Below are 143,066 nucleotides of genomic sequence, written 5' to 3'. Positions count from 1 at the left end.
TGGGGTTTGAAATTCCTTTCTGGTTTGTATTGTTACAGAAAGCTGTGTATTTCCAGCATGCATGAACCGTGCAGGATTGGTCACTGCAGTGCTTGTGTTAAAAGCAGGTTTGGCAATAGGCAGGGATGGCTTCCCCTGCTATGTTAATTTTGATGGCATCATCACCCCACCAATTATTACAACACACCCTATGTCCAATCCCCTCCCCATCCCTGGGCCTCAATATGGTTGTGGAGAGATGCTGAAAGGAAAGCAAAGATTCAGCCTCTGTGTTCCATTCACTGCTGAGCCTTGGCCTTGTGAATGGAGCCCTAGACTGAGGCTCAGGGGACCTGGGTGGTGGTTCTTCCTGCTCTGCCACTGGCCTGCTGGGTGACCTTGGGCAAGTCGCTTGGCTTACCGTGCCTCAGTTTCCCCTCTGTAAGATAAGGATAATATTACCTCCTTTGTGAAGTGCTTTGCGATCTATGGGGGAGAAGTGCTATGTAAGAGCTAGGGGTGATTATTATTTCATGGGTTCTAGGCTAAAAGGGAACATCTCGTCTGATAACATGAGCCAGAGACCCTCACCCAGTAAGGTGGGGGTGGTTTCATGATGCAGATACCTGTATACTCAGAGCTGGCTGGAGACCACCAAACTCCTTTCCTCCATGCCACCCAGCTCTTAGGCACTATTAGGCCAGCCTGGATTCCAGTGGACAGCCTGGAAGTGAAAGGTGGTATCCCCAGGCCCCTGAGCTTCCCAGTTCTTTAGATCATCTTGTCTTCCCTTTTTCAAGGCATAGTTCAGAAATATTTTTACCACTAATGCACTGTGTTAAAGGGAAGGCCCTGGAGCAGAGCGAGATTAAATCCTGGAGCGAGGATGAAATCCTCCTTCGTGCAAACCCTGTGTGCCCTTTGAGACCTAAAAATGGGGCTTCAATGGAGCACAAGCATTGTACTGGCTCTCTCCACGGGGATGGATTTCACCCTAAGAAAGAGGGGACTCTTTTCACTTCCCTCTGAGATGAAATTCACCCCTGCCCAGAGGAGCAGCCCAAAACCTGAGCATGCCTGTAACGCCCAGGCCCTGTGCTGATATGTGAATTTCATTTCCCAGATTGCAAGTTACAAAGCACTGGACCCAAAATTCTGGGCTACTTGGATCTGGGGGGTGTGGGGTGGCTCTCTCGCCTCTGCTCCTCTCCAATGCTCCTCTCTCCTCTGTTGGGAGAGTTCCTGCTAGATCCTCAGGTGGTGTAAACTGAAGCCTAGGGCACTATGCTGATGTACCCTAGCTGAGGATCTGGTCTTTCATTTCCTTCTCTTGCTACCAGATGGCTCCAGGGATTTGTTTAGAACTCTCTCATTGTTTATGAGAGACTAATTTTGTGGAAGTGAAACTTTCCCACCAGCATTTATGGAGAACGTGTCTGGTCATGCTGCTACATGGCACATGCTGGGTGGAAAAGTACATATCATGTTGACATTAAAATACAGCCCAGAGATCTGGACTCTTAGAATCAGTATCTGAGGTCATGTTAGCTGTATGTCAACCTTCTGAGTGCCAAGTCTTTGGGGTTCAGGCAATAAACTTTGGTTGGCTGCAAAATTTAAAGGTCAACAGAGGGACCATTGTCAGTGAAGAAAATGGGAATTTCAAGTGTGACTGGAATTTTAATTCTTTTCCCTAAAGTGGTTCAGCCTGATTCTAATTTTAGTTTACATCAGTTTTACCTGGGTGAAATTCTGCTGACTTCATTGGAGTCAGCCTTGATTTACACCAGAGTGAGCAAGAGAAGGAATTGCACCTTTAGGGACAGATTCTCAACCAGTGTAAATTAGCTGGAATGGCGCTATGCCAGTTTACAGCTGCAGAGCCGCTGGCTGTTTATCTCACCAGCAATGTGCAATGCAGCTGCTGGTACATGTATGTTGGGGGGATACACTCCACATAGTCCTAGAATTTAGCAGATCATTCTTCATTTATATTACACATCACTAGAGTTTCTGAGCACCCTCTGGACTATTGGCTACAGGTTAGGAGTGGGGTGTGTAAAGGTGCTCCACCCCCATCCTTTACTGCTTCTCTTATGCTAATCACCAGTGGGTTGATACCACAGCTGGGTTCTTCAGGGTGCAGGGAGATCCCGGCCACGACTTTCTCCCCAGTCACACCACCTACACTGGCCACAGGTAGCAGGGCTACACAGGAGTCTGTGTCACCAGAGACTCCCCCTACACTCTGTAGCAATCTACTCCATAGGGCTGACTTTCTGATACAGTAGCATTTGCATTAGTGTCAATCCCAATGGAGGATTGGGCCCTGGGTGTGTCTACCAGTAGTGCAGCATAAAAAGTGTGCAACACAGGGTTTTATTCAGGCATCTTGCTGCACACACAGAAATTGACTTCTCAATGTACAAACCCCTCCCCCTTGATTTTATTGTCCAAAGAGGAAGGAAGAACTGGCTGAAACTTACAAGCCATCTCTCCAGCATCCCATCTTCCATCCCTCCAAAACTCACTCTCAGGAAATATCTTCACAAGCTGCACAGTTATCTTGGAAGAGCCATCATGATTTACACACTTCTTATGAAAGGCATTTCATTAGCCGAGCATGTGCATGCCAATTTGTGGGGCATTCATTTGAATCCATTCTTTTTTTAAAAAAATAAACTGATCAAATGAAAACCACTCTCATTGCCTCAGGGAGAAGGTTATAAGAACAATCCCCCTCCCTCCATCTGTGTTTTTGTCTTCTCCTGCAGACAGGTGCATCATGTTAGTTTGTTGGACTGCTTTGCAAGCTCTTGGGCAGGTTGGTGAATACATGATGGTACTTTGCATTTTCTTTATGGCCTTTTGTCTACAGGATCTCTGGGCATTTTACAAGCCTCAAGATGGGACTTACTGGTGGTGTGTGGCCCTTGTGCTGGCCCCCAGCACAGATGTGAAGCTTAATAAGGGTAGACCCTGATCCAGTAGCGCTTAGTCACATGAGTAACTTTACAAACAGTGGGTCACATCCCCAGCTAGTGTAAATCAGCATATGTCTATTGGCACATTGAGTTCAATGCTGCATGCATGCATAAAGTTATTCACATGCATAGGTGTTTGCAGGATCCTCACCATACTCCTGTGAGATGGGTTTTACTAGCCCCATATTACACATGGGGAAACTGAGTCTTGCCCAGGGTCACATGGAGTCTGTGGCAGAGCCAGGAACTGAACCCAGCAATGCTGACTTTCAGAGTCTTTCCTTTAACCACTAGGCCACGTACCCTCTCCTAAAGGTGGAATGGTGTCCTGGAGAGCAACAAAGATGATCAGAGGTTTAGAAAACATGACCTGTGAGGAAAGGTTGAAAGAACTGGGCACGTAGAGAAGAGGAAGTGGGGGGAGAACCTGGTAGCCTTCAAGTATTTAAAGGGTTCTTGTAAAGAGGACCGTGATAAATTGTTCTCAATGTCCACCAAGGGTAGGACAAGCAAAATACACCAATTCCTTCAGTAAGGGAGATTGGGAAAAGCTTTCTAATGATTTCTATGAGGATACTTCAGCACTGAACCGGTTACCTAGGGAAGTGGTGGAATCTCCACCACTGGTGGCTGTTTAAAAACCAGTTAAACACCTGTCTGGGTTTACTTGGTCCTGCATCAGGGCAGGGGGCTGAACTACATGACCTCTTGAGGTCCCTTCCAGCCCTACATTTCTATGATCCTGTATTATGTAGTGCCTAATCTTAATGCTACTGAAATCCAGGGCAAGGATCCCATTGATTTCACCTTATTTTGTACACTGACTTTTAGTTTAAAAACACGGATAGACCCTCTGGAGTGGAGATGTTGGCAGGGGCAGCAAATGGTCATTGCCTCCTCTCCTGTACCTGTTCTCAGTTTACTCAGCAAAGTCTGCAGATTGGTCAGTCTCTCACCATTCAGTCACCACCAATAAATGGAGAGAAGCAAGACCATCATTGGTTTTTATTCCCTAAATAAGAAATCTAAAAATGGCTATTGTCAGATTAAGTCCTCTTAAAAACCGCACACACCTGTGTTACTAATCCCACCTGAGATTATTAAAAAGGAATGAACTTGTAAAACCTAAATTGGCTTGTGCTGTTTGTTTAGGTTCTGCATATGACTCATCTTGGACACTGGGATCAGATTAGTCAATTTCACTTCCAGGCTCTTAACGCAGAGTCTCGGTCACAAAGACTGCAGGGTAATGTTGGAGTTAATTGCATGGACGTCTAACATGAGAACGTGCTTCTGAAGAATGCATGCATCTGAAGAAGTGGGTATTCACCCACGAAAGCTTATGCTCCAATACGTCTGTTAGTCTACAAGATGCCACAGGATTCTTTGCTGCTTTTACGGATCCAGACTAACACTGCTACCTCTCTGATACTTGATAACATGAGAACATCTCTCTTGCTGCCAGACTGTGTAAAAACACTTTGGGCCAAATGCTCAGGTAGCATAAATCAGCATCACGCCACTGGACCTATGGCAATTAATTTACAGCAGGTGAGGATCTGGTCCATTATTTTAAGAGAAACAACAAACCAAAAACTCAGATTCCAATCCCCCAACATTTGGGAAGTTCTGGTCCAAATCTGAAATTTATGGCTGGCCCACTTCTTTAATGTGCCAGATCAAAACCCCAGTTCCAAATACCCCCTCAGCTTTTGCAGCATGTGGCTCTGAATCCTCCTGCAGTTATCAAGCCTGATTCTTCTCACTTATGTCAGTGAAACAGCTAGCCGATCTGTAATTCTCAAGTGTTTCTATTGTTCATTCCTGTATTGTCACATTGTTTCATGGCCTGCTAATAATGTAGTATTAATAGAGTGAAATTAATTAAATATGCAGCTTAATGAACCCCTTCAGTCTACACAAATGTTCACTTGAGCCCTGAGTCGGCAAGGTATGCCCGTCCAACTTTAAGCATGTGAGAAGCTTTAGTGAAGTCAATGGGACTATCGCACGCTTAAAGTTAGATATGCATGCCAGTCTGTTGCCGCATCAGGGACAAAGATCTTGATTCAGGCAAGCACTTAAGATCATCCCTATTAATGAAAGCACTCAAGCGTTTGCTTATAGTGCTTTGCTGAACAAGGAGGTCCTGTTGATTTGAGGGCCCTCAAGAAACCGAGCCATTTTGAAACTCAAAGAATGAGCATTGTCCATACGGTACCAAATTTGATCATTTAAAAATAAAACAGAGTACCTATGAAGAGAACAACCAAGCCAAAGGCCAGCCCACAGATTGATCTCAGGTTACACAGGCCTGGAGAACCATTTCTGTGCATGACCCTTGCTGCTAATGGTCCCTGGATGGCGTAGTCTTTGACTAGAATATGTATTGAAGCCCTTAACTTGCAGCCCAGTCAGAAAAAGTTGGCCTCTTGTGTCGGGGCACAAGGCATCCTGATTTCTTCAGTGGCATCAAAGCTTGTCTATAGCACAGCACGGTCCCACATTAGACCCATGCTGCAGACTTCCTAGGGTGAGACCTCCAGCATGTCCTCCTTAAAATCCAGTCCTTCCTGCTCTTCACGCTCCAGCTGCTCTAGTTTGTTTGATTTGTCATGTAGTATCTCTCCGTGACTCTTCAGAAATCTGGAATAAAAAACACTTTTTGGAATTGACATCACTGGATGGGGGGCAGCCAAAATTCCCAATGAGCTCGAGGGGCCTGATCCAGAGCCCACTGAAGTCAATGGGAGTCTTTGTGGTGAATTCAGTGGGCTCTGGATCAGACCCTTGGAGATCAGAGCATGGAGAAGCTCTCAGAAGATGCTGGGCACCTTACCTGGTGCCTGATTCTGCAAGATGCTCATTGCCCTCATCTCTTCACCAGGAGTTGAGGGAGCTCAGCCTCTGGCAGGATTGGGCCATGAGACTAGTCTAGGGATCAAAATCAGAACCTCTGAGCCCAGCCCTTCAACTTCCTGTGTTTTGGGCAAAACAGGACCTAGATTTTTGGCTTTGCAGAAAAAAGCTCACAGCTGAAGCTTTGCGAAACCAAAACCACCCCCTGTGTTTAACTCAAGCTGAAGGCCAGCTTCTGCTCTTGGAAACATGTGGGCAGCTTTAGTGGGAACTGGGTGTGCATAAGGGTGGAAGTCAGGCTTTGGCCAGGTTCTGATTTCAGTTAACAGCAGTGTCAATCTAGAGCAATCCCATTTACTCCAGAGTAATTACACTGATGCCTGTCCAGTGCAACTGAGATGAGAATTTGGCTCTAACGTTTTTGGGGAAGCTTTAGACCTAATGCACTGAGCACTGCTTCGTCTCTCAGAATGAAGGCAGCTAAGCCATTTTCCCATTCACTGGTAACATCTCTCTTTACAGGGTCATTTTAGCTGTCTGACTTATGTCCCCTAAATCGGTGGTTCTCAACCAGGGGTCTGGGGTCCCATGGGAGACCGCAAGGAGGTTTCAGAGGGTCCACCAAGCAGGGCCAGCCTTAGATTTACTAGGGCTCAGGGTAGAAAGCCAAACCCCCACTACATGGGGCTGAAGCCAAAGCCTCAGGAATGTAACTTTTGCAGGCCCCCTGGGGCGTGGGGCCCTGGGCAGTTGCCCTGCTTGCTACCCACCAAGGCTGGTCCTGGCTCTTATCTGCAGAAAACCAGTCATGGCACTGGTGGGCCTTGGAGGTTTTTATAGCATGTTGGGGGGGGCTCAGAAAGAAAAAGCTTGAACCCCCCGACCTAAATAACAGCTTCTGTCCCGGTTCCTTTTTGATGATGTTGAGTTTGTAGTAATGTCTTAAAGCTCTCGACATCTTCTCATAAGTCATGTTCACCCGGTTCTGTAAGAATAAAAGGCATTTCAGTGCAAAGCACCCCAGAGGATCAGGCTCTAAAAGGAGGTGAGGCACTTCCCCTTTAAAATGGAGACAGGTAAGACCTGGTACTTGAGAGTTAAGGAATGACCAACTTCTTCTCAGCCAGACTTGCCTTATGATTTCCCCAGAGCCTGGCAAGACCATTAGGATCAACAACCCGGAAAATCTTGGCTTCTTTATCTTCCCATTTGATGTATGGCTCGTACCGGCTGTCAGAGAGGAGCTGATAGACATAATCCCAGAGTAACCTGCAGTCTGTGTGTTAACAGAGAAGAAAACATTGACCGTTTTAAGCTAGGAAGTGTCCACACAATCTAAAGCCAATCAGCAGACTGTGTTTATTAATAATACCCCCCTCTTATATAGTCCTTTTTTAATAATCTCAAAGCATTTGATAAAGGTGGTAGTTCTTATTATCCACATTTTACAGATAGGGAAACTGAGGCACAGACTCATTGCTCTGGAACTCAGAAGCATGGGACAAGCCTCCCCAGCCAGGGAGACTGTATAACCCCCACACGCTGTGTAGCACTCTGTCCCTTTCCAGTGGTGGCTGGGTCACGTACAGAGCTTGAACCTGCTAACTTGGCTAACAGAACTGGTTCTTTTAATGCTGGCAGTAAAGGCTCATGGTCTTAAAACCAGAGGTTCTGGCACTGGATAAATACGGCTGTCACTTCTGGTCTCCGAGTAGGGCAGCATGAGGCAAATGAGCCCCACACACTGATCTCTCCAAGAGATCCTTCTTTTGTTTGTCTTTAGTATGACAAAGGTTTTTAGACTGAATGTCATGCTCTGTGTGCAAGGACACCTAACAGGACCTGTCTCTAACTGTATACAGTAATGGCGATAGCCTCAAGTCGTCCTGGCGGCTCTAATTTGGCTGCTCTCACTGGACACCAAGGCATATTTTGCAGATGTTCAATGGTAGACAAAGATGCTTCAGGGCCAGACGCGCCACTGAGTTTGGAAGCATAGACCTAGATTTCCCAGTGAAACCTCTTGTGTGCCCCTTGTTGGATGGAAACTTGTTTACATCTCCAGGAGTTTCATTTTTCAGGCAGCGCGGCTTTCACTGCCTGAGGGCCAGTCTGACCTGTCTGACACTGGCATGAGGCTTTAAAAATTAATACTCACCTGCAATTTTTCCATCGACTGGGGCTGGCGATGTATTGGGAAAAGAACAGATGATCTCTGCCCTGTAGCTGACTTCTGGGCTGTGATGAGAGAGGTTAAGTGGCTCCACTCTACAGGAAGCTTTGTTAGGAGACTTGGGCTGTCCTACATGGCTCAGGCAGCTCGTTGACAATGAAGGGACCGCAGCTGGGGAAACTTCTAACTCACAGTTCACACCTGCAAGGAAATCCAGTGCATCCTTGTTACAGTATTTCCAGAAAGACCCTATGAGAACAATTTACCAGTATGACACAGAGCACAGACTGGCTAGGATGGACTCTGGCCAAAGTCCATGCCCCGTGTCTGCTCCAGGTGGATGAAGAACAAGGTTCTCCTGTCACTGATGCTAGTGTAATGCTGATATCACTGCATGCAAGTGGAAAATGGAGTCTATTGGGACATCCTAAGGGAGGGGAACTGTTGCAGAAGGAAGCAGCAGGGAACTGAAAGGGCATTGAGGTGGTGGTAGGGAGCCACTGGCTAGGAGGAGGGTAGATAGTGAGTCAGCGGAGGAAGCCAGGAAGGGAAGGTGAAGAATGTCCGATCAGGCTAGGACAAAACTTCACATAAGGCATCTAAAAGCTGGGCTTCCAAAACCTGAGGCAATTCAGAATTAGAGGCCATGGCTGAAACTGTCACCCCCCAGTGACTTGCTGAAGACTGCAGTCTGTCAGAGCTGGGATTAGAACTGGGGACTCCCTGGCCCTACTCCTGTGCTCAGCCCACTAGGCCTTGCCTCCCTCAGACAGAAATGTAAAAAAGAGCGCTGACAGGCTTGTTTCCTTAACTAACCCCACCCCCACCTCCCACACCCGCTGAAGGCTCCTAAAGAGACACGGTACCTTCCGGATGGCTCTGGATCTGCATGTGTTTTGCCTCCCTAAAGGGTGAATTAAATAAAGGGCTGCACACCAGGGCTCTTCTCTGGGTCTTAATGTACTGGAGTAACTCATACAAAACATCACCTGTGGGGAAAGGAAAGACAATTGGGTGCATCTGGATTAGTAGAGTCTGAAATGTGTTTAATCACAGCCGTCTGCCTGGGCCAGGGGTACCCTGCGCAGTGAAACGGACATGGAAAGCTAACACACATCCTCCGCTGTCATGTGATCTCTAACTGCTGCCCAGTCCATCATGGTTTGCAGGACTCTTGTGAAAGTGTCTTGTAGATAAGGCACTAGACTGGGACTCAGATTCCATAAATGCATAGATTTTTAAGACCAGAAGGGGCTACTAGCACATCATGTTACACAGGAGGTCAAACAAAAGGCACAGAATTTCACCATAGTCTCAGATCTTCTAGGCAGTATCCTTGGACAAGTCACCTGCTGACTCTCTGCCTTAGTTCCCCATCTGCAAAATGGGGCTGATGCCTTTGTCAGTCCTGTTTCATTACACTGTAATCTCTTTGGGGCAGGGACCGTCTCTTACTATGTGCAGGTACAATGCACTAGGCACACCGGCTCTGAGCTGGGCGTGAGCCTTTGGTGCTACCGTAAGGCCAATAATTATGGAGGCTTCTCCATGTGCAGTAGCAGAATCCAAGCAGTCCACCACCTGTTCCCTCCATGCTTGTGTGTTTCTTGACAGGAGTATCCCATGCTTACATAGCACCTTGCACCCCAAAGGACCTCAAACTTTTAACAGACAAATTACAAAGGGTCACTTCCCCCTCCACTGAAACTGCAGGGAACCAGGGGTGAAAGTAAGTCCGATGACTTACCAGTATGCTGGGGCCAGCTCTGGCCCCTGGAAGGGGCAGGGCTGAGGGGGTCAGAGCCAGCCCCAGCCCACCCTGTAAGGTAAGTGCCCCCCCCCTCTTCCTAATACCTAACAGGCATTAAATTATTAGCCTCTGGAGCCCTGGAGTAGCGGTGGCAGGGCTCCGGCGGCTATTTAAAGACCCGGGGTGGTAGAAGCAGGGGAGCCCCGGGCCCTTTAAATAGCCACCAGAGAGCCGCAGCCACTACCCCAGGCCTCCAGCAGCGGGGCTCTGGAGGCAATTTAAAGGGCCTGGGGCTCCAGCCACTGCTGGGAGCCCCAGGCCCTTTAAACTGCCCCCTGGCGAAGCCAGGCTGCCCCAGTACAGTGTGCCATACTGGGGTGTACCGGCTTACTTTCACCTCTGGGGTTGAACACAGCACCTGTTAACAGTGCATTACAACTTTACACAGCAGTTCAGTAAAGGAAACTTACTATACCTAATTGAACCTTCAGGGGAACTATGTATGGCCTGAGTGATGCTGGCAGACCAGGTGTCAGCTCATGCAAAGTCCCCATTTCCCAACTAAACACTGACTGAGTTCAGCTGTGTATTTTTCTGACTCACCCGTGTGTTAGCATTATTTAAAATAGGTATTACATTATAAAAAATGTGTTTATGGAATGCTTGTGAGTTGCTGCATGCATTCATTTCACTTATAACCTCTGTATCCCATAGGGTAAGGTAATATTCAAGCATTTGTATTGTACATCTCTGTAAATCAGACTGGAGAGGGACATTAACTAGTGTAAAATGCTGGTCTCCAACAGATTATGTCCTGGTCCATAAAGCCAGGGTAGTGCTTTAATGTGGCTTGTGTGGCCGTGGTGCAGCACTGGGAGAGAGCTCTCCCGGTGCGCTTAAAAAAACAAAAGACAAAAACCAGGGGCGTAGCTACCAGCGCTGAAGCTTGCTGCACTCGGGGGGGGGGGGGTGTTTTTCCCACCCCGAGTGAGAAAGTTGCTGTAAAGCGTCAGTGCAGACAAGCCCTAAGGAAGGCCCAGCAACGCCAGATGAACTAGAGTGGAACATTAAAGAGGACAAAAGACTTTTGTTTACTCTTCCCCTGCCCACCCCCATGAAGATGAGTCATGCACGTGAATTCCTCCCTCAGCTGAGTTTGCAGCTCAGAGCACAAGGGAGGAGGAAATAAAAACCCCTAACTAGGAGGAAATTATTTCTATGCTGCTTGAACACTGTATAAGGGGCAACATTTTCCAGACCTAAACAAGAGCCTTAAAGGACACATTGAGCTTGCTTATTATAGAAGCTTCTATTACCTTTAGGATCTTAAGATTGGAACTCATTTGTGTGTATGTTCACCTGCTTAACCTTGTAAATAACTCTTGCTTCCTTTTCCTAGTTAATAAGTCTTTAGATAGTTTATTCTAGGACTGGGTGCAAGCATGGTCTTTGCTGTGAGTTCTGAAGTGCCAATGACCTGGGGAAAGTGGCTGGATCTCTACTGTACTCCATGCTAAAGGAACCACTTAACATTACAATAAATCCAAACAAAACCCCTGAGAGAAAATACAGGAGAGATCCAGCCGCTTAGTAATCTGAATACTGCTGCGATCCTTGGTGTAAGGAATCATCTATTGCAAAGGTATGCCTACCTGGGTGGCAAAAGAAGATGGGCAAAACCAAGGGGACTGTCTGTCAGTCCATGTTGAGGCTGTTCTAGCACATGTGGTGTTTACACTTGACTGGCTGGTGAAATCTAACTCTCGAATTCAAAACCGGGTTGGGGGGCCTGGTTCTTAACAGTCTGCCCTTGGTACTCCTGCTCTTAAGCCACTGCAGGACAGCTTGACAGTGTGTGAGAACATAAGGCAGGGTTCAAAACAGGACTGGACATTTGTATGAATGAGAACATCCGGAGTTATTTTAGATAGCATGAGGGTATATATCTCTCTTACGTCAGGGCATATGCCAATCTCTACAGATGACTCAGGAAGAAACCTTCTCCATAGGCAGGTTCCCCACTGCAATGTTCTTGCACCTGTCTCTGAAGCATTCCATATGGGACGCTGCCAGAGGCAGAAAACTGGACTATATAGACCACTGGTCTAATCTAATTTGGCAATTCCTGTAACTCTGCCTAGTTGTACCCTAGATAGATGGGTGAGGAAGGCATGGTAGGGATGCTCCCCCCCTCCCACCCCTTTCCTCAGGGCATCCAAAAAAGACCGGGCAGGATTTTGATACTTTGTTACTGTCCTTCCCTGCATTCCCAAGAGGCCCCAAATAGAGATGGGTGCCATGGTACTAGGTGCTGTACAGACATTGTGAGATTATCCCTCCCCTGAAGGCTTGACGGTCTCATCAGACAACAGGTGAGTGGGGAAATGACTTGCCCTGGGTCACGCAGCAGGTCAGTGGCAGAGGGGTGAACTGAAGCGAGGTTTTTCCGGAATCCCAACCCAGTGCCCTATCCTGTGGACTGCATTGTACAGCAGCGTCATTACAAAATACTATTGTTTCCTCTGACCTGAACTAGGAGCCCTGTATCTGAAATCCTCCTTGGTGAGAATGCAAAGGGCTTTTCCGTTCAGTTCAAACTTGTTTTCATCCGTTTGCCGGAGTGAATATTCTTTCTCGGCCCATCTTAGCCAGTGAATCACATCGTCCTTGCTCCACAGTGAGGGCTGGATTCCTGAAACCAAGCCAGAACAATCTCTGAAATAAAGCCTCAGTCTAGAACAGGGGTGGGATGGGACACTGGTCTTGTTCAGCATCAAACTTCCATTCTAAAGGAACCACTTTCTGATTACAATAAATCAGAACAAAACCCCTGAGAAAGAAAATACAATACAGATGAGGTTGACATGTAAAGTTTGGCTCTGGTATCATCCACTTACTCCAAACATCACTGGCTGGGATTCTCAGAGGACTAGAGTTATGTGTACAGTTACAACAGGAGTTGTGTGCCTAATTCTTAGGCCTGTTTGAAACTCCCAGCCTCTGAGCATAACTAGTACCATCTCATCCCAAAGCACTCGACAGCTATTACTGCATCCTCTCACCCCAGTGAGAGCAGGGACTGGCATTAGCCCAACTTATTTACGTGACCATTGAACCTATAGCTCCAGCTGAGATCCTGGTCCCATTATGCTAGGTTCTGTACAGACTGTAAGAAAGGGTGCCTACCTCAGAGTTCATGTCACCCTCTGGTCAGTGTTACTCCCCTTTGTCCCCATACTCAGGCATGTAAAAGGTAACATGGAGTTTGCAAGCCTGGATCCTGGGGAGGTCCAAGATGTAGGGGTGTGAGGAAGGAAATCAAGGCAGCAGGAACTGACTTATGAGTCCCATTTCTTGGGAAAAGTCACTTCACTGTTCTTGCCTCAGTTTCCCCATTTGTGAAATGAAGATGACTTAACCACTTCTAAGGTAATTAATGTTTGTGAAACCAACATGAACACGGTGTGTACTATTCCCCCTTCTGGTGACTGGTCAGCTGGAGCATAACCACCTACTAGTGCTATTTGTTAATGGAGTTACTCCTTTAGCTCTAGTGGTAGAGGTCTTCAGTACAGTAATGAAGATCCAGAAGTCAAATTAGGCTAGTGGGCTGTTGCTTTTGCACCGTGCTTTATAAAATACCTCCTCAGTAACGTTAATTTGTAGGCCATTAAACAAGGCACCATCTACTCACTGAGCCTGCCTGGTAATTTGAAGATTTCGCCTTCACTGATTGGCTGCGAGAAGGCTGCACACCTGGACTGTGATGGCAGTGGTAAGGAAGCTGCTGTTACAGGGCTCCCAGAAGAACTGACGGTCACTTCACCCTGGGGGAGAGAGGTTAACACATCAACTGAAAAAGAACAGCCACAGCTGTAAGTTCCCCACTGCTGTGTTCGAGCATGGGGTTGTTTGTTTAAGCAGTCTCAAACAGTAGCATTATTCTGTTTAATGCAGGTATCCTCAAAAGCTCAGCAAATTTGAGTCTGGTTGGTAGGTGAGGGGACACCATCAGGGAAAATCCACTGCAGGAACCAGTGCTGATTCAGTTTAGGGTACTCTCCTCTGAGTCAGGCCTGAATCAGTGCTGTGTTCCTGGAAGTGCCATCTTACATCCAAGAACACACAGCAGAAGTGCTAACTGTCTGGTGGTCAGATTCCCCCTCGCTTGCTGCAAGGGCAACCTAGGGAAGGACTTTTAACCCTGATGTACTGACCAAAAGTCACTTGGGCAATTGCACCCTTTCCCTAACTTCTCCCTAAACTTTAACATTGGCTCTCTAATTCTTCTCAAGCACACCATGCTCACACTCCAGAGATGGAGGAATTGATCTGTGGGATGAAAGGAGCTATATCTTTGTGCCTACATCTAGGAAAGATGGTCTCGTGGATAGGGTGCCGGCCCAAATTCAATTCCTAGCCCCACAGCAGGCAGCTTGAGAGATTTTAAGCAGGTCACTTAATCTACCTTGTGCCTCAAAAAATCCAGAGCTAGTATTTCCCTACCACACTGGGGTGTTTGAAGATTAATTGTGTTAGTGACACTGAGATGCTCAGGATACCATGGTGATGGCAGCCATATATTTGTATTCCCTCTACCTCCCTCATCGACTTCAACATAAATGGCAGCTCCTATCCTTCTATGGCCCCAATTACCATAGTGTTCAAGCACCTCACATTCTTTAATGGGTTTATCCTTCCAACATCCACTGAGGTAGGGCTACCCCCACTTAGATGGGGGAACTCACACACTGCCAGACTAAGGCCCAGATCCTCAAAAGTGGCACCAACTCCCACTGACTGACTTTCCCCAAGGTCCCACAGGGGGGCTGTGGCAGAGCCTGGAATTAAACGCTATTCTCCACAAATCCAGATTAACACCATCACTCCAAGACCATCCATCTGCTATTGGAGTGCCCTCTATATTCACTGGGAATTGATTATATGGGGTATACACACCCGATTCTAATGAATAATCCTTGTTCAGTGCTGAAAGTGGAGGGGGGCATGCAGAAGGTCCCTGCCAGTTTGCTCTTGGGGGAAATACCATCCCAAACCCAGTCTGTCACTCATGTTAATCCAGAACATGTTTTATTAGCCTAGTGGATAGGGGCAAAGCTGTAGACCTGAGATCCTGATCTTTAGTAATGCTTTTGACAGTCTCACATGGCATCTTCATAAGCAAACTAGGGGAAATGTCATCTAGATGAACTTATTTTAAAATGGGTGCAAAACTGGTTGAAAGACCATACTCTAGATAGTGGTTTGCTGTCAAACTGGAGGGACCTGATAACTACTCTCAGTGGGGCACTGCAGGGGTCTGTCCTGGTCTACTGGTCATTAATTAATGACTTGGATAATGGAGTCTAGAGTGTGCATAAAATAATCTGCAGATGACACCGAGCTGGGAGGCGTTGCTGACCCTTTAGAGGAGAGGATTAGAGTTCAAAGCAATCTTGACAAACTGGGGAACCAGTCTGAAATCAACCATATGAAATTCAAGTGCAAAGTACTCCACTTAGGAAGGGAAAATCAAATGCACAATCCCCAAATTGGGGATGACCAGCTAGGTTACAGGGGATCACAAATTGAATACAAGTCAAAAATGTGGTACAGTGACAATAAAGGCTGATACCCTTCTCAGGTGTGTTATGGCGTATGTAAAACAGTGGAGGTAATTGTCCTGCTCTGTTTGGCACTGGTGAGATCTCAGCTGGAATATTATGTCCAGTTCTGGGTGCCACACTTCAAGATGTGGACAAATTGGAGAGGGTCCAGAGGTTTAGGAAACTTGACCTATGAGAAAAGATTACTGAGCATCTTTGGCCTTGAGAAAAGGAGGGGCAGAGGGGAACCTGATAACAGGTCTTCACCTATTTGAAGACTGTTAAGAGGACTGATCAGTTGTTCTCCATGTCCATAGAAAGTAGCATGAGGAGTAATGGGCTTATTCTGCAGCAAGGTTAGGTTCTCTATTAGGGAACACTTTTTCTAACTATAAGGATAATTAAGCACTGGAATAGACTTCCAAGGGGGTTGTGGAATCCAGCACCTGTCAGGGATGATCTAGGTATACCTGGTCCTGACTCAGCACAGGGGGCTGGATTACTTGACCTCAAGAGGTCCCTTCCAGCCCTACACTTCTATAATGCTATGTTAGCAAGAATCAGCAGTGTTCTGCATCCAATCCAATTTATATTGTGAAATGTGCAAGGAAGTAGTCTTCCCCCTCTGAATCCCAGTAATGTGGTTCTAACCAATCGCTGAGCTGACTTTACACTGGAAAAGATTTCACTCCCTGGGAGTGATACTCACCCACCCTGCAAAAAGGTTTAGCCAAATTTTCTAAACCAGCCACTGATTCTAGGCACCTTAATTTCTGGGAGCCCAGCTTGGGCCTGATTGGTGGAGGTGCCGCACCCTTGCAGTTCCCAGTGGCTTCATTTGGAGTTGTGGGTGCTCAGCACCTCCAAAAATTAGGTGTGAAGACAATCAAATTGTGTAGCTCCAAATCAAGGCATACATTTTTCTCGCCTTTCCAAGCCACCAAGGAACATTCAGACTCTAAAGCAAAGATCCTCAGCCGCATACGGTTCCTTCACGCAATCCGTATGCCTCACTGTAGTTGAGGCCAAAGATGTGAACCTGGTCTCAGCCAGAATGAATGGAGCATTCATGGGAGGGGCTACTGGCAATGTGAATATTCTAATCTACATGTACAAGGCCATTCTCCTCTTGACCTGCTGCTTACCAACAGGGAAGAATTGGTAGGGGAAGTAGAAGTGGGTGGCAACCTTGGCAGCCGTGACCATGAGATGGTTGAGTTCAGGATCCTCAAAAAAGGAAGAAAGGAGAATAGCAAAATACGGACCCTGGACTTCAGAAGAGCAGATGTTGACTCCCTTAGGGAACTGGTGGGCGGGATCCCCTGAGAGGCGAATGAGCGGGAAAGGAGTCCAGGAAAGCTGGCTGTATTTTAAAGAAGCCTTATTGAGGGTGCAGGAACAAACCATCCCATTGTGCAGAAAGAATAGCAAAAATGGCAGGTGACCAGCTTGGCTTATCAGAGAAGACTCCAGTGAGCTTGAACACAAAAAGGAAGCTAGCTTACAAGAAGTCCAAACTTGGACAGATGACTAGGGAGGAGTATAACCAATATTGCTCCAGCATGCAGGGGCGTAATCAGGAAGGCCAAAACACAACTGGAATTGCAGCTAGCAAGGGATGTGAAGGGTAACAAGAAGGCTTTCTACAGGTATGTTAGCAACAAGAAAGTCAGGGAAAGTGTGGGACCCTTAATGAATGGGAGAGGCAACCTAATGACAGATGTGGAAAAAGCTGAAGTACTCAATGTTTTTTTTGCCTCCGTATTCGCAGACAAGTTCAGCTCCCACACTACTGTCCAGGGCAACACAGTATGGGAAGGAGGTGAACAGCCCTCAGTGATGAAAGAACAGGTTAAGGACTATTTAGAAAAGCTGGACATGCATAAGTCCATGGGTCCAGATCTAATGCATCTGAGGGTGCTGAGGGAGTTGGCTGATGTGACTGCAGAGCCATTGACCATTATCTTTGAAAACTTGTGTCAATCGAGGGAGGTCCCAGACAATTGGAAAAAGGCAAATATAGTGCCCATCTTTAAAAAAGGGAAGAAGGAGAACCCAGGGAACTATGGACAGATCAGCCTCACCTCAGTGCCTGGAAAAATTATGGAGCAGGTCCTCAAGGAAATGAAGCACTTGGAAGAGAGAACGGTGATCAGAAACAGTCAACATGGATTCACCAAGGGCAAGTCATGCCTGACCAACCTGATTGCCTTCTCTGATGAGATAACTGGCTCTGTGGATATGGGGGAAAGCAGTGAACGTGATATAACTTGATTTTAGCAAAGCTTTTGATATGGTCTTCCACAGTATTCTTGCCAACAAGTTAAAAAAGTATGGATTGGACGAATGGATTAGATGGTGGATAGAAAGCTCGCTAGATTGTGGGGCTCAATGGGTAGTGATCAACTGCTCGATGTCTAGTTGGCAGCTGGTGTCAAGCAGAGTGCCCCAGGAGTCAGTCCTGGTGCTGGTTTTGTTCAACATGTTTGTTAATGATTTGGATGATGGGATGGATTGCATCATCAGCAAGTTTGCAGATAACACTAAACTGGGGGGAGAAGTAGATATGCTGGAGGGTAGGGATAGAGTCCAGAGTAATCTAGGCAAATTGGAGGATTGGGCCAAAAGAAATCTGAGGTTCAGCAAGGACAAGTGTAAAGTCCTGCACTTAGGACAGAAGAATCCCATGCACCGCTACAGGCTGGGGACCAACTGGCTAAGCAGCAGTTCTGCAGAAAAGGACCTAGGGGTTACAGTGGACAAGAAGCTGGATATGAGTCAGCAGTGTGCCCTTGTTGACAAGAAAGCTAAGAGCATATTGGGCTACATTAGCAGGAGCATTGCCAGCAGATCGAGGGAAGTGATTATTCCCCTCTATTTGGCACTGGTGAGGCCACATCTGGAGTTCTGCATCCAGTTTTGGGCCCCCCACTACAGAAGGGATGTGGACAAATTAGAGACAGGCCAACAGAGGGCAACAAAAATGATCGGGGGCCTGAGCACATGACTTACGAGGAGAGGCTGAGGGAATTGGGCTTGTTTAGTCTTCAGAAGAGAGGGGGGATTTGATAGCAGCCTTCAACTACCTGAAGGGGGGGGGGGTTCCAGTGAGGATGGAGTTCAGCTGTTCTCAGTGGTGGCAGATGACAGAACAAGGACTAATGGTCTCAAGTTGCAGTGGTCTAGGTTGGATATTCAAAGGTGGTGAAGCACTGGAATGGGTTGCCTAGGGAGGTGGTGGAATCTCCATCCTTATAAGTTTTTAAGGCGCAGTTTAACAAAGCCCTGGCTAGGATGATTTAGTGGGTGTTGGTCCTGCTTTGAGCAGGGGGTTGGACTAAATGACCTCCTGAGGTCTCTTCCAATCCTAATCTTCTATGATCTCTCCTGGTCTTCATAACATCCCAAGGTAGCCATGTCATTACATTTGAGCAACAATTTATAACTGCAGTAGGAGATGCACTATTTCCATTTATGGAGTGGTTGTGTATTATGAAACTAGGAAGTCTCCTACTTCATGTGGACAATGTCTTTAATGTCTAGTATTAACTGTGTCCAAACCAGGAAGAAAGCCTTCCGAAACTGGTTTAATGATTAGTTAGATCTTTCCAAAATCTCTGCACTTCTTCTTTCAGCAGGTCTAGTTAGCTTTATTAGCGGTAGTATTGTATCTGTTTGGGTTTTTTAAACTTAATTTACTAGGAAACAATCCAGCATGAACTTTTTAACACTTTTTACAGCAACATGAGGCATGTTTCAGATTCATTCTAAGCAACAGGCTACAGGAAAAATAAAAGTGAAAGAGGTTAGCAGGGTAAATTATGTGTTTCTCTTCTGGAAAGACACTTTCCAACTTTGGGTTTTTCTCTCCCCTAGCTCAACTATATTGCAGTTAGATTTACCCTTTAGAAAAGAAAAAAAAAATCCAGGTGGTCAAAATTCTGCCAGTTTGCAGGTATTCTTGGTAGACCAGAAAAGCAGCCTTAATTATTGTCCCATTTATTTTCTCCTTTTTAGAGTGTTTGAGGCTATTTCATTTCCTTAGTTCTCATGGGTTCTCTGCAGGGGAGGGAGGGGATCTATGGAGGCTTGCTGCAGACTTAAAAACTTCATAAAACTTACCTGGAAACAAAACCTAAATCCTAGAGTATTCCAGCAGCTCTAAGTTAAGGTGACCTCCTTTAAAGGTTAAAATTGTAAAATTATGCGGGAGGTATCAAAAAAAAATTAGTCTTCTCTGCAAAATGCTCGTGCATTGGTCCACGCTCCATATACTGAAGCATGATCTAGCCCGCTTCGCCTCCTTCCCCTTATGAACTGTCCCGAAGGAAGGAAGGAAGGGGAATTCCAGTGTTCGTTAATTACAGGCTTACACAAAGCAAGGAGGATCAGAATGTTTCAAGGAGATCTGAAGCCTCACAAGCTTGCGAGTGTCTGGCGGGGGGAAGGGGCAGAGTAGGGGGGCTAGGAGGGCTTGGGGATTTGACGGGGGGGAGCTACACTGAGGGGGCAGAGACCTATAGCGCGGGATGTGTGGGTGTATGAGGAAGGTTGCTGGAAGTGTTTGAAGGGGGGGGGAAGATTGCTGGGCAGGGGGGTGAGTTTGCAGGGCTGTTTGAGGGGATGGGGTCGGGAAGGAAGCCGGGGAGGGTGCTTGGGGGGACAGAGGGGAGGAAGGCTGCAGGGTGGGGGGGCGGGGGGGTGCAGTGGGAGGTGGGTGGCTGGTGCAGCAGCGATGTGGCTCAGCTCTTACCTGCATTCCAGGTGGAGGTGGAAGGTGCGGCTCCGGCCCCGGGGGGCTCCGCTCCCGCTGCTCCCCGAGCAGGCTCCCCCCCGCTCCCCCCCACGCAGCCAGCGGGGGAAGCCGCGATCCCTTCCCCTCCGCCCCGGGCTGCCCGGTCCCCCGCCCGCGAGCGCAGACACAGCCGTGTGTGGCCGCGGCTCGGATCCTTCCGGGAAACGAAAACGAAACAAACCGGATCTGAGAGAACCAGGCGCTCAGCCCCGGGGCAACAGCGGCGCCCGCCCCCCCCCAGCATGCCGCCCTGGCCCCCGCCAGCCCTGCAAAGACCTGGGGGCGCCGCGCTGGGTGGAGGGCGGTGGGATCAGGGCGGCAGGGCTTGTGCCAAACCCTGGCAGTCCCTAGCCCCGGCCCTTCTAGGCTTGGCAGTTCTTAGCCCTGGCACCCCTGATCGCTTGAGCCCCCCCCCCCACACACACACACACCTCTTTCATTACTCATTAAGCACTGCAGGGTGGGGGCACCAGCCAAGCTGCCCGGTGCCAGGGAACTGCCCTCCCAGGGCAAGAGGCAGCAGGCGCTTCTGGGCTGGAGGGTTTTGACAGCCGGAGGCAGGGGGGTGTTTTACAGCCCCCATCCCTCCTCTAACCCCATCCCTAAGTGGGTTGTAAATTTGTGGGGCACGTGATGGCGACCACCCGCCAGGGTACATACAGGGTACCTTAATCATACCAGGAACGAGCCTTGCGTATCTTTCAGCACCCAGCCCACATAGCCTCTTATAGCTTCCTGCAAAGTTTGCCTTTCCTACCGCAACGAGTTGGTGGTGGTGCTGCCCCCTACAGGATTAAAGCAGAAGTGCTTCATAGTGTCATAGTGCCTATACTGCTGACACCTACCCAGGAGCCTCCTTTAGCATAAGTGGTAGGGGCTTGCAGGCTCTATTTTGGCAGCAGGGAATCTTAGTTCCCCTCAGCGTAGCTCTGAAGGCCCCTGCTGTGCAGAATGGGGGTGCTCTGAAATCCTAGGTAATGAGGTTGGTTAGTTCCATGTGAAATTGAAAGGCAGTGAATCCTTGCTTCTTGAGGACCAGCTTTGATTTACAAAGGGGGTGTGTAAGTAACTGTCTCTACTGTTTATACAGCACCTAGTACAATGGGGTCCTGGTCCACACCTGAAGCTCCTAGGTGCCAAGATAATACAAACAAGAAATAGCTGGTTCGTGTGTGTCCTCCACTGTCTTCTACTGGATAGCATCAGAACTAGACAACTGTCGTAGACCCCCTGGGGCTAGAAGCTAATTGAGATTCCCCTTTCCTTCAGGTGGAAGGGGCTTATCACAAAATCCTCCAGACAGCAGAGAAAGAACTCTGACCTTTCTCTAGAAGTGCTGACCCTTATCACTTCAGCTAAATGAGAAGGATCTGATTTCTAGTGACCGCTCTTGTGATGTTCCAAGTAGCCATATTACACAGCTCAGTAACTACCATAAAGTCCAAGATGGGGGGGGTCAGAATGTCTCTCAATGTCTAACATGCAATGAACAATGAATCTGTATAAAAGAATCTCCCTTTATTTACCAGGTTGAGAGAGTTCTGTGTTAATCTGGTCTGTTGATTGATTCCCTGAGCATCTCAACTTGTGTTTTCAAAGCACTGTACAACCATTTGTTGGGATTCCCTCAGACCTTTTTCACTCACCTTACCCAGAACTAGCTAAGCCAGCCCTCCATCATTAAGTGGTTAATCCTCATAAAACACTGTGAGGCAGGTAAATAATACTTATTACCCATTTGACAGAGGGGAAGATGAGGGTCACCATGTCCAGAAGTAGCCAGTTGTCTTTGGGTGCCTCTGTTTTTTGAGGTGCCCAACCTGAGACCTTGGGCCTCATTTTCAGAGATGCTAAGTACTTAAAATCCCCATTGACTTCTTCTCAATGTAGGGCTTTGGCACCCGAAATCAGGGGCCAGTCCTAAAACTTGTTGCCTAAATGAGTAGCCCAAAACCACACAGCCAGTGGGGAGGCGGGGGGGGAACTGGTATAATGGCAGAAGGCCTTGGCTTAACAATACTCTGTGGTAGGGGTCCTAGGAGGTAGTAAAAAGAGACAAGAGCAAATCTGAAACAGAAAGAGGGTCAACTTAAATGCAGTAAAAGGGAAGCTGATCTCAGTAGCAGATCCCCTTGGTGGGCATTGCAGCAGTTCTTCACAAGTAAATATAGATCTGAAGTGAGAGACATGAGGGGTGCCATTTGCTATAGGGCAAAGGGGGCAGGTGCCCCCAACCATGTTCCCCCCCCCAGTGTCATAGGTCAATATGCTCCCTTTTTTGCTCCTCCTCCCCCTGACTTTGCAGGATATAATAAAATCACATATAACGTTAACACAACTTTGCCCCTCCCTATCTCTTCCTCTCCAAATTTTCCTGAAATTATGCCCCTGAAAGGCACAAGTCTTCACAGAAGGAGCATAGGTGGTGTGATTTTTTTTTTAAACAATTGACTTATGGGTATGTGGCTGACAGCAGAAAAATCTTCCCTTGCTTCTTGTTTTTTGAATCCTCTTTCCTTTCTGTGACAGCCCACTAGCAGTGAGCATCTCCCCTTAAGTGGTTGCTATAAAAGCAGATCCTAATCTTCTTGTCTCGTAAATGAGCTCAACTTCTCCCCTGGGAAGGGGAAGACCATAAAGTTTTGGAGGGGACAGTGAGATTTTGGTGGATCCAATCCCAGTTAAATTTTAGCCTAACCCATTCAGAAATAAAGGCCTTGGCTACACTGCCACTTTACAGCACTGAAACTTTCTCACACAGGGGTGTGAAAAAACACACCCCTGAGCGATGCACGTTTCAGTGCTGTAAAGTGGCAGAGTAGACAGCGCACTAGCGCTGGGAGGTACACCCCTCACAGTGGTTTTTTTGTGTTTTTTAACAAGTTTTCTCCTAGTGCTGGAGCCGTGACTACACAGTGGCAATGCTTTAACGTTGGTAGTGAAGACGTACTCAGCCAGTGAGTCAGCTCCTTGCAGGCCAGTTTCTGTCTTCCTATTGCCAACACCTTCCAGGGCCCAGCACCTCCTTAGGGACAACTCCTCAAAGCCTGTGCCAAAAGATGATAAGTAGGCAGGCATGACTACTGTTCTGTTGTGCTTCGACAACCCCCCCCATCCCTTCTCTGGCTTTGACTAACGTGGCTTCAGCCAATGTGGGGTGACACACCCGAACCACATTCGGGGGCAGGATTGCATTTGACTTCATTAACAAAAGAAACATGAAACACTAATTGCAAGTGGTAAATGTTTATTTTTCAAATCTTGCATAAACGAGCTCAAAGAAAATGGGGTTAGAAACTTTTCTCTATACTTTAAACCTGAACTTTTTAATCATAGAAACAACCATAAAGCACCCCAGCATAGAACAAAGAATACCACTTATGATCCAAGTAGACATTTTTTTCAAGTAATCTTATGACACAGTCTGTAATTCTTCTATTCTGCCACCTTTGTTCCCTCATGGATTCTCCCATGTAGATTCAAGCTAATGCTCTGTTACCACAGGAAGGAATGCCACACACAGGCAATAATTTCAAATATTACACTTCTTGACTCAAGAGCTACTTTTAGAAATTAGCATTGATCTGTACCATGTTGGCGGGTTTAAGTAATAGACCCTGCATGATGAAAAGCACCATCTCAAACCGACAGCTTCGCGTCATGAACACATTTGTTACCACAACAGCTGCAACATACTACAGCATTCTTTCTGCTGCTTTAGTGTGATCATAGTTTTAAACATCAAAGTAGCTGCTACGCAGAATATATCGCCACATAACCAGAGACTGAAGCTTCCGGGATATGTAACTAATTAAGAAGTTCAAATTAACATTCATAGCCAACATTTGCCAAGCTGGGTGCCAAAGACAGGCCCCCAACTTCATATCTAGGCATCTAAATAAAAGTGGCCTGATTTTCAGATGTGCTGAGCACCTGCAAATCCCCCCAAAAAGCCAATGGAAGTAGAAGGTACTCAGCACCTTTAACAAGTAGGTCACTTTTCTTTCCATGTGTATATATAGGTAGGCAACAACAATGTGTGTGTTTGTGCACTGGCATCCAGATCTCTTGAAAAATGATTGATAAGGAAGTCTATACACTGTGTATTACTGCCTTCACCATTCATTTTTCAGGAGTGGTATAAGGTGGGGTGGAAGGTGACTGGCTACAAGTAATACAATTTACAGAATTTGATTTTTAACTAAATATAGGCCCAATCCAGTAAATATTTATGCAAGTGAGTAACTTTACTCGTGTGCCTAGTCCCCTAAATTCAATAAGTCCTAGGTGAGTAAAATTACTAAAATGCTTACATGTTTGCAGGATCAGGCTCATTAATGTGCATCCCAAAGGAATGTTGTGAATAATCAAAATGGTCACAGAGGTTCCATTTGATCTGTCCAACCGCATCACGTGAGGTCAGTGACCAACACATCAGTACAGTCTAAGCTAAGGGATCGCTTCGTTATATACATCCCACTAGAAATGTAGTGAGAAATAATGCAAAACTTCATGAAACTTTCTAAGCAAGAACAAAATAAAGTGTGCTGTCCTCTCTCTGACGTCTCTTGGTTCTCCCATGTGTAGGCCCTGTGAAAACATACATGCCAAGGTATTAAACAACAGGCTGGGAATGCAAATGTGAGAATTATCACACCTTCTGCCTGTAACCAGAAAACATCAGGGGCCTAATCCTGCAACCTCGTGGCTTCAGTAGGAGCCAATCTCAGGAGGGAGGACTGCCAAGCTGGGCCTCAAGGTGTTTTTAAGAAAAATGGCAAATTCCTCTCCCTCCTGCTGCTGGGATATGTCCATGGATGTGACACCGTATTTACAGAGCGCTGTTCAATGAACACACGTGCTGCTTCACAAGCATGACCAGGAACAGACGGTCCCCGCTCAAAGGAGTTTGCAGTTTAATTCAGACAATACTTGCATACAGAGCACAAAGGCCTGTCCCCCCTTCTCTCTCTCTACCTGCTCAACATTCTCCTCTTGCTCAGCATGCTGCCTAAACTCTCTGACAATCCTGCGATCAACAGCATCCCCAATACGAGCCAGCTGAAGGGCCAGCTTCTGGCACAGCTCCTCTTGGCTGTTGCTCCTAGAGGGAAGAGCTGGCTGAGGAAGAAGGGTAAGGTGACCTGGATGGGGGGTGAGCACAGGTTAAACAATAGAATTGTGAAGGCAGTTGGCTCATGTTGCCTGCATGGAACATAATCCTGTCAGTGGCACCTGCAAAGGTATAATTAACAGGCATCAACAGTGCTACATTTGCCCCTCGGGGCCAGGAACATTTCCCAGTCCCAAGGAATAAACCCTCCTCTGTGTGAGACAAGGCCACTCCACCCCCCATGCCCCTCCTCGCTGAGTTCCTTCTAGGGAAATTCCCCAATAATCACTCCCTAATCTTTGGATACCAGGGACATCCCCCACATCACTCCACCCTTGGGGTACCAGGGACATCCCCCCTGTCACTCCACCCTTGGGACACCAGGGACAACCCTCCCCGTGACTCCCCCTTGGGGTACCAGGCACATCCCCCCCCCATATTCCCCATATTGGACTACCAAGGACAACCCTCCCCCCACATCACTCCCCCTTGGGGTACCAGGCACATCCCCCCCCCATATTCCCCATATTGGACTACCAAGGACAACCCTCCCCCCACATCACTCCCCCTTGGGGTACCAGGCACATTCCCCCCCCCATATTCCCCATATTGGACTACCAAGGACAACCCTCCCCCCACATCACTCCCCCTTGGGGTACCAGGCACATTCCCCCCCCCCATATTCTCCATATTGGACTACCAAGGACAACCGCCCCCCCCCCATCACTCCCCCTTGGGGCACCAGGGATATCTATCTGGTCACTTCCCATTGGGTCACCAGGGCCATGCCCCCTGTCACTCCCACCGGCCCGGCCACCGCCCTCTTCTTTCTCGGATCTGATTGGCTATCGGTGTCAATCCAGTGGGCCAATCACGTTGAGGAGGGGGCGTGGTTTGGGGGCGGTGACGCTCGACGCCGGACTGGAGCGGTCCGCGGCGGAGAGGAGGTGAGAGAGCGAGGGGGGGTGGGGAGCTCTGTCCCCCCCACTCTGAGGAGGGGTCCCTGGGGGCTGCGGCTCCCCCTCCCCCCCAATTCTGAGGGGAGTCTCTGGGGGTGCTAGGGACTCCCCCCCCACACACTGTGAGGGGAGTCTCTGGGGGTGCTAGGGGCTACCCCCACTCTGAGGGGAGTCTCTGGGGGTGCTAGGGGCTACCCCCACTCTGAGGGGAGTCTCTGGGGGTGCTAGGGGCTACCCCCCACTCTGAGGGGAGTCTCTGGGGGTGCTAGGAGCTGCCCCCCCACTCTGGGGAGTAGTCACTGTAGGAGCTAGGACTGCCCCCCACACACACTGTGAGGGGAGGGTCTCTGGGGGTGCTAGGGGCTGGGGCTGCACCCCCACTCTGACAAGAGTATCTGGATATACTAGGGGCTGCTCCCCACTATAATAGGAGTATCTGGCAGTGCTAGGGGCTGCCCCCTACTCTGGGGAGTAGTCTCTGTAGGAGTAAGGAGCTAGGACTGCCCCCCCACACACACACACACTCTGATGGGAGTATCTGGGGGTGCTAGGGGCTGCCCCCCACTCTAATAGGAGTATCTGGGGGTACTAGGGGCTGCCCCCCACTCTATTAGGAGTATCTGGCAGTGCTAGGGGCTGCCCCCCACTCTGGGGAGTAGTCTCTGTAGGAGTAAGGAGCTAGGACTGCCCCCCACACACACTCTGATGGGAGTATCTGGGGGTGCTAGGGGCTGCCCCCCACTCTAATAGGAGTATCTGGGGGTACTAGGGGCTGCCCCCCACTCTATTAGGAGTATCTGGCAGTGCTAGGGGCTGCCCCCCACTCTGGGGAGTAGTCTCTGTAGGAACTAGGAGCTAGGACTGCCCCCCCACACACACACACACTTTGAGGGGGGTCTCTGGGGGTGCTAGGGGCTGCGGCTGCCTCCTCACTATGAAGGCTTGGGGGTGTCAAATTGCATATCATTTACTCTTTTGCAAAGGGTGCAAAATGGTACTGAATCACGATTCTGTACTTGCACTGGTGTTGTTTTATGCTCACTTGGCAGAGATGTAAATAACTACACAAGGTGCAAGGCAGTCAATTATTTAGTGTTTAAATTTGGATTTACTGTCTATGCACAGAGTTGCAGTGGTTTAACTGGAGGTGTGATTTTTAAACCCATTGAGAGCAGGTTTACGTGCAGTTTCTGTACCAGGGATGAAGTGAGCTGTTGCCCACGAAAGCTTATGCTCAAATAAATTTGTTAGTCTCTAAGGTGCTACAAGTCCTCCTGTTCTTTTTACTTCAATTAGGGATGTTATCCTTACAATAGTAATAATTATTCAGTGCAACCTAGTGTGGATGCAGTTTTATCAGTATAAAGGCACTTCAAACAAGTATAGCTTATTTCACGGTTATTTTGCATTAAATCAGTCAGGTCTGTTTCAATAGATCTTAAATCAGTTAGGAACAGGTTTAAACTGACCTGAAATAAAATGTGCTTAAACAAAAATAAGAATCCATGCAGAGGTGTGCGCTAGCTTTGCTAAACTGATGTAGATTTATGGATAGATAACTCCTTGTTTTGTGTATTAAAATTATCTTTGGAAAATATGTTTTCATTTTCTCTCCAACCCTGCCCCTGCTAATAGTTCTGAAATATTTTTGCGTGGGTTGAGGTATACAATACTGTTATATTTATATGTGGGAAATCATAGCATAGATATTTCTAAGGCCTCTTACCTTGTGAGGTGTTCTGTGCAGGCGGGTGTCTGCACCTGTGTGGAGCCGCATTGACTTCATTGGCTCCAAGAGGTTACAGGGATTTGTCCATGTGGGACTCAAAAGGGCCCAAATCCCTGTCTGCTACAAGTTCAGTCATGTTCAGAAACTGATTTTAGCAGACACAGTTGTGTTGGACAGTGTGGTTGGTATATAACTGTGGATTTTTATTTTTGAAATAAATATTATTTTTATAATATATTTATTTTTATCATTGAAACTGGTCTCTGAGGAGGGGAGCAAGGGATACTGGTCTCAAACTGTTTAAATGTATACCTAATCCACCATGTTAGTAGGAACCACTTTAAAAGTAATTCTCAAAATGGCTAAATGTGTAGTGTAGATAACTCTTTACTTTGTTTTGCACTCCAAAGACTGTGGTCCTAACTTCATACCCTTTTACTGGTTTATGCATTGTGCTACCCCCCACTACCTGGCCTGCATGTATGTTTAGGGAAAAGGATTGAGAAGCAGTTTTATTTCATCTGATCTGTTTGTAAATGAATTCTTACCTGGTTTTCTTGCCATATCTGCTGTCTCTTCTCTTTGACGTGTTCAGTCTTGCCTTGCTGGTAAGCATCTGAGAAAAGGGCTTCACTGCCATCAGCTTTTATGTCTGTTGTCACTTTGTGATTGATACAACATAACATTTTTGTTGGTTAGATGCAGTCTGCCATAGCTCATCAAAAACAACAACTGTATGTTTCTTTTATTGGGGTGGTGGTTTATATTCTACTAGCATAGACAGTTTGGGGGCATGCTAGGACTTGTTCATCATTTGACCTCTCCTTGAGCCACCCGGAAGTGTCTGTCACATTTTTATTAGTACTTCCTTACTACTGCCCCTTTTTACACACTGGCCTTATATCAGTGGGTGGGATTTTTCCAAAGGGTGTTAGGGATACAGATGCCCAATACCAATTTAAAGTGGGAGTTGAACGCAGTTAAAAATTCCACTCCGTGAGCCTGAAGACCCTTGTACAGAAAAAAATTAACAAATAAAAGTTTAAATACTACTTTGCATTTCACAGTAAATTTCATGCCAGGATCTTAGTGCTCTGTGAAAATTAACTAAGCCTCAGCACCACTGTTGCACAAACTGTAAACATCATAATGTAACTGTAGTGTCAGAGTCTAAGTAGGTGGCAGTATTTTATTATTTGCGTTACACTGATGACTAGAGGCCTCAACCAAGGTTAGGGTCCCATTGTGCGAGGTGCTGCACATACACGTAATAAGAGTATGATAGTTTGCGGGGTTATGTTAGTATACCCAGTATGATTTTTGTGAATGTCAGTCTCCATTTGGAGTCCCCTTGATCGCATGCTGCACTATATACTGCTAATGCTAGGTTGCATCATCCCTCTTGTGCTGGGGGGAGGCACCAATATCTAGGTGTTTGAGCGTGAATAACAGGGACATCAAGAACCACCCAGAAATTGAATAGCTTTCCTCTAGCAATGGAGGTTACTGTCAAAGACTCATGACTAGGGCCCGACCAAATTCACAGCCATGAAGAACGCATCACAGATCGTGAAATCTGGTCTTTTGTGTGCTTTTACCTATACTATACAGATTTCACTGGGGAAACCAGTGTTTCGCAAACTGGGAGTTGCAGGCAGGTCGCAAGGTTATTTTAGGGGGGTCGCGGTATTGCCACCCTTACTTCTGCACTGCCTTCACAGCTGGGTGGCCGGAGAGTGGCAGCTGCTTACTGAGGGCTCAGCTCTGCAGACAGCCGCGCAGAAGTAAGGGTGGCGATACTGTATCCTGCCATCCTTACTTCTGCGCTGCTGCTGGCGGTCGCTCTGCCTTCAGACTGGGCTCCTGGCCAGCAGCCGCCATGCTCCAGCTGCCCGGCATAGAAGTAAGGGTAGTACCACAGCACCCCCTACAATAACCTTGTGACCCTCCCCCCCCACCCCACAACTCCTTTTTAGGTCAGGACCCCTCAGATTACAACACTGTGAAATTTCAGATTTAAATAGCTGAAATTATGAAATTTAAATTTAAAAATTCCTATGACTGTGAAATTGACCGAAATGGACTGTGAATTTATTGGGCCCTACTCATGATTCTTATCCGCTGTAATGGCTATCTGTGCCAACAGCGTGGGGCGTGGACAGAATGGAAAAGGCTGAAGGAGACATGGTGTTAAAAACTGCTTTTAAAAAGGCACTCACTCTTTCGCAAACTGGGAGACTCGCCAAGAGGAGAAGACTGAGCAAGAGGAGTGGGGTACTGGACAGTCCTGACTCTCTGAAGAAAGCTGACCAAAACCCAAAGGGTTCTCAGATGGATGAGGAAATGGAGGGAGGGTCTTGCATTCAGATGTTTGTTGTTGGTCCCCCCCACCAGATCTGTAATTCTTGTGCTTGACTGAGTAAAGTATGTCCAATTACGAAATTCCTTTAAAAAGCCTGTGTGTTCCTTGCTTTAACTGTCATAGTCCCCAAAGAGTTAAACTGTAAACCAGAATACACACGAGTGGAGCTGTGGGCAGGGTGTGTTTAAGCTACTGGACAGACCTTGGGGAGGGGGTCTACAGTGGCCTCGGAGTCTAGGCCTGTGGGGCCCCACATCCTGAAAGGGATGCTACACAAGGGTTCAGCACCCTGGGATTATAGGGGCCAGATTTAGCTGCAGTGTCTAGATGCTGATCAGACCCAGTAGGCCTGGAAATATGTGGGATCCAAAGATTGGATGCAATACAGCAAGCCTGGTATCTGACCACAATGAGGGAACTTAGCCAGTGCCGTAACATATAGGGGGTTGGACTAGATGACCTCCTGAGGTCCCTTCCAACCCTGATATTCTATGATAGCATCCCCATCCTGAAGACCTTAGAGTCTAAATAGACAACACAGGTGGGTGAGGCTCTGTGGCCTGCAGTGTGCAGGAGGTCAGACTAGATGATCATGCTGGTCCCTTCTGATCTTAAAGGGTAGGAGAAAGAGAGATTAAGTAACTTGCTCAAGCATGCACAGATGGTCTGTGGAAGAGCCAGGAACAAGATCTAGATCTCGTGTCCCATTTCAGTGCCTTAACCATGAGACCATCTTTCCTCAGTGTGTTGCACTGTTGAGTAAGTCAGGCAATTGGAATAATATCTCGTGCTGAAGATGAGGCTAGCTTAGCAATGGTAAGAGACTATGAATTGTTTGGTCTCATACCCATTGCTGGTAGGAGGTGACATGGACTTGGTATAAGTTATTCCCTCCTGCGATGGAGGGTCTTGGGACTTGTCCATATTTCTTGAAGAAAATCAAATTGTTTGGAGGGTTTTAACAAAAGGCCTGACTAAAACTTGATACAACTAGACAACAATCTCTCTGAAAGGCAGTCTCTGAGATAGTAGTTAAGCATTTGTAAGACCACTATTAATAATTAACATGTTTTTGTACCTGGACGTGCAACCACCCTAGGCTGTGTCTACACTACATAGCCTGTGCTGACATGGCTACAGTGGCCTGGCTATGCTGGCTGAGCCTCCTAGTATATACACAATACATTGTGTGTACACAATGTGCACCGATAGGAGGCGGCGTTCTGCTGAGATAGGAACACCACCACTTCAAACAACGTCCGTTATGCCAACAGAAGCTGCCTTCTCTCCATATAGCTGCGACTACACTGGGGGTTTTATCAGCATAGCTATGTCACTAGGAGGTGGGTTTTTTTGTTTTTTTTTTAACACCCTTGACTGTTACTGATATACCAATTAAAATGTCAAGTGTAGACCAGGCCCGGGAAGGTGTTTTCTTTTTTTGTGTAAGCTAACACAGGGTAAAATCTTAGTGAAGACAAGACTGTTCGTAGTTTTCACACATTAGCAAGGACACTGTGAACTTACATTGGCATAGCTATACCTATCCCTCCTACATAGCTACCGCCGCTCGCAGGGATTGGAGGAATTAAGTAGACGAGAGAGAGAGAGTTCTCTGCCATCAGCTTAGAGCATCTCACTAGCAGCATAAGCTCTGTAGTGTAGACATAGCTGTCGTGTCAGTCAAATGACTTGGACAGATGTGTCCTCTCTAAGTTGGTTTTACAGGGGGTGTAAATCAGCACAGAATTAGGCACAGAGGGAATAAGTGGATTGAATGGGACCAAATTAATCTCTAGTATAAAGTGTCTGGGTTTACCCCATGTGAATATCACTTATCGGTGTACATCTTAAGGTACCAGAGTGTTGTTTAGTTCTTGGCTGTGGGGATTAAGAGAGCTAAATTTGTCCAAGGTAAATCCAACTAACATTTTATACTATCCAGATTAATTTGACAGTGGAATAACCTGCCAAGGGAATATGTGGAAGTAATAGAAACAAGTGTAGACATATTTCAGTGGAATCCCTGTTAGGTCTCTATGAATACTTTTTTACAGTGGCACATAAAGGTTTGGAATAAATGATCCAACAGCAGCTTTTTACTCTAGCTGGGAGTGCCAACATCATTCTTCTCCTACCTTGGTGGGACGTAGCATTATAACATCCCATTTTAACAGAACTTTCTCAAAAGAGACTTCTGTGATTTTTTTTTTAAGTAAATAACTTACACATTGGACATGTTCTGGAACTTCCTCTTTCTGCTTAATGCTTTATTTCACAATTGCAAAACAGTTTATTGCAAAGCAAAACCTAATGAATAAAGCTTAACTGTTCCTATAATGAACACAAGGTGGCAGATAAAACCAACTCCAGAACAGGCTAACTTGGATCTTGGTATTCCTCTGCTACCAATAATTCATTTCATTTGGAAATCTGTTCCCATTTTGTTGCTCTCTTCCAAATAAAACTTGTCAGAATATGCTTGTGAAGTAGGCTGTCATCTGTCTAATCTGATTAAATTGATAATGTGCCCATTACTATGGTCTCTGAGCTCCTTTTTGCCCGAGTGGAATGACATACTTCAGTTTAAATGGACTATCCTAAGTTACAAGTAAAAGCTCAAAATGAATGAATATTATGCCATTTTGACATATAATGTCCAATTGTACCTTCACGCCTCTCTCTGTTGTTTTATCAAGGCTGTGTTTTGTTTTAGGACGGTTTGTGGCTGGGATGGTTTAGTTGGGGTTGGTCCTGTTTTGAGCAGGGGGTTGGACTAAATGACCTCCTGAGGTCTCTCCTAAGTCCAACCCTAATCTTCTATTATTTGGGAATGACTTAGGGCAAAACCGAGATCTGTAACTTGGGGCAAAGTGAGCTACCTTTTGTGTTGGTTTGAAAGAGAAGGGGCAAAGGAGAGGTAAAAAGGGAAAGATGGGTAGAGGAAGGGGCAAGATTAAAAAAAAGAGACGAGTATACAACAGGAGATTATTATTTATAAGTAGGCTTGGCAGAATTCCATTTTTATTTTATTTTTTATCATTTTGACATTTTAAAGCTTTTCTAACTGTTAAAACACAAAGTGTTAACAACACATGTCAGAATTTTGTCCTTGCATCAAAATCTAATATGTTCTCAAGCAACAGGTTTTGTTCTTTTTGCTTTGCTTATCAGTAAATTTAGATTATTATCGCTGAAAATATTTTTCACTGGTTTGTGGGTACAGTGAAATCGATGTTTATTGACATTTACGATAAATCTAATCCTTCCAAGCCTATTTGTGTGTTAATTTTTCATGAAAGCAAAGATACAGTGAAACATTAGAAGAGAAGGAGCAAAGTCATGGAAAAGAAATAAAGGTGTGACAGACACAACAATTAGGTTAGTGAAATTTGTTTTATTTATACATCTTGCTTTTAACATTATTGTTGTGTTTTTCTGGAAAGTGTCCCACAGTTCTCTTCTTTAGGGGAGGGAGGTGAAGGCTAAATGTTTTTGGATGAATCTGCAGTCATAGGTCTAAGTAACATTTCCACACTTAATACAACCCAGACTTAATAATTTGATATGGACATATCCTACTCTAACAGAGGGTGCGTTGTAAAGGTTAGTCGGCTGTTTGTTGCAAGAGTAAAAGGTTGAATTGTACAAGGTACAAAGTCAGACACACTGGCACAGATCTAGTTGAGCGCCCCCTGCTGAATTCTGGGTCCCACCATACAAGACCGATGTGCCCATGAGCTTTCCTTGGGCTGGGTAGGCTCCAGCATTGTCTCCAGCTTCTCTGGCATGCTCCCTGGGCACACACTGTTACCCCTTCACAGAACTGGGACCTCATGGACCAGCTGCCCCGACCCCCAAAACCACCACCCCCAGACACCTGCATTGCTTAAACACATCCTTTCCTGAGCTTCCAACCTTGTGGACATTCTGGGTTACAACGTACCACTTGAGGAAAAGTTGAAACACACAACACAGAAACTTTGCAAAAGGTTCCAAAACTAATCATTCTTTAGTTTAGATGGCACAAGCAATATAGCTATCTAGATGAAATGATAAAACACCCCAGTTTCTCAGGTTGAGTTTTCTCACCGCTCTTGGGTGTTCTTTGGGATTTGGTCAGAGTTCTTGTGGATCCCCATCCTGCACATGGTTTCTCTGAATCATGCAGCCAGCTTCCTTCTTCCTTGGCTGGTTTAGCCATTAGCTATTTCCTCTGCTATGAAAGCATGCCCCTTTGTTCCTCTCTTGCCCCAAGTTTCCTTATAGTCTATTTAAAACAATGTTCTGTCACCTCTGTCTCTTTGTTCTCCTGTTTGGGGATTTTTCCACTCTCCATTTCTCTGACCCTGCAGATAAAGCTGATCAAAATGGTTTTCCAGCTCAAGCGTGCTCCCTACGATTTCTTTTGTTTGTTCAGTAGCTCCTTCCAGACAAGGTACGTAATAATGTGTCAGGGACCTCATCAACACATGGCTGAGTCATTAGACATTAAGGCATTCAATGACACAGCAATTACATCAAATTAACTACAATTCCTAAATCATACATAGATTCCCCAAATCGTCACAGAGACAAATAAAGACTGGGGAGAGAAGCACTGTTTCAGGACAGGGAGAAGTGGGAGAGCAATTATGTACCTTGCATCTGGATTGTAACTGCTCTGTAGCTAAATCATGGTATGGAGTCAGATTTATTCTTCATCATATATGAATTTGCCATTAATAGTTTAATGGAACAATAATGCAGTTTCTAATTATCTTTCAGAAAATGAGAGACCACAATTTCAGAGCCAGATTCTGCCATTTTAATGTTGGGTGTAGTATCTTACTCCATGAATAGCCTCACTGAAATCAGTGGGGCTACTTGCAGAGTCAAGTACTGATCAGTGTGTGTAAAAGTAGCAGAGTTATGCCTAATTCCCATGATAGATTAGGAAAAAGCATGAAATGGTACAGTGGAAATCTGTTCTTGTGGCCATTGTCATGGGAAATGGTATATGTGCAGTACATTCTCCCTGCAGTCTTGTCATCTTTCTTGTATGCAGTGATCTGGCAACATTATGTGACTGACAGATTGGATGGATGTTTTGATTTGAGGATGCTTTGCATTTCTCATTCATAGAACTCAAAGCCCTTTAGAAAAATAGGTAAGCAATATTAGCCCCATTTGACAAACAAGATAACTAAGGCATAAGAGTTAAATGATTTGTCCCAGCACACACAGCAAATCAAACAGTGGCGTTAGAAGGAGAATCCAGATCTCTCAACTCCTGGCCCACTGGTCCAGTCCATCAGCTGCCATCATCAATTGCCATCACATTTCCTAAACTTCAGCTACAGAAGAGCTGTGAGACCAGGGTGAATTTCAAAATGGCCTATCAACGCAGTCCATATGTGAAAAACTTGGTCTTTCTTGTGTTGGTGAAAGGCTCCCTTTAACTATTGCAAATATTTTTATAGTAATAATCATTGACTATAAAAAGAACAGGAGGACTTGTGGCACCTTAGAGACTAACAAATTTATTTGAGCATAAGCTTTCGTGAGCTACAGCTCACTTCATCGGATGCTCACGAAAGCTTATGCTCAAATAAATTTGTTAGTCTCTAAGGTGCCACAAGTCCTCCTGTTCTTTTTGCGAATACAGGCTAACACGGCTGCTACTCTGAAACCAATCATTGACTATAGTCATCCATCTTGGATAGTTTAGACATAACAACTCCTACGTCTTGGCAAAGGGTTAGACTAGATGACTCTTGTGGTTCCTTCTTACCCTGTGATTCTATGAATCTATTTTTAAAAGTGGTATTTGTAAGAAAATGTTTATTCCGTATACAACATGTTTTAATGTGACTGTTATTCTTGTGCGGTATATTTAGATACCATTGTGTAACTGGAGTAAGAGATCAAACAAAAGGGCAGCGGATAGTGACAGGAAGGAGAGAAACCTTGTCTGAGCTGTGAATATAATGGCTGCAGTTTTTTTGTAGAAGTTACTAGTAGAAGAGGAAGATACAGTTTATCTGGGCAAATTTTACAACCGTCTCCCAGGTTATGCATAAGTAATTCCATCTACGGGAACAGCTCAGTTTATGTAGAGTAAATGGGGAAGGAAAACAGAAAATGAAGAGCCTTAAACCTTTATAAAAGCAGGAGGATTTGTTCTTCCATACTGTTCTGCCTGAGAGTGGATTAAAAGCATGTTGTTATATAACACCCTGTCGCAGGAAAGGTTACTACAGTCTAGTCTTATCTACAGTAGTAGTTAATAATTATGAATGAGTTCCCCTAATCTACTGATATTAACAGTTTGGCACACATTTGAAAACTTTCTGTAGTCTAATGCTCATTGGGATGACTGGTCTTCATCAGGCGAGTGACTGTGATTGCAGTACAGACCCAGGAGACAGACGCTCACCGTATCAAAGGCATTTTAGACAGACAAGGTAAAAACATGTCATATTTTGTGACATTTGTTTTGAGCCACACTTTACTTTTGAAAGAGCATGTGTCATTGATTTAATTCAGTGTTTTCCTAGATCTTGTAATCCCGTGGAAACTGGATAAACTGATCATGATTTAAATTATACTCTATGTTCGTCAAATATGCTGTTGTAGGTACAGAATATTAATGACTCAATTCAGTGTAGTTTCAATGTTATCAGTATATGTGTACAGTATTTTTCCCCTGAAGGGTGTTTTCTAATTGCTATTCATTGCATTTTTTTTTAGTCACTGCACTCTTCCCCTTCCCTTCAGACTGACCTAGTGACCAGTGTTGAGAATCATTAGCTAATTCCGTGATCTTCAGATCACAGATGGTTCAGTATACATTTGCTGAAAGTTTTAGTTTTGTAGTAGATGAACTGTTCAAAATTTCTCTGACAGTCAAGTGGAACAGGTTCCTTACATTAAGGTCAGTTTCACTAATCCACCAAATTTCTAATGGATCCATTCGTATGGTCTGTTCATTAATGCAATGTTTCGGTGGATTTGAGCTCGACAGGTTTTAGTTTTTTTCCCCCTAATACTACATATCTGTGGTGTAAACAGGTAGTACAGAAGTGCTTAAAATCTTCATGTATCGTCAGTGTGATTCAAGGCCATTCATTCTCATGCTTTACTAGTCGAGCAAAGTATTGACCATATATGTATTTATGTATGCTACCAGGCACTATATTGGGCAGGTGGGGAACACATTTAAACGCTATCCCAAACTGTCTCTTGCAGCTATTATGAAATGTTGCTTGGAGAGATCAGACATATTAAAAACCATTTTTAAAAGCCGTGTTTGAGACTGTCGCTACCCAATCTTGACCAGGATTTCTAAAACTGATTTTAATGTGGCTTAGCATTTGTATAGTCTTTTACACCATTTTATCCCAGAACCGGTTTAACCTGTGTTTCAAATAGCTCCAGGAAGCACTGTATTAATATTAAAAGGTTGGGTTGTTTTTTTTTATTCTACTGAGGTTAGAATCATAGAATAGAATCATAGAATATCAGGGTTGGAAGGGACCTCAGAAGGTCATCTAGTCCAACCCCCTGCTCGAAGCAGGACCAATTCCCAGTTAAATCATCCCAGCCAGGGCTTTGTCAAGCCTGACCTTAAAAACCTCTAAGGAAGGAGATTCTACCACCTCCCTAGGTAACGCATTCCAGTGTTTCACCACCCTCTTAGTGAAAAAGTTTTTCCTAATATCCAACCTAAACCTCCCCCACTACAACTTGAGACCATTACTCCTCGTTCTGTCACCTGCTACCATTGAGAACAGTCTAGAGCCATCCTCTTTGGAACCCCCTTTCAGGTAGTTGAAAGCAGCTATCAAATCCCCCCTCATTCTTCTCTTCTGTAGACTAAACAATCCCAGCTCCCTCAGCCTCTCCTCATAAGTCATGTGTTCTAGGCCCCTAATCATTTTTGTTGCCCTTCGCTGGACTCTCTCCAATTTATCCACATCCTTCTTGTAGTGTGGGGCCCAAAACTGGACACAGTACTCCAGATGAAGCCTCACCAATGTCGAATTAAATCATTATTAATGCAGGATTTATATTATTCCCTGGTCTTACAATGAGTTTCCATGCCATTTGATGTTACTTGCCATTAGGATGACTGCCCCTCTAGTAGGATGAGAAATAACTTTAAAAAAACAATAGTAATAATTTCTTGTGAATTTAGTGCTGATGCAGAACACCAGATTGACAGCTGTTGGATTCAAATCCTCCATTTCTCCACAGAACAAGTGGAGCTTTGACAGTCGCCATGCCAACTTCATCATGCTTCTCTACCAATGCACCTCAGCTCTGCACGGGAGGGGCCATCCACCGCTAGCAGTGAGAGGGTGTTTAGGCTTCTTGCCCATTTAGGCCTCCGTCTCTCTGTTGAGGCTGCCAACAAGAAGGCCAGTTAGTGGTGGTGACAAATGTGGACATTTGTCCCATTAGCAGCTGGCCTGAGAACATCAAACTGATTTCACACAAGCCACAAAACAGCCATTAGATGGCAACAATTTTTGGCATGACTAGCCTGTCCTGGATTAAAATCTGGAATTGAGAAGGAAAGAGAGATTCTATACATTACAAATCTCCTGAGCTATCCAGGCTCCTCAGTAAAACCTATTTTAAATTAAACCTTTTACATAGGTGTCCCGGCTTATACACAAGACGTGCTTCTCAACATGTGAACCCATCAGACAGCTGAGCAGAATGGTGCAGCTTTCCTTATAAGGCAAGAAGTTTTAAAGATCAGATTTTCCTTTCATCCTTCCCCTGTGAGGTAAGGACTCTCAAAACAGGCCTTAATTTGGACCCAAAAATTGGCAAAAAATGAACGTTGTTAAAACAGCTAAATTTAAAATGAGCTTAAATGGATTGTGTTGTGTTCTGGAGTACACTAGAGTTCAGCAACTTTTAGTTTCAAGAGCAACAGTATTGAGAAACCACTGTGGGCACCACTTAGTTGTCACTTTATATAGGCACCTATTTATGTGTGTTGGAGTAGGTATCGTCTTGGATTGCTTGGTTTTGGTTTTGCACAATTTTGTCTTTGTGGATTTCCAACAACAGATTTCCCAAGAGATTTTGCTAAAAACAGTTATGCTAACTAAATATTTTTATGTGAGAGGATATTTATTAGTCCTATAAATAAGGATGTTATGGAAATATTCCTAGAAAGCATATATTATTTATAAGTGTGCTACGTCAAATGTTTGTTCAGTCATGTAAACAAAGCAAGAGGTCTGTTGCCAGTGCACTGTCGTAAAGCTTAGCTATTATGAAACAGGGAGCAAAACACTTCCAGCTATTAAAAACAAAGAGCCAAATCCTCGGCTGTTGCAAATTGGCTTAACACCGTTGTTTGGAGCTCTGCAGATTTACCCCAGCTGAGGCTGAGGCCCCAGAAAAATAAATCCACAAAACGTGTGATGTTTCCCCGTGACAGCTGAAATTGTGCTAAATAAAACTGTTGTGGTCATCTCGTACCGGAGTAAACAAAATATCACTTACACAGTTTGTCAACACTACCCATACTTTTAAAAATAGACTTTACAGTCTTTTTTTGCTTTTTATAATGGTGTCACTTTGGCATTCACTTGATTCAGCTGGTTATTCCTAGAGTGCCCCTCTAGTGATTGCTTTATCCTTTTACACTCAGAACTTTTCCTCTACTCATTCAGAAGCCCTTGTTTTTCAAGTTACAAAGCCTTTGATTTCAGAGGCATTTCAGTTAAGCAATATGGTATTTCCCTGGCTTGCTTTCAAGAAATCTAACTATGCTCCAGTGTCACAAGGGGTTTCTGCAATTAATAGCCGCACTATCTTTGACATCATTTTCTAGAATCTGCCTTTTTATTTTTGTTTTTTCTCACGTAGTTGGTTAAAAATCAATGGCAGTTAGAGAGCAGCAGCTGAGACAGGAATGAGTTAGCAGTTACTTATTGGGATTCCTTCCAAGGAGAGATGGTGGCTTTTTAAAATCTTTTTAAAATAAGAGTCTAGGAGAGTAACTATTGTATGCTGAATCTGAGGGGGAACCATCGAAAGACACTTCATAAAAAAACAAAAATCTCAATAAGTGATGAGAAGAAATTAAGGATTTTTTAAAGGTTGTCTTTAGAGATTTTTCTCATATAACAGATACATAAAAATCATTTGGATATTAAAATATTTTAACATGTTGCAAATTATTAATACATTGGTCCTGATCTGCCTTTATTTACGCTGTTTCACACAGGTGTAACTCACTGACTTCAATGAAGTCACTTCTGGTTATCTGTAATGTGAGAGGAAGTGTCCTGTTTTAGTTGTACTGTGCAAATATGTGTGAATGTTACAGTTTGCACTAAATACATACATGTCAAAACTTTGAAAGCAGCTGTACATTAATAGTACTGTAATAGCAATGACCTGATATCAAATATTCATAATTATAGTCCTTGCTTCTTCAGGGTGACTGTGATTATAGACATAATAAAACTTGAATTGCCTAAAATAAAAGTATGCTCCTTGACTTGCACCTTTCACATTTTAAAAATTTCCCCCGGTTGATTAGTTCTTTATAGGCACTGCACAATTTGTTCCCAAAACAAAAATACTACTTAATATTCACAATGCAATTCAAAGCACGTTACAAAAATGGGGTTAGTAAATTAATGACAAGCACCTAGATTTTATATGTCCGACATTTTGATTTTTTTAGATAAGCTTAGTTTGTTTAAATTAAAGTGAATCATGTATCTAGTGTGTGTTTAACAGTGCATTCAGATTTAAAATTTACCTGCCGGAATAGCCATGTGCTTTACCACTGATATGAGTCAGAACAAAAATTGTAACTTCTTCACATCTTATAATATTGTCTTTAAATGCAAATATTTTACCATTAATTTTAGCAGTAAAAGACCAGTTCTGTAGTTCTTGTCAATGATATTTGCATCTGATTCTTTCTGAGAAATCCAGTAAAGTCTTACATTAAAGTATCTAGGAACAACAGAAGTTTTTGAATTGGGGCCTGATTTTCTAAAGGGTAGAAGTTCAGAACCACATGCAGTAACGCCTGTGCAATTGTGTGTCCACGTACTGCTGGTGTGTGTGTGAATCAGGTATTTGTAGCTCTCTTGCTCGGTGTCTAAATTGTCATTTGCATACGCAGTTGTCTGATTTATCCACAGTAATTGTGCATGCATATTGGAACCATGATCCAAATCCAGTGGAGTCAATGAAAAGGCCCAGGATACATCATTGCATGTGTATTTATGTGCGTGACTGCATGCTTCTGCCCTCTTCAAAATTTGACCCTTAATTCCTTAATATCTGGATTTAGCATTTGTAGTGGGAGAGTGGGCTAGGGTATGCTGTAAAGTGACATTGAAAACCTAACCATACGGGATCAGGAGCTGCAGTTTTCCTACTAGGCTACTAGTGGAAAACCAACACAAAACAGGTGTCCAAAAGAATGTTTTAAAGCGTCAGGCTTGAAAGAATGTTATTTCGTAGCCATCTGTCCATATTTAAACTAAATGTACATATTCTTGCGTATGCAAACATTCTCTTTCTCTCCCTCTGGGGAGGGGGTGTATGTGTGTGTCTCTCTCTCCTATATATGCTGGGCATGGCAAGGTCTTTTAATTTGAAATATTAACATGAATCAGACATCTGGGTTTTCGGGGAGGAGCATTTGTCGCTGCAGCATAAACAGTTTAAACTCTGGAGCTTCTTTATGACTTAGCTTTTTCCTTGTATTAAAGGTGGATTTCAGATTTCAGAGAGCTATCAGGAACATATGAACTGACAGTAAGTAATTGGGTGTATTTCATTTGTCTGTCATAATGAGTGTTTGTGTGAGAGCTTTACTCCAAGGTTAGAAATAGAATCATGCGTGTTTCTTTCTGGGGTTTCAAATGCTGCAGTTAGGCAGAGTCTAGAATACACGACTTTTCAAATATAGACTGTTGCTCTTCTGGAGTTTTCCCATAGAGATCGTATAAAGAAGGGGGTTCCCTGAAATGTTAATGTAAAATCTCAATCTGTAGACTAAGATATTCTTATGAACTGAAACAAAGTGCCGATGGTTACTAAGGAAGAGAATGCAAAAGAGAAAATGCCATTTTAAAATATAAAGGGATTTTTAAAAATCTTGCTTTATGCTATGCTGAAGTGTAACGTGAGTTTCTGTAGGGCTTGTAAATAGGTCTGTTCACAGAACACAGGATAAAACATCGTGTTATTGATCCCCTTGTGATCCTTTAGTAAAAAGCTTTTATGTGAGGGTTTTTAGGTTTATCCAGTAATATAAAGGTGTAGGATTGTTAATTAAAGTCCCTGGTTGTAATTCTGACCTCTTACACCCATGACTGTATATGTGAAAGCAAAATTTGTTTTCTTGAGTCAACATGTGGACAAAACTCTTATATTTGGAGCAGCTTCATTTTCATTGGCCCTTTCCCCTAATCTAGTAATAACCCAGGTTTCCTTTTCCGTCTGGCTGGGAAAGAGGTATCACTTTCTGAAGTAATGAGGCTAACTTTAAGTGCGAATTTATTTCAAAGATAATTCTTTCACGTAGTGATTGTTACAAGCATTTATGAAACTCCCGTTCATGTGGTATATTAATGCCCTTTACAAGGGTTAGGCTTAAGAGCAAACATTTCTCAAAGGATTAATCCCCAAATAATGGAAACAATGGAAACAGCCTTCATATGGTGGTACCCCTGCACCCGTCCACGCATCATTGGTAGCATTGTCAGTTCTTAGGCAGACGTAAATGTGTGTGGCGGGATATTGGCCAGGAGTGTTACTGAGGCATTTTGGCTTTTTTTGAGGCATTCGGTATAGATCACTGTCAGATGTCTAGATGGATCGTAGTCTGTTCTAGTTTGGCAATATCCTGTGGTCTGCTTGTTTTGGAAAAGTTCACAGTAATCATAGAAATGCAGGGTTGGAAGGGGCCTTGAGAGGTCATCTAGTCCATCCCCAACACTGAGGCAGGACCAAGTAAACCTAGAGCAGCCCTGGTCAGTGTTTGTCCAACCTGTTCTTAAAAACCTCCAGCGATGAGGATTCCACAACCTCCGGTGGAACCCTGTTCCAGAGCTTAACTATGTTTATAGTTAGAAAGTTTTTCCTACTATCTAAGCTAAATCTCCCTTGCTGCAGATTAAGCCACTACTCCTTGTCCCGCCTTCAGTGAACATGGAGAACAATTGGTCAGCGACCTCTTTCTAATCGCCCTTAACATATTTGAAGACTGTGATCATCCCCCACCTTCAGTCTTCTTTTCTCAAGACTAAACATGCCAATTTCTTTCATCCTTTCCTCATAGGTCATGTTTGAGGATAATGAAGTAGCTTTGTGGTTGTTTACCGCTTCAGCAGCATTCTGAATAGATAGCGAGCAGGGCATTGCATTTGCCAAGGCCAGAGAAAACAAGGTTGCAGTAATTGAGACAGGAGCGTTTAGCTGCGTGGATGGCTAGGAAAGGCTGTGCTTTAGCCATGTTATACAGAAAGAAAATGCAAGATGTAATCATAGCCTGGATGTGAGGACCTAGAGAGAGGTCAATGTTCAGGCCGATGCTCAGCTGATGGGCCTGAGAAACAGGCAGGATTGTGGTGCTGTCCACAATGATGGAAAAAGGAGGTAGGATAGAAGGCTTGGGGGAAATATCGACGAGGAAATGGCAGAGAGACAGGCTGAGATTTTAGCCCGGTTGGTAGGAAATAATTCTGGAGTGACGTGGTACAGCTGTGAGTCATCCACACAGGGAGGTAGTTGCATCGGTTTGTGGATGAGATTGCCCAGGGATAAGGGGGCCGAGGACACAGCCCTGTGGAACCCCCAGAGAAAGTTGGAGTGGGGTGTCGAGAAGGATCCTCCTAGGGACATGCTGAAGGAATGATTAGAGAGGTAAGAGGAGAACCAGGAGAGGACAAGGGAAGACAAGATTTCAAGAACACACAGTCAGTGGCGTCGAGGAGGAAGAGGATGGAGTAGGTTCTGAACTTTCGCTAGGGAGAGATCACTGGAGACTTTGGCAAAAGCAGTCTCAGTGGTGTGCCCCAAATCTCTGCCTTCCTGGAACCTTCCCTTCCCATACCATCGGACCCTCCCTACACTCTCCAACCTTTTCCCTCCCAATATCCCCCACTCCCAGGTAACCTGGATCTCCTCCCCAACCTACAGCACCAATGCTGGGCCCTCCACCCACTTTTCCCCATTCCCAGTCTCCCACTCGCCCAGGCCCTCCCTCCCACCCACTACCAGTTCCCAGGAACTCCTATTCCTGGCTCCCTCCCTCCCTCTTCCTTCCACTGTACAGACCTTCCTATATTCCCTCTAGTCCTAAACTTCCATGCACCCTCCCTTCCTCCCACTGCTTTCAGCCCTCCCTGCTTTGTGGCATGACAGGAGTACCAGCTCCCCATCTTCTTCTCCCCTCCCACTGCTCACTCTTTTCCCAAGCACACCTGAAAGCATAATTAGTTCTATACAATTAGATGAGTCCCAGTTAATTTTCATTGTGTGTTAAGTCCTCCTGCTGATCATGTGTTGCCAAGAAAACTCTGAAGATTCTGTTTCCTCTGTTTCTGTAGAGAATTGATATAACTCCCAATAATAATAATTGTTTTGCGTGTAAATCATCCAACCATCAGTGGGAGAACAGGATGTTTCAGTGTTAAAGGTTAAACTGGCAAAACATGGCCCTTAAATCATGGTGTGGATGTGCTATGTTAAACCACTAAAGCCATATTCCAGAGCATAGTTTCAGATTACATTTGTAGAAACAGTGAATTTCTATTAGGACTCAAATAAATGAGAAATGCAATAAACGTTGCTAACAGTAAAGTACTATACGCAGAATAGAGGGAAACAATCAGGCATTTCATCAGACTTTAAAATGTAAAGTCTGTTACCAGAATTTTTGGGATTTACTGAATTGCATGAATCCTGGTGGACATTCTTTCCTTCTATAATTCTAACACTGTTGGCAAAATGAATCCACTGTGTATTAATAGAGCTCTTTCATAAAAAAGGAAAGTCATTTTGTAATGTGTGTGCATGCTGCATCATACTGTAAAAGTGCCCTTTTATTACCTGATTGTGATTGTGACTTTAGCAAAAGAGAAATTTCAATGTGCCATCTAGCATGTATCACAAAAAACTATGTAAAAAGAACCATTGTAGTATCAAGATATATTTGAGATGTATCTTTGTTGTTTGCTTTGGATCTGATTGCATGAATTACAAGAGAAGAGGAGAATGTGCAATGTTTTGTACATAAAAATGTGCTCCAGGTAATTTTGGGCTGTCACGATCAGGGTCGTAGCTAATAATTTGCAGTTTGTACATATGTTGGATCTACTGTTCCTTGGTCTAAATTAATATATATGTAATCTCCTGAAGTTCACACCCAAGATGCTCATTAGCCTACTGTCCTTGTTAAAACAAAGCAATCCTGTCAGTCACCATAAAAGATTCCACAGAGAATTAAACATTACACTTTGTAGTATATGCCTATCTACAGGATACCTGGGGTAACTTCTGTCTTCAGTTCAAAAGAGAAGGAACTAAGAAGCAAGGGCTATGTCACTGCTGTTGTGCTTGTGTGTAGAGATCTGCACGTGACGGAGAGATTCACTTCATGTGAAGTACTGTACCATCACAGCGTTCCACAAAAATGAGAAAAATCCTCTATTTAAAGAAAAAAATCCACCAGCCCCAACAATGCCTGGCAGTATGCCTCAATCTGAATCCTTCTCATGCCGTCAGATATTGCTTACAGCACAAACAGAGCTCTGCCATCACTATCTGCTCATTGCATGTTCTCTATTAAGTCACATAAGTTTTCCCCCTCTCTCTAGCATTTGACAGAGGGATTCTTTTGACTGGCCCTTTTGGGTGTTCCTCCAGCTGCCAGTGGCACACCTGCAGATGCTCTGGCCTTATTCTTAACACATGTCCCAAATATTTCCATCTTCTTTTTTGGTTGATATTAATTTTGAATCGTCATACTGCTAAAGCATGTAGTATTAACAAAGTTTTTTGTCTGAGAATTTCCTAAACGTTTATAAACATTTTACAGTTGTTTAATGACAGGAGGCCCTGTGGATCTGAGAAACTGTTCAGACCGTGGAACTTAGCTGAAAATAAGGACTACAGTTTGAAAGCAGCAGTCAAAGGCATTGTAGGTCACAAAGCAAAACAAAATTCCTTCACATAGCTCACATGTGTAAGAATTTGTTGTCCAGAATTACGAAGCATTCTAGAGAGAGTATTGTGCAATTTATGATTGTGTAATGTTCATAACAAGGCTAAAAATGGAAAAAGGCAGCATTACAGGGCAGGCATATCGAAGGCAAAAGATTATGTAGTGGCTCTGCATTTTTTTTTTAATTATTGAAGGAAGTGAATTGTTTTTCAATAATGAATATTTGAAGTAATTACATATTAAATATTTGGAATAACCTTTGGCAATAAAAATATAAAAGCTCAAACATCATCAATGTTATTGTGTGCTCAGATTGTGCAGAAGTTTCAGTAACAGTAGCTTCAGCTTTGTAAGAAGTCACTTTTTTGCTGTATGTATTTGAGAGGCAATTAGTTTTTTCTGTTTAACAATAGCTCCACTTACTGACTGCAGGCTGAGAATCAGTGTGATTTACACACTGCATAATTATGGTATTACTGCAAGACAAAAACCTCCCTCTGTTAAAAAACATATATTACTGGCACTGAACTTGGAGCCATGGACTCACTTTTATGCTTGAGTGGATAAAGAATGATAGGTTCATGTTCATTCAGACTAGCTTTTTTGAGTGACAAATAGAAAAGCAGACTTTTCTCCCTCTTTATTAGTTTGATACAATTTACTGTGAAGATTTGTTTTTCTGATGTCATTTTCGTATGTGTCATGCACAGAAAGGAGCAAAGTTCAGAAAAGGTAAGGAGCAGAAACAATATAGCAGGTTTCGATTTCTCCCAAGCCCACTGAAACCCCTCTGCACCAGCTCCATTTTGCTTATTATGACTGCAGGGGCACCCAAGGTACAGCCTGAGAATCAGTGCCATCTGGTGATACCTCCAGTTTCCTATATTTTAGCTATTAGATATGATACGATATGGGGAGCCTAATAATTTTAACCAGCCAAAACTCCAGAAGTTTGATTCTGATCTAATTTACATCAGTTGAACTCCATTGGTTTCAGTGAAGTTCCGCCTTTTTGAACTGGGCCCCTGATCTGCTATTGCCCTCTAATGGAGCTGTAAGTGTGGTGTGTAAATCAGCTTTTTTTTTCAATCATATTATGATTTTATTCTGTACAACCATCTGGAATTATTTCCCTATAACTGCAGGCTCAGAAGACAAAGTTGATGAACTCAGCTGACAAGCAATTTCTATCCCCCTATCAAGGAAGATATGAGCATGAGTAAACATTATGGTTGTCATGTGCTCATTTTTTGACTAACAGTTTGTCAACATAGATTTGGGCTGCTGACAGGTTGCCAAGATGGCCTTTTAAATAGCAAATTTTAGTTCCCCCAGTTTTAATTCCACTTTCCTGATTTTCATCACACTTCTGAATCTTTCTCCAAGAAAAATCTGTTTCTGGAGTACAGCCAAATAATCCCTATCAAAAAGGAGTTGTCGGGCTAGCAGTTTATTGAAGCACAGATCAGCACAGCTGGGGGCAAGGCTAATGTGGGTGATGACCTATTCGCCACTGTCAACTGGGGGAGCAACGTGTAACCCCCGGCTCCACCACACCTCTCTGTAACTCACTGAAATCAGAGGGAGGGCACTTACAATCAGCCAGTGGGGCTTGTTCCCCCAATCTTGGCCCTCTCCGGAGTGGTCTATAAACTTCACTGTTCCTCATTGAGACTCCCCGACATTCATGAGGTTCTTGTATACACACTGGAATTGTCTACTTTGTCCTGCTGTCAGACCCTGGGTTTGGAGTTCCATTTTATCCTCTCCTGGTAGAATCTCCTTCCTTAGAAGTTTTTAAGGTCAGGCGTGACAAAGCCCTGGCTGGGATGATTTAATTGGGGATTGGTCCTGCTTTGAGCAGGGGGTTGGACTAGATGACCTCCTGAGGTCCCTTCCAACCCTGATATTCTATGATTCTGTGATTCTCTCCTTCCCATCCAGGTCTTTTTCAGGCCTCTTTTGTAGCTTGAGGATATATTACTTCTTGTTCTTTTGCCTTTCTCTCCCATGAGTTACAGAAATCATTTATCCGCCACATCCCCTCAGTCTTAAGTGATGCTAAATGTTATCACCCTCTTCCCTTTGGTCCCAATTGTGCTATATATAGGCATAGCCTTGTGCTGAAGCCACATTGACCCATGGAGACCTCAGGGAAGAGTTCCTTGCCATAGTTCTCCAACACACAGGGGGAGAACTGTACACCAAATCTCCACCCACCTGTGCTCACCAGTGCTTTGGGGCATGCTCCCACCCCTTCTCACGGGCTGCAGTTGTGCCTGGCTGCTGAGCAGAGGCCCCAGGGGTACGGGCTTCCCTCTGTGTCACATCAGAAACCAATTCCGTCGTGTTTATTACTTCTTCCCTAGGTATAGATACAAAATTCACAAAAGTGGCCCCAATACTAATTCTTGCGACATGCTGTTCCTTCTATATTTTTTTCTCATTTTTCTTAATCTCTTGTGCAATCTTCCTTTTACTCTCCAAACTAGGAATTGTAAAGGCGTAGCCAAATGTGCAGTTTCCTTTCATTCTGGCATGTTCTCAGGATGTGTCTTAGGAAATTGCCGCACGGATAAACCTTTAGAAAGGCGTGCAATTAGAGTACACATACATTCCTATTCTAAATTATTATGTAGTATAGAATTAGGTCAGGCACACCCATTCTAAGTGTGTATTTCCTGCTTAACTCATGTTTCTCATCCTAGTTCCATATGGAAATTTATTTGCGGATTTAAAGGGACGTTGTCACCTTAAAACTAAGATTTTGTTTTATTCATCTTGGTTACACTTTAAATTATTAAGGTTGGAAGAATTTTAAATGTGAGATTGTTTCTTTGTTGCCTCTAGCATCTTGAATGGTGAATTAAACTAGTCACTTTCACTGTTTTTAGTCAGTTTTACTTTTCCTGCTGTCATGCAAAAAGCGCAGTCCTTCAGTGCTGGGGCAGGGTTGCCAAACACTAAGGAAATGTTTTATTCCAAACAAAATTCAGTTTAATGTATGAAAAATTTCCATTAATATTAGGTTTTATAAAACCTCCTAACCTAAACCACCTGGTAATGTCTTTAAAATCTATCAACTAAATATCAAATTTGTATTGGGATAAGGAAGAAGGACATAGTATCACTATGAAAATAAGAGGTGGCAGGAGACAGCTGGTCTGCACTGGGTTTTTATTATCTTTCATTGTATAAAATACTTTGAATATAGATAGAGCCTTGCTGGGATACAAAACTGCATCTGATCTGCAGACCATGTTTGCGGACATCCACATCCGCGGATGCAAATATCCATGGGTATACAGCTGATATCTTCGCATTTGCCGGGCTCTAAATACAGATGAACTTTGGTTGCTGGATATTTATTATTGTGAACAGACTTTAACTATTTTCCTTTACCATGTTCTCTGTTTACAATTATTTTTTATTTTGTTCTGTCATAGGTGGCCCAGTCAACCCCTCTAATATCTGTGTGAGGGGACTGTGTGTTGTGGGGGGTAATCCCTAATATCACAGAGAGCAGGGAAGGATAGTGTAGTAGAGGCAGCTAGCCATCCCCCCACCTTTCAGTACACAACAGGGAAGATCCAAATGGAGGGTGTGACGGGTTCGGTCACAGAGACGCCCTTGGGACTGTCACCTGACATGCTGGAATTATCTCTGAGCCCGTTTTCCCTGCCAGCTTGGGACTCCAGAACCCTGCCTTGTTGAGCCAGACATGCTGGCCTGCTGCAACACAGACCCAGGTCTGTTCCACGCCCCCAAAGCTGCAGACCTTAACCAAAAACTGCTCAGCAGGTCACCTGTCTCCAGCACCCAGACACCCAGCTTCCAATGGGATCCAAACCCCAAATAAATCTGTTTTACTCTGTATAAAGCTTATACAGGGTAAACTCATAAATTGTTTGCCCTCAGTATCACTGATAGAGAGGTATGCACAACTGTTTGCTCCCCCAGGTATTAATCACTTACTCTGGATTAATTAATAAACAAAAGTGATTTTATTAAGAATAAAAAGTAGGATTTAAATGGTTTCAAGTAATAACAGACAGAACAAAGTAAGTCACCAAGCAAAATAAAGCAGAACATGCAAATCTAATCCTAATACATTAAGAAACTGTTTACAGGTAAAATCTCACCCTCAGAGATGTTCCAATAAGCTTCTTTCACAGACTAGACTCCTTCCTAGTCTGGGCCCAATCCTTTCCTCTGGCACAGTCCTTGTTAGTTCCAGCAGACATCTTAGGTGGAAACTAGGGGTATTCTCATGACTGGCAGCCCCTTTTATTCTGTTCCACCCCCTTTTATACCTTTGGCACAAGGTGGGAATCTTTTGTCTCACTGGGTCCCCAACCCTCCTTCTAAATGGATTCCAGTATCATGTGACATGGTCACATGTCACTGTAAGACCTCTTTCTTCATTACCCATGTGCTGTCCCACACAGCCACAGGAAGGCTTGCAGGTAAATAAACCATCTACAACCAATTGTCCTAGTCAATGGGAGCCATCAAGATTCTAAACCACCGTTAATGGCCCACATTTTGCATAGTTACAATAGGACCTCAGAGTTATACTTCATATGTCTAGCTTCAGATACAAGAATGGTACATGCATACAAATAGGACAAACACACTCAGTAGATTATAAGCTTTGTAATAATACGTTACAAGAGACCTTTTGCATAAAGCATATTCCAGTTACATCACATTCACACTCATAAGCATATTTCCATAAAACATTATGGAGTGCAACTTCACAGAGGGTTCCACCTTACTGAGAATCATGTGGAACAAACATCAGTCTGATTGTTATTTAACTCTGCAGAGAGTTTTGCAGGCTGTCTGAAAGATGCTGTACCAAATGAAGCTGTGTCCGTTTTCACTTTAAAATGTTGTAAAAACTGTACTTCCTTATTCCCTGCCAGACTGCCTTTGTAGTGTTTTACAACATTCCTCAGTGAATCACGACAGATAACCCTGCACCTTCCAGTTTTGTAACCAACACAATTTTTCTCTCAATCTCTTGCCTATTGAGGAATGTTTTAATTTTCTAAGTTATTTTAAAATGGAGTCTTCCTTTTCCAGGAAATGGGCAAATGTCCCAAGCCAAGTATATCAGCCCTGTAAATCTCCCCTTGCTGGATACTCAGTAGGCTACTGTGTGTGGGCCCCGCTACACAGGACCCATGTGCTCTTAAACTTCCCTTGATCTGACTAGGCTCCAGCACTCTTTGACCTTTTGACACACTTTCTGGCCACAGTCCATTACCCCTTCACAGAAGTGGAACCTCCTGGTTCAGCAGCCCGAGACCCCCACGACCAGTGCTGACCTGTTTTCTCCCTCCCTGCGAAGAAACCCCAGTAGTTTAAGCACACTCTTTCCCAGAGCTCCAGCCTTGCGGGCACTCTGGTTTACAGTTTATCTCTTCAGCAACACATGATAGTTGAAGCACATAACTCACAGGCTTTGTAAAGGTTTCTAAGGTAATTACTTTTTACTTTGAATGGCACGAGATACACAGATCTAAACAAAATGATAAACCACCTATATGCCCTTCCCTGCCTCAGTTTCCTCGCCATTCTTGAGCATTCTTTGGGATTTGGTCAGAGTCCAGGACCCCACTCCTGTATATAGCTTCTAGAGATAATTGAATGAGTTTGTCTCCTGCAGCCAGCTTCTTTTTTTCTCAGCTGATACCTCAATCAAAAACTGTCCCCTCTGCTATGAAAACATGCCCCTCTGGACCTCTCTCTTGCCCCAAGTTTCCTTTAGTCTTTTTTTGAGCCTCTGCTCTATCACCTCTGTCCCTTTGTTCTCCTGTTTAGGGATTTTCCATTCTGCACTCCCTGGATATAAACTTGATCAAAGTGGTTTTCCAGCTCTGACACCCTTCTTTGCATATCCATTGTTTGGCCAGAGCATAATCGTTAAGTTTAACAACTTTTCTTTTTTCTGAAGCTTCTTCCAGACAGGATGGCTGATACCACGGACCTCGCCAGCCCATGGCTGACTCTCTATGCATTGAGACATTCACTGATACAACAATTTCATATAACTAAGCAGATTTCATAACATGCACATAGGCAGGTTCGCCAAATTGTCACACTAAGGCCTGGGCTACTATTCGCATAGCTGAAGTCAAAGTATCTTAATTCGACTTACCTGGCTGTCCTCACGGCGATCCCGTCAACTCTGCTTACTCCTCCTGCCGAGGTGGAGTACGGGCGTTGATTCGGGGATCAATTCATCGCGTCTAGACAAGACATGATAAATCGATCCCCGATAGATCGAGCACTACCCGCAGAAGTGGTTCGGGACTATTTAGAAAAGCTGGACGTGCACAAGTCCATGGGGCCCGATGCGCTGCATCCGAGAGTGCTAAAGGAGTTGATGGATGTGATTGCAGAGCCATTGGCCGTTATCTTTGAAAACTCATGGCGATCTGGGGAAGTCCCGGACAACTGGAAAAAGGCTAATGTAGTGCCCATCTTTAAAAAAGGGAAGAAGGGGGATCCTGGGAACTACAGGCCAGTCAGCCGCACCTCAGTCCCTGGAAAAATCATGGAGCAGGTCCTCAAGGAATCAATTCTGAAGCACTTAGACGAGAGGAAAGTGATCAGGAACAGTCAGCACAGATTCATCAAGGGCAAGTCATGCCTGACCAACCTGATTGCCTTCTATGATGAGATAACTGGTTCTGTGGATGAAGGGAAAGCAGTGGATGTGTTGTTCCTTGACTTCAGCAAAGCTTTTGACACGGTCTCCCCCAGTATTCTTACCAGCAAGTTAAAGTAGTATGGGCTGGATGAATGGACTATAAGGTGGATAGAAAGTTGGCTAGATTGTCGGTCTCAACGGGTAGTGATCAATGGCTCCATGTCTAGTTGGCAACCGGTATCAAGTGGAGTGCCCCAAGGGTTGGTCCTCGGGCCTGTTTTGTTCAATATCTTCATAAATGATCTGGAGGATGGCGTGGATTGCACCCTCAGCAAGTTTGCAGATGACACTAAACTGGGAGGAGAGGTAGATACGCTGGAGGGTAGGGATAGGATACAGAGGGACCTAGACAAATTAAAGGATTGGGCCAAAAAAATCTGATACGGTTCAAAAAGGACAAGTGCAGAGTCCTGCACTTAGGACGGAAGAATCCCATGCACCGCTACAGACTAGGGACAGAGTGGCTCGGCAGCAGTTCTGCAGAAAAGGACCTAGGGGTTACAGTGGACGAGAAGTTGGATATGAGTCAACAGTGTGCCCTTGTTGCCAAGAAGGCCAATGGCATTTTGGGATGTATACATAGGGGCATTGCCAGCAGATCGAGGGACGTGATCGTTCCCCTCTATTCGACATTGGTGAGGCCTCATCTGGTGTACTGTGTCCAGTTTTGGGACCCACACTACAAGAAGGATGTGGAAAAATTGGAAAACGTCCAGCGGAGGACAACAAAAATGATGAGGGGACTGGAACACATAACTTATGAGGAGAGGCTGAGGGAACTGGGTTTGTTTAGTCTGCGGAAGAGAAGAATGAGGGGGATTTGGTAGCTGCTTTCAACTACCTGAAAGGGGGTTCCAAAGAGGATGGATCTAGTTTTCAGTGGTAGCAGATGACAGAACAAGGAGTAATGGTCTCAAGTTGCAGTGGGGGAGGTTTAGTTTGGATATTAGGGAAAACTTTTTCACTAGGAGGGTGGTGAAACACTGCAATGTGTTACCAGGGCGGTGGTGGAATCTCCTTCCTTAGAAGTTTTTAAGGTCAGGCTTGACAAAGCCCTGGCTGGGATGATTTAGTTGGGGAGTGGTCCTGCTTTGAGCAGGGGATTGGACTAGATGACCTCCTGAGGTCCCTTCCAACCCTGATATTCTATGATTCTATGATCCAGCAGGTAGTGAAGACGTAGCCGAAGTAAAATCAAATGCTAGGAAACAGACCTGAGTTTTAATTTTGGCTCTGGCACTAACTCCCTTGCAAGGTCAGAGCCTAGATGTTCAAAAACTTGTTTTGGGTGCTGAACTTGAGACATGATGGACCTGAGTTTTAGAGGTGCTTAGTACCCAGAAGTCCAGTTGAAGGCAGTTGGAGCTGAGGGCCCTCAACGCCTCTAAAAATCAGGCCCAAGCTGTTTTAGGTTGGGCACTCAGAACCCATGGCTACTTTTGGAAAAGTCCTGGCCTTCCCTGTGCCTTTGTTTTCTGTCACTAAAACACTTTCTGACAGTACCTCAGATGCGTGTTCAAAGAATTAATTAGTTAATGTTTGGAAAGAGCTTTGAAGATGAAAAGTGCTAATTATTATTTATATGCTTGTTCCCACCATGGCAAAGACTAAGGTAATGTACCTTTACCCCAGTCAGGACATTAATGAACGGGGAGGACTTCAATATAGCCTTGTTATATGGGCTTAAGAACCATTTTCCATGCCGGATTGTTCATATAATTGTAGGTACATTAAATAAGCATCTGTTGTGCCTTCCACGTGTGGTCATGGCGTAAAATGCTGACTCAATAACACCCATTTTGTTAATCCACCAAAACTGGGGTTTAGTCACGTCTATAAGGCACAGGCTCTTGTTGGGGGAAGAGTGGAGCCACACTGCCGCAGTGGAAACACCACTGGCATTATTCACGGTGCGCCAGATTTTCAGAAGGGCTGAGCACTCTCAATTTCAGTTGAAATCAATGGGGAACACCAGCCACATTGCCTCTGAGAACTCGCGGGATTGATACTGGTGTGCACCTGCTGCTATATCTTGAGGACTGTTAGCCTGGTACCTTTCACCAGCACTAAATTCGCTTACTTATGTGGGAGGAAGGGGATGAGAAATAAGGTGTCGGTAAAGCCAGCTTCTTATAAAAAGCACATTCAGCAGGTTAAGTAGAAAGTAAAAAAGCTATCTGAGTCATATTACATTTATTGCAACTTATAGGTGTCTGGTGCATCTGGCTTTCTCTTTCATAACACTGGTTTATAAGAAATTATGAGAAAGGATTGGGTCATTTCAGTCCAGGCGCCTACAGAGAGCTGGCGATCAATATGTGGCTCGTGGAATCTCTGACATATTTGTGTATTTAATGTGGAACAAAACTGACGGCAAGATTTGTGGGTTGACGGATCAAAAAAGTTCAATTGAAATTTGATCACAGCAGCTATTGGATAGTTATAAAATTATGATCAATGGGTAACAGTCTTTCCTTGTCACCTATCATTGCTTAAATGTCGTGTATTTGGAAGGTTTGATGTAACTGTATAGAGTGTGAGGTCTTGTCTACACTAGAAAAGTTTTGCTCTGGTGTAGCTATACCAGCAAACCCTCCTAGTGTAGGCACATCTTAGATCAGAGAAAAAGTGGTGCTGCTGTCACACCGGTTCTCCAAGAGACGTGAGCTTTGCTGGCAAAGTCCTTTTTATGCCAGTCCGTGTGTGTCTACAATAGGGCTTGTACTGCCATAGCTATGCAGGTGTAAAAAAGCCAAACAAACGGCACTCCTAACCAGCGGCTGTGCCAGGATAGGTTTTACATGTGGACCAGGCCTAAAAAATGTCTGATAAAGCTTTGTGATCTTAATTGATTTATTTTTAAATATATCTATAGGTCGGTATCAAAATGAGTTCCAAGAATTGCTGTGAAAAGAACAGGAGGACTTGTGGCACCTTAGAGACTAACCAATTTATTAGAGCTTGAGCTTTCGTGAGCTACAGCTCACTTGTGCTCTAATAAATTGGTTAGCCTCTAAGGTGCCACAAGTCCTCCTTTTCTTTTTGCGAATACAGACTAACACGGCTGCTACTCTGAAACCCTGTCAAGAATCGCTGTGAATTTTTATGTAGTTTGAAATTTAAATGAAAGTCAGGTTTGCAATGGCATTGGAAGGTTTATAGTGTGCTGCACTCTGTGGATGTACATATTCAGTCTTATTGCAGGCGTAAGTTGCTAGAAACAAGAGTTGTGTCATGTTGTGTTCGTTTAAAGGAGTTCATTACTTGGCGACTCATTTTGTCGTGCAGTCGGGTGAGTGTAGCCAAATTCTAGTAATCGGTGATAGGAGTTCTGTGCAATGTTGCATTGTGATCTGTTCAATTTCCTCAGACTGAAATGTCCTCACTAGGTCTCTCACGTTGCTGTGTACCCATTGGAGCCCGTCGTAGGCATCTAAAATAGAAGTGCGATCCAGAAGAAGGTGCTGTGGTTGCCAAGGAACTATTTTATTCTCATGAATATCACACGAAGCACAAGCCGCCTCTTGGCTAAAAATACGCAGAAATAAACACGTTGCTAAATTAGTGTTTCCATTTAGAAAAGATAATTAGTTGCCGCTTTTGTTCATTTCTAGTTGGGAACAAAACACTTCCATTGAGCTGCACTAATGACAGTCCTAAAACCCTTAGTTCAGCTCCGTTGTGCTGCTCATTAAGACCATCCCTCTTGGTGCATTATGACTGAAAAGCCCCCTCGCTGTTGTTTATTAGTAGCTCGTTGTTTCATTATCTGATCTATTTTATTCACTAATTCTGTAGCTTGGTACATGTTATGTCCTGCTTTACAGAACACAGTTGAAGACATTAGACTCTAATTGAGAGAGGCTGAAGCTCAGGAAGTGGTAGACACCTCATGAGTGAAATCAGTGCAGGAAAGTTTTTTTTAAAATAAGAGGGATTTGAAGGATCAAAGGGCGGGCTCCCAAAGCAAAGAGAGGGGAAAGTTGTCTTGTATCGGGCCTGCCATGAAAGTGTCAAATTGAGAATGGGAGAAAGAGGCAAAGGGGAGCTGTTGGGAGAGAGGATACAGACGGATTGGGTGAAACGAGCACAGATAGATGGGTAGAGCTTTATAAAGATAATGACAGACAAAGGGAACTTAATGTGGAATGAGAAGAAACCAATGACTAGATACAAGGAGTAGGGGTGATGGGCTCACAATGAGAAAAGTGGAAGAGGGTGGCTTTTAGCGTACACGGGAGGGGGGTTGCTTTAGTTAAAGCAAGAGCTGATGAAGGCCCGGACCAGGGTTTGGCAAACGTGAGGCTGCTCGGTGATAATGCAGGAACACTCTATGCAATATGGTTATCGGGATAGTTACTGTATGATTGTATTGGGTTAAGTATTGGGAGGTTTAATATACAGCAGCACTGGGTTAAATCAACAGAGTTGGGAAACCAAGAGGAAGGCAACACAGTGGTTTGAGATAAGACATCTCCTGGCAAACATTTCCAAGTGGCCTGAGCTATTAACTTTGAAGATCATACCTTCTGGGCTCCAGCCAGGTTACAAAGCTTGTTTTGCCAGTGCTGGGAACCAGCAGATGAAAAAGACTATAAACAGTTAAAAGGACTCTGTCCAGCAGTCAGTCAGTTTTTTGAGGGCTCTTTGGGGGACAGACTGACACACTGGGGGAGCTGTCTGAGGAAGTTAGGCCTTCTAGGTCCCCTTCGGGGAGGATGGTAACCCTATAGGTAAGATAGACGTGTATAGACCATTTATTGTTTTTCTCTTGTTTTTATGCTTTGTTCATGTAATTAAAATTAAACAATACTTTGGTTTAAGAAGGCTCTCTGATTACTATTTATCACTGGTCACAGACTCCTAAAGGGAAGAACTGCAAGTGCCAAACCCATTTGGACCTGCTGGCTTAGCATGGTTGATACCCACGGTACTGGGGCCCAGGCTAAGAGTGGGAGAATTGCATGTCTCCACCCCAGGAGAGGAATGTCATGAGGCTGGTACCCAACAGGTGCACTCAGAGACCAGAGAGATCACCGAGACACACCTAGCCTTGTGACCATGAGACAGGGTTTTAGTAGAAAGAGTGGAGAGGAAAGGCTGGATTATTAACATGTTTTAGATGAAGAAGCGACAGGGTTTAGGTATTGCATCTTAGGGTTGGAAGACCTCATGTGCAAGAAGGTTCAAGAGGAAAGCAGGGATAAGATGGCGCTACACAAATACTGGGAGAAAATCGTGTGAAGGGGGGGAGAACCTCTTCAACACTGAACAAAAATGTAATTTCACTAACTCTTCAGAGAGTAGCTACTGAAGGAACCTCTAGGGGACACTGTGCTCAGAGGAGGGAGGGTGTCTGGCTGTTAGGAGGGAGGGTTTGTTTGAGACTTGCCATCAGTGAATCCCCAATGGCCCTCCCTTTTCTTTCCTTGGAACCCCATTGTTGTCCCTGGTGACTGCAGTCAGGTAAGCAGGAAGCTCTCTACCTTCTGGTGCTTGGCAGGGATGGGATATGAAAGGACTGCAGAGGTGAGAGGGAGCAGGCGTGAGGTGGGAGTTGGGACCCTTGCTGAGGGTCAGAAAGGTTCATCTAAAAATGGCAAGTTTAGTTTAGATGTAGGACAAGCTTCCTAATGTTCTACAACAGATCATCTGCCAGGGAAAGTCACTGAGACATCGGTGAGCCGTTCAAAATGAGATTAGATAAAACTCTCCATGGATTAGAGGAGGTAATATAAACTTGATCTGAAGTCGCTGGAAAAACACCCATTGACCTGAATGGGCTTTGGATCCAGCCCTAGGTAGAGGGAGTTGAACTCAATGACCTGTGAGGTCTCTTCCAACCCTACTAGCCTGTGATCCTCTCTTATAGGACCTCTCTAAGGACCAGCAGTCGGTTTGCTTTACAGAGGTCCAGCATGAATATTAACTGTGCCAGTGGGACTGACCAGTCAAGAAATCAAGAGTCCAGTCACTCTGCAGAAAATATAACTCCTCCAATCCATGATCCAGAAGAAGATAGCCTGGCCCTAGGCAGCCAAACCCCTAGCATTTCTTCAGTGCCCAGGAATGATGGTAAGGATGATGGACACATTTACTTTGTAACAACACGTAACTAAGGGAGACATGGTTTCAAAGGTCCTTTGATTCCTGGGGAAGTGTTTCCCAGGATACTGAAGGACACGTTTTTAGCCGAGCGTCGAAATGACCTGCACTTGTGAGTGTACAGAATTGAATGTGCACCTACGTGTGCCCTTACTTAGTTATTTGCACTTGCAAAATCTGTGTTAATCCTGTCAGTATGAAAGATGCAGGTTCGGTCTGGGATAGTGTTGTCTTGGAAAGATCATCATGTCTCTTTCCCAAGCAGCCAGGAGGAAATCCACTGAAGCAGGCCTCAGTCTTTATCAGCCTATTCCTGGTTGTCATGTACTTGCCCGCTGCATATATAATTCATGTTAAAAGCTGTTTCTCAGTTAATATTTATCAAGTAATGGCCATTATCCAGTGAGATGTTGTGTCCTCATCGCCAAACTTGACTTCAGTGGGAATGGAGGGCACTCGGTATCTCACAAAATCAGGCCAATTCTTTGTTTGCACCCAAATATTTGTTACTAATGGCACATGACAGGCCCTATATATTTATACCCAAATTTCTGAGCTCTAATGATTTATTGCTTCAGTGAAACCCTTATTAAATGACGGCTGTGTCTCGGAAAGGAAATAACATGTGTGTATTTAATATCTCAGTTTAGACGCAGCTCTCAATTAAAACCAGTTATTAGTCAGACCTATTCTATATCGTTCTTAAAGAAGCCACCCTTGTTTCAAACTTGCCCTTGCAGGGCCGGGCCAGGGTCATGTAGGATTACTTGGAAGCAATGGTATGAGGGCCCTTTTACACTCCACAAAATTATAACTTTTATATCCACTTTAAACCCCAAATCCACCGAGAGGGCCCCTGTAATTGCGGAGTTCACTTGTGCCAACAGCTGGCCTTGTTTAGTTCGCTGGACCTTTCCCACACATACCACAGGGGAAGGTAATTAAATGAAACCAGCACAAGAGGCTGCCCTTAATACTGTGCATCCTGTCTCAAGTGACATCTCCAAAGTATCCTCAAACGTCCAGAAATAAGAGTATGATTCTGTTCCATCTTCAGTTATTTGAGCGGTTGCTTAAGACAGGTATTAGTGTATTTTCTCTCAGCCTCATTTGAATCTTTATGCTCCCATTTTATCCACTTAAACATCCACATTAAGCGGAGTTCCCTAGAACTGTACGGAAGTTTGGATCTGAACCTAGATCAGACATCAGGCGGAGCTGTAGTGTGGCGTTACATAATATAATGTCCTGCAAAATGCTATTCCATATATTGACATCCATTTTCAACTCGGATTGTTGATGTCGGTCAGCAGCTCTTCCTTCTTGCATGACCCAAAGCTTTTCTATTTAACTATTGGGTTTTAATATGAACTGAGCTTATCCAGCAAATAGTGTTTCATTCTCACAATATTTGTTTGTGTTGGCTTTAGATACCGAATTCAGATACGCTTCCCGCCCAGCAACTCCCCAGTTCAGTAACATGTTACCCACCCCTGGAGATACAGCTGGCACGAATTCCAAAGCTGGGAATAAAAGACATCTAGACCATTTTATTGCTCAAGAACGAAATGCAAGCAGCGCTATGGGCTCCCCCAGTAGTTCACAATCCCAGGCCCCGGAGAAAGTGACTCTTGTTGTAGATGGCACTCGGTTTGTTGTGAATCCGCAAATTTTCACTGCTCATCCTGACACCATGCTGGGAAGGTAGGTGATTTCAGTAACTTTAAAGATGTTTAAAATGGGAAAAACGCTTTCCGAAAGGGACGAGAACGTGAGATCTCATAAGCTAAGCAGGATCAGACTGGTTCAGCACTTGGCTGGGAGACCTTGTAGAGTGGAGCCAGCAAGAGGGCAATTGATGATTCAGTAGTTAGTGCTCCCCGCTCTGAGTCCGTACTGAATCGGCAGTGAGTATGGCAGTAGGAGACACCGTGCACTGGCTCACTTCAATCCCTGCCTTTCTGCTATTTGTCATGTCATTCACTCCTCCCCATCCCTTTAACAGAAACCCAGTCCTGCTCTGAGTAATTGAGAGGCTTAGTCCCCCAGCTGTCCCAGGAGCCTCCTGGAGATCCCTTCCAACCCTGTATGACAAACTTTATTATGCAGATAAGTGACCTGATCGTAAACTCACTAGCTTGATTACGACTAGCCAAAGTATATATACTCATTGCCACTCCGCCATTCTTTTTCCCCCTCAAGCTGGACCTCAGTGGGAGGGCGTTTGTAGCCAAGAACCATTTATCTGACCCAAGGTTGAATGCCAGCCTTCACAGAACAGTGACTGCTACTTCTTCCGTACAGTGGAATGGTTCAGTTATGGACACAGAACTCTGCTACAGCGGGCCTGTTTGAGATCGATGCTTTCTTTTATTGGGACTTTACGAGATTTGCATTTGGGCCTTCAACTGTATTAGAACTCGTTTGGATTGTTTTTAATGTCAGTGCACCATCTGGTCCACATTATGAATGTATTAAATATATTTGTGTATGTGTTTTTATCTTCCAGAATGTTTGGAGCAGGTAGAGAATATAACTTCACTCGGCCAAACGAAAAGGGAGAATACGAAATTGCGGAAGGAATTAGCTCCACTGTATTTCACACAGTGCTGGTGCGGGCACGTTTTTAGCTATGAAAACGGTTGCTCATTGTGTTTGCAAAGCTGTGCTTCCTTCAAAACAGCCGCATGCCCTTTCAAATTTACGTTCCAGAACTCTTTTGCATTCGGATTATAAATCTTCATCTCCTCTTTTTTTACGTGCCTCAATCTGCCATCTCTGAATTTGTCTTGCCACTTCTTTTCCCTCCCTTTATACCGTTTCAGTTTCTGAACTCTGCCCTCAGTCGCCCCATTTCTGCATACATTAATTGCATGAATAATTCCTCTGTTGCACGGCAAAGCTGCTTTGTCTTTTTTTGCTAGCTAACAAAGTTCTGCGTGACTGTCTTCCCGCAGAACGATAAGCTAATTAACAACAATATTTCCAGGTTATCCTGAGTTTTTTTTGTTTTTTTTTTTAAAGAAACATCATCTTCCTCCTTTACAATTTATTTACAGGACTATTACAAAACTGGAATCATTCACTGCCCCGATGGAATTTCTATCCCTGATCTCAGAGATGCGTGCGATTACCTCTGCATCAACTTTGATTTCCACACAATCAAGTGTCAAGACCTAAGTAAGTAGGGGGAGAGGAAATTAGCTAGAAGTTAGGGCTTGATCCTGCAGGGTGCTGCGCACTGTGGCCCCAATCCAGCAAAGCATTTAATCGTGTGCTTTACTTTAAGCAGTTTTGTCCCATTGACTTCATTGGCACTACTTGCGCTTAAAACTAAGCGTGTGCTTAAGGGCGTTGCTGGACCAGGGCCAGAGTGCTCCGCATCTTGCAAGATCCAAGCTCTTGCTCTTCACGTTGTGTGTGATTGCAAATAATTGCAAGAATTTAAATACTTGGAGGGCTATTTCTGGTTATGATGCTGTGATGAGGTAATATTTTTGTGACCCCTGTGTGGGCCTCAGTTTCCCTTATGCATTGTGTCGTTCATGGGAGGAGGACAGTTTGCTCTCACAGCAGGTATGAATGATGCCTAGCTGTCTGAGCCGGAATGAGTCATTGAAAAGGACTGGCTGGGGCTGACCCCATATCTAGGGTGAATCTGAGAAGACAATAGCCGATCCAATCACCAGGACAGTGACCCCTAGGCCAGGTCTACATGAGGCAGTTTGCAACCCAGGGTTGCCACGTAAGGTCACTCGTGTAGCTGCTCTAAGCCGACAGGAGAGAGCTCTCCCGTCGCCGTGGCCCTATGCACGCTACCCACTGATGCAGGTGAAACTTACATCGCTCAGCAACATAAACCACGAGAGACATAAGTTTGGCTGGCATAAGTGGTAGTGTAGCCATGGCTCTAGCTCTGGGCTAACCGGAATGGGCTATGCTTTAACCTTCAGCTCTCTGTGGTAACCTAAAGACTTCCTGTGCTGTGTTCCAATTAACTAACAAACCCAACTGTTGAGTGTCACTCCAAGTGCTTGCTGAGGTGCATTAATCCCTGAAGAGCATACAAGTCTCTGCCAGGCGTCTCTGTCTGCTGGACTCGCTGTGAAACAGGAGTGCTGGTGCCCCAGAGGTTCAGTCTAAGGAGGGGGTTGAGATAGCATTGACCTACCCTGTGCAGGAAGAGTGAGACCCCTTGGGATCTGGCAGGCAAACTGAAGGGGTTCCTCCTACAGACTGTTCGAAACCTGGGGTGTCTACCGCTGATCCCGTGGATCTGTGAGAGATGCATACATTTAAATTCACTGTAAGAATTCATAATTCTCGATTATGATTTTACTATATTGATTGGGTCTGGGCTCTTTTTTAAAAAAAAATCGTTCCTTGTAATGGCCATAAAATTAAATCATATTTGTATTCTGTTTTTGCTATTGCCAGCATTATGATCTGGGAGGTGGACTAGAGATATTGTTGGTATGAATGTGTGTTTTTAAGGTGGTTGTCAAAGGTGCCCAGGGCCTTGGGATGGGTTCTCGTTTGTTGTAGATTTAATACAACGATCAATAAAACACTGGGATGTATGTTACATGAAAGAGAGATGGTTAAAGGGAGTGGGAGTTGGAACTTATGGGCTCTCCCGGTGACTGAGTTTGGGCAAGCCAGTGAGTCCATGCTTGGGTGCTTAACTCTATCTACAGGTGGCCTGAGTAAACACTGCTGCTATTGAGGTTAGAGATCTGTGCATGCTTAGCACCTCTGAAAATCAGGCCACCCTTATTTAGGGGCCTAATTATAAATGTACAGTAGGAGCCTTGTTTTGAACCATTTGGCCTCTTTTTCCTATCCTCAGTTTCCCATCTGTAAAATGGGAATAACACTTTTCTTACTGGGAGGTTATGAGGCTTTGTTCATTCATGTTTATAAAGTGCTTTGAGCTCATCAGATTGAGTGCTACAGAAAGGCAAGTGGTGGTTTTAAAACCATCTTAAGGAGTCATACCCCCAGAAATGTGTGTCCTACTTCAGCTTGACATCAGTTTGGTATAAAATGCAGTGGCAGATCAGTAATGCTTACTTATTTGTACTTGACTGATCTCCTTTTAGGTGCTTTGTTGCACGAACTCTCTAATGATGGCGCACACAAGCAGTTCGATAACTACCTGGAAGAGCTTATACTGCCCATAATGGTGGGTAGCGCCAAGAAAGGAGAACGCGAATGCCACATTGTAGTATTAACAGATGAAGACACAGTGGACTGGGACGAAGACCATCCACCTCCAATGGGAGAGGAATACTCACAAAGTAAGAACTGAGAATTGTATTGTAAAATCATTTGTTGAATGGGGTGACAGCTTCCAGTGACTGGCTCTCTCAGATCCTGGGCAAGGACATTTCCTTGTATTGAAAAGATAATGGCTTGATATTTACAGAGGTCTTGAGCACCTGTATCTCCCATTGGAGTTGTGTGGGTAGTCAACACTTGGGAAGACCAGACCCTAGATGTTTATTTCAGAATGCTTGATTCACTCAAATTATTCTGATGAGATTTCATTAGTGGGGGAACAGGTTACCATGGAGTGAGAGATTTAATCAAAATCTTGTAAAAATATTTATTTAAAGCACAATGTTCTCATTAATATCAGCATGGCTAAGTGTTTAGTGATGACAGGGTCAGGTAGAACGTTTCTGTACAAGCCATATGGCAGAGCTTGATTCTACCCTTTTGCTATCAGCATCTGTAGGAGTTCTGTTAACATATACAAAGCCGAATATCCCAATGAAGATCGGTTGTTTTGCTCTGCTGTTAGATTTCTGGCTTCAAACAAACTTTCATAGTGGAGCAAACCTTAAAAAATGAGAACGTTTATAGAACATAGTATTTTTCCTCCGCTTTTGTTAGTGGACCCAATCCTTCCTTCACTCAAGATTCGTATTGATATTAATGGGAGCTTTGACTGCAGGATTGCTCTCATAAATATTGGCATTGGAATAAGAGTGTCCTTTCGTACTAGCTTGTCTTCTCCTGGAACCCCCTCCTTGCAGGTGCTGAGGACCCTTCCACCTCCTAGGATCAGGCTTCTTCTGCTTAATCCCACAGAAAACAATCTTATTTCTATGGCATTATAGCCTGATAGAAGGGAGCTGGCAGTGTGGTCTCAGATTTAGAATAATGACTTGAGAACAAGGAGCAGTCTCAGTTAAGAGCTGTAATGTAGAAAAGGGAAATAATCTGCATCATAAAGAAGAACATTCTAGTCAGCAATACTAAGGAAAGGGTAATTATAAGGTAAATGGATCTAAGTTTAAAGGAAGCTATTGTGTATCTGACTGTTTTCCCTAGTGTGGGGACAAAGTCCCTCTTCAGTGATGGAAGTTGCATCGTCCTTACTTATGCATTGCTTGAGATATCAAACAAAGGAACAAAACATTCATATTTCCCAGTTGCAGCTTCCTGGATAGAGAGGACAGACAAGACTTGTTCCATTTACCAGCACTAAAAAATGGCAAATGATCAGTGATATCCAACACCCTATAGTTACAGGGAGAGAAAGCAGTCACCAACCAACCATGTTTTAAAATGCAATGGGTTGTTTTTAGATGCACTGCTACACCCTAGATTGCATTGATCCCTAATGCAAGAAGATGCTACTTACATAAGTCTCAGGGACAGATTCATTAGAGAAGATGCAATGTTTACGGGGTTTGCAAAATGACTAACACTGTGAGGATAGAACTAGTGAAAAGATAAGAGAAAACACATTAACTTGCACCCTTTTCTTAATTTGCCTTGCCTGTAAAAACTCCTTCTGCACTGTCCCCCAAAGAGTGAGTTGTATTCATTTTACCCAGCCACCGAATGGTAGATTGGAAACAGCAAAGTGGTAAAGTCATGTAACTTGCACCAGACTCCTTTTTACCTACCCTGTAACTTGTATCACCACTACCAAGGAATTTAGGCCCTTCCATTGCCTGCTGATAGGGTTTTAGAACTACTTTTAATACCTAAGGCTGACTTTTCCAGCACCCGGGCTGCCCACAGGCATCGCAGGGTAAAATATCGCAGCTGATACCCATTAGCCAGATGGAGATGCAGGTCTTGTTGTGACTAATGAATCACTTTGTTTCTCAAGTTCTTTACAGTTCCAAGCTGTACAGATTCTTCAAGTACATTGAGAACCGTGATGTTGCAAAAACCGTCTTAAAGGAGCGTGGGCTGAAAAATATTCGAATTGGCATTGAAGGTAAATTTTATTTCCTAAACAACACAACAAACCTTAAATAAAAAGAGAGAACAATTGATTTGGACACCTACACTGTCGCTGTGGGAGCTGACAGAATCTGAAGCTCTGTGCTATAGTCCTAGTTCATTTTTACAGGGTCTAAATGTGGAATGAGAGCACCTTTCTACCTAGTGCATGAGGTGTTGTCCCAGCTGAACCCAGCATTCTTGCTGGGCCATAATGCATGCAAGGGCTGGATTGAGACTGACAGGCTGATTGTGTTTCAGGTTATCCCACCTGTAAAGAAAAGGTCAAGAGGAGATCTGGAGGCCGGTCAGAAGTTATCTACAACTATGTGCAACGGCCGTTCATCCAGATGTCTTGGGAAAAGGAAGAAGGAAAGAGCCGTCACGTTGACTTCCAGTGTGTTAGAAGCAAATCTCTAACAAACCTGGTGGCAGTAGGCGAGGATGTTTCAGAAGACCAGGAACTTCTGATGCATCATCCACCCCAGGTGGATGAACTTGATAGGTTAAACGCACCATTCTCACAAATAGTTCCTAACGATCTGCCGGATTAATACAGACTAAGGGCTCCTGTGTTGGGAAATTTCTCAGCATCATTTCATCCCGGGACACGCTCTCTTGCAAGGTGGTTTATCCTTGTAGTCGCTCTTATTATAGTGGAATATTTCAAGCATGTTAATAATGAGCTATGGTCCCTAAATCTAACAGTGCAGTTGCAAGCAGAGTCTCCTTGAAAAGGAAGGGCTGGAAGCTCTTCCCAGCTGGAGGTTTCCCCAGGTGCCTGTGCCCACGTGGATTGGTGGTGGTTGAGCTTTACCTAAACCTGTGAAAAGCAGAACAACTTGTTCAGCATGAGAAGGGGAATTCCATGAATATTAGCATCAAACGAGAACTGCATTAGACGCTTGCCTTCGTTTTAACGATAATCCCTCAGTTACAACTGGCACCGTGAGACAGATTCCATTTTTCCATCCAAGCACAGATGTGACACCGTTGTGTCAAGGAATCTGTGTGCACCACCAGTAGGCTTTGCATCTGGCACGTATACTACTGTACTCTAGAAGGGTGGAGCTAGTTTAACAAGTAGCATTTGGATGGTCGCAGGCTCCTTTACAATTCTGTGCAAGACAGAATCACCTCTTCGTATTCAGGACAAGGTAGTGGTGTGGAATGAAAACAAATCTAGATAATATTTTACCAAATAAATCCGTCTGACAGCCTGTTAAATGCGTGAAACTGCTTTAGTGATGGCTCTTTACCCAAAGAACCACTGCTTCTTGCTGCACACGCATGCTAAGCCAGAGTGTCTCAGCTCAGCAATTTACCTTGGCAGAACCTGTAGGTAGTTTTTTCTTCCTCTTTTATAACTGCTGCAGCTATTTGCCCATGGGAGCACCCCACACCCATCCGATTGCAGATTTCAAGGCAGACTCCTTCCTTCCAGTTTGATTTGGGTAATTTTATTCTGTCAAAAAGGCAAAAAGAGAGAGAAGGGGGAAAGAATTTTAGCAGCATTTTATAGACACACACAGTAAGAACAGCTGTGTAAGGAAGTAAATCTACAGCTGAGAGAAAATATTTCTTGCTTCTCCTGACTTGTTTCAGGAGGGGGCGTTTGCGCTAAAGGCCCAGTTCAGACAGGATACGGGAATGTACTAGCCATGACCATGGTCAAAAAGAGTTACAGCTAGTCCAGTCCTGATTCCAGTCCAAAGAGTCTGAAATCCTCATTTTTTTGAAGGGGTGCAAAGGCTCAGTTCTGCCCCTCCAAATAACTACACCTGCAGTTAAAACTCATACCACTTACACATCTGCCTGCCTACAAAAACAGAGCCCAGCTTCTTAAAATCAGCCCCTAAAATAAGCATCCCCTTTCAGCATTTCCTCTTCTCCCCCCAAAGCATCGTTTGGTGAAAGCAAAGCATTTTTCCAAGCATATTTTCATTCTTTTCCCTCTGTCTGTTTACAGATTGTAAACTAGACTCTCTTGCTGCTAAAGGTATATTTGTATATTTTTTCACCATATTTAACTTGATAATAATAAGCACAAATTGTCTTATGAATATACAAACGCTGCTTTAGTTTAAAAAGAGACAAGCACTTGCTGATGTGTATCTAGTTTCTATTTGTATCAGTGCTTGACTATTGCTGAGGCCAAGTTCCCATATTTGCAGTGGCTCTTTCTTGGCCTCAGAAGAACAGCAAACAGATTTCCTCTCCTTACAAGTGCCTAAGGGAAGGAGATTTTCAAAACTGCCTACTGAAAGTCACTAGGCTGTGTGCTCCTAAATCCCTTTAAATGCTTTTGAAAAGCTCCTCCTAACTCTTTAGGGCAGGACAAAAGCGTGTCCTTAAGCATTTGCTGGCAGGTCAATAGACATTTTATGCAATCACTTGTGACTGTTAGAAAGAAATTAAAACTGTTAAATACTGGAAGACTTTACATGGCACGTGAGAAGAATCTGCCTCCTGGAAGGCCCAGTTGAGTCCTTTCCTCGGGGTGGAGGGAGGTGCTCACATGAGCAGACTTCATTAGGAGTACTCACCAGCATGATTGGGCTTACGGGTTGTACATTGTCTATTTATTGCTGAACCACCTTCAGTTTTAAGTAAATAGATATATACTGGAGAGCTGGTCTAGAATTTGAGTTTACATATTTCTGTACACACACACTGCCCTCAAACCCCATTGGAGCATCAGGGGTTGGGCACCTGAATGCTTTTCACAGGGTCAGACCCTTTTAGATTCAGTGGGTGTTGAGGGCACTCAGCACTTCACACAGTCAGGTCTTAGTGTGTTAGGGGTATGGAATACATCTAATTAAGAAAGGGTTTACATAAACCATTCAGTTCACCCACAATGATGTCCTTTACCATATCCCTTTTTCGAATGTTCTAAAGCAGATTCCACTGGAACATAGTTTAAAACTAAGTAAATGGTGACACTGAATGTCACCAACTGTTCAGGTACAAGATCAATTCGTTTCTTACGTTTTATATTTGGTTCAGTGTTACTCATGGTGTTTACAGGATCCTGCAGTTGTAAGGTTTCTTTTCTGTAATAAAGTGTTATAATTTACATGCAGCCTCTGTTTTCTCTAGTAAGCAGAAAAGGAATTTTGTCCATCAAGCCTGCAGATTCCCCTGATGTGCTTTCTGACAGTTCTGTTCCTTGCACTCAAGATCCCGCTCACCCTTTATACAGCCCTGAAGAGACTCCCCATTTTCCTCTGCTTTACCCTCAGAGCCCAATGTAACCACTGTTGTCCTAGCCAAGGAAGATTGAATGAACTTATGAAGCCTGTAAGTGGAAGGCCAGAGCCTGTGAGGGTAACAAGAGGGGACCTTCCTTTGCTGCAGGGGCTACAGCTGCCCTTGCGCTGCCCAAGAGCTGGCAGACAAAGTTCAGTTCCTAGATCCCGTGCAGCACTTACCCTTAGCAGCCAACCATTACTGTGCGGTCACATCTGTTTAAAGAGTTTCCCAGGCTAAGCTCTCAAGGAGCAGGGTTTTAGAGCCTTTTCAAAGAAAGGCCAGAGCGGTCACTGACCAGTGATGAAATCTCATCCTTTCCTGGCAGATTGAAGGGCTCGGACACAGCTATTAAAATTCAACTTCCAATTTTGGAATTAATGCTGTTTGTTCATCTAGCACAAACGTTTGCAGGTGTCAGGCCCATGTCAATCTTTCATGCAATTGTAGGCTCAGTTGGCTATAACAAGTTACACAGTAAGATTCTAATGCACCAGCTTTAAACATCAGCCCATTTAATGCTGGTATAAGTGATGGCCAAGATTTTCAGAAAGGGCTAGTGATATTGGGGCTCTCAGTTCTTGGGGGCCCAACATGACAACTTAGAGTCCTGATTTTCAGAGTATAGGTCTTTGGCCCTTGGTTAAAGTGTCTGGTCAAGGGCTTTGGGTCAGAATACCCCAGAGCCTTGCCTAAATTTGATTGCCGATTCAGCTTTCACAGCAGGCACACTAGTTCCCTAAAGAGCTGTCCCTAACACCCCACAATCCAAACAGTGCAGCTCAGTTCCAACTGTACATACAACAGGGAGTGAAATACAGGAGTGGCGCTCAGATGGTCTGACCCACTAAAGGAAAAGAAACTGAACTTCTGCATCTTTTCCCTCTTCCATTCGAACACCATACACCCTTTTTTCTAGCCCTAGATTCCTTCCTGGGAGATGTGGCAAAGTCTAACAAACAAGAACGGCAGTCCTGGTTGCCCCTGACCCTCCAGCTCCATGGGAATAGAGCCGAAGACCCAACCCTAGCATCCTAATAACAGGTGCAGCTCCTTCCCTGTGCGCACAGCAAGGGTTAAGTTCACATGCAAAAGATCATCTCTGCACACATTTCAGGGGTTACCACTTAGACCGTACTGGGATCAACACCCCATTGTGCTAGACACTGTACACACAACAGAGACAGCCCCTTACACAAAGCATTTATAGAGTATAAAACAAGGGGAGCAGGGAGTTGTCTAACCATTGTCAAGGCATTGTGCCAGCCTGTGGTTACTAAAAGGTTTCAAAACACTAGATCTAGACAGGTAGCAACACTCAACTTGTCTACAGCTGTTTTGTTGCTGTTAAGTGTAGCCTGGGGGAAAAATAAGGGTACTGCACAGTCGAGAAGGGGAGTTATTACAATGGAGTAGGATAGATTTTACTCACTCTTCAGCAGTTTCAGTGCTGTTGGCTGCCTCTTGTGTACAAGACTGTAACCGTTTGGCATAATCATCAGCCATTGCCCGAGATCCCTCTGGCTGGGTATGGTGGAGGCCAGCACTGAAGGCTGTTGGCTGCGTGGGGTAGCTCGAACAGTGCTTGGAAGGCTTGAGGGTCTTCATCTTCATGAGCAATAATTTCTGTCACTGTAAAACAAAAGCCCCATGAGTTCCACACAAATCCGATTCGTTGAATTTTCTTTTTAATTTGGGACAGGCAGGGGGAGGGAATGTGTGTTCATTCATTCCTAAGAGTGCCTTAGAACTTAAGATGGAACCAGGACCAGCTTCTGACCCAAACCTTGAGCTACAAAAGGCTACCTGAACAGTCCTCGTTTCTGTAGCCCCTTCTAGCTGAGGATCTCTAAGCACATTGAGTGAGCTCTCAGCACTGGATAGGGGCAGGTATCAGCCCACTGGAAGAGACACTGGATTGGGAAACAGGTGACCTGAATTCCGTCCATGCTCTGACATGGTGGGTGATCTAAGGGAGTCAAAGATATGCCCATTTATAGGTTCCTAGGCTGAAGAGCGAGCAGCTGCTTATCAAGTCGATGGCAATTATGGAAGCTTCCACAAAGAAGCAAGAGTCACAGCAAGTCCAGAGTTTAATTTTACCACTCGGTAATTTCAATAGTGGCAAAGCAGCCTGGGAAAGAGACCCACATTACTGCTACCCCTTGATAAATGCCACCAGGTTTCTGGGACTAGGAGTGATTTGTACAAATAAACAGGCAAATGTGGCCCTGAAGCCATCTTTAATTAGACCCAGTAAGAGCAGAGAATACCTACCATCACTTAGTAACCGCTCTGCATTTAAGCTGGCCCTCATGGGCTAAGAAGGTATTTTAAGTTCTAGATCATCTGTAAAAAAATTAAAAGAATCTAAAGCACAGTTCTAAGTTAGCTCCAGTGACAATTCACCCACCTACTGCATTCTAGCTGATTGCAACTTGAGCTGGGGTTACAGCCTTTGTAAACAAACAGATCTTTAGGAATCCCAAGCCCTATTAAGTGGAATTACAGCTGTAAGTGATGATCAGATATTGGCCCAGGGCTGTGTGCTTTGGCAAGACTGATCCTGTGCTCAAAAGCAGACTGAACAAAAACTTGTGTTGAGGTCTGAACTGCCAGCTGGCTGTGGCAGGCCACAGTGTGGTAGGAAAGGAGTCTAATCTTCACTCACGCCACCAGAGCCTCCTTCAGGTCATCCCTCACTCCCTATTCCTGTCTCCACACAGCACATCAAACCACTTCTCGATACCCAGCCCCACCCAACAGCAACAATAAACCCTACACTTTCCCCTTACAGTAATAATAGGCCCCATCCTCAGCTGGTGTGAACTGACAGAGCTCCATTGAAGTCAGCAGAAGTATTCTGATTTACGCTGGCAATCTGGCCCAGAACCTTAACAAATCAGGATCATCACATGCTCCTCACCAAAGCAGCTTGTAACAATCCTCACTCAGGGTCTGGTTGGGGAGCATGGTCTAGTGCTCACAGCCACAACTCCTGACTGCCAAGGGGTTTGTGGAGAGGGGACCCCAGGCTTTCCCATTCCACCCAGGGAACTTTGGGCTACCAGTGGTCTGGCAACCAAGGCTGCTTAAGGGGGTCCTTTGTGGGCCTCTTCCCCTCTCCCCCCACATCATCTTAGTCCGAGACTTTCCCTGGTGGGGAAACCCAAACCACAATAAGAGGGGGTTACCAATGTCCAAGGTCCACAGGATACTTCCCTCGCTGGTTGTCTCTGGGGTTGCTCCTCTCTTCCCTTAGGCTTCCTCTGCTCAGCACTGCTGGATCTGTAGCCTGCAAAGCTGCTCACCTCCAGCTCTGCCACCCAAATGAGCTAATTCCCTGTCTTAATTCCTCCAGCAGATGGAGCATTTGCTGCAGGTGTGTGGGGGGCAGTAACTAAACCCAAATAATCCCTTAACCCCATGTTGCCCAGTGTGGGATTTGTACACCCCCATCACACAGCTACATGATCTCATGGTCATGTCTTTTGTCTTCCCATCAGCCTAGTACCAGGGTTTATTATAATCTCTTATGCTGAAAGACCATATTTCTTTCACCTGCAACATCTTATTCATTTGGGCAAAAGTAGAACGCACCTAAGGAAACAATCCTCAAGTCTATTTTAAAAAAAACCCAAGACACTTCCATCATCAAATCCAGAGTTGTTGTAGTCTAAGGGGCTAAAATGTCAAAGTCAATGTCTAAGCCAACGTGCCTAGGTGAAGGACCCTACTTTCAAAGTAATTGCTATTTTGCATATAAAAAAGTGTAAATATCAGCGAGAGACATTCCCCTTTGCAAAAACAAAACATAGCAGCAAATCTACAGTGACTGAAGAGGATTTATTTATTTACACAGCTCAGCAGAATGTAAAGATCATTCCATAAAAATAAATTGGGTTTCCCCTTGCTGAGACCCCAGCATCACACACAACAGATTTGCCAAATTTTACAATGTGCTTTAGTAACAGCATCATGTATTTACAGAACGCTTTTTCAACGGACAGTTTAAGGCAGAGTCAGGGCACAGTGATAGTAAGTGACACCTAAGTGCAGTTTTGTGCTAGGTAGAGTATGAAGAGAGGAACTGGCAGCATAATTTACGGTCACATCCATTAGGAAGGTTAAGATTAGAATTAGTTTCTCCTGCAGGTCTAGCTGGAAAAGAACCAGACCCACTCCTTGCAACCTTCACCGGTTTGCAGCTTTAAACAAAAAACCACAAGGCATTCCTAATTACCTCCATTTATCAGCTAATGAGAACATACACAAGCTGGTAACTTATTAACTTAATAAAAATGTTTGGCAAGCATATCTAGAAAAAAAGTACAAAAATCTTATTCTGATAGCAGTGAAGTGTGGATCCTGGAAATAATACACAGTACTGTTTTTCTAGTGTTGATAAACAAATACCTGTAGGAAAAGGCAGGCTCTGTTGTAAAGGAAAAATTACCACTTAGAAGGGATGACTGACAGGTTTCACATGTAGGGGAAGATTTTCAAAGGCACTTAATTCCCACTGAAAGTTGAAAGAAGTTAGGTTCGTAAGAGCCACTTGTGCCTTTGAAGTTCTCCACTTTTTAACTCAAGGACAATAATATACAACACCCAACTGGAGAATCTGAGTGTGGGGTCAGAAGGCATTCAGAAAATCACATGCGCACTAGAGATTTACATAACAAGGTATTGTTTATAGACTTTCACAGTGAACCCCTACAAACTATAATTGTATAGCTCTCTCCCTTGTTCTTTGGTATTTATAAAAACACCAGTCCCTTTTATTAAAGGGTTAACAATGCATCTGCTGTCTCAAAACCTTTTACTCCGAAACCAGAACAGCTTCAAAAGGGTTTTGATCTTCACATTTTAAGAAAGCAAGAATTGTAAAACAATTTTCAATAGTTAAAAATGCCAAGAGCTCTTCACTTTCCAATGGCTTATAAGGCAACGTTTTCAAATGTGGGTGACAGAGCAATTTTACCACATCTAAAATGTAATAATCAGTCCTTGATTTAAAAACAAAAACAAAAAAAACTAAGTAATATAAAAGAATGCTTTGCTGGCTAGCAAATAAAGCCCCTGATCTTTATTTTACTTTGCTTAAGTAGTCCTATGAATAATCCCATGGGCCCAAAGATCACTACTGTCAGAGTAAAAACTACTCTTGAATTTAGGATTGGCAGAATTTAGCATTTAAGCTGCTTACAGCAATGCACTGAACCAATTCCTACTACGCAGAAATACAACAACGCAGATTCAGGGTTTCTGGACGGTCTCATAGCTACGGCACTTAGGGAGAGGATGTTAACAAGTTGTCACCCACACTCTTAATCAGCCTGTTATGTACAGTATTTGCACTCAAATTACTCCTTCATTCAACATTTACCCTGTGACACTTTAATCCAAAAGACATTTAGTGGAATATTCCCTAATGCAGCCATTAAAAACATTATTACATTACAATCACAGTTTCTTCCCTTTGTTAGTCTAGAAAGCTAGGGCTATATACAAACGATAGCCACCAGGTCATCTTGACACACTGATCTAGCTTTTAAAAACAGTAGTTTTTAGCTGCTAGGTATTTTTAGTGTTCAGCACCAAAAATATAATGTAGCAGGAATTTAAACTGTTCAAACAGATATGCACTTGTTAAAAATCTCATTAATTTAACATCTAGTGACACACTAAAGACCAGCACCACAAGGGGGGTGGATCTGTTTGTTTCACGTGCCACTAGGAATGCACTGATTGCACCTCTTTTATAGCTGAGTGGTGTTCCTGCACATGGAAAGGAATTCTCAAGAGCTCAGCTGATAAAGAATCCTCCAAATTAGTTTGATCCAGTTAGACAGCTCTGAGAGGTGTTTAGGCAAGGGAAGGCACTTTGGGGCTCTCATGGAGAGCATCCTGATTATAAAGGAATACACTTTCATAATCTACATTAGGCAATAATTAGTCAAATAGAGACATGGCAGGACCCATGTACCAGAAGTTTCAGACCCCCCCTTGGAAGACTCTGGGTACAGATGTCTTAGCCATGGTACTGAGAGGAACTTTGAAATACTAAGTAAAGGATGGGAAGGCCACTGTGAATAAGGGTTTGTAAGAGGAGCCCTAGGCAGAATTTCACACTTTTTGCCATATCTTGCTACTTGACACTACCCCATGCCACTAGCAAGTTAGCATCATCATCTTTGAAACTGATCAAGGCCAGCAGATTTTACAAGTGGCCAAGAGATGGCAGCAGCAAGAACAGAAAACCCCATCTCCTGTCCTATTATACATAGGAGGCCCACCATCAATCAGGATAAACGGATTTCCCTCCCTCCCCTTCCTATGCCCCCGCCCCCCCCCATCTTACCCACTCCTTTTCTAGGTCAGCTCTTGTTATTGGCTAGTTTACTAATAATCTACAATAGTCATTTGTTTGCATGGAGGTTCTTCAGTACAACAGCTGGAAATTGTTAGCTTCCACAGAATAAATTCTACCAGGATGAGTGGCCTGTTTCTCCTGTCACTGCTCAGAAAAAGCAAAGTGTTACACAATTTTTTAATTTAGAAAAATATTTAATGGCTTGAGGGTCATTGTCTTAGTACCAAAAGTAAAGTGCACCACAACTTGAGGCTACTGATTGAGCTGAAAAATGCTATTAAAGAGGCTTTTGAGTTATAAAAAAATAGCACTACACACTACGGTTAAGGCAATACAAGTTTTGTTCATCTACTAGATAATTTACTGGACAGTTTTGTCTATCTCAAGCTTTAATTATTGCTTTATTTCCTCTGTGCTACAGTTCTTAGCCATTAGGAAAACAGTGCTGGCAGAACTGGCAGACTGAGTATATCACTCATTGCAGGACTGGTGAAATATTTTGTAAATACCATGTGCTTTGTGATGTTAGAAAGTAAAGGCGCTCTTCTCTCTCTTCCTCCTCTACTGGACTGAACAGTCTAGCAAGGAATTTAATGTGAAAACAGAGACAGACTTGCTCCTGAAGCAGCAAAAAATATCTGCCTGCATCAGAGGTGACAGAGTTTCGTGGAAGTTTTCAATGGAGCAGAAGAAACAAATCCAAGTAAATAACAATGGTGTGTAATATACTGTGACCTGAAAAACTTTTCAAAAAGTTCATAGCCCTCAGGTAAGTTGCTTTAAGGGCATAAACCCAGTACAGAGAAACAAGATCCAAGGCTCAGAAATAGTCTAAGGTCACAGTTCACTACTTTCCTGCTTTCATATAGGATGGTATTGCCCCTCGGGCTGTCAGCCCCTCAAATCGTTTGTAGGTGTAATTGATGAAGACCCAGTCTTTGTTCTTGTAGTCTGTCTCTGGATGGTTACTTGTGGCCACTGGAAGACAAAGCGATACAAGTGTTAGCTTCTTCAGATATTAAACTGTACTCATCATACGGAACACTGGACACAGCCTTTTAGTTTTAAAGAAATTATACAACTTCTGGTTGGGAAAATACCGTTTCCCAGTTTTATTCTTCAGTTCTAGAAAAAAGGGAGTCATTACAGTCTATTGTGTGTTAAAAATCCACATGCTAACAAATGCTCAAACAGGCCTCGACATAGAAGCTGTCATTACAAAACACATGGTGGAACCATCATTCGTTGATTAAAGCAGAGCCATTTTCGCCATGACACTAGAGAACGTTATAAAATTACACATATTAAGTCTCACAAATGTGCCCTGAGAAGCACTGCCACGTCCCAACTATACATTTCCATGGCAGTCATCACGCGTAACACCAGAGGAACCATCGTAGTCTTATTTGTACAAAAAGAGATGAACATTTTCTTTATAAAACACGTGTATCCGAAAAACTCAGGTAAGGCTATCAATGGCACTTCCATGAGGGATTTTTGGCTTTAATGCTACCACAAAATGTATTACACTAGTCGAGTGAGGAAGATAGGGGGAGGGAGAAAGATCTGACAGTTCTGAGTTTCGCTTTAGTTTGTGGGTTTAAGTCTGAAACTGCCCTCAAATCCCCTTACATCTAGATTTGCAGCAAATTCAGAGTCTGCTCCCACAAGTTTTTGCCTCCCTGTGATATCAGTGGAAGTTCTGTGCATGAAGGACTTGCAGAAGTGGGCCCACAGTTTGTAAAAGTTACCATTCAGCATTCCCCCTAAGCATTAGATGATTAAGGACTCTTATCCCGAACTTGCTATCAAGCCAGACTTGCAGAGTTTACTTTAACAGGAATCCTACATTATCATTATATGTAAAATAGTGACAAGAAGGGGAGATATTTACCTGTTGGTTTAAGGATATCTGATTCTGGAAAATCGTCAAAGTTTGAGGTGTCATCAATGCTTTTAATTTCTATTGATATTGCAGCAGGTCTCTCTCTGCCAAGAGCAACATTCTCAATATTAGGTTTTAAGGCAGGCAATGAATACATTCCATTTCTATAGGGACTCACAAAAAAAGCCTTGATCTGGATATGCTTGAACCTCAGAGAAGTCAGATGAGGATCTGAACCTCATCGCTGCCACGTAGGCCTGGTTATTTCACAGGCCTGGTTCCCTGCGTGTTCAAGTCAGAGCTGCCCATTTTACCATCACAGGCAAGTTTTTACTGTACCAGCACTTCTGACAAACCTAACAGTCTAATGTAATTAGACCACTGGATGGGAAATTAAACAAGGACTAGCTTTCTAGAAGGATGCTGACGTGTCTGGCAATGTCCTACCTGATATGCTCCCAGTCAACCCCTTCAAAGAAGGGGTTACCCTTGATTTCTTCAACACCAGGTGCACCAATTCTGTGCTCCCATTCACAGCAAAATCTGTGAAAGGAAGCATGAAAATAGTGAAGTGTTATATTTAGAAACAGTGAGTCATTTTAAACAGAAACTAGTATTTACATGTATGAAATTGTAACGGAAGGATAACGATAAGAGCTCTTATTTTAAAAGTAACACACCAACCATACTGAGGAATGTTAAGGCTGTGATAGAATATAGGGAATTTACTTTCAAGGATAATATGCCCTTTCATCCAGGACCAGCAGAGGGCAACAGTACACACAAAAGCATGTACATTTCACTTTTGTATTGAGACCAGATTAAAAACCGATCCGAGACATTATATACATAGTTAAGACTAAAGAGCAAAATGATTGCACATTCTCTTTCACAAGCCCAGCTCAATGTGCACGGAATAGGTTTATAAATCAAACTCTACACACAAATAGTGTCAGACACTTGCCTGTTGCATTACAATGGTGGGTCTGGAAAACAGTTTGAGACACTTCCAAGGAGGTTTGTAGGGAATTTATTCCCTAAACTGAGTCTGAGTTTCAGTGTGTATGTTTGCCTTGGTTTAGACAAAGACAAAATGTTTCTGGGTTGGTGATTGCTTTTTGTGGAACGCATAAAGGCTGATGGGGCGTTAACAGCCTTAAGGCAGATATGTATCATATGGAAGCAAAGTGGGTAAACCTTATTTCAGACAGGAGTTTGCTTGGATAGACTATTCAACTCCCAAAGGAATTTAGATCACTCATGAGAAGTGTTTAAATACATAGGATGGAAAGCCAGTAATTCTAACCTGCTATCCTAACAAGCGTAAGCCTATTTCAAGGACATCCTTTGCCAATATAAACAGAAAGGGTCCATACAGCCAGTTAATACAACTCAACATTCTCATTCTGTGTTTCCTTCAAGTGGAGATTCAATTTCTGAAGAATTCAGGGGCACAGGAAATGGGGGACGAAGACATGTGAGAGGCAAAAAAAGCTACGAGATGAGGTTCTCCCAAACATAAGCATTTTACAAGAGCCCCCATTAATGCAGTTCTTTAAGGGCTCCCAATTTAAATGACAGTGAACCACCATGAATTTGATGAGAAAAATATTTGATTAGCAACCTTCGTAGTCAATACATAAATGCGACAAATGCATCACCTTAAACTTTGAAGCACCCATTGTCTCATTAGGCAAGTTGTAAGAGAGGTGTTTCATGCAGTTTGTAGGATGAGAAAATTCATGACATGTAACAAGTGGCACCACACTACAAGCTTGGTCAGCTGCAGCAATTGACTGACTGGTACCTTAGAATAAGATCCTTTGCTTTCTCAGAGATTGGAACTTCCGGGGGGAAGGTCAGAGTCTCTTTCCAGTTCATCACTTTCTTATACGTTTCTTGAGGGGTCTCAGAACAGAAAGGGGGATAACCTAAAAGAGAAAATACACTCCTGCAATGAAGTAAAGAGTAATTTATGGCTACTAAAGCTTAAATTGAACTAATTTAAAGTCACCAGGGAGAAAAAACAGCAATAACTGCATTTGGGTTACAAGATAGCAGTTTAAAAAAATTCAGGTGAACAGCAAACTGGAGAAAATTGCTTAATGTGAAAATGGGCACTAAGTGTGAAGGTGTGCCAGCAAAGATAAACGAAGCCATGAAAAAGTGAACTTTGACTCTGCTATGAATTTAACATATACTCCAGGTTTGTGCATTGCTCGTTTCTTACCAATTAACATCTCGTACATGATGACCCCAAGTGACCACCAATCACAAAGCTTGTTGTAACCCGTCTGCATGAAGACTTCAGGAGCGATGTAATCTGGAGTTCCCACAGTGGAGAAGGCCTGAAATTGAATGGCTTCAGTTACACATTTTGAGAGAGATCCCGACAGACAAGTGACTGAGAAATCTTCACAGGACCAGAGGGCTCGAACAGAACCCACACAGACAACTTATTCAAACTAAAAGATGACTTTTTTTTTTAAAATAAGATCCCATATGCTATCAAGATACCATTAAAGTGAGAGCAGTGAAAAAACACTATTGTAGGGGAAGGGAATAAAACCTGTTTAAATGCTGCGGCTCTATTCTTACAGAAGATAGACTGTTAGAAACATTTCAAGTGAGATTAAGAAAGAGATAAATAATACTGTTTAAAAGTCTTTGTAGGAAGCTGTTCCTCCGGCCCCTAAAGAGGCAAAAAGGCTAAACACAAATTGCAGTATAGCCCTAGTTCACACTGGAGACTTGGCTCATGTTCATCTCTAGCATCAGCACTGCCAAGTAACACGTGATAGATGCAAATCTAATCACTGAGTTTCTCTACCAGATCCAGCTAGACTTGGGCAGATTTTATTGTTTACGAAATCTGCACAGTAAAATCACCACTATGTGCCTCAATCTGCTTTGTCCAGTTCTCTTAAGGCATCACAGTCTGGGTATGGGCTAGAAGTCTCCCCAGAGGCAATGTTATATTGGAAGTAGCTAAGAACTTGGCTAGTTTTAGCCATAATTGCACCAGAAAAAGCAACAAGCCATGGTGGTTCTCTATCTTAAGCATAAAAGTCACCAGAATTTTACAGATGGACAAACAAGAGTTATTTCTTTTTTAAAGCCCAACTGCACAGATCTTTCACAGTACTTCAGAGAAGTGCCCTGAGAGTTTTGAAAAGTGTCACGGTATAAATGCTGGTCATTTTTAATATCAATCAGCCAACCCACTTGCATCTCAGAGCTCACCCATGAGCATCTGTAGACAGAGGGACTGCACTTACCAACTGACGTCTATTTCTCTTCCATGTTTCTGCTTTCCTTTTGGAATTCATGTTCTGGAAAGCTAAAGAGGACCAGAACACACAGACATCAGTATTGCTCATTTCGCTTTTCTTTTCCACTTTTTATCCATGATAAATAGCCCCACTTGAAGTTATACATAGAGGGACAGAGTTACTCCTAGCTCATCTGTAGCTTCCAGACCCTGCCACTTGACAGTCTGCCAGCACTAGACACTGCTGCATTCTTTGCACTAAAGTTAAAATTCTGTAAGCACTTCCATTAGACATCCATGTTTTCAGAAGTTTATAACTCCAGGAACAAAATACTCACTTCAAGATGACTACATTTAAAAGATTAGATTCTGATCTCACTTACATCCATGTACATCTGGAATAAATCTCATTAATCCAACAGAGTTAGCTCAGCTTTAAAATGATGTAAAAGAGATCACAACCCAACCTCTACTCTCTGTAAAGTTCCAAACAAATCTATTCACACACGGTATATGCTTTTGTTTGCTGAAGGCAAAATAAAGACATTGATGTCTGAGGGTCTTTTCGTCACTCACATAGCATAGGCCCAACTAGTTAAAAAAGCCTAGATTGGGTACTTGGGCCTTAACTGCTTAGTAAAACCCTATCTCTGATGACAGGCATGTCAGGTATGGTCAAGTTATGGTATTTTACAGCGCAAGCACTCAAGCTACTGTGCAACACAGGAACAGGAGGGACAATATAGGTCAACATTTTCTTTGCATCCATCTCTTCTCTGCGAATTCAGTTCAGAAAAGCTGTTCTCAGATTGAGAGCCCTGGAGACTGACGTCCTCTCTGTCCACAGAGCAGGTAAAGCAGAAGCAGCAGCAGCGCCAGCTTCCCAACACTGCCCTCCTATCATGCCTCAAACCTGATCTGAAGGGACCATCTGTAAAGGACAGAGGGGTGTTCAGTCTCTACAGCTCAGAGAGGCCAAAGACAGACTGCCAAAAACGGGTCAGTTAGTACTAACTATGTTGGTGGTTTTTGTAATGTGTACTCCTGTTCACCAGGAATTGGACTCACAGTGGTGTCAATCATTTCAATGAAACTATTTTGAGATAGCCAAGACCCTGACTACTAACCATAAATGTTAGTTAATTGGGATCTCAAAGCCTCTGATCAGGAGGAACTGTTTCTTTTAAAAGCACTGGGGTGAATATATCAAAAGCCTCTTTACTAGTCACACATCCTCACCACGGAGAAATAGCCAAGAGAAAGTGACTGCCTCCTTTTTTTCAAGTAATATATGAAAGAGGAGCTAGCAACTACAGAATCATATCAAGATCTAGCACAGAAGCATTTACATTGGTGTTGCTGCAGAGGGAAACTGACTAGAAACTGAAGTGAACAAAGTTTTCTGTTTCTTCCTAAGGACCTAGCTTCAGGAGAGTCTGCAATTTCCTATCATTCTGGTGCTATGTTCCAGCTCTTCTTGCGAAACAATTTTAAAGATTTAGATTCTGGGGATGTGCATTCCCAAAAGTTAAAATATCTCCATGCCTCCACATGTGCTATGGCAGGGCTGGCCACGTTAGTCCTGTGTGCTGCTACTGTGCCATCTGCTAGCAGTCCTTGCTACAGTACATGCAATGAGCCTACCGTGTAGTACATCAAGGGAAGGATAACGTGAGACTGGAAGGAAGGAGCTAGCTTATCGGAAAGGTAAATGCTTATATTTACATAAATATCTTGGTAAGTAGCAAAAATAAAAGAAGTGCACAGTGCAGAAAGAGCAAGAGGGAAGCTGCAGTTTAACAGGGACTAATGTGCCACATATACCATTCACCCTTTTATCCCCAAACCCTCCACACAGGCAGGATTCATTAGATCCCTAACAGCAGCTTTCCACCACTGTGTTGAAATCAGTCCTCTTCGGAATTTCTAACGCCATTCCCATAGGAGAGAATGTAAGTGCTGGTACTGATGACAGAGAACTTACTGAAATCACTCGGAAGACTGTGGTTCAAGTTCCTGTAGAATTCCGTTCGGTGAGCCTTCTTTAGCCCAGTGCAGAGACCGAAATCTGATAGTTTCACATGGCCCTAGAGATGCGGAGACCCAAAATGCAGAAGAAATACAAGACATCCACCCAAAGAATAGAGTTATTTACCCATTTATTTCATATGACAAAACACCAAGCATATTTATTATCTTGCTCTAGCCTACAACTGGTATGAGATATTGAACAACCCTAGGGATAATTTTCTGCACTGCCACACAGTGGATGTGATTCAATTTCCAGTAACGTTCCCAATACCTGTTTACTTTAATGGGAGCTGAAGGCACTTCCCCTTGCAGGATCAGCCCCATAGTCCCTTGAGGGAGAATATTGACCACCCCAGATAAGAACAAAGCGTTTCCAGGAGCAGTGCTGTCTACTCCTCTGTTAGAAAGTGGATGAGTCATGGGCGGACTTGCTAAGACACAGGATATTCCACAAAGAAAAATGTTACTCTGCCCAGTGCTTGAATTTGTCTTATCCACAGTGCAAGGCAGCAATGACTTTCAATGTGAAGTTCTTTTTTGAGCCTAAAAATGGCATATTATATCCTAAACTTGCATGACTCTGTAAAGATCTGCTCCAATCGGAGCACTTCATTATAGTTTGGAATTAACAGAAGTAGGTAAATTCTTCTTGCCAGCAAATTTGTCCCAGACAAGGTAAGTAGAAAAATATAAAATTTTACTTAGCAGTAGTAAGGTATTGAAACACCCCAACTTCCTGGGTACTACCTACTATAAATACATACAAGTAAACAGGTATCCTGACCAGTCTGGAGAAAGATTTTGAGAAGAGCTAATGAGACCGGAAGCCTAATGAATCAGCAACATCCCCACACTTGGTGTAAACATACTACTCAATATTTGGTGAACACACGCAAAGCAGATGTCAGACCCAAAGGAAACGTCTTAGACTAAGGAGGAAGAAATGAAACCAAAAGATGGCTTTAAAACAGCACTGAAAACCACCAAGATCAGTTCAAACAACTGCCACAGGAGAGCACTCTGTAAATAAGGTACTGTCAGCTGAAGACTAGATTGAGGTCGCTTCACTTCTATCAGGACAATGGAAAATATCCTCTGCAAGGGTAAGAAATTGAAGGTTAACTAACCGATAGTGCCATCTATCATAGCATTCTGAATTCTAAGTTACCCAGTATATCTGCTGCTAACCCAAACGTCACCTAGTTGTTAAGGTAATATCCTTTGTTGGACCAATTTCTGTTGGGGAAACTCTCCCCAACAGAAATTGGTCCAATAAAAGATATTACTTCGCTCACCATGTTTCTGTCATATCCTGGGACCGACATGGCTACAACAACACTGCATGCAGTGGTTAATATATTTGTACCTTACTATCCAAGAGGAGGTTATCTGGCTTGATATCCCGATGGATAAAACCAAGCTGATGAATGGAGTCAATGGCTAGCACAGTCTCCGCAATATAAAACTGAGTCTCTTCTTCGGTTAGGGTGTCTTTTTTCATCAACAGTGTCATCATATCACCTAGAAAAAGTCAGCCACCACAAACAGCAGAAGTAAATACAAACTGATAATTAAGCCCTAGCCTCTTAGTAACATATGTCACCAAAGCTAATAAATAAGACATCCATTTTACATTTCAGTGAATGTAGACAGTTTTTATGAAACAATTATATTTTGTACATTGTGGATTCACAAACACCCAAGAAATGCATATAGAAGTGTAATTAGTTCTTCGCTCAGCTACAGTCGAGCCTGTTGATGCTCATTAGTTTGTTCAGTTGAAAGAGTATTTAGCAATTAGATTATGAAAATAAAGCTTCAATAGAATGCCAGTTCTTTGGGGCAGGGACCATGACTACCAGTTTGTTTGTACCCTGATTGAGGCTTCAGGTTGCTAGCACAATACAGATACATAAATTTAAGATGTACACTATCTTAGATTTTTAAATTAACCTAGATTCCACGCAATGTCTTCTCTCGGTGACATCACAAATAGAATGATCACAGGCCATCAGCTGGCGCTAACAGAGAATGTCAGCTTGACATTGTTTAGTGATGTAAAGCCACATACAGGAATTTGTTGGTGGCAGGTATTAAGACATCCAATTTTATAGAAACCCAGTAGACCCAAACTAATTTGTACTAATCACCAAGAGACTCACTGAAATACTAGATTCTGTGAATTAGCGAGTAGATGAAATTTAAAAGGATATGCCAAATGCGTGTTGGTTCATTATAATTTTAGTTTAGTTTTCATTAAAGACTTGATAACATACCAAATAATGTTATAAAGTAATGGATATAAAAAAGCCTCACTACAATAGTCAGTTATATAGTTGTCACTGAGAAGTGAAGAGAGACTGTCTTGTGAGCGTGTAAACTATTGTGTGCTATTTAGCAAGCCTCTACTGCATTTTATTTTGTGTCAGTCTATCTGAGAGTTTCTGTCTCAGTTATAAAACATCCAATTAGCAAAAAGGTGAACTGTCTGATAGAAATGTCCCACAAACCAAAGTTAGCTATGGACAACCACACACAAGATCTGGACCTTAGATAACAATTCTGCAGCCAGAAACACATTTAGCAAGAACAGACTGCATTACTGCACAATGTCAGGTCTGAAGTCAATCATTTGGTTTCAATAGTCAAATCATGTTTTCCGTATAACCCAGCAAGATTTCAGTATAACCTTCTTGCTAGTGAACTCCAGTAGTTTCAGCACTCAAGAGTTAACCTTTAAAGCTCTTCTTTGCAGACAAGAGGTTTCTGATGCAAACCAACTACAAGAAAAGAGTTAGAAAACTGAAAGCTGTTAAGGTTCTAAGAAGATAGATGTCAGACTGTGAAGATAAGGCTTGACAGAACATCTAGGTCAAGTTTGCAAGCATCTGTACCTAAGCATGAATGCAAAAGCCCCATGGTACAGACAGGTAACTTTGGGCCTGACCCTGTAAGGTGCCAAGCACCCTCATTCCCCAATGAAGTCACCAGACATTAAGAATGGCTCAGTTCCCTGCAGGATCAGACCCAAGACAACACTGTAAAGCAATTACACGTGTACAAATACCAGTAACAAAGACAGACAAGATTTGTTATATAGCCAGAAGACGGCCACAGAACAAAACGAAAGGGACCTTTTGATCTCAGGTAATTACCTCCAGGCAGGAACTCCATGATAAGGTAGAGGTTTAACTTATCTTGAAAACTATAGAACATTTTCACAACCCACAAACTGTCTGCCTCCACTAGAATGTCCCGCTCCGCACGAATATGGCCAACCTAGGGTATATGTATGCATGTGATTAATTATTACATTTATTATGTTTTATTAGACGCATTTATCTTCACACACAATTCAAACACTGTTTTGAGGGGATTGAAAGACTGAATATGCAACTGTCAAGTCTCTACACGAGGAATGGAAATACTAGCCCGTCTCAATACTTTCATCACTGGATATTTTCACGTATTAAAATAGTGTGACAGGTTTTCAGGCAATTATAACTTTTGAAGACTGCAACAGCTTAAAAAATTATGCTTCTGAGAATGAACAGGCAGAAAACCTTACTAAAGGTCACTGCCATTCTTTCATATGCTTTGTTTGGAATGTACCTACTGAATAAATTCCTTAGGATTCTGACTCAATCTGACCCCTCAGTGCATAGATCCGAAGATCCTTTATGTTCAAAGGTTTCAACTGTAAACCTTAATGACACGTTTTTGTTCTGAGGATCTTTGAAAAAATTATCAAGTTACATCAGTAGATCTACTAACTGCAAAGGGAATGTTTGCGTAAGTAACTGTTCACCAATATAAGCAAAGGGTTCACAATATGACCCTAGTTTTAATGGCAATTGAAGGGCTCGATCCTAGAAACACCACCTTAAGTAGCGTTTGCTACTACAATTAGTCCAATTAAATGCAGTCAGCAGGACTATTGACAGTAGCGAACACTATGTCTAGTAGTGAATGGTTGCATGATCAGGTCCTAAAGAGGTCTTTGTCCTCATCCATTGGAACAAAAGACGAGTAACACCGTAGCGTGTAACTCAACCCACTGCATACAACTATGCAGCAAATTTTCATGGAGAAAAATAATCCCATTTTACCCTAGATGACCATTTATATATACACCTACTATACCTATAAAAAATGGATCCCCTCCAAGTCAGAAGTGCAGCTGTGGCTAGGGTAGTATGGAGAAGCTTGTCTTACAGCTACCTGCTTTATACCTGGACTGTAGACAAACAGAGCACTTCAACGTCTAATATTGTTACTTCCTTAACCTTCACATGGAAAAGAGAACATTGATTGAATTATAGATATGATGAAAATACACATTCGATTTTGAGGTGCTTATTATACAAGATAAACTACTTACTATCTGAGTTAAAATATCTGCTATATTAAGAGCACTAACTAAAACATGCACAAAGGGTACTAACTACAGTTCAGAACAGTTAACATCTAGCAGATGAGACGTGGATATTTCATGACTGAGATTGGGAGTCAAACCCAGGTCTCAAAACACATCAGTGCAGGCCCACTCACCAAGCACTGACTTTCAAAATTGCTATGCAAAGACAAAGAGGTCAAGAACGCAATGCTATTTTTTCAACGAATACTTTTAAAAGACAAAAGTTAATTCAGGAATTACTGCCTACAAAAACATTGCTTCCTAGATGAACTCCAGTGCCGAAGGTGGACTGATTAGTTCAGACTAATATTCCCAGAAGGGCTATCAAAGATATAATACAATCATTCAGAGATTGGCATTAATATGAAAAGTGCCACTACTTTGGAGGTCCTGCGAGTGAGTCTGAAGGATTCATGCAGTTCCAGCAACTGATATTTACAATTAAATCCATTAGACATGCTAAATCAGGATGAAATCAGACTTGCAGTAAGCCAGCACTCTGAAGATTGTATTGAGAGTTCACATACATATCTTTGGTTTCAAATGGTAACATAATATCACAAAATGCAGAAAGAGGAACATGATCAGTTGCAATACAAGTGTTCCTCTGTTGCTGTTTAGAGGAAAACTGCTAATTTCCTACACCTTGCTTCTCCATGTTTTCAAATGGAAACAGAATGTTCAGTCACACTCTATATCTGATCACCATGCCTCTTGTGAAAAGCCAGTACAACTGAAACCTTCATCAAGAAATTGACCAAGGTTGCAGAGACAATGAATTTTTTTTAAATGCTGTTTTGAACATGTGAATACATACATATTAACTAATCACTGATAAAAATAGATAAAGAAATATATTAAGTGAAAGCTATATTTTTCCTCATGACCACATAAAAGTTATGTAATTTCTCTAGAGTCTTCCAGAAAGAGTTACAATAAGGCTGAAATGTTCTAAGCGCTTTAGGGAAAACTGAGTATCCAAATCGAAGGCAGGTTGGAAAGTCAAAAAAAAAAATCCATCCACACCCCCTTAGCAGTTTTTAGCTAGCAAAATCTAAACCATATGTTGCAGTGATTATTCTTTAGTTTTTTTGGTTTTTTTTTTTTTTTTAAATATAGGCCCACTTTTGTCCCCCAGGAATCTGAGTTTGCAATGGAGCAGAAAAAAAAGATTTTAAAAAGAGGCAGAGCTACTAGAATTGCTATTTGAAAATTAATAGTAATCACCTGCTCTTTTTCAAGCATGTCAGCTTTGCGTAGTATTTTCATCGCATATACATGCCCTGTGTCCTTCTTCTGGACAAGCCGCACCTTCAAGTTTTGCAAAAATATGGAGTCAGAAACACATCCTTATCCCCCCAACTTTTCCAGGTTTCTTTTACAGTATTCTGGGTACCATACCCTAAAAGCAAACATTTAACTTCTATTTTGCAAAGCAGAATCAGATTATAAGGACAACTAGCACTAACTGTCTTATGATATGGTAATGGGATACAGAGCCAGCTACCTCTAGGACACCAGATCACTGTAACAAAGAGGATACCATTTGATATCATTTGGCAATCTGTAACATGAAACAAGTTGGTTGGTCAAAACCCAGTTTAGTGGGCAAGTTTCTATGTCATGAAAACCCATTATTAAAGGCCCTTTGGCATGCAGTTTCTGCTATCACTGCATCCCATTACTACAGGGCCAGGATGGAGGCACACTGGCACAGCAGCGTCACACCGGCACTGCTACTGTTATATCTGTTCTACAGATAGAGGGGCTTTCCAAGGTTGCCAGCCAAGCCCATTTCACCAGCATTTTGGTCCTTTTAAAGATGTGGAGTTTTGCTTGTTTGTTTAATACAAACTAGCACTGACTACATATAAAGTCTGATGCATTTTAATGTCAAACTTTAAACAAAGATTCAGCAGTGATTATTGTGTCATTTGGCTTCAAATTGCACTGTTCTGATCTTTTAAAAAGTCTTTTCAAAAGCATTCCAGTCCCTATAATGCTACTACAGTTTTATTCAGTAATCAGTTGCTCTGTTCTTACCTCTCCAAATGCTCCTCTGCCTATTACTTTTAAGGATTCAAAATCTTCCAAACCAAGTCTTGTTCTCTTTAACCGAAGAAACTCGGTTTCCTTTCGGGCATGTGCGGACCTCCTGATTCTCTTCTAGTGTTTGTTTTAAAAAGAAAGCCATACGGTTTATGAGATTCCATAATGAAGTTCTCATCTGGATCATACTGAACCAATCAGAGAGGTTACTAAAGGTATGACTATGGGTTACTTATATTATCTAACCAAAAAACTTGTTTTCTGTTCATTACCTCTTCATCTTTTAAACCTTCCTCTTCCATCACTTTTTCTAGCTTCTTCTGTCTGGAAGAAAAAAAAGAAAAAAAAAGCAATGAAAAAAATTCTTGTTTAGTTCTTCAGAAAATCCTATAAAAAGCACAGATACTTTCAACACCTGGAAGTGTTGTCTAGAACTAAGTCAGCGGACTAGGAATTTGGATTCAATATGGAAGTGTGAAGAATCAGAGTTATGGAAAGATGCTGGTCTCTCCAGTTTTAAGCTCAAGCTTACCTTTCCAATAGAAGTCCAACTTCACCCTCTATAACTTTGCTCATCTAAACCAGTCTGCCTGAAATTTCACATGCCTTATTTTATGCAAGGATGGTCTGGTGGCTACACCTGGACTGAGGAAATCTGAGTTCAAATCCTGGCTCTGCCACTAGCTTCCTGTGTGACACCAGAGAAGTCACTTAGTTTCACTGTACCTCAGTTCCCCTTCTGTAAAATGGGTCATATAATTCCCTACCTACCTAGAGGTGTTGAAAGAATAAATTCATTAATGTCTATGAGATGCTCAGCTACCTTGGAGATGCGGCCATATTTGTACCTAAACTGATATTAATGGTTTTCTCCCTTAAAATATGGACACATTTACAACCTTAATTCCACTTTTTTCCCCCCCTTTTTGGTTCAAGGAAGGTAATCTCTATTTTTGTTGTTCAGATTTATCTTTGGCCACTGCAGGAAAAATTCCTACATTAATTATGTTCTGAGCTTCCTGATGGCCTTTTCAGCATCATATTATACAAATGCACTGAAGAGTTCCTGTTCAATATGCAAGTCATTCTTTGCAAGATCCTTTTCCAGCCTCCAGATGCCACTAAGCAACTGCTGGGGTATGATAACATTTTAGCCCAACATCTCTATCATGTATACTGAAATTGCTCCCCCCTTATTTAGGCACCTAGGAAGTACGATTTGCTCACCATCTCTCTCTAACACCCCACTCAAATACCAAATGTGAATTTCCGCAGCAGTAGTGCTCAGCAGGACCAAGCAATGTTGAAGCTTTTTCCAACATTAAGCGTTTACAGGAAGCCTTTCTGAAAATTCTGGTTATAGGCCTATTCTTGTGACATGCTCACCACACTGAAGTCTCACTGAATTTGATGGAAGTTTAGGGTGCTCAGCACCTCTGAGAATCTGGCCCACAAAGAGAAAATACAGGTTTCCAAGGATATTTAAGGAATTTATCATATCTCATCTATCGAAGCCTATTAGATTCCTCCCGCCTATGAGTTAGTCAAGTTAATGTTAAATTACAGTCTTTACAGCAGCTGCTTGCCGCCTTTGAACAAGTGAATTTCCCTTTATCAGAGGGCTGCATCATAAACTGTAACAGAAAATGAAGCTGAAACCACATGACTTCATAAAACTACAAGAAATGTTAAAAGGGAATAAAAATCAAAAGGAGCAACAGTTGAAAGAGTAAGTATTTGTAGAGACTGGCCTCTTACTTTACTGCTTAAATGAATCTAAGCTAAATATACAATTGGGTTTCCACTAAGATATATTGAGTCAAATAGACACATTGTCAAGATTTAAGTTTGAAAGGAAAATGTTTCAACTGATTTCATCAAAGCATGCTCAACAAAATGGCTTTTTTTTAAATTGCTCAGCAATGGAATAATGGATTTAAGAGCAGATATTCTGAATCAGAAAAACATCTTCTTTTAATTTACAATAATGTCCTCTAGCTAACCATTTTTACTCATCAACATCATATTTGAGAAACTCAGATAAGTAAGGTAGTTAATAGCAAGGCCTAAGGTAACATTAAGGTAAGTTAAATTTGAGCTACAATTTACTAAATAGCACCTGCTCAAATGGGACCTCAAGTTAAACAATCATGCCACTAGTTTCCTTTCACTTCTACACAGACGCACTTTCCATCTCCCAACTGGGATTTTTACCTCATTTCGCGTTCTTCATGTTGTGCTATGAGATTACTATAGAAGTTTTCTAATGTCACTTTTGTCATTGTAACTCGCTCCTTGGTGTGGTTACTCATGGATGAACAGGGTGTTGGACCCGTCATTGCCATGGCTACTAGAAAAGGGGGAAAAAAAGGGGAAAAAAATACATTTGACATTATTAATGACAATAAAACATGAAAGCAAGAATTCTGACCAAATAACTGACACTCAACTACATTAGACGCTGGAATTAAGAATCCAGACTGAAGTTAATATTTCATATAGTTTTAATATTTAAGTTATCAGAGAGAGAAAAACGATAGACTAGTTGTCTAAACTGGGCACCATCAGTTAATGAGAGAGTCTGAAGGGAAGAGGGTTACAAAATAAAAGGTACAAGTCAGGCTTCCTGTTTTTGAACAGCATTCAAAAAGAGGGAAGGAAACTTGACAAATATTATGCCTCAAAAACCACATTTTAGGCAGTATTGAAAATGTTTTGTACTTCACCCAATCTATTCTCCTAATCTTGTAAAACTGTTAGGCATGAAAAACCCACCCCGAGACTCCCAGTCAGGGGTGCCTTTTTCTTTTACACTTCGAGAAACAAGGTACCTCTACGTTTGTCAGTCACATGCAGAGCCCCTTATTATGAAACTTACCAGGAGCCAAAATATTAAATGGATGTGTGGAGCAGCTGAAGACAGACAAATTTGCTATTTTTAGCTACTTTTGCAATTAGGGTCTCCCACTGTAGCAGACATTTCCACAAACAGCCTGCCAAAATCCAGATAGATAATTACCTCTAAACAAGTACGAACTTAAAAAATAAAAATGATCTTGAGGGGTTTTTTTGTTTTGTTTTTTTTGGGGGGGGTTAAGTATACTGCATCTACATCTTAAATTAAATTAAAAATAAAGTTTAAGAAAAACACAAAAGCTAGCCGATTCCATGTTATGGTTCAAATTCAGGGCAAGATCCTAGCTTGTTTATTGTAAGAAACAATAAGTAAAATGTAATGTATATAAAATATACAAGCTCTTTGAACAATTTAAGACAGTGTTTTCATTGAAAAAAGGAGTACTTGTGGCACCTTAGAGACTAACAAATTTATTTGCGCATAAGCTTTCGTGAGCTCACAAAAGCTTATGCTCAAATAAATTTGTTAGTCTCTAAGGTGCCACAAGTCCTCCTTTTCGTTTTGCAGATACAGACTAACATGGCTGCTATCGAAAACCTATTTTCATTGAGGTTTTCTAGTGGCAATATAACCCAAAAGAGCAAAATTCCCATGGCTGGAACACAGCCCTAGAAGTCAGAGATAAAGACAGAGGTATCATTTAGAGACACTATCTCATTTATAGGGCTGCAGGTTTGGCAGGGTGCAGAAAAAGTCATGCATACTGTGACTTCTCTGTTTGTCCATGAGGCTCGAGGGGGGTGGGGCATGGAGGGTGGTGCAGAGGGAAGGCCCAGGTGGAGGAGTTGGATACGGAGCCCACCTCACACTCACTCCACAGCAGCAGCTCCTGTGCGGCTGGGCCCAGCTCCCCACTCTGGGCACGTTGCAGCACTACTTACTCAAATCTGGCCCTGCTGCCTCTCTCCCAATCACAATGAAGTGGAGGCAAGGCCAAACGAGAGCAAGTGGCGCTGTGACTCCATGCACCAAGTCGCAAGACCTGGAACAGGGAGCATGGCCCAGCCCCATGGGACACAGGAGCCACCGCTGTGTCCCTGGTGAGTGCAAGGCAGGCTCTCTCTCTCCAGCCCCCTCCTACCTCCACTCCCCCTGGGCCTCCTCTCCTCACAGAGCTAGGATTAGGGTTTCCATGCCAGGGCCAAGGGTGCTGCTATAAGTGGTTGGTGCTCCCTCATTTATCAGGGCATTTTTAATTTAAAAAACAAAATCCCAGAGCAGTCACGAAACCCTGACTTTTATTAAAGTTACAGTGACTGCTCCATAAATTTTAATTCTAAAAAATGAAGTGACAAATCTGAAATCCGAGGCACCACAGGTGTGCATGGCCCTATAGATAACAAAAAATGGCAGGCCCCAAAGACCTTATAATAGAAGCTATTTTTATTTGACCTGTTAGACATCTTCTCTTTCTTCAAAGAACACAGGCAACGTAGGGACTGTTGAGGAACTTTTGTTGTATTTTTGATGAAGTTATTTCTTTAAAAAAAAAAAAACCAGCTCAAAGTGACACTATCTGAATTAGAAAGGACAGATTCTCTCTATACACAGCACTTCAAGAGCGTGCCGATCCGGTATCTGTGTACTGTAAGCACATTTACATCACTCACATTGATTATGCTAAAAGAAAAGGAGTACTTGTGGCACCTTAGAGACTAACCAATTTATTTGAGCATGAGCTTTCGTGAGCTACAGCTCACTTCATCGGATGCATACCGTGGAAACTGCAGCAGACTTTATACACACACAGAGAATATGAAACAATACCTCCTCCCACCCCACTGTCCTGCTGGTAATAGCTTATCTAAAGTGATCATCAGGTTGGGCCATTTCCAGCACCAAATGGCTGGGAGGAGGTATTGTTTCATATTCTCTGTGTATATATAAAGTCTGCTGCAGTTTCCACGGTATGCATCCGATGAAGTGAGCTGTAGCTCACGAAAGCTCATGCTCAAATAAATTGGTTAGTCTCTAAGGTGCCACAAGGCCTCCTTTTCTTTTTGCGAATACAGACTAACACGGCTGTTACTCTGAAACCATTGATTATGCTACTAGTTCCTATTTCCCAGAAAACCATCCAGTGACAAAGCCGGGATTGGGTGGCAGATAAAGGGAGGGGGAGGAAAACAGACAACTGTCCCCCACTCAAATGCAATTATGCATGTGTGAAGTTTGATAAAAGGGAGATTTCAGAGTAGCAGCCGTGTCCGTCTGTATTCGCAAAAGGAAAAGGAGGACTTGTGGCACCTCAGAGACGAACCAATTTATTAAGGGAGAGCGCGCGCGTGCCTCTATTTATCTATACAACATGGTCAGTGCAGGCGCCCCGCCACCACGGCTCAGCCTGGACTGGGAAGGACCACCTTGATGACCCAGAGGAGACGGCCCATTTGGCCGTCCGCTGGCCGTAGGATGACCAGAGAGCAAGTGTGAAAAATGGGGACAGGGGGCCCCAGGGCGCCCACATGAGACAAAGCCCCAAATATCAGGCCGGTCCCTGTAAAATCGGGACACCTGGGTCCCCCCCGGCTGGCGGTGCCGCCCACAGGGCGAGCCGGGGGCCGTAGGAGCCGCTCGAGGGGGGGGCAGTAAAAGGAGCCCGCCCCGGGACGCGCCTTGTGACCCCGGCCCTGGGAGCTCAGCCCCGCAGCCCGGGCCAGGCCGCTGCCCACCCGGGCGCCCTGTTCGGCGAGAGGCCGGCAGGCCCCTCACGCCCGGCGGCTGGGGCAGCTGCAGGCTGCTCTGCCACAGGAGCGAGGGGCTGAGCCCGCCAGGGGCAGCCAGCGCGGCCTCCAGCTGCCCGGGGGCCTGGGCGCGGGGGGGGGGGGGAGGGGAAGCCGGGGGGGGCAGGAGCTGAAGGGGAGACCGGGGGGGGGGCACAGGCCGGGAGGGAGGATGCAGCGGCAGACTGGGGGGGGGGGTGCGGGAGGCAGCGGGGCCGAGGCAGCTCCCCCCGAGGGGAGGGGGCCCGTCACCGGGGCAACAAGCTGAGGGGAGGGGGGGCCGGGGGAGTCACTTACCGGAGCCCCCCGCGGGGCGGAGATGGGGGCGCGGACCCAGCCCCTCCTCAGAGCCGGAGACTCGCTCCTCACTGGGACGGGCGGGGGGGGGGATGGGGGAAGGGATCGGGGTGCGTCGCTACCGCCGCCCCCCCAGCGCTCTCCGCACCGCCACTCACGGAACGGACGGCGCCGCGGACGGGACAAGACCAGCAAGCCTCCCCCCCCCTTCCCGGAGACTCCGACGACGTTGCGCATGCGCCGCCGCCCTCTCAGCGCCCAGTCCTCACCCCGAGAGAGGCGGGGCGGGCGACGGCGCATGCGCAAATTCCTTTTCCCTCCAGAGGCGTGTTTTGCAGCCGGGGAAGGGGGACGGCGCTGTGCGCCTGCGCATGTCTCTCCGTCCCTTGCGCTCATTGCCCGGGGTTCTGAGTCAGCCTCGCGCCGCTGCAGAGGCGGCAGGTGGCTGCAGCTGGCCGGGGTCTGTCGGTCGGTGGCCGCCTAAAAAGCCAGTAACGCTGCTCGTGCCATCTACTTGATGACGTTTGCCAGGGCAACATGACAGCACTAGTCGTGCCAACGGTGCAAAAAGTCATGAGGCAGCCCCCTCGCCCCCCAAATCATGAGACTGGCCTAAAATTCATGAGGTTTTGCCACAAAATAAAGAGCAGGGGCGTAAGAGTCAAGACTCAGTGTGTTCTTTGCTCAGCCATTGACGTACTGCAGGGGCAACTTAACCAGGGCGAGCCTCAGTTTCCCCATCTGTAAAATGGATCTAAAAACCTCTACTTCATAGGTTTCAGAGGAGCAGCCGTGTTAGTCTGTATTCGCAAAAAGAACAGGAGGACTTGTGGCACCTTAGAGACTAACCAATTTATTTGAGCATGAGCTTCATCTTGCATCCGATGAAGGGAGCTGTAGCTCACGAATGCTTATGCTCAAATAAATTGGTTAATCTCTAAGGTGCCACAAGTACTCCTTTTCTTTTTACTTCATAGGTGTGTCTTGGGACGTTTCCTCTATTTCATTAATGTTTCCAAAGTGTTTTAAGATCCTCTGACAGAAGGTGCCATAAATGGCAAAAGAATATTATTGTCAGAATGGAACTGGACTGAGACAACCAATTCATTTCACAATGTGACGTGACTTTTGATTGTTGCCAGCCGCGGCTAATCTTGAAACCGGCTTTATATGCTCGTATTCCAATCTCAGTTGAGCCATCCAGTCGTCTCTCTGTCTCAGTACATATAAAAAAAAGAGCCATTGTGATTCCATGTTAATTACAAATATATAGAGATATTAGTGAAAGATAATCTTGCTTTATTTTATTTATATTTCTACAATAAATCAAGTACAATATTATATATATATATATATATATATATATATATATATATTTCATGTTAAAAGCCTTTTAACTTTAATGACACTGAGGACTTTTGTTTACATTCTGTCACTGTGTAAAATGAGAAACACACTCCTGATCTCTGCACATACACCAACAGTGGATTTTCAACTAATTCAAGTGGCACAGGTAATCCCCAGTCAATGGATATGTTGATACATTTGTTACAAGCATGACAAAAATATAGTATCTGAAATATTTGTTTTGCAACTGAACTGGATGTTGCTTTGCTTAGACACGGCTGGCAAATTTGGCATAAAAGGTGACTGGCAAAATAAAAACGTGTTTGTGTCCTTTATTGCTCCTTTTGGATATGTGGAGATGCCCTCATAAAATTTATTTTTCCCCAAGAAAATATTTATGTTGCTCAGACCTTCCTCTACTTTTTCCTTGGGGGACTTTGGAAATCTTTAGGAGGACCTGAAACATGATATCAAATATGGAGCTTGGAAGCTGAGCTGCACCTCTTCCATTTCTCCAAAGGGGCTGGGTGGTGATGCTGAGTCTTAGCAGTTGTCTATCCAGAAGAAATGCATAGCAATAGCAGAATAATTATATCGCTGTCATTATGCTGGTATGATTTCCCACATGGATACTCTATTCCTGAATAAAGTGACTTTATTCTGGTATAATTATTCTGCTTTAGCTATGCTGGTCAATTTCCCCATGTACACAAACCCTTAGGCTGGGAGAAGTGCTGAGCAACTCCCAACCTCCAGCTATCATGCCCTCCAAAGATTTTCCAATATCCTCCAGGAAAAAGTGAGAGGTGGGGAGCTTCTATTCCTGATGTAAAAACAACCAGAAAAATAAATCCTGCAGCCTGGCTAATGGTTGCAGAAGGCCATGAACACAGTGGAACAGGTGCAGGACTTCTGCACAAAGGGGGATTAGGATGCGGCAAACTGATGCTCCAAAATGACCCATCTTAGCTGCACCCAAACATGCAAATGGAGCATTCAGTATCATGGGACCCTGGGGATCTATGACCATGCAAATCTACAGATAAGTGACTTAGCAAACAGGACTGTGGGGAGGAGCGTGTGTGCCAGAGCTGCAGGGATGACCACAATCAGGAGGCAGCAGAAGCATTTCAGCAAGGGAAAATTCATACCCCTGCAGACCTCCCTGGCACACAAGCTTGTGGGCTGAGGAGAGGCTCTGGACCTTTAAGAGGCTGTCCATGCAATATCAAGGAGTAGTAAATGGTACAGACGTTTTTCTTTTGTAGTTCACCTTTACATTAGAGCTACCCTCAAGATAACATCACACGTCTCAAGCAATGGTCAAACTGAGATGGAGTCAGTCTAGAGGGAAGAGCTCTGTCTCAGCGGCAGGATTTCTCTTTCTACCATGGTCTTTGACTTGAAATGGATCAGAAAGATCTTGCAGGCTCCAGCTACCCTTCGGATTTTTTAAATATTGCCTCAAATCAGCTTTCTTTAGCACAGGGAAAGCTTGCTCCTTTTCTGTCAGTTCCAGCAGCAGCTGTTTCACCAGGTTTGGCATCTCATCCTTGATGGTTCTGTCATAGAGGTCAGGGAGGTCTTGGCTCTTCTGTGAGTCCCACAACGAATTTGAATGTGAGGCATCTCTGGCCCTGGCTGTGTGCACACTACCCATGACATTGTGGAGCCACATCAGCCGCTTCAGCCCTTGAAGTGCTCTTCCTTTATCCTGCATGAACTGGTGTTCCGATATTGCTCTTTTACTGCAATGTGAAAGGAAAGTAGTTAGGAAGCAGAAGAATGTTCAGGGCTGAGCTCACATTTCTAGCGGGGCTGATTTTTGTACATAGATTCCAGAGTGTTTTACAAAGCTAGGTCTGTATCGACATTCTCTGCCTTTTAGAAATGAAGAAACTGAGACACAAGGAGGGGCTGCGACTCTCTCAAGGTCACAGAGTGAGTCGGGGCAGAACTGCAGACAGAACCCAGTTCTCCAGCTCTGCAATCCTGTGCTCTCTCCAGTGGTCCAAATATAGGCCCTCAAATTCCCAGAACCAGATCCAGATCTAGATCTCAACTTTATGATCCAAAATTTTCTTTTGCTTACACAGATGTAAATCAGAAATAATTCAGTTGAAGCCAGTGGTGTAAGTGAAAGGAGAATCAACCCCTATAACCATATAATGAGCCTGACCAAAACTATTGATCCAAAACACTCCTGAATGTAGGGGTTGAAAATCTGGATACAAACCCAAATGCTCTCAGATTTCAGTGAGTTTAGATTTGGTCAAGTACAGCAACAGGCTCAAGCCGGGAATTTGGCTCTGAAACAGGATTCAGCTCTGGATTACTGTGTTGTATTACAAGGTGTCTCCTAAACTGCATTTAGCATAGTATAAAAGTAACACAAATCACAACATTAATGTATCTAAAAATACAGAGGACCTGATTCTCTACTGTGCAAAGTGGATGTAAAATGCTACCAAATCAGATTGGTAGCATTTCTGAACAGGAGTAAATGGCTACACAAGATGCAAGGCAGTGGAGACTGCAGCCCAGTAGATTAAGTGCAAGCAGCTGACGAACAGCATTAGTTACAAAAGTGATTTTTCTTACTTTTCAGTTTCTTGAGATGTTGCAAAACAAGCAAAAAAAAAGATGACCAAGAATGGAACTATCTGCAGAGATCTTTGGGACAGGACCATCTTCTGACTTCTTTGTATCTGCTGAACAAAACAATAAAAGATTGACATTATTACCAAACCGCTCTTTCTTTCAGCTGCTGCTTTCATTCTGGCAGGTGCATTTTCTACTTGTACACATATTAGTAGCTGCTCTTGTGCATCTGCAAGCACTGTAGATCACACTAATTTAAACCAACAAGAGGTGTGCCTACTAAGGACGGACTGGAGTAAAGAACTCAGGACTCATCCCTAATATTTGCCATTGACTTCTGTGGGAGCAGGATTGGACCCTAAGGACTGAGTGGAAGACAGAGTAAGAGCTCTGGGACTTGGTCCTATTATAATGCATCATCTCAGAGCAGAAAATATATGGTGGGCCAGAATCTGCTCTCACATGCACCGCTTTAAATCCAGCCTTGACTGGAGTTAACTGAGATCTGACACACAGCCTGTGCCAATGATATCAGATCATACAACTCTGCTATTAAATCTTTGCTGAGAAGCAGGATGAAACTGTTGTGGCTTTTTCTGAGGTTTACTGGATTTGTGGATTAGGGAAGTAAGAATTAGCTCAATTTAACTGGTGACAGGTTTCAGAGTGGTCGCTGTGTTAGTCTGTATCAGCAAAAAGAACGAGGAGGACTTGTGGCACCTTAGAGACTAACACATTTATTTGAGCATAAGACCACGAAAGCTTATGCTCAAATAAATTTGTTAGTCTGTAAGGTGCCACAAGTCCTCCTCATTCTTTTTGCTCAATTTAACTGTATGTGCAATAATTGTTTTTAATTTAAATTATCACTACAATCAAGTCAACACCGATACCTGTTTCTGAGATCTATCTATCTATCTATCTGTCTATCTATCATCTGTTTTATCACCACACTATCTGGGTTGTCTACTTCAACTATAGTGCATGGCTTTAAACATTGGATTAATCCTATCACCTTACTAACAGGTCTCCAGATTAACTGTTATAAGGAAAACCTGGTGTATGTTAATTAAGGCAAACAAAACAAATGAAAAAGGGAGTATAAAAATGTATGCATAAGAAAGATTACAATTTTTTCTATATAAATTATATTTATATAGATTTTTTTTTTAGATGCGAAAGATTTTGTTCGGAAACAAAAGCAAGTAGAGAAGCATTTTGGGATAATGCATTTCAAGCCCAGCTTCAACAGCGTCCAAAAATGGATTTGCTTCATACTGATTTTGGGTAATAAACTGGCAGTACCTGGATAGAAGGGTGTTCCATTTTTCTTACACGCGCAGAAATTATATCAAAAAGAAAAGGAGGACTTGTGGCACCTTAGAGACTAACAAATTTATTTGAGCATAAGCTTTCATGAGCTACAGCCTAGGCTTAAATAAAGACTGGGAGTGGATGTGTCATTACACAAAGTAAAACTATTCCCCATGTTTATTCCCCACCCCACCCCACCCACTGTTCCTCACACGTTCTTGTCAACTGCTGGAAATGGCCTACCTTGATTATCACTACAAAAGGTTTTTTTTCTCTCCTGCTGGTAATAGCTCACCTTACCTGATCGCTTTCATTACAGTGTGTACGGTAACACCCATTGTTTCATGTTCTCTGTGTATATAAAATCTCCCCACTGTATTTTCCACTGCATGCATCCGATGAAGTGAGCTGTAACTCACGAAAGCTTATGCTCAAATAAATTTGTTATTCTCTAAGGTGCCACAAGACCTCCTTTTCTTTTTGCGGATACAGACTAACATGGCTGCTACTCTGAAATATATCAAATAGGCGGACAGTAGAACTTAAACCTCACTCTTGACAAATATATTCCACTTTTTTAGACTGATCTCCATGGAAGATGAGGAAAAAGGTATTGGAGGGCGAATGGTTACCAATTCTGATTTTTTTTCAAGTATTTCATATATCACCTATCATATGATATTGTGGACTATTCAAGATATAACTAGTCTGATTGTATGTAATAGACATGCTGTATCTTTATATTGTGATCTACAATAACCTGTACATCAATGAGAAGTATCTCTAAGACACAAAAGTACAACATTAACATATGGTATACTTACTGTTGATCCTAAAGGGTACAGTACAGGGTCAAATCCAGATCAGCACAGCTCCGTCTCGCAGCAAGTCCTCTAGTGAAGTTCAAATTGCAATGCCAGTGTGTGTCTTCCAGCTTCTTTTATACCTCCTCAGAAACCACAGAAACAATAGACATGAGCTGTACAGTACCTTCTGTGACTAAGACCTTTCCTCTCATATTGGTGAAATCAGTGGGCTTAGTATTTCCAAAGACAATAACCTTGGATGATAAAGTCTGTTGTCCTTTGGTGATTAAAGAAAAGACTTACAATATTTCAGCGACGTTTCATTGCTTTGCTATCCTCCCAGACCTATCAGTAGTGCTCTAAATTTGTAAAGTAGGTGTCTGGATTAATAATAATGTAGAAGTATATACTGATGAGGATGACAAAGTTGGTAAAAGAGGACTGGTATTAATGGAAAATTTATCTGAGACATTTGTAAATAAGGATGCCACTGGACTTTAATGTTCAACAAGAAGAATTTTGCTTAAGCCCCATTGGTTGTTCAGTGAAACACATCTTTTTATTTTGGATCCTATAAAATAGGTAGATATGGAAAAGACCTAGCAGATCACTGAATTCATACTACCACAAGAAATGTTAGATCTCCCCAGATAAAGCCTGTATTAGATATTAAACTGTGGCTGCACTAGATCTTACACAAGAGGCCACATTCTGATGTGTCTTCAGTCAATGGTCAAAGCTAAACAGGGGAATGTGGTATGAATTTTGGCATGCATCACAGGAACCGTACCCACGTGAAGTTTTGTCTGAAGCTGGACACCTATGAAAACAATGAAGGATGGTAGTTCTGCATGTATTGAATCCGTCGGTGCATGGGAAAAGGTCAGAGTGATTTTCAAGGGCACTGAGTACCCACCACCCCATCTGAAGTAAATATTTCTTTGGGACTTATGTGGCTCCAAGTACCATAGAGTCCAAGCACCTCACAATCTTTACCATATTTAACTTCACAACACCCCTCGAAACAGAGAAGTACTATATCCCTGTTTTACACACAGAGAACTTAAGCACAGAGAGTAACTTACTCAAGGTCCCACAAGAAGTCTGTGGGACTGAACCAAGTTGCCCCAGATCCGAGAGTAGTGCCCTACTGCCTGGGCCATTCTTCTTTAATAGCAGTTACAGCTCCTCAACCCCTCTGAAAATCAGGCCCAAGATGTCTCACGTGGGCAAGTCAGTAACGGAGGCACCCAAAACCAGTGGCCACCCTGAAAATGTGACTGTATATGTTTAGCTACCAGGAAAATGTGTGTTTTCACCAAACACGGGGAACCAGATTCGGACCACTGCTCCTGCCCTTTAGCACCACTCTGGTGTGGCAAAGATACAGAAAAGATGGCTTGAACAGGTAGCTGGGGATTCCCATGGCATGGAGGCATTTTAGGTGGTTGGTTCTATGCACATACACTCCTCTGCCCTGGTTTGTCAGGTGTACACAAGGTGTGTCGGGGAGAAGGCAGTCTGGGGACTCAGGGGAGCTAGCAGTTGGCTTAAAGCAGAGCTCTGGGGCAGCTGAAGATCTTGGAGGTCTTAGGCCATGATGCTTGACCTGCATGGAATTTCTTTGACATTAATGGGCTCTGGATAGGCATAAACCTGGGTGTACCTCACTGCAAGATCAGGGCCAGAGATGTTAAATCAATTGAATAAAGAGAATCCAAATGCTCACCCAGCACTAGTTTAGGACTGGAAAGGACTAGAGATCTTCTTGGAATACATGAATCATGTCTGAAGTTCTGCTCTGCTTTGATTTCATTGTTTCCCAGCCTACATGCACCAGCTAGAGAGCATTTTGAACTTTTGTTTTTCCTCACATAAAATTCAGGGTTTGGTTATTTATTGATTTGTTTCCTTATGTTAATATCTTTAATGCTGGTGAATGGTGCTGAATTGATTGGACTGGACACTAAAATCCTCTATTTCCCCCAAGAAGAGGGTATAACACCCTACAATGCCTATTGCCAGTGTGTCCCATTCCTGATCTGACATCAAATCTCCAATTGACGTCACTGTGTTTTGGATAAGATCCCAGTATCAACCACAGTGAGAGGAAGAAGGGGAGTTGGGGCCTTGATTTCTCTGCACAGGCTCCCGACAAGATGGAGTAATAAGTCCCTGTTATGGTGGTGTCTTCTGCCATGTGGACTGTCCATCAAGTGACTAGAGGAACCACTAGTCTATTCTAGCGGGGAAATTCTTATTTTCTGAATTTAAAAATATTTGTCCTCTTGGAGGACTAATTCCTTAGAAATCTTGAAGAAAAAGATACCAGCTCAGTGGGAACAAAGACCACAAATTCATTTTGCATAGGCCCCCAAAGAACTATACATTCCAATACAATCAACCATGGCTGGATTCAAACCAGTGGCTTAACGACAAAAGCAGATGTATCCCATTACCAGCTCTCACAGCTGTCCTATCTTTACCAATAGCTCCTATTGAAATCAAATTGCATTTATTATTGTCCTCGGGTCAATTTATTTCGAGCCATGATATTTCATGGCAATCAAATTAGGATTCCTGGTCTCATTACATGAGTTCCAACTGATGATGCAAGGGTCATTAATTTAAGAGGACAAAGCCTGTCACCAATTAAAAACTAGTTTTAAAAATGCTGCTAAAATAGAAGCCTGCTTCTCTCTTTAGTTTCCAGGGTAGCCTAAAGTTACACTGAATTATCTCTCCATGAAGGCAGAGCTTCCTAGTTACATCTTCAAAGACTAATAAGCATTAGCAAAAGTCAAGTCCAAAACATCTGGTCTAATTCATCCTTGAACTTTTATCATCTCCTTTATTTAATGGGCATTCACTGAGTGCAATTACTGGCATCTTCATGGTAAGAACTCAAATTGCATTTGTCTGAGCAATTGCAGGCAGGTCAGGGAAATTGAAACATGGCCACTGAATGAGCACTTGAAGCATTCTGTCATGGCCAAAGTGCATTACCTTGACTACTCTGCCTCCGTGGATACTTCTTTCCACTTAAGAACCGGGAGGACGGAGGCACAAAATGTTCTTTGAGGTTGTAGCTTCAAAAGTCTTGTATTAAATAAGATTTGGGGCCTGGACCAGTTTAAATCACAAGGGTTCAACAGAATGTACATTATTATTGCAGTACTTTCGACAAAACCTACCATTTTAAGCCAAGAAGTCAGAGCCAACTTTTTCCTTGGTGACATGCAATTTTCTAATCCCACTTAGCTACGTGTAAATCAGGAGTAACTCCACCGATACCAGTCATGCAGCTCTGAATACTGAATACACCTTGAATACTGTCTACAGTTCTGGTCACGTCAGCTCTAAAAAGATATATTAGCACTGGAAAAGGTACAGAGAACGGCAAGGAAAATGTTGACGGGTATGGAACAGCTTCCGTATGAGAAGAGATTAAAAAGACTGGGGCTTCTCATCTTGGAAAAGAGACGACTGAGGGGGGATATGATAGAGGTCTGACACAAGTGACTAAGGAAGTGTTATTTACTCCTTCACATAACACATGGGGGGTCACCCACTGAAATTAATCGGCGGCAGACTAAAGCAAACATAAGGAAGTAGTTCTTCACACTACGCACAGTCAACCCATGGAACTTGTCACCAGGGGATGCTGTGAAGGCTAAAACTATAACAGGGTTCAGAAAAGAACTAGATAAGTTCATAGAGGATTGGTCCATCAATGGCTATTAGCCAAGATGGTCAGGGATGAAACACCATAGTCTGAATGTTCCTAGCCTCTGTTTGCCAGAAGCTGGGAGTGGACGACAGTCGACAGGGGATGGATCACTTGATGATTGCTTGTTCTGTTCATTCCCTCTGAAGAACCTGGCATTGGCCCCTGTCAGAAGATAGGATACTGGGCTAGATGGACCTTTGGTCTGACCCAGTATGGCCGTTCTTATGTTCTAATGAGTGAAACATCACATCCAAGGACTCACTGTTAGCACTACCAACGTTAGACTTAAGAAGTGTTAGCAGAATTTGATAGTAGCACTTCTAAAAATAATCATAGAATCATAGAATATCAAGGTTGGAAGGGACCTCAGGAGGTCATCTAGTCCAACCCCCTGCTTGAAGCAGGACCAATCCCCAATTTTTGCCCCAGATCCCTAAATGGCCCCCTCAAGGATTGAACTCACATCCCTGGGTTTAAGAGGCCAATGCTCAAACCACTGAGCTATCCCTCCTAACACAAAGCACTTTATATAGCACATTTCCATCAGTGCTGCACAAGCATTCATTAATTAATCCCTATAATACCTGCTACCTACCATCATACATGACTACACAACACTACCATTACCATCCACCACCAGGAGGCAATATCATTATCCCCATGTTAAAGATGGGGAAACTGAGATGCACAGAAGTTAAGTGACTTGCTCATGGACACACAGCTAGTAAGCAGACATGCCAAACCCATGGAAAAAAATGCAGAAATTGGGCTTGTTTTTGGCTTAATAGGCTTGTGAGTTGCTTGTTGGTTAGTTTTTGGCTGGTAGCTTGTTGCTTGTTTGGCTTGTAGCTTGTTGTAGCTTGTTACTTCTTTTTTTGATCGGCTCCTGGCAAGCAGAGGCAAGGTGAGGAGAGAGTCAGGGGTGCACAGCAGGCCCACCACAGTCCCAGACTGCACGCCGGGGGGCTCTAGTCACATAGAGTGTTGGGATTCTTAGGGATTGGCTTGTTTTGACCTAGTTTTGAAATGGGATTAGCTTGATTTTTGGCTTATTGTGAAAGTCGGGGTGCTTATTTACCGCACAAAAGTTGGCAACTGTGCATAAGTGGAACAGCATGGGAGTCCGGATATAAATTAATTTTACAGGCACTGCTCTGTGGATTCATTTGGAGTTCGGATTCGGGCTTAGTCTACACTTAAAAGTTTCACTGGCATACCTATGTCGGTGAGAAGTGTGAAAAAAAATCACCCCCTTACCAGCCTAGGTATGCCAGCAAAAGGTGTAGTATAGACACCGTTACACCAGCAAACAATAGTCCTTTGGCCAGTATAGCTTATTTTGTTTTGGAAACTGGTCTAAACTGTACCAGAAGAAAAGCTCTTCTGCTGATATAAACAGCATCTTCACTAGGAGGGCTTGCCAGTATAACTACATCCGTATAATTGTGCTGGCAAATCCTTTCTAGTGTAGATCAGAAGATCTATTTCCAAGTGATATAATCATTTTCTTAGGAAGCAACTTGTTGGGATTCTGCTATGTTAGGGCCTTCTTATATCTTCCTACTGTAGTTTCCACCGCATGCATCTGATGAAGTGGGTTTTAGCCCACGAAAGCTTATGCTCAAATAAATTTGTTAGTCTCTAAGGTGCCACAAGGACTCCTTGTTCTTTTTGCTGAAACCAACAGGAGGCTTTCCATGGAATTCAAGGGGCTTTGGACCAAGCCCTAAATTTGCCTCTGGTTTAGAGTCTGTTCTTGCTTCCACTGAAGGTAATAGCAAAACTTCAAATGACTTCAAATAGGATGAGGCCCTTAAAACACAATAACCTGTTTTCAATGTAATGCATTTGAATGAGGAGGCCTGTGTGCATAGAAAACAGAATCAGGGTTTCCCATGCCAAGGACTCTTTTGTTTTGCTTTGTAATCCACTCCCCAGGGAGCCAGGTGGTGTGAGAAAGTGAATAGGGATGCACAGAGCATAATAGAAAAGGCAAAGAAAAGAGATGGAGGCCCAGCACAAGAGCAAGGTTGGTGGGGGAAGGGGCTGAAATGCAAAGAAGAGAAGAGGAAAATAGTCTCCTTAGGGCAGTGGTGGAAGTGGGACTGGGCAAAACACCTGAATATGCTCTATAAGGGACAATCCTTCATCTGCAGAGAGACCGACTGGCTGATCTAATGGGCCTTTTCCATTTATTATCATTAATTGTTAATTATTATTGTGATCGGCAGCAGCAGCAGTTGTCATTTATTTATGATGAGATAGCACCTAGGGATCCCCGCCAAGATTGGGACCCCACTGTGCCAGGCACTCTAGTGTAATACACTGATCATCATAATACGTAATAATCATAGACATGGGGCTACTCATGGTATACAAAAGTGCTTGCTGGATCAGGGCCATAGAATAAGAAACAGTCCTTTCCCAGTAGGGCTTACAATCTGAATAGACAAGACAGAGGAGGAGTTGTGAGCAAGGGAGAGCACCCACAAGCAGAGTGAACAGTTTGATGGTTTGCAAATGTCTTATTAATTTCATGATTTTTGTTGAATTTTGCTTTGTTTTTAATTTTTCCTTCTTGGGCTTACATGTTTCTACTATATTAAACTCCACTACACCGAGGTTTGAAGCAGGCAAGTGATCAAACTGCAGGAGATGGCAGGGGGGCTGGAACAATCTTTATAGAGGGGGTGCTGAGAGCTGTTAAACCAAACTGTAAACCCTGGATATGATAGAAAACACTTCAAGCCAGGGGGTGCAGCAGCACCCCCTGCACCCCTAGTTCCAGCACCTATGGGGGATAGGGACTCAGAGGTTGAGGGAACGCTATTCTCTCGAGGGGAAATGGAATGGAAATTTGCCGAGAGCAGCACTATACTGGGTGTTCAGTCAGATGCAAGTACTCACAGGGTCAACTTCAGGTGGGGACAAATTGGCAGGGAACCCAGGAATCCTATGCCTCTTAATTATTCATATGACCCTTATCGCCATACTACTGCAGCACACACCTCGTGATGCAGCGCAGAGCTAGCATCCCCATTTTACAGATGGGGAACTGAGGCACAGAAAAGCAGTTGCCCGAGCTCAGGAAGTTTGATGTTTGGAACTGAAGCAGGGTTTCCTGTCTCCCAGGCTAGTATCCTAACTGCTGAGAAGGCTCTCCTCTTGGGAAGTATCCCTGAGGCTATATCTACATGAGCACTTTTGTCAGTAAAACTTTTGTCAGTCAGGGGTGTGAAAAAAACACACTGTAAGGTTCATAGTATGCACATAGCCTGAGGTGTCAGAACCTGGATTTAACAACCTTGAGAGCAAGCCCCAAGGCTCACCCATTTTTCCAGGCTTTTACTGGAGGGGCAGGGGGCATGCTCATAGAAGAGGGTGTGCTCTGAGATTTGATTTTGGAAAGGATTTATTTTTTTCTTAGCATTTGGGCAGGTTCAGAATTGGTCTGGGGGAAGGAAAGAAAGAAAGAGGCACCACACTGTTGAGAGGAAACTGTTTGACCACGTGAATGGTAAATATAGTCCATTTCCCTCTGTTGATGGTGAAACAGACACTAATGAATTGCTGCTTTCTTTACCCCATCCTGACCTAGAGATCAGAGGAATCTACACCTCACAGTAAACACTAAGGTCACAAAGAATCCCCACCATACACACACATGCTATAGCAGCCACAGAAGTTTCGGTTGTGCGGCCTTGGGATTTTATTGGCTCTTACAAACAAATCAGGCTCTGTACTGTCTGCAAGACATCCTATACGCTGTGGGTAGTTTTGTTGATGATTCAGAAAATGGTGGAGCTGTGGTCCTATTCACACTGCCAGCCCTAGAGCCATTGTTCTGTAGCACACTCTCTTGGGCTAAGGATCGGGAGTTGAAGGGGTTACTTTCTTTATCCCCCAGTCAGTCTCCAATGGGGGATCAGCCTGAAGGGGAAAAAAAGCAGAGGTACTCTTCCAAACTCTGCTTACTAATTAAACTCTGCTTATATGAGCAGACAAAATGTGACAGTGCTCACAGTATGCTGGGCAGATGTTCAAAATATGCTGTTCTCTAAGCTCCACCTGGGGGGGCTTAAATATGCCCTTGGGTTCCCAGTAAATTGGGCAGATCTATGATCCTCCCTCTCCTTGCTTACATGAATGAGGAATGAAATCATTAACATTTAGACATTAAATTGATCTTCACTGGGTATCTGAGCTGACACTTCACTAAGATGAACGGGGCAGTTCACACAGCTCAGAGCTATTGTAGGTTTTCAACAAAGTCACTTATGCTACCTTAGAGACTAACCAATTAATTGGTTAGTCTCTAAGGTGCCACAAGTCCTCCTTTTCTTTTTGCGGATACAGACTAACACGGCTGCTACTCTGAAACCTGTCACTTATGCTAGAAGCTTTTGCTGGTATGGTATCATTATTAATCCTTAGCTCTCAGATAGCAGTTTTCATCAGTAGATCTCAATCATGCTGGTTAGGGGGTGTGAATTTTTGCGACATTTCTATACTGACAAAAGCCCTAGCGCAGACGCAGCTATGCCATTATAAAAGTGCTTTTGACAAGTACAACTTATTCCATTCAAGGAACTGGTATAAATTATACTGGCAAAAGTATTTTTTGCGGTGTAAGATATATCTTTACTGGGGAGGGCTTGCTGGTCTAGCTATATATTTGCCCATAGACATCTCTGCACCCCCGGTTACACGTGATTCATATTTCTGAGGTTTTCTTCACAACCATAACAGCTAGAGGGCGTTCATTTTTTTAAATGAAAGCTCAGATTCTGTAGAACAAGATAGGTTTCAGAGTAACAGCCGTGTTAGTCTGTATTCGCAAAAAGAAAAGGAGTACTTGTGGCACCTTAGAGACTAACCCATTTATCTGAGCATGAGCTTTCGTGAGCTACAGCTCACTTCATCGGATGCATACCATGGAAGCTGCAGAAGACATTATATACACACAGGTTTCAGAGGAACAGCCGTGTTAGTCTGTATTCGCAAAAAGAAAAGGAGTACTTGTGGCACCTTAGAGACTAACCAATTTATTTGAGCATAAGCTTTCGTGAGCGACAGCTCACTTCATCAGATGTTTACCGTGGAAACTGCAGCAGACTTTATATACACACAGAAATCATGAAACAATACCTCCTCCCACCCCACTGTCCTGCTGGTAATAGCTTATCTAAAGTGATCAACAGGTGGGCCATTTCCTGCACAAATCCAAGTTCTCTCACTCCCTCATCCAACATTGTAGGGAGAGTGGTCACTTTGGATAAGCTATTACCAGCAGGAGAGTGAGTTTGTGTGTGTGGTTTTTGGAGGGGGGTGAGGGGGTGAGAGAACCTGGATTTGAGCAGGAAATGGCCCACCTTGATTATCATACACATTGTGAAGAGAGTTGTCACTTTGGATGGGCTATTACCAGCAAGAGAGTGAGTTTGTGGGTGGGGGGGGCGGAGGGTGAGAAAACCTGGATTTGTGCTGGAAATGGCCCAACTTGATGATCACTTTAGATAAGCTATTACCAGCAGGACAGTGGGGTGGGAGGAGGTATTGTTTCATGGTCTCTGTGTGTATATAATGTCTTCTGCAGCTTCCACGGTATGTATCCGATGAAGTGAGCTGTAGCTCACGAAAGCTCATGCTCAAATAAATTGGTTAGTCTCTAAGGTGCCACAAGTACTCCTTTTCTTAGAACAAGATAGCAGCTTGAAAGAGTTGCTACTAGTATGCCACAGATCTGCATAGTGGCCCAGTCCAAACCCATGTCTCCCATACTCCTTGCAATGATTTAAACAGATGAATCCTTTCACATCCCTGACGCCTCCTCAGGAGCGGCAGAATAAGCTTTACACCCCCATTTTTTTCAGCCAGGAGACAGTATGATCTTTACCCATCACTGTAAAATGGCCCTGAGCTAATTTTTTATGTCAGTTTTGCCTGCCACATTCAGGAAAATGTGAATGAAAAAAGTAAATCACCCCAAGGCATCATCAATATAACAGCCACGAGTGATATATTTGTCCCTGTGCTATATGATATTATGATAGCAGGAAAAGGGAGAAAAGCAATATATTTCTTTCTCTTAACAACTCTAGTCAACAGGATTTTTCCAAAGCCATTTTAGTACTTTGCAAACTTTGGGGATTGAAGAGAAATTGAAGGCACACTTACAATATTCATAGATATAGATATATATATATATTCATCCCAAATCTATCTATGTATGTATGTATCTATCTATCTATCTATATTTGGGATGATTAGATTGTTAGGGGTAAATGTTGGTAAACGTTGATTTCACCTTGCACACACAAACTGACAAAAATATTTCCAGAGAAAATAACTGAAATTTATGAAGTGAGAAAAATTGCTTGACAACCTATTAGAGTTCGATTTACCGATATTTACTTTGCATATTTTGACATGTGAGGTTGACAGTTTATGTTTTAACTGTAAGAAAGCTTGAACTTTTTGAATTCCATGTCTACTGTCCTTATTGCCTGATCCCTCATAATTTTGCACAAATGTTAAAATTTGAATGGAGACAAACTGAAAAAAGTGCTTAAATATAAACATCAATATTATCCGTCAATGTTATAAAAAATAAAAATGGAATTTTGCCAAATCTCTTTATTGGGCTGATGTAGGGATTTCCCCTTTGTGAGTTTGTCAAGATGCTGCAATCTTCATGCTGCCAGACTGTGACACTGGAATTACAGTACAGCACAACACTGATCATCCTCAATATACATCAAACTGATCATTAATTCCGGTTGTTTTATGTCTTTTAGCCAGTTTCTGATCCTACTACTTAATTTCCTTAATAGCGTCTTGTGAGGGACTTTGTCAAAGGCTTTTGGAAAGTCAAAATAAATTATGTCAGCCAGTCATCCTTTATCCAAAATGTTGTGGATCCACTGAAAGAATTCTACTAGATTGGAGCGATACTATTTTCCTTTACAGAAGCCACACTCGGGCAGCTAAATGATGGCTGGGTAAGGCTTATGTTGTAGACACTACCTATGCCGACGGGAGGGATTCTCCTGTCTGCATAGGTAATCCACCTCCCTGAGAAGCAGTAGCTAGATCATGGAAGAATTCTTTTATTGGCCTAAAGCTGTTTACACTGGTGGTTATATTTTTCCCACCCCTGAGAGAAGTAGATGCACCAACCTAAAATTCTAGTGTAGACCAGGCTGTAGATAGATACATGGATGAATGGATAAATAAGTTTGCACCTAACAACCTTGCACAGGAAAAAATGTCACTTTGAGTCATAACATTGGAAAGGAACGTTCAAACTTGCAACAGCTGAATTTGCTTTCCCTCAACAAACACAAAAAAGGCATGGTGAGCTGTTACCAGTTTGAACATTGCTTTCCAATGTTACGACTCATGAAATTTTTTCTGATTGCCCATTCTTGTGATTTTATCACGGCATTTCTCGTTTTTCGTATAGCCCCGGCTCCTAGACATAACTGATTATGTGAGCTTCTCAGCTTTCATTAAAGAAAAGTAAGTGGTTGGGCAGAAAAGCTGAAACATGTGACCTGAGAAAAGAAAAAGAACCTAGTATTTATTGTTATTTTTTTTTTAAATCTCATGATTTTTAAGCCAGTCTCTTGAGTTGCTGTGGCCTGACACATGAGATTTGTGAAGGACTGGGGTTGGCAACAAGGGGTCACTAATGTTTGTAAAGTGCAATATAATTGTTAATAAGACAGTTACCTTTTATGCCTTGAAGGCACAATCACGCTCCTCCAGTCCCGGAGCTGGAGTGAACCCAGGAGTGCCCAGATGAGAGGCAAATACGTTGGGGGACTGAGTGGGATGGAAGGCCCCACCTAGACGTAAGACGGGTATTATGAGGGATGGGATTCAGGGGGATTTGGACTGGGGCGAGAGGAGGGTGACCAGATATCAGGTGTGAAAAATCGGGACAGGATGGGGGGTAATAAGCACCTATATAAGACAAAGCTCCGAATATCAGGACTTTTCGCTATAAAATCGGGACATCTGGTCACCCTATGGGGGGGTTGGTTCGGCCCCTTACAGACAAACCAGTTGGGGTCTGGGGCTGGACCCCCTGATGCTGGGGTGTCAGGGTGGAGGGAGCATCTTCCCCACACGGCTTTGCACACTAACCACCGCCCCCTTTCTGGGTCCCCAATGGGCCCCAAGGCTGGGGTCTGGCCCTGGCCCCGCTGGACGATGGGAGGGGGAAGGGCGGGCCCGGGCCCTACTCAGGAAGCGGGCGGGGGCGGGTTCCATGGAACTGTCACTCCTTTGAGCGGCGCTCTGTGATTTGACAGCCGGCTGGACACGTGGGGGCAGGGTGGGGCTATATAAGTCCGGGCCGGGATAGCGGTTGCCGCCATTTTGTCCAGTGAGGAGACGGGGAGCGGGAGCGTGTTTGGGATCGAGTCGGCTGCGGCGTAGCGCGTGCTCCCTTCTCACGCCCACCCCGGGAGTCGGTGAGCGCCTCCCCCGGGGGTCAGGGCGAGGCTGAACCGGGGCCCGGCTCCGCGGCGGGGCGGATGGAGCCGTCAGGGCCCGCCGCGCGCCGAACAAAGAGCCGCCGCCATTTTGTGTGGCGGGGCCCGGGCGGCGGCCGCCCGCTAATCGGACCGCGGGGCCCCCGAGGCGGGGGCGCAGCGGAGAGAGAGCACCCGAGGCGCGGCCAGACGAGGCGTGGCTGGGCGAGAGGCGTCGGGGGGGGGGGAAGATCCTCATCGGGGCGGGCCCGGATGGAGCCCCCTGCCCATCTCGCCTTCCCATCGCCGGAGCTGGCTTGGGGAGGGGTGGGGGGGCAGGCTGGTCGTGAACGCCCGGCCTGGGCCTGATCCGAGTCCCCTCCGCGGCGTGCGCCTGGGCCTGATCCGGGTCCCCTCCGCGGCGGGCTGCCCCGCTGCTGGCCCTCCGTGCGCAGGTCAGCTTCGCGCGCTGCCCCGCGAACAATGGAGCCCTCGGCACGCGCGGGCGGCGGCGCCCCCTGCAGGCTTTGCTGGTGCCAGCGTTCCAGACCTGACATTGACACGCTGTCGCGGGGGCGCGAGTCTCCTAATCACACCTCTTCTGGAAGACATACTTGAGCCTTTAGCGTTCAGCCTAGTTTCGAGTCCGCCTGTACCTGGCATAGTCTCCGGGGCCGGGGGTTAAAGAACCACAGGTCCTGGCTTCCTCCCCAAGAAGGCTGCTCTTTCTTGGAGTTTGCTAACTTGAGTTAAAATCCTAGTGAAGACCAGTCCGTTTATAATTTTAACACATGTTAACCTGTGGGGGAGCCCAATCTTTACTCTTCATTATGTATCATTGCTGTGGTTTCTGGGTGCAGTAGTTTTTAGTCACCTAATTCCTATGGATTTCAGTGGATGTTAGCCTAACAACCTCTGAGGATCTGGACCAAAGGCCAAAATAAGGCACTTATCTGTAGGTTGAATGGAAGTAAAAAAAAAAAGCTTACTTTAAGTATTTCTCTTCTAGTGATGCATCGTGACTCTTGTCCGCTGGACTGCAAGGTTTATGTAGGTAACCTTGGAAACAATGGCAACAAAACTGAATTGGAACGAGCTTTTGGCTACTATGGACCGCTGCGCAGTGTGTGGGTTGCTAGAAATCCTCCTGGCTTTGCTTTTGTTGAATTTGAAGATCCCCGAGATGCAGCTGATGCAGTGAGAGAACTAGATGGAAGGTAAAATTTGCTTTTTAGGCTATGGAGTTAATTTAATTAAAACTAAACAATATAGACAGTGTTAAGCAACTTGTATTCTAACTTAAACTGACCAAGATCCAGTGATACTGAAACATCATGGTCTTGAGTTTCTTAACCAATCATACAGTTGTTGGTTAGTATTAATTAAAATAGTTATTCTGCATTATAAATTAAACTAGTCGGTAAGTGAAGTGGTTAACTGTAAAAATAAGCTTTTTTCCCCAATAATCTCAATGTTCATATTTTTGGTCATTGAAGCCAGATCCTTTGGTGTAATGTTTAGGGGGGGTGATTCATTGTTTTTATACTGGCAAAGCCCTAGTGTAGAGGTATTCTGCAAAGCAGTCCTTTTGCTGCTATAGTTTTTCATTTGGGGAATTGATATAGGAAATGTTTTGTTGGTATAAGCTGATATTACTTGCTGGTATGCTGACAAACCCTTTCTAGTATAGACTTGGCCTGAGATTGGAAATTCGAAATTCCTAAAAACACATCTAGGAGAAATACTTGAGCCTCTAGAGCTCAGACTAGTTTGAGTCCACCTTTACCTGGCATATGGGGCACAAGAGATGGACATCTATGTCAATAACACTTCATTTTGAGTTGAAGGGAATTTTTAGATTTTTCTGAAATAACTTATGAATACACAATACTTCAGAAGTGTCTAGTGTTCGATCATTGCTTTTAAGATGGAGTTAAGTTTAAAATTTGAAATGCATGAGAACAAAGTTTAACTTTGAGCTATTAAATCTTTTAAAATAGTGATATAAAAATATTTACATTTTGACAGCCAGCCAGATTTAAACCTATTAACAGCTGAGCAACTTACCCTGATTTTGAGTTCATATGTCTCTATAGCTACAACTGAGTACAGACTTCACACAAAACCCTAGTGCAATGGTTCTCAAGCTGTTATACTGGTGACCCATTTCACATAGCAAGCCTATGAGTGTGACCTGTTTGTTAATTTTTTCATATATGTAACCACAAACGCTGGAGGGAAAGCAGGGTTTGGGGTGGAGGCTGACAGCTTGCGACCCCTCTCCTGATCTCCAGTTTGAGAACCCCTGCCATAGTGCAATTGACACTTCCATAAATTGTGTCTGAGTGTTAAATGCTAACCCTTCATTTCAGTCAAATTTAAAAATGAATTGGTTTAGTTTTCTTGTAAAATCCTCTATGGAGAGAGGAGATGCAGGATTTTTTTGTTCTCTCAGAAATGGTAGTAGGGAAGCCATTTTTGTTCTAGAGTATACAGTAAAATCTGCTTCGATTAATTGTCAGATTTTATCTTGACATAAGATAGAAATGCTGTGAAGGTATAAAACTGCAGTGTTCACTAAAATCTGTCCTCTTTAGTTTCCAGCTGTATCAGATATATATAAAAACTACAGTTTGAGTTAATGGAGTCAAATCTCCAAAATCCATGGCCAGAAGACACTGGGTCTCCCTGTTTAAGTAGCTTTGGACATGAGAGGCTCTGGTCACCTGTGAATTTGTTTAGACCTTTTTATATTGTGCTCATTATGGTAGTATCCGAGCACCTTATATATTTGACTAACTGTACAGAACAGATGTTTCCCTTCTCCAGCGCATATCAGCGTGTCTTCAGTGCACACAGATCTGTTGCTTACAGCAGCCTTCTTTTCCAGAACACTCTGCGGGTGCCGTGTCAGGGTGGAGCTGTCTAATGGTGAAAAACGGAGTCGTAATCGTGGTCCGCCACCATCATGGGGTAGGCGTCCTCGAGATGATTATCGCAGAAGAAGTCCTCCTCCTCGCCGCAGGTACCCTAGGTCAAAGATCATGCATAGAGCTGTTGAAATTGTTACCATTTAGCATCATAGAAGCAGGCTTTCTTTAAAGCATGTTGATGGGTAACATCTTAAACATCCTGATCACAATTCGGAGATGCCAGACACTTTATATAAAAAAACAAGGTGAACATAAATTGTATTGAACGTTGGCTTTTGTCCTTAGGTCACTGTGTAAGTTGATAGTCAGCGCCCTCTGCCCTGGACTTATCCTTTTTCTTCCTAAAATCTACACATCTTCTAGTCACTTTCCCTTTCTTCCCATACATCTACTTAGGCTGTTCCCTTTCCTTTACTCCATAATGGCAAACATTACATACAGCAACTTAGCTTTTCCATGCAAGTGCATTTCTCCACTTCGTAACAATTCAAATATTTGCCATGCAGGCAGCTGTTTAATAATAAAACAAGTAACAGTTGCATTTAAATGTACAAATCTAATTTGGCACTAGTAAAGAATTTAAAACGTCTTGTGACAATGTCATTTGAGTTTTGCAAACCCAAATCTAAAATATAGCAAGGTTTTTGTTAACTGCCTATGTTCTTGGACCCAGACTAACTTGTCTGGATGTTATAAAACCATGCACATCACATCTACAACATGGTTCATACAGGACTGAATTTACCTATTGCAGGTGAGTGAAGTCCTCGCAGGATAAGCTTGAAACCATGTCCCTTTTGCTGTTTAAAAAAACCCCACAGTAGGAGGATGTTAGCTGATAGATGGTTGTACTGATGGCTTGTTTTTCATTTTTTTATGCTTTTTGGTCCATCTATTAATAAAAATGAACCCGTTACAGAGTCACCATCATGTCTCTTCTCACCACCCTCTGAGTCTGCATTAGCCAGTCAACTAGCCCTTTCAGCGTCATGTGACCAGCGCGCCCCATTCAGCTTGGCTGGTGTCGTTTCACATGACCCAGGCATGGCCAGTCGTCAGGTTGCACCGCCCTTTGGTTCCCGAGCATGCTGTTTTCTCTCAGCCTTCTCTCCAACCTTAACCAAATCGGCAGCAGCCACCTCGACCGCCCACACATTCCCGGCCAATCAGCTCAGCTGTTTATTTACCAAATGTCTTCACAACAACTACAGCAGCAGCCTTCGGCTAACAAAAAAGCAGGAAAAATCCACAACACCCCCTTCGCCAACCAACTAAATACAACGCAACATCTGGCAAAACCTTTTCAGCAAATTCTTCTTGGCAGTCAGTCCGGCAGCCTCACCTCACCATTTCTAGCTTGTTGAAACCAAAAACTAGTAAGTTTTTCCTGGTTATACAGTTTACTGCTGGTTAAAATAAGGAGTAAGCGGCTTATAAGTAATTATTTTTCTCAATCAAAGGCTGGCTGTGCATAATTGAGTGGTAACGTACATATGTTGCTTGAATAAAACTTTTAAGGGTGATAAGGAAACTTTTTTAATGTAAATGGAACTAAAAGTAAATGAGGTATATTTGCATGTGAGATGCCAAACTAAATTTTTAATAAAGCTCTAACAAATTTAGCTTTTCCTTGCAAATCTGCCAAGTCCTATCACCTTTAAATGGTTTTACTAACAGTTTTCAAAACTTAAAACAATTACTTTTTTGGGATGAACTGGGCCAAGCTAAGGTTTTTAAGTCTAAACACACTCTATGGCATTTCAGAGAATGCCTGTCACAAATATGCAGTTCTAATGTAGCACTTAATGGCATATCAGTATTTACACAGAGCGCATTTTCACTTTTTCTCCACTTGGTATCTCTTGTCTTGTCATGGACCTTTTTGGCTTGCATGGGTTCCAAAACATTGGTCTATGCTGTTTTTTGGAACCACTTGTGGGACTTTGGTGTGGTGTTCTGGGCAGTGGATTTAGTTGAAATGGAAGTGTTGCATTGGACAGGTCTGCTGTGAAGTATTTAGTTAAAGTGAATTCTTGGTTGCAAAAGTGCTGTTCACACTGAGCTTTGTTTTACTGTGTTAATCTTTCCATACATTTTTACTGGACGATGGGTGCCAGATGTTTCTTGGCACGTTCACTGGGCCCAACAGTGAGTTTGACAAGTTGGGAAATACCTCATCCCATTAATGCTAATGAAATTGATAAAAAGCCTCATTTTTCTATTTCTGGTTCTAGATCACCACGAAGGAGAAGCTTTTCTCGTAGCCGCAGCAGGTAAGCAACAGTTGGTTAAACATGGGCTCTGTTTTATCCAGAGTACTTTCTAAGGAATCTTTTCTTAGTAAAATCCTTGGTTTTATTCACAAGTTTCATATTTAAAGTAGTTCTGTGATAGAAAACATAAAACAGTTTTAAGATTTGGTAAGTGTTCTGAAGAACACTTACCTAAAGACTGTTTTAATAGGTTCCAGGGTTGATGGGGATGGGGGAGGGAAAGCATTTCCATTACTTTGGGTTTGCTGCATCATTGCTTGGTTTCTAGCATTACTGCATGCATGGCAGTAATACATCTTGTTTCCTTTTGGCATGCTGCTTCCCTCTGCTGTGTTGAGACACTCACACAAACTGCTGGGGAAATTGATGGTACCCCAAGGCTGTCCTACTCATGAAATGGACTGCTTCTAGAGTTTTTTGTTTTTCCTTCAGAGCACTCATAGGAAAAGTTGCGTCACTAAAATGCATTAGTTTCTTGGACCATAAAGCTGCTTTAATAGCATGTAGGTACATGATACAGCGGTTGGTTGAGCACAGGAAACTGTCAGATGGAAACCAGTGGGCCTCTAGTACTACAGTACTGTGCATGTAATTTTTAAAATTTATTGATTAAATATAAAAACATAAGCATGCAATAGGAGTTTTAACCAGTATCAGAATTCAAGCTGATTATTCCTCTGCCTACATGAGGAGGAAGAGGCTACTATCACAACTGCCTTTATTAATGGATAAGTTTCCTGATTAAATAGTTCGAAACATTACAGAGAATGTGATTCTTTTTAATGAGGTGTAATAGAATTGTACACTTAATGCAGTGCTGAACTAGCCATGCTAAACATAAGGGCAGTGATATTTGAAAAAGGTCATTTGATATAAAAAAGTAATGTGCTCAAATAGTACATTGCAAAGATGGAAAGGCTTGCAGTTTTCTTCTTCGCTTCAGTTGTAAGACACTTAAATACACTTGAACTTTCTTTACACTATTTCTTTGCACAGTAATGCTCATTCATGCATATTCAAACATTCTCTTGTAATATAATCCAGTTAAACTTTTCCCTCATCTGGATAGTCCTCTTTTATTGTAATCTCATAGGTCCCTCTCTAGAGACAGAAGAAGAGAGAGATCACTTTCACGGGAGAGAAATCACAAGCCTTCCCGTTCCTTTTCCAGGTCTCGTAGGTAAGAATATGTTGTATCTGCAGATTTCACTTTCTAGTTAATTTTGAAAGGCTTATTATGCCATATCAATGCAGTAACTGAAAGCTCTGCTACAGTTAACATTTTTCTCTAGTGCTTTAGATAAGTGCTTTTCTCAAGGAACTTGTAACCTAAGATCAGTTTTGATATGGTTAAAAACTGTATTGAGCAGGATGAAGTTATAAAGCACTTTCAAAAACTTTAAGTATGTAATTTTAGAGTTGGATTGGAAGTAACTTCCCCAAGTAAAATATTTGTTCCATCTCTAATAAACTAACTTTCATTCTCTTATTTAGTCGTTCCAGGTCAAATGAGAGGAAATAGGACTTCAGGAGGAGCTGTGTACAGGAAGTCATTAGATCTGAGCACAGGAGGGAGGAGTATGTACAGAACATTGTTTTGTTTGAGACTTCATAAAGCTTGGTGCATTTTTAAAATGTTTTAGCTGTTGAACTTGCTTTGTTTCTTGTATCTTGTAACAGGTGACAAATGTAAAGATGTGAATCTGTATATGGTTCTGAGCAGATCATATGATTTGTAATAAAACTTGTTTTACAATGTACCCGTATGCTTAACTTTCATTTTGCTTTGAGTGGTGTTCAACTTGTCTTGCATAGACAAATATTTCTAGTTTCCATATTGTGTCCTGGAATCTTTTCTGGGGAGCAAATGTAGATAACTTTTGAAAGGAAAGTTGCAGTGAATATTCACTAATAAACGTGTTACAACATCAGACTATTGGGTTTATCCAGAACAAGATAGTGATTTCTAGTACAGTTTTTGGAAAGAAGGCAGGAACTGCAAACCAGTAGCAAGTAAAGGGAATGACTGAATTGCAGGCAGTTTTGTAATGAGCTTTTTGGGGAAGTTGTTGATTTCCCACATTGGAACTCTGAAGGGCTACATTGTGTAAAATGTAGATTATCCCTTGGGCCCAGGTAATTTTTGTACTTAATGTGATTAGTGCATTTTTTAAAATACATACTTGATTGCTTAAAATGCAAGCTGTTTGGTTAACCATATGTTCCAGAATTTCTGAGAAGACCAAATTACACAACTGGAGTGGATGGCTTGAGTGCATATGGGTACATTGTAGAAGTGAAAGACATTACTGTGCAAGAATTTTCATGTCACTTGTAAAATGTTTTGTGAAATCCTTGGGATTAAAGTTTTGGTTACAAATTTGTTGTAAGCATTTAACTTTTGAATATCTGACACATTTCCATGCAGAACATTTAAATCTGGATGGATTAGGCACATCTTAGTTAATGTAATACTGTTTCAAGGTAAAGGGAGTTAAATTACAGCCATTTAAATTTAATATATTTGGAATAATTAGCTTGTCAGCAGTACTACATTTCAGTTTTAAAATACAAGTAATTGAGAAGCCACTTGCTGCTCGGAAAATAGTTAACTGTGCTCCATGACTTAATGAGGCTGGGTCTATGATGGCTGGGCAGTCTGTCAGGATTACTCTTAAATTCAGTGCTTAGTGTTGTGCTTCTCAGTAATGAAACACTAGTTCCAAAAACATTAAGTATATCTAGGGTGTTCACTTCCCATAATTGAGTTGACAACCTGTTTAATAATCAGGGATTCAGCATTTATCAGCCTAGCTTTCTATCATGTATGTCCATAAGACTTAAAATTGCTTGTCTGTAAACTGAAGTCTTGCATGGAGATTTCACACAGGGTGTAAAAATACTTCATGGCATGCTTCAAGTGTAATTAGAGCGCCAAACTGCATAATGCTCCTTTTCTTCCTATGTTCAGGGGGGGATGGTACATTTGATTTTTTTTGTGCATTTAGATTAAATCCATCATACTTTGAACAATCTTGTGGTTTAATTTCCTGAAATGTCTATAAAAAGAAAGAAGGGTGCTGCATCATTTACTTTAATCTTGAAGTTTTAATGCAAGGAATTGTTATACTAGTGCCATTCTACTCTAGGACTTTTTTTATTCACAAGGAAGATACAGATGTTAGGTGTTAATAGAATGGAAGAGTTATGCACAGGATACAAATAATCACTCATCAGTAGCAACTTCAGTTCTCAGGTGGCATCCAAGTCTCACCCATCTGATATAATGGGGCTTATTCCTGACTAAAAATAAAGGTAGTCCCTGGTAATTTAGCAAAAACACTGCTAACGGTTGCTTTCTTTTAATCTTTCTGCATAAACTGATAGCACCCAACAAAGTAGGCAAGTACTTTCAATTTAAGATTGCAGTCTGGCCAGAGCAAAATCTTAACTCCTTCTTAAAATCCTAAACACAGTACACACAAATGGGAGAGTCATGTACTTTTCCATATTTCTGTGGTTACTATTAAACCACATGCTTTTCTGGATATGATTGACTAATCCAAAGATATTATAGGAAATGAATTGCAGCTTTTAGTGCAATGCAGCATCTGTGCATGAACTTATTCTCTAATCTTGAGATAGTCTAAAAATGACCAAGTTTTCAAAAATGGTCAGTGAGCTTGGGTATTTTTTTACATGTCCAGCATGATACCTTGGTCTCTTCCAGAAGAGCAGAGAACATACAGGTCTTGTAGACTTGAGTTGGATTCTGGGGGTCTCAAATTAGGCAGTCTCATGTGATGACCATGTTGGGCAGCTAGTATGCATGGATTAGCTAGCTGGCAGGTTACCCTCTGTATTGTAGTACCATGTTACTATTACTAACTTTAGTTCTTGGTATATTCTTTGTCAAATACTCCTTACTCATCTGGTCTCTGCTTGGGGAGACTTATTTTATACTATTAGAAAAGCACCCAGACACCAGTGTGGAAGTGACCTGGATCTATGGGTCTCAACCTTTCCATGCTATTGTACCCCTTTCAGGAGTAATTTCTTATGGACCCCAAGTTCTACTTCACTTAAACCACTTGCTTACAAAAGTCACAGCACATTACTGAAATGGCTTGCTTTTGTCTGTATAAAATTTTAGTTTGTACTGGACTTTGCTAGTGCTTTTTACAGAACATGTTGTGAAACTAGGCAGTTATCTAGATGAATTGAGGCACCCCATGGAACCACTGACATGGATGAACAGCTGTACCTTTCCTCCCTCCTCTGCTCTCAGCACTTCATACAGGGGCTGCCACTGGGATACTTACAGCTACAGTTTTTGTCTTCACAGCTTCCTGTGGGTGATCTTTCCAGCTACAGGTGGGTTCTTCTAGGGGTTAAGTTTTGAGGGGGTAGTTAAAACCACTAAAGTTTGAATAAAACAAAATGCATTCTCTACTTTGTGAAGTTGTAGAGATGCAGTGCACTCCAGGAAGGGTGGTTGTGTGATTCCCCCACCACAGTGTGGATGGGAATTTTTCTGACTCAACCTGCCTTTCACATACTGCCTAGAAATCACTACAAACAAATTGACCCTTATTTAGGTAGGGAATGTCCTACTACATCAGACCAGTGGCTCTTTTTCCTCTGGCATATCTCTGATAGAAACCAAGTCATGTGCTTTAGAGGAAGGTGCTAGAATCACTATAAAGGGACAACTATAAATCAAGAGGCACTACTTGACGGTGCCTTATTTGTAATGCTTTCTTCTCTAACAATGCATGTTTTCCACACCAAACTCAGCATTTCATGCCTAGTTAGGGAATAGACAAAAGGGATGTGGATCAGCTGTGATTTGCCAGTGCTGCCTTTAAAAAAGGGAAAAGAAGACTCCACATAGTCCCTTTGGAACCTATGTAGTAAGATTCCAAGAGTCAGCATGAAGTAATGAAAGCAGCTGCAAGCAAAAGTCAATTCACCACCCCACACATGCATAATCCCTAAACTTGCCATCTACCCCAGTCTCCCAGCACAGGATAACCCATGTGCAAATCAACACAACCAGAACACAGTAACCCCTGATCACCACTCTGAAGCATAGAACATAGTCAGTATGAAGCCATAAACTACTAAAAGATGATTGAGGGCTCTTTTTGTAATCAAGTTCAATCATCACTGGGCTTCAGTCTGTTACCAGCCAATTTAAGTTCTGACTTTCAGCTTTTTTAGAAAAAAAACCACAATTTTACAAGTTACACCCATGTGATAATACAGGCTTTAAGCAACTAGTTAAGTATATATGGAACATGTGACTTGGTTTTATAATCAACTTTGGTGTTCATTGGCTAAGCTGGATGTAAAACAAAAAATACCAGTAAAACATGAAGAATGTGTTGAAGGGAATTTGATTCCTTCCATAAGACTGTTAAATTCAGCACATCTTCAAGTAGCCTTTGCCTGTTCATGCTTGTGGAATCAAAGCACCTGCACAGTGATTTATAGAAAGTAATGTCTTGAGGCCACTCCTTCCCCTTCCAATCCTGGAGAGTTCCCAGGATATAAAATGAGATGCTCCAACCCACCTTTCAGTCACAGTGCTAAAGGTGCAGCAAGCTTGGATTGCACACACTGTCCTCAACATTTTCCTTTCCCCACCCCTTTTTCCAAGCTCAGAGTGCACATTTTGTTCACAGTCAAGTGCTCAGTCAGATTTTTTTTGTTTTTTTTTTTAAAAAGAAAAAGCTGGCACGGGCTTTGTTTGGGGGTGCCTCACAAATCTCTACTGATAAAAGGCTGGTCTGCTAAGTTCCACATCTACCTGAGGATCTGGTCTCCAGGTCGACCTAGGAGGCCTGGTTATGTGCCTAAACTGACTGGCTGTCGGATTCAGTTTCCAAAGGGTCTAGTCCTTCAGCAAAGCATGGAGCCAGGGCTGTAAAACCAGGATCCTGGTTTGGCAAACAAGGTTGGATCAGGAGCTAAAAACTCAGATCTCCATTTAATAGCCACCCACTGGTCCTGCAGCTGCAAAAACCATACCTGGATCCACAGTGCACAGATCCTGAGCTGTATTTTTTTTAAAAAGGAAAAATATCCAGATTTGACAGCTGAGTACAAGCCTGTAGCTGACAGTTATAGAGTCAGAAACCTAGCCTGCATCTGGATCTGATAACATGGATCCAGGGCCAGAGACTGGATTCAGATTTGACAGGCAAACAGGAAGGACCAAATGAAATTAATAGGCAGCAGGTTTAAAACAAACAAAAGGAAGTGTTTCTTCACACAACGTACAGTCAACCTGTGGAACTCTTTGCCAGGGGATGTGGTGAAGGCCAAGACTATAACAGGGTTCAAAAAAGAACTAGATAAGTTCCTGGAGGATAGGTCCACCAATGGCTATTGGCCAGGATAGGTAAGGATGCAAAACCATGCTCTGAAGTGCCCCTAGCCTCTGTTTGCCAGAAGCTGGGAACAGGCAACTGCCTGTTCTGTTCATTCCCTCTGGGGCACCTGGCATTGGCCACTGTCAGTAGACAGGATACTGGGCTAGATGGACCTTTGGTCTGACCCAGTCTGGCTGTTTTATGACTGCCAAGCACAATTGGCAAGAAGAGGTCCAGGTGCTTGGGATCCAGCCAGTATGAGAATGACACCTTTGAGTACTGAGAGTCACTTGACTACTGGTTCTGTACCACTAAGACCCCACATCTACTCACATCACTGGGGAGTCTAGTACTGCAATTCCAACACTATAATCGTTGCAGAACCGCTTACCTTACTGATTCCGTGCCCAACATCGTGGTCAGAGCACACAGGTCCAGCATGGGAGGCCCAGATCCTCAAAACGTATTTAAGTGCTTAAGTCCTCAAAACATTGGACAGGGGAAATGCATTACAAACTTCTGATCGGATCCAGGATTTCTCTTGAGAGAGGAGAGTTTAACATTTGCTTCATTTGGCCATTTTCAGAAGCATACACTCGATGTCCTGCTTGTCTAGGAGACGGTTTCTCCACTTCTGATGCTCCATCTATGAGACCCTTCTGTTTTGAAGGCAAGAAGAGGGAGCCATCGTTAGACTCCTACTATCAGAAGTCTTAGAAGCAAATTTAGTCAGTTTTGGGATTGTCTGTTCCCTTGGCTCTGGGTAGGATCTGTTGACTGTCTCTTAGAATCACAGAATATCAGGGTTGGAAGGGACCTCAGGAGGTCATCTAGTCCAACCCCCTGCTCAAAGCAGGACCACTCCCCAACTAAATCATCCCAGCCAGGGTTTTGTCAAGCCTGACCTTAAAAATATCTAAGGAAGGAGATTCCACCACCTCCCTAGGTAACGCATTCCATTGTTTCACCACCTTCCTAGTGAAAAAGTTTTTCCTAATATCCAACCTAAACCTCCCCCACTGCAACTTGAGACCATTACTCCTTGTGCTGTCATCAGCTACCACTGAGAACAGTCTAGATCCATCCTCTTTGGAACCCCCTTTCAGGTAGTTGAAAGCAGCTATCAAATCCCCCCTCATTCTTCTCTTCCACAGGCTAAACAATCCCAGTTCCCTCAGCCTCTCCTCATAAGTCATGTGTTCCAGTCCCCTCATCATTTTTGTTGCCCTCTGCTGGACGTTTTCCAATTTTTCCACATCCTTCTTGTAGTGTGGGGCCCAAAACTGGACACAGTACTCCAGATGAGGCCTCACCAATGTTGAATAGAGGGGAATGATCATGTCCCTCGATCTGCTGGCAATGCCCCTACGTATACATCCCAAAATGCCATTGGCCTTCTTGGCAACAAGGGCACACTGTTGACTCATATCCAGCTTCTCATCCACTGTCACCCCTAGGTCCTTTTCCGCAGAACTGCTGCCTAGCCATTCGGTCCCTAGTCTGTAGCGGTGCATGGGGTTCTTCCGTCCTAAGTGCAGGACTCTGCACTTGTCCTTGTTGAACCTCATCAGATTTCTTTTGGCCTAATCCTCTAATTTGTCTAGGTCCCTCTATCGCCTATCCCTACCCTCCAGCGTATCTACCTCTCCTCCCAGTTTAGTGTCATCTGCAAACTTGCTGAGGGTGCAATCCACACCATCCTCCAGATCATTTATGAAGATATTGAACAAAACTGGCACGAGGACCGACCCTTGGGACACTCCACTTGATACCGGCTGCCAACTAGACATGGAGCCATTTATCACTACCCGTTGAGCCCGACAATCTAGCCAACTTTCTCTCCACCTTATAGTCCATTCGTCCAGCCCATACTTCTTTAACTTGCTGGCAAGAATACTGTGGGAGACTATGTCAAAAGCTTTGCTAAAGTCAAGGAACAACACGTCCACCGCTTTCCCCTCATCCACCGAGCCAGTTATCTTGTCATAGAAGGCAATTAGATTAGTCAGGCATGACTTGCCCTTGGTGAATCCATGCTGACAGTTCCTGATCACTTTCCTCTCCTCTAAGTGCTTAGAATTGATTCCTTGAGGACCTGCTCCATGATTTTTTCAGGGTCTGAGGTGAGGCTGACTGGCCTGTAGTTCCCAGGATCCTCCTTCTTCCCTTTTTTAAAGATGGGCACTACATTAGCCTTTTTCCAGTCGTCTGGGACTTCCCCAGACCGCCATGAGTTTTCAAAGATAATGGCCAATGGCTCTGCAATCACATCCGCCAACTACTTTAGCACTCTCAGATGCAGCGCATCCGGCCCCATGGACTTTTGCTCGTCCAGCTTTTCTGAATAGTCCCGAACCACTTCTTTCTCCACAGAGGGCTGGTCACCTCCTCCCCATGCTGTGCTGCCCAGTGCAGTAGTCTGGGAGCTGACCTTGTTCGTGAAGACAGAGACAAAAAAAGCATTGAGTACATTAGCTTTTTCCACATACTCTGTCACTAGGTTGCCTCCCTCATTCAGTAAGGGGCCCACACTTTCCTTGACTTGCTTCTTGTTGCTAACATACCTGAAGAAACCCTTCTTGTTACTCTTAACATCTCTTGCTAGCTGCAACTCCAGGTGTGATTTGGCCTTTCTGATTTCACTGCTGCATCCCCGAGCAATATTTTGATACTCTTCCCTGGTCATTTGTCCAGTCTTCCACTTCTTGTAAGCTTCTTTTTTGTGTTCAAGATCAGCAAGGATTTCACTGTTAAGCCAAGCTGGTTGCCTGCCATATTTACTATTCTTTCGACACATCGGGATGGTTTGTCCCTGTAACCTCAATAAGGATTCTTTAAAATACAGCCAGCTCTCCTGGACTTCTTTCCCCCTCATGTTATTCTCCCAGGGGATCCTGCCCATCAGTTCCCTGAGGGAGTCAAAGTCTACTTTTCTGAAGTCCAGGGTCCGTATTCTGCTGCTCTCCTTTCTTCCCTGTGTCAGGATCCTGAACTCGACCATCTCATGGTCACTGCCTCCCAGGTTCCCATCCACTTTAGCTTCCCCTACTAATTCTTCCCGGTTTGTGAGCAGCAGATCAAGAAGAGCTCTGCCCCTAGTTGGTTCCTCCAGCACTTGCACCAGGAAATTATCCCCTACCCTTTCCAAAAACTTCCTGGATTGTCTGTGCACCGCTGTATTGCTCTCCCAGCAGATATCAGGGTGATTGACATGACTTCTCAGTTTTCCCGGTCGGGGTGGCAGATAGATGACTTAGTCCCCCTGAGGAGAGAGTCCTCCCAGCCCATTCCGAACAGCTCAGTTGTGTAGCAGAAATTTAGCCACCCTTGACTAGAATACCTTTTTAGCCAGTCACATCCTCAGCAGGTGTATGCTCAGAAACCTGATTTTGGGTGGCTGAATTTCTGCTAGACAACATAGCCATTAAGGTTTGGTTGGGCTCCTGGCCAGTCCCTAGGACATGAAGATACTGTACTCCAAACCTCACTTCTCAGAATCGATAGATTTCACAGATCCCAAGATTTCCATACTGTGTGACCTCTGTAGACATGAGAAACAGATTCCGGTGTCAGGATCTGTCTGATTATCCAGAAAGGACCGCTTATTGACTTCAGCATTTCTTTGTAGCCAAGGAATGCAAAGGCAGAGACACACCTGAAATGCTTTTTCTTCTTCAGGGAATTAAAAGGCACATTGCCAGGGTTCTGCAGAAAAGAGAGTGCCGTAGGCTCAAGTTAGATTTAGGGCAGTATATGAGGTACCAAGAGACCCACTCAGATATTCCCTGGATCTGCCATAATAGATACACTGACAGATCTGTAAAAAAGAAAAGGAGTACTTGTGGCACCTTAGACTAGGTGCCACAAGTATTCCTTTTCTTTTTGCGGATACAGACTAACACGGCGGCTACTCTGAAACCTGACAGATCTGTGTGTCTGATCTCTTAGAGAAGGAAATTTTGTTAGGACACTAGTCACTGAAAGCCTGTGCTGTCTCATGGGTGTAATTTGTAAAATCATGTGTGTAAAAGGCCAAAAATGGCTGAGAACTTAACAAAAGGATGGTAACAGACCACAAATTCCAGTCAGGAGACTGTTTGCTGGTTGTGTTGATCTGTGTCGGGGGCTGTATTGTGCTGGGAGAGTTGTGTGGATGGCAAAGGTGGTTTTGGGGTTACATGCGCTGGTTGTGTCGTTTTGCTGTTTGCTGGTTGTGTTGATCTGTGTCGGGGGCTGTATTGTGCTGGGAGATTTGCTTTGATCTGTGGGGATGGCAGTTGGGTGCCTGGGTGTGACAGTTGGGCCAGGTAATCCACTATCTGGGCAGTCTCCCTCAGACAACCACTGAAATTGGTGCATGCAAATTAACTGTAGAGTAAGGGTGGTGACTGGCTATCACAATGGTCTCTAGGCATGGCATGGATACGTGCCTTACATAGCACAGACGTAAATCAAAGTCAAAATGGCTGAGAACTTAAACTGGACCCGGGAAACCCAGCAATGACTGAACCTGGTGATATTCTGAACAAAAAGAGCTCTCAGCCATGCTTGTAGCTTCTTCCATCGCTTCTCCCGGACAAACATTTTAGGCTTCAGAGTGACACACGGCGTGATATTCCTGGAATATTATACAGATTATTGGGATCTGGGCTACTGACCTCCTAGCTCCCAGTTCTAAACCAGGAAGGAGACTTTTCAAGTCTGGTTCTGGAGTGGTTTCACCATGGAGTACAAAGTGTCAAGGATTCAGTAGTGCCTTTGGTAGCTGCCACCCCCTCAGCATAGGCATAGAAATACCCAAGGGTTCCCATCCTTAGCTCTACCAAGCCTCCCTTGGATCCAGTGGAGTGCATGACTCCAATGGAGCAGCTGGCCCAGCATTTCAGAAGCTCCCAGTAAACCTAACTTTGACTGGAATCACCTCAGGGTTGAGACATCCACCACCTACACTTCATAGATTCATAGAGCATCTACCCCATCCCTTAGAAAGCTGTTTCAATGGTCAGTTACCCTCGGTGTAATTAACGGAAGGAACTGATGGAAGGCTGGGGCCAACTCCCCCTTTCCTACCCTCTGAACCCTCCAGGATGGAAGGGGCAGGAAGGGGACCCAACAGACACTACTTTCCAGAAGGTTCTGGACGCTCACAGCACAGGTGCCTTGATCCCACAAGTGTGGATGTGCAGCAGCTCATCGCGAAGGGCTCCGGTAATGGGTAAGTAACCTACCTTTCCTAATTCTGCCGCTTGGACATAGGATTTTTTCCATTTCTATTGCTTGTTGACCTGCTGGTTTCCACCCTGAAAGCACACTGGAAATGCAGGAGACATCGCTAAGGAAAGGTACAAGTGCCTCCTTTCTGAGTCAGCGTGCAGTGCCCACGGAAGCGGCACAAATGTCCAAGGTTGCTGGTCTATTGCTCTGAAGCTGTGTTGCCATTGGATCATGCCCCTGTCGATCCAGAAATCACGAAATGCCTAATAATGACCTTGAGCTCTACTCTCTCCTGGAAACGATGAAGAAAAATCCCCTCCTCCCCGCTCTAGAAATTGTAGTCCACGGTCTTCCTCTCTGGCCTTGTCAGCACTAGCCTTTTTTCTTAAAATTTCCTGGCTCTCCCCATTTCTGTGTTTAAATCTATGCACCCTGCTCATTGTCCTCCATCCTGAGAGAAATGGCAGTGGAAAGCACTCAGTACACCACCTCCTTGTTTTCCTTGCTGTGGGCCTTTTCAGAGACATGAAATCTTTTAAAATACATTTCCCTTCTCTTCCCTTTGCCGTGTCCCGTCACCACAAATGATGCAAAGCCTCATCATCAGATGACACTGAAAACTGTGACGAGGGCCCCTGGAACTGGTGACCACTTCCCCCTCCTATTTTGATTTCCTTTTACTCAAATCACACACCTCCCCCTCATAATGACGCAGAGGAAATGGACCATAAGCTGCTGAGTCACCTGTCTCCTCTCCAAGTACTGACCTACAACAACACTGCTTCGTTTATAACATGACAGCCCTAGGTGGCTGCAATGGAAATAAAGGAAGTGACTATGGCTGGAAAAAAAAAATACATTCAAACATGATTTGCAGGAGTATAGCTACTGCATCTATGTAAGATAAGGGATTTAGGAACTTGGAAAACAGGTAACGCATCAAGTCAAAACAGATTCCACTGCCCTGTGTTTAATGCTAACAGCCAAAGAGTTACCATTAAAAGAGCTCAGGATAGATAAAGTACTGTTACAATCATCCAGGCTCCTAAAAGAGTCCACCTGCCAAACCCCAAATTAAGGCTTGTACATTTAGCCTCTCCCGCCGCACGTGCACTTCTGAGTTTAGATAGCTCAGCACAGTTGAACAGATTTCCTGAAACCCCCCTGGATTTGAATTTTCAAGGCCTCAACATCCACAACTGGCAACAGATTTTCCAAAGAGTTTGGTACCCCACAGCTCCCACTGTGACACTTCAATCTCAGAACACTTCAAATGAAAATGTGGGTTTAGAAAAAAAAATATTTTGGTGTCTAAAATGGGAGCTAAATTGAGTCCTTTGGAAAATCTAACCCCATTTATGAGCGCTGAACCCTTCTGAAAATTCTGGCCCTCTCCTGTATTTTTGTAGTATAGGATCCCATTGCCAGAAGCTGGGAATGAGCGATGGGATGGATCACTTGATGATTCCCTGTTCTGTTCATTCCCTCTGGGGCACCTGGCACTGGCCACTGTCAGAAGACAGGATACTGGACTAGATGGACCTTTGGTCTGACCCAGTAGGGCCGCTCTTATATTCTGAAACTCCATGTGCCCCAGCTGCTGGCCCAAGTGGTACCCAACGCAGCTCAATAGCAGACATATTTTAAAGGCCAAATAAAGATGACGTTCATCTACCACACTCGCCCTTTTTAATTATCCTGGACCGCAGAGCCAATACTGGAAAACATGTGCTGAGTTCTGCCTAATGAGCTTTCTGTTGCATGGTTTTTCTGGAGAGTGAGGACTGCATGAAACTTCCTCACAGAATAAGCTCTCATTTTAGCGACCCAGTGAACATTTGCAGCACAAACTCCATCGGCCAATGCCAACGCAAATCTCTTTGGACATCCTCCAAAAGGGTGGAGCTTCGAAACTTAATGAAAACAAGGAAAAGGCAAAAAAAATCCTACTGATACCAGGCTGACCCTACCGTCCCGACAGACATCACAGCAGGGCTCAGACTGAGCCAGGACTTGGGGTCGTATGCTGGACCTGTCGTAAAGATTTTCAGTGTGTTCATGCTAAATTAGATACAGGAATTGACTTCACCCATACAGCTAGCTCTGAGGTGAAACATACCACCTGTTTAACATGGCACCGCAACACTGAACAATAACGTAAGCCAAGAAAGTGAAGAAATTTTTCTCCCATCTAAACTACAGAAGAAATTTAACAAAGCGGTCATTTAACTTGGAGTTTAGCCAGGACACCAGGATTAATATCTCAACCCTTGCCAAAAGCGCACAGATACCTTTAACAGACAAGTAGCCACTGCTTCAGTTTTCCGTCTCATCTGAAAGACCGCACTTTGGGAGCAGCGCAGAGCCCCCTCTTGCCATGCTGGGATATCGATTCAGTGCTCCTCGGCTTATTTTATTACTGCCATCCGAACAAGCATGCCTTTTAGAATCAATCTGATCTTATGCCAGATCCAGGCAAATACAGACTAAAGAGACTGGAACAAAACATACCTAATTTATTCATATGTTACTTTATCATTTATATTATTTAGGAGTTGACAAGGCTACTGCTGAAGGGTCTGATCCAAAGCCCATCTATTAGCTTAAGTGGGATTTCGATCAGGCTATCAGGAGAGTTTTAGCTGCCACCATTTTTTGCATGAGATGATTTTATATCGGATTCCAGGATGGATACCGTCTATAAAACCCAACCATAAGTGGCAAATGTATACCCTTGTAACTCTAGAATTCAGTGGAGTTACTCCTCATTTACAACAATGTAAATTGGATCAGAATCAGGGCTCAGAAATTCTGTTCTTATTTAGACCCAAGCTACCCCAGTGAAGACTATGAAGTTGCACATGTGTAAATAAGAACAAATTGGCCCTGATCATTTGCAGTGTATTTATAAATGTCATGGTGTACTGTGCTGATTGTCAGTGTCGTCCGAAAAGCGTGTGATCAACACAATGCATTCCTGTTCATTTTATAGGCAGAGAGGAATGCCCTTGGAGACATTTCGTCAGCAGCAGCAGCAGTATCAGGGTGTGGCACCAGTATCAGGGTGGGGTGGCGGGTCACCCGTGGGTGTCGCTTTTCAGCGAGATGGAAATCATGATTGCCAGCTGTAATTAAAAACATTGCTTTCACATGAAGTTCTCAGGCTATACATGCTGCGTAGCACAGGAACCAGCGGAAAACTACCGTGAGCATACCAGCTGCCCTGTATCAACAATCCAGCAGCATCGTTCTCAGCCGAGCGCCTTTATGGGAACCGAAATATTGCCGCTGCAGTATTTAGATCTAGTGTTCGCTCAGATTTGCTCAGGCCCTAACGGTGGTTAAAAATATCATTAATTTATGATTAATCCAGACGCTATTTGGTGTCACATTAACAATGCTACCAGGAGGTTGTGATCTAGAAAGAAATGTTTATCCGGCGGAGACAGGGTAGCATTTTCCAGTGAAATCAAATTTTAAGGCAGATTAAATGGATCAGCTCTTTTCGTGAGATTATTATAAACTTGCCTGGGGCCTGATCCAAAAAAGGCCTCACTGCACTTTGGATCTTCCCTGGGTGCTTTACACTTACAAAAAGTCAAGGGCCTGGGTCTGATCTCATGTATTTTACAAAGGCATGACTGTAAACTTTAATGGGGTTACTCCTGATTTACATTGTCGTAAGAAAGCAGAATCAAGCCCCTTGAGACAACTCTTGCCACAACAAACCCCGTGAGAGCCCCTAGTCTATATAGCTAGAGCAAGAACCTGCTTTCTTTTAAGTCAATGACAAAATTCCTATTGATTTTCTGATGCAGGATTGGACTCAGAGTTAGTATGTATATAACAAACTATGGGCCAATGAGAGTTGCACAGCTGTAATATATCCTAATTTACCTCATTATGTAAAACTAGGCTCTCTCTAGTCTGAGTCAGTTTCCTGTAGGTCTTTTAACATGGATAAAGATTTGAATAAACAAGCAGATAGTTGCCCTATATTACAGACGGAGGCATGGACTAGTGGCATCAGTGCAGAACCGGGAGCCAGGCACTCCTGAGTGCTAATATCTATGCCCCCTGCAGTCACGGGCATGTCCCATGCCAAGAAATTTTCAGAAGTGACTTCTGATGTTTGTCTTACCCAAAAACTCAGCCCCCACAAATCCGTGGCCACTCTTGTATAGGGTTGCCAACTTTGACTGAAGCTATTCCAGGAGATTTCTACCAACACCCCCCCACCCCCCAATGACAGAATGTCATTTTCTTAAAACATCCTATTAAAATCTCCCGGGTTGCTTTCAATGGTCACTGGGAGATTGATGCCGATTCCAGGAGACTCCAGGCCAGTCCTGGTTGGCTGTTAATCCTACACTTGTACACTTTTAGCCTTACCCTCTCTGCCTCACTTTCTAGATCTGTAAAATGAGAGAAAGGATGTTACTGCCTTGAAGGGGCATTGCGAGAGTCAATGAATTAGCGGATTAATATTTGTACAGTGCCTTAAAACTGGCAGAGCTCCTGAGAAGTCAGTGGGTCTATGTCAATTTGCATCCACTTATGGTCTGGCACAATGTTACTGGAGATTTGTGCCCCTGCACACTAACTACTTTGTTTATTGGCAGGTGAAAGCTTCCTCATTCTCAAAGACCAAACATTCAAGCTTTCTGTGGGTGGAGTGTGGAAGGGAAAGTGAAATTGATCCCCCAGACCAGGGCCAGTCTCAGTCAGTGTCTAGCCCTCTCCTGCAGGTGCCTTTTCAGGCTAAGAGCAACCCCCCATGCCAGTCATATCAAGGCCAATGAAGCAAGTAAACACAGATCTGCATCCCCTCCCCAGGCCTATCACTAACTTGCCCCTAGTGTGGCCTTCTGGGCACTTATGTCTACACCCAGATGCCTGTGCACCCCCTTCAGACAGCAGGGCCCCTTGTACAGACCCCGCACAGCCCTCAGAAGAGGCAGGGAGTCCCTCCCACCCAGGTTAATTTTATCCCTGTAAGGTTTAGCATATGAACTTTGATTGCCTTCTACTGCCTCCATGCAGTGCCTCTATTTCCTGTTGACTCTCAAGAGGCACTCAGTTCCTGGCAGGATCAGCCCCTTTCTTATTGGGTGAAAGCAGCAGAGGTCAATCAAATTTCCACCCACAATCATGGGCATTTATTTCTCAGGCATTGGCCACGTCTTGGTTTTGCAGGGAGGTCTATAATGTGAAGGAGTCAGGCTTTGCAAACAGTCCTGGAGGGGCTTGCACTAGAGAGGCTCAGGCTTTTGTTAACATGGGCGGAGGGCAGGGCATCAGTGATTATTTTTAAACCACAAAGATCATGAGCAAGCTTGAGTCAACAGCTTGCTATAGAAACATCCTTCTAGTGTGTAAACAAGGAAGGCCACATCTTGCCACTCTTTTACCATACACCGCCAGCAGCGCTATTAGGCTAGACTGCAGTGTTAGGTATGCAGCCTGTATGAGGGACAGAACCTAAGATGCACTAACCAAGAGTGGCCCCAGGACACACGATTCCCTCCTCCCTGATCTAGGAAGATACTAATCTACTGACATTCCCTACACCAGATCAGCTGCTATGTGCTTGCCGCTATGTTGGGGACAGAACCAGTTCTCTGCCCACCTGTGCCAGAGGGAATAAGTAGGCACACATGGTCCTGCATGCCCATGGTTGGGTGTGGTGAGGATTTAAAACCCCAACACTGTCTCCTCTCCCTGTCCTCATTTCCCTTGGTGGGCGTGTACTCCCCAAGTCCTAGTCTCATCCATTGAAATCAATGGGACTATTGGCCAAGTCAGGTGCTACTTGTGGCAAGTAAGGGTGGCAGCCTTGGGCCCAGAAGTTCCATGCACCTGCATTGCCTTACCTCGCAGAGGTATGGGAAGGGAGGGCTTTATTTTTTAATGTACACTATTTTAGGGATGAGGAGATCACATTAAGTTAAAAAAGGTGTACCAGTGTCTGGGTGGTCAGTTCAAATTCAGTCCAGATGAGTTCGGACCAGATTTACAAAGGTATTTAGGTGCCTAAGGATGCAGAAAAGTGTCTAGTGGGATTTACAAAGGGGCCTAAACGGATCAGGAGCTTAAGTCCCATTGGCCTTCAATTTGAGGTACCTAACTCATTCTCTGAAGACCTTTGTAAATCCAGACCAGTGACCAAAAAGTTCTCACCCTCTAATGGCTGTTTGGTGATGCTGCATGAAATCAGCTTAGTGGGTCTAAACTCATTCTTAATGGTCAGATCAGCAAAGCCACAAACAAAAACCTTTAGACACAGTCCCAGCCCAGAAGCCCAGAACTGAAAGGGCCATGGAAACGAAAGTACCTCACACACATCCTGATGTGGTTAGAGGACAGGAAAATGGATGAGTAGAGCAGATTTGCATTTTTTTGACTGAAAATTTTTCCTGCCAAAAAAACAGGGTTTTGACCCAAAAAAAAAAAAAATTCATTTGAGACAGTTTTTTTTAAATCCGAAATTTTCATTTCATTTCAGTTTTTGAAAAGCAGAATCTTTTCACCCACTGTGCTCCAAAGGCTGCCTCCTGTCAGTTACACTGGAGTAAATCCATCTAAACCAATGGATCAACACTGGTGTAAGAGCCAGGCCCCAGAGCTGTGTTTAAGGGCCCAATCCTATGAGGTGCTGAGCTCTTTCAACTCCTCTTGATTCAGGTGGGAGCTGAGGGTGCTTAGCACCAGGCCAGACTGAGTCCTGTAACTGGGCGCATGAGTGCCTCCTCCGAGCCTGGGTTGTCTCTTCATCGCCCTGCCTTCGTTTCTCTTCATGGGTTCCTTAAAAACTCCACACAGTGCATGGGTTTATCATCAAACTGTTCCACTCAAAATAAAGTCCAAATTTCATCCTTCCCCACCCTTCCTTGCAGGAGTCATCTACTGCCCTGCAGTCCTGCTCTCGCTCTGTCTCTCCCACAACCTCCCAGGCTTCTCTTGCTTTCTCTCTAGGCTGCGAGAGGTCAGCAGCTCTCCTTCCCCTGCTGGTGTGTCCCTCTTTATAAGGACCCAGATGCCTTCTCCCTTAAGCCCAATTGGGCAGCGGGTAATCAATCAGTCACAGGTGCACTGGATCCCACTCTCTCTTGAAGGGGCCAGTCACCCTGTAGCAGGTTCATAAAGCTTTGGCGGTGATCTGGAGGCAGAAAGATTGAAAACATTTTGCAACTGTTCCAAGGCTCAGACATCTGATTCCAGCTGCCACTTCCACAGCAGGTGCCTCAAGCAGGTGCAGGGCATTTTGCATAGGCATGGTTTGCTGGCTGACTGTGGCAAACCGTATGAATTAGTAAAATCAAAATAAAATATTAAAACCCTGCAGGTACTTCCTGCAGCCTGATTTCAGGACGTCGTAACAATGAGGTTCTTTTCTATCCAGCCAAAGAGTCTCCATAGCTCCCCCTGGACAGTTCCTGAAGCAATTACGTTAATGACTATGAATGAGCCTCAAAACCGATCTCGGGTGGAAATGAGTTCGGCAGCAAATGAAATGGACAATTCATACTCCAGACTCTCTGGATCCAGAAATATTTCCAGTAACCCAAAGGCCTTGCGTTAGAGAATGCCTCACACAACCATCTGTGCTTGGCAGGATTCTGTTTACACTCTACTGGGTTTGGTGTCTCATCAACATGCCTTCATAAACGGAGCAAACAATGGCTGAATATGGCAGGGAAAGAGTCAATTACCACGATCCAAGTTCTTTTAGGGGCAGAGTTAATCAAGCATTCAGCGTTTTGTCATTCGTGTCTTTCTTTCCTGGGAAAATCCTATTAGTATAAAATCACTTAATAGGGCACTTCAAAGAGCTGATGGGAAAACATTCTTCGCTCAGTTATAAACGCCATGCAGCCAAACACTGGATTCATTTAGACTTTTGCTGGCGCATGAGAGTTTCATTAAGAGTGTTCGCATTTCCTACGTTAAAGAAAATAGAAGCTCATTAGCCACGAGAATGGAAAATGTTGGAGATTTTTAATCTCGCTGAATAGATTTTAAGAGCCTGAACATTCATGGATTGGCCCCTTGTGGAGCCATGTATACCTGTGCAAAGTAGAGGTCTAACACTGCCCAACTGATCTGGTGGCATTTGACACCTATTCTGTGCAGGCACGAGGGATGACAAGATGCTGGGGAATGGGCAAACTGGACCATAACTATATTCTGCCAAGTAGAGTCTGTCTCAGGAAAAAAACAAACAGCCTCCTGCTGTTACTAGAGAGAGGTATGAATTTGGGTACATCCCAGTCCAATCCTGTAAGCTGCTGAGCATGGAAACAGAGCTTTTTACAGGATCAAGTCCTTAACTAATCAAATGCCTTTTCTGCACTCTGCTTTGGAGATGGGGGCCCGATCCTGCAGTCCTCACTCGAGAGAAACTCCCATTGAGAAAAGCGGAAGAGGACTCGAGGATCAGTTAGTTTTCATATTCAGTGCAAGCAGGGTTTAGCCTGGAGACACTCCAAGTTATCCAGTTGTTACATATTAATGACATCTTGTATTCAAGCAAAAATCAGCCTTAAATTCCTTAAATGTAAAGTCCTTAAAAGACAAGTATGGACAAGCAAGCTTAAAAATAGTGATTGCTACAGTTCAGATGGGACTTAAGACACAGGGTGTGATTCTTCTCTCTGCCTTCCATCCAGCATCACCACCGCTAAAACACTCGGGACCAGATTCTCTCTCTGCTTACGCTGGTGTCGGTCCATTGGCTTAAATTGAACGACACTGATTTACATCAGTTGAGGATCTGGCCTTCAATTCTGGCCAGGGAGAGTGTTACCCCCACTTTGCACAGAGGTAAATGACTCCACAAGGTAAAAAGCAGCAGAGACTCCAGCCTGCATGGCCCAGTCTAAAACAGACTTCTGCCACCGCAGCAGGGGTGTGATTAGTGACTGGCAGAGCTATGCCAGCCAAAGCCCCCAGTGCAGATGCAGTTATACCTATCAGGTTTCCCTCGGGGGGGTGGAGGGGGTGGGAAAGCTAGACTGCAAAACCACTAGTTTTGCTGGTATAGCTGCATCCACAGTGGGCTCATTTTGCCAGTATATTATAATGGTATAGCTATATCGGCAAAGCAATTCTAGCAGAGACCTGGCTTCTCTCTTTACTAGAGAGGGGCTGAACCAAAAGCCCAGCCCCAAACCAACTGAATCTCAGGGTGTCTGAAACCTTCACGTGAATTTTTTTTACAGCCCTAAGCCACCCTCCCCTTTTTAAAGCCCCTCTGCCTTATGCTTCAAATCTGGATCTAAGTCAATTTCGAATGGAAGTTCAGCGCTCCTGGGACTCCTGTCCACGCTGCCCAGTGAGATGTTTGGGAGCCTGTCACACATGTTTCTGGAAGGGAATGAAACTGGGCTTTAGAGGAAATAAGTTCAGGCATGTTTTACAGCTAGACTCTGCTGCGAGTCCAACACTGTCTCACTGATGAGCAGCAGGTGACTCATGGACACGGTGGTGCAAGACACACTGCCTTCAATGATCAAGTCTCAGGCTTCTGCATTTGCCCATAAGTCTGGAGCGATTTCCATAACCTGATCATCTTGAGGCTAAATATGCGTTAGAGTAACGAACGCAGAGTGTAAAGAAAAACATCGGTCAAAGGATTAATAGGATTGTTCTTTATGGAACAGTGGTGCCAACATCAAGCATCCAAACATCATGGCTCAGTCCCGCCAGAATCATGAGTTAAGTTTAAGAATCATGAACTCTTAAAGCAATACATTTGCAGGGTTAGAGGTTTTTTGCCTTCTGAGCTTTCAGGGGTCATATTTTCAAATTTTACTCCCAAGTCAGGAAGGCTGGAAATTTTTTTTTTTTTTTTTTTAAAAGAGAGATTCTCATACAACCATTGGACTCCCAGGGCACCAGTTAGTAAGAGGTTCAAAAATCATCAGAGGTACCTACACGCGGACAGCTATATCCCTGCCCCTCCCAGTAGACAGTCCGTATGGAACTCAGCAAAGTAACCACCAGGGACAGTGGGAACGGGGGCTGAAAAGAGATGGAGAACCTCAGGGAGAGCTCATGGGATAAGCCCCCCAGGAGCTTAGAGCTGTGTGTGTCACTTCAGAGAGTCATTCAAATCCCATGGATGCGGGGCTATGGCTAGGACCCCTTGAATTACAAGGGAAGAGGTGGATTCTTCATCTCGGAGTCTTCAGACCAAAGCTGGAAGATATGCTTAGGTCAGATAAGGTAGTGGGATCAATAGAGGGGAATGCAGGTGAAATTTAATGGGGCTTGTGATATACAGGAAGTCAGATGAGATACTCTAATGGTCCCTTCTGGCCTTGAACTATGAAGCTATTAAAAGATTAGTGCAGGAATCACTGTGGGGGGAATTTCTGGCCTGTGTCATGCACAGACTAGATGATCATAACAAACCTTCCTGGTCTTAAAATTCATCTCTCTCTCTCTCTATGCTCTACAGACAGCATCCACAGAGAAAGCTGGGAGAGAGGGGACAGTACGATTGTAGAAGACGCCAAAACATTTTTACAAGCAGCAGCTAATACCTACAGCTCTAATCCCCGTCACCTCTCGGCCACCTCTGGTGGGGAGCGGAGCAGTTGTTTAGCAGCACACAGTAATTCTATGAGCCAGTTAGGGCAGAAAGAAGAGGACACTTCTGCCCATGGTTAAACGCGCTGAACTCAAGTTTGGGGAGCACTTTGCTCCTGGGCACTTTGGAAAATCTGCCCTGAGTTGTGGGGGCTGAGGCCCAGAGCCTCAAAAGCTATTTAGGCAACAAATTCCCATTGATTTCAAGGGGAGCCTAAAATACCTCTGAGGATCTGGGCCCAAGAGCCATTGAAAAATCTGACCCTGAGCCCTATGTAGGCAGCTAAGATCTGAAAAGCATTGTCAGAATCAGACCTTACAGCACATGCTTCTCTTTGCCTCTCCGGTGTGCTAACAGTCCTGCCGGGTTACTGGGCCTTTTAAAGAAAAGTCCTTCCTGGTTTCAGAGTAGCAGCCGTGTTAGTCTGTATCAGCAAAGAGAACAGGAGTACTTGTGGCACCTTAGAGACAAACATATTTATTTGAGCATAAGCTTTTGTGGGCTAAAACCCACTTCATCGGATGCATCCTTCCCAGGTTTTTTTTCTCTGATGGCAAGAAGGCTTTGGGACGTATGGTAGGGGATCCTTGCAGCCGGATCTGTGGTTAGCCAGATAGCAGGTCTTCTCTCCTTATGAGCTGAGCTGCAGAGGTCTATGCATCTCTGCTCCTGCTGACCTCATTTGAATTTGATGGTGGGGGGTGCTCCACACCTTGGACAATGAGGCCTGGCTAGATTTTCATTTTATCAATAGGAGAATGAAGACCACAGCTGCTACTGTAATAGTCAATTCCCTAAGGGTTTCTGATTCAGAATGTTTCCCACGCATATGCCACTGAATCGTCTGCACCCTGAAGTATCCAGGACTAACATGTAGCATCCAGGGGTACCAAGGAGCTAAGATCAGTCAGGGGGAGGGATAGCTCAGTGGTTTGAGCATTAGCCTGCTAAACCCCGGGTTGTGAGTTCAATCCCTGACGGGACCATTTAGGGATCTGGGGCAAAGATTGGGGATTGGCCCTGCTTTGAGCAGGGGGTTGGACTAGGTGACCTCCTGAGGTCCCTTCCAATCCTGATATTCTATGATTCTAAGGAGAGAATGAGCAGCCCACTGAATGCATACCCCTGCCTCTCCCATCAGCACAACTTCCCTGCTGTGTCTGGCAGAGCAAGAGCTGGGCATAACAAGGGAACCGTTTTCCTTGGGGCCCCATGCCAGGGGTAAATTCCACAGCTGCAGAATCAGAATGAGTGGCTCCCAGAATATGATTTGTGAGGTCATTAACCACAATGTAGCTGTGTCAGAGAGTAGGGACGCTCGCAGATGAAGGGGAATCATTGCTACAATACCTTCTAATGAAATAGCTGCCATTTGGTTTAACATAGAACCATAAGAACTGCCAGACTGCATCAGACCCATGGTCCAATAGTCCAGTATCCCGTCTCTGATAGCAGCCAGCATCACATTCTTCAGAACCAGGTATAACCTCCATAGCTGACAATTATGAAATAGCTTACCCAGAGGGAAATCCTCTTCCTAGCTACATTAGTAAAAGACGGGTTTATGTATGCCCTTAAGCAAGAAGTCTCATGCT

The 143,066-nt window shown here is 43.7% G+C and overlaps 4 protein-coding genes and 2 long non-coding RNA genes across 20 annotated transcripts; 2 read left to right on the top strand and 4 right to left on the bottom strand.

The window, feature by feature from the left end:
- Positions 1–3,953: 3,953 nt before the first annotated feature.
- ETV7 (ETS variant transcription factor 7) lies at positions 3,954–20,837 on the bottom strand. 4 transcript variants are annotated; one of them, XM_073319537.2, is made up of 8 exons: positions 20,814–20,837; positions 13,440–13,572; positions 12,273–12,437; positions 8,862–8,984; positions 7,981–8,196; positions 6,956–7,098; positions 6,707–6,807; positions 3,954–5,609 (listed from the first exon to the last, which is right to left on the bottom strand). In XM_073319537.2, the coding sequence occupies exons 1-8, from the start codon at positions 20,820–20,822 to the stop codon at positions 5,492–5,494; spliced, it is 1,008 nt and encodes a 335-aa protein (XP_073175638.1). In that variant the 5' UTR covers positions 20,823–20,837; the 3' UTR covers positions 3,954–5,491. The 4 variants fall into 4 exon arrangements, with proteins under 4 accessions (XP_073175638.1, XP_073175639.1, XP_073175640.1 ...); XM_073319538.2 differs by lacking the exon at positions 20,814–20,837 and adding an exon at positions 20,105–20,221; XM_073319539.2 differs by lacking the exon at positions 8,862–8,984.
- Positions 20,838–26,153: 5,316 nt separating this feature from the next.
- KCTD20 (potassium channel tetramerization domain containing 20) lies at positions 26,154–68,397 on the top strand. 10 transcript variants are annotated; one of them, XM_073319564.2, is made up of 12 exons: positions 26,190–26,206; positions 33,612–33,690; positions 36,648–36,755; positions 38,953–39,085; positions 42,054–42,099; positions 59,107–59,309; positions 60,770–61,043; positions 61,849–61,951; positions 62,399–62,519; positions 64,442–64,639; positions 66,469–66,579; positions 66,846–68,397. In XM_073319564.2, exons 6-12 carry the CDS (start codon positions 59,153–59,155, stop codon positions 67,136–67,138), a joined length of 1,257 nt encoding a protein of 418 aa, XP_073175665.1. In that variant the 5' UTR covers positions 26,190–26,206; positions 33,612–33,690; positions 36,648–36,755; positions 38,953–39,085; positions 42,054–42,099; positions 59,107–59,152; the 3' UTR covers positions 67,139–68,397. The 10 variants fall into 10 exon arrangements, with proteins under 10 accessions (XP_073175673.1, XP_073175670.1, XP_073175666.1 ...); XM_073319565.2 differs by lacking the exon at positions 33,612–33,690 and having other exon boundaries at positions 26,187–26,206; XM_073319563.2 differs by lacking the exon at positions 26,190–26,206 and having other exon boundaries at positions 33,511–33,690.
- Positions 64,934–70,246, bottom strand: LOC144929622 (uncharacterized). The gene is made up of 3 exons (XR_013634868.1): positions 69,576–70,246; positions 67,910–68,049; positions 64,934–67,407 (listed from the first exon to the last, which is right to left on the bottom strand). It is a non-coding gene; the product is annotated as an uncharacterized LOC144929622 (long non-coding RNA).
- A 1,022-nt stretch (positions 70,247–71,268) lies between these two features.
- Positions 71,269–96,065, bottom strand: STK38 (serine/threonine kinase 38). 3 transcript variants are annotated; one of them, XM_073319560.2, is made up of 16 exons: positions 95,803–96,065; positions 92,080–92,215; positions 90,138–90,189; positions 89,860–89,982; positions 89,044–89,127; positions 86,555–86,678; positions 84,766–84,920; positions 83,353–83,455; positions 81,376–81,437; positions 80,328–80,445; positions 79,905–80,028; positions 78,545–78,640; positions 78,107–78,201; positions 73,031–77,190; positions 72,114–72,185; positions 71,269–71,468 (listed from the first exon to the last, which is right to left on the bottom strand). In XM_073319560.2, the coding sequence occupies exons 2-14, from the start codon at positions 92,208–92,210 to the stop codon at positions 77,060–77,062; spliced, it is 1,398 nt and encodes a 465-aa protein (XP_073175661.1). In that variant the 5' UTR covers positions 92,211–92,215; positions 95,803–96,065; the 3' UTR covers positions 71,269–71,468; positions 72,114–72,185; positions 73,031–77,059. The 3 variants fall into 3 exon arrangements, with proteins under 3 accessions (XP_073175661.1, XP_078705899.1, XP_078705900.1); XM_078849773.1 differs by having other exon boundaries at positions 76,722–77,190; XM_078849774.1 differs by having other exon boundaries at positions 92,080–92,212.
- A 5,829-nt stretch (positions 96,066–101,894) lies between these two features.
- On the bottom strand, positions 101,895–115,282 carry LOC140901382 (uncharacterized). The gene is made up of 3 exons (XR_012155830.1): positions 115,070–115,282; positions 113,335–113,450; positions 101,895–102,013 (listed from the first exon to the last, which is right to left on the bottom strand). It is a non-coding gene; the product is annotated as an uncharacterized LOC140901382 (long non-coding RNA).
- Positions 113,945–121,666, top strand: SRSF3 (serine and arginine rich splicing factor 3). Its single transcript, XM_073320141.1, has 6 exons — positions 113,945–114,080; positions 115,090–115,297; positions 116,971–117,105; positions 119,248–119,286; positions 120,380–120,466; positions 120,781–121,666. The coding sequence occupies exons 2-6, from the start codon at positions 115,092–115,094 to the stop codon at positions 120,806–120,808; spliced, it is 495 nt and encodes a 164-aa protein (XP_073176242.1). The 5' UTR covers positions 113,945–114,080; positions 115,090–115,091; the 3' UTR covers positions 120,809–121,666.
- The last annotated feature ends 21,400 nt before the right edge of the window (positions 121,667–143,066 follow it).

This window comes from Lepidochelys kempii, chromosome 21, assembly GCF_965140285.1.
Source record: "Lepidochelys kempii isolate rLepKem1 chromosome 21, rLepKem1.hap1, whole genome shotgun sequence".
NCBI classification, from domain to species: Eukaryota; Metazoa; Chordata; order Testudines; family Cheloniidae; genus Lepidochelys; species Lepidochelys kempii.
The sequence above is the reverse complement of the archived record's forward strand: the minus strand, read 5'-3'. Positions and strand labels throughout refer to the sequence as shown.

Excerpts from the sequence above, each read along its gene's own strand:
- ETV7 (XM_073319537.2), bottom strand. Across the intron at positions 12,438-13,439 it reads CAAATTACCAGGCAGGCTCA|GAATCCAGCCCTCACTGTGG; the intron begins GTGAGTAGATGG and ends GCTTGGTTTCAG. Across the intron at positions 6,808-6,955 it reads GGCTCTGGGGAAATCATAAG|AACCGGGTGAACATGACTTA; the intron begins GCAAGTCTGGCT and ends TTATTCTTACAG.
- KCTD20 (XM_073319572.2), top strand. The coding sequence starts at position 59,153 with ATGAATATTAACTGTGCCAGTGGGACTGACCAGTCAAGAAATCAAGAG. Across the intron at positions 59,310-60,769 it reads TTCAGTGCCCAGGAATGATG|ATACCGAATTCAGATACGCT; the intron begins GTAAGGATGATG and ends TGTTGGCTTTAG. Across the intron at positions 64,640-66,468 it reads GGGAGAGGAATACTCACAAA|TTCTTTACAGTTCCAAGCTG; the intron begins GTAAGAACTGAG and ends TTGTTTCTCAAG.
- STK38 (XM_073319560.2), bottom strand. The coding sequence starts at position 92,210 with ATGGCAATGACGGGTCCAACACCCTGTTCATCCATGAGTAACCACACC. Across the intron at positions 80,446-81,375 it reads AGAGAAATAGACGTCAGTTG|GCCTTCTCCACTGTGGGAAC; the intron begins GTAAGTGCAGTC and ends ATTCAATTTCAG. Across the intron at positions 78,202-78,544 it reads GTTGACTGGGAGCATATCAG|AGAGAGACCTGCTGCAATAT; the intron begins GTAGGACATTGC and ends TGCTCTTGGCAG.
- SRSF3 (XM_073320141.1), top strand. The coding sequence starts at position 115,092 with ATGCATCGTGACTCTTGTCCGCTGGACTGCAAGGTTTATGTAGGTAAC. Across the intron at positions 117,106-119,247 it reads AGTCCTCCTCCTCGCCGCAG|ATCACCACGAAGGAGAAGCT; the intron begins GTACCCTAGGTC and ends TTCTGGTTCTAG. Across the intron at positions 120,467-120,780 it reads TCCTTTTCCAGGTCTCGTAG|TCGTTCCAGGTCAAATGAGA; the intron begins GTAAGAATATGT and ends TCTCTTATTTAG.